Here is a 144,179-nt window from a genome sequence, read left to right on the forward strand (position 1 = left end):
ATCCTCCCAAATGTTTTCACATCGTCTGTGTGTACCTGCTACTCTTGTAAACTAGTCTGTCCCACATCTTGATGATGTCCATTCCAGAGCACCATTCAGACAGTCTCGGGTGGGGGGGGCAGTGGGAGTGGGGGAGATCTGAGCCCATACAGTGTACAACTATTGCCCTTTTCGCTATCACATGGGCTATGTTGAGAAATATCTTATGGCGTCTATTGAGCTCTGAGTACAGCCAAATTGCCAGTAAGATTTGGGTTCTAACTACCCCGGGCTTCCCTAGCACCTCTCGACCTCTTTTACCACATTTCCCCCAAACTGATGTATTTTTGGATGTCCCAGACCCTGTACTGGTGGTGCAATTGGGGAAGGCACCCTCTCCTCCCTTTTCAATCTTTCCCTGGAGTAATAGGTTCTGAGGGGAAAGTTGAATTTTATCAGCTGTATCCTGGCTGCTATGGCTACCTCCCTGAGGTGCTGCAGGGCCTCTATCCAGTCACCTTTCTCCCCGGGTGTTTTTCCACCTCTCTGTTTCAAGGCATCTAGTTTGATGGAGTGAAAGGATACGGTCTTGTAAATGGACGCAACCTGTTTTGTGTTAATGGTTCTGTCCAGCATGTCCCGTTCATGCGGTGAGGCCTGCAACAGCTCACCCCGCCCGCCCCACCCCGTGAAAATCCACAGAAAAATACTTCCGGTAAAATCACGGGATACCCTGTTCAACACATGTACATTTTTCATTTAAACCAACAGTATATACTTGTATTATTAAAGAAATGGATTCATTAAAGCGTTTTCAAATTATAGGTAATAAGCAGTTTCTTCACAATCATACAGACCACGTTCTGTCCCTCTGTCCTCGTCAAGGAGCTCCGTAGGCACTGGTGTGAAGAAGAGCAGAACTGGCCTGGGCATTTGGGCATGCTATGATTACTATGATAAGAAGTGCCTTCTTGGATAAAAGAAAGCAGCAGTTCAGACAATATTGATTACCATATGTTTTAAATGTTTGGTGGCTGAGAATTGAGGTTACAAGTGTGTGTTAGAAACCTCTGAAAATAGGAAATCCCCTAAAATTATTTTATTTTCATTTTATTTATTTATTACATGTATGTAACGCCCGTTAAGACGGATTTCTGAACTCTGACCTGGTGGGAAGAGGTTTAGAAGGCCAGCCTAGTTTCTTGGAACAGGGTAACCTTCTGGACAAGCCAGAACAATCAAGGTAGCATTGGCGGCGGTCAAGACTAGGTCTCAGGAGGGGTGAGGGTGACTGAAAGACCTCAATGAGCACACAGACAAAAGGACACTTACAAATCACTCCCAGTCAGGTGTATATATATTAAAAATACGAATACATTAATTTCACGGCCTTTGAGTTTCAACACACAAATCAAATCATAGTAATACTATTAAGCCAACACAATCCTACCTAAATACATATATACAAGACCAAAGGGGTCTAAAGGGTTAATGCACGAAATGGGTCCACAACCAAAAAGGGAAAGGAAACAGGCAGTGCAAGTAGTCTTTAGTCCCTTCTGCATCCAACACACTCCTAACTAAGAGGCAGTCCAATCCCTAAGAAGAGTGGAGCCTAATGCTCAAATGTACATACAATGCTGGCGCACGCAGTAATGCAGATGGGCAAAACGGGGTCTCTTCAAGGGTCTGTAGCAGCTCAGGAATGTGGGTGAGGTGATGAAGAATAGGTTCCCACTGTTCGAGGAGGGCCTCCAATTGAGGGCTGAGTCGATTCCAAGAGTTGGGAATAGTTCGCTAGTTCGCACTAGCAGTGGAAAGGAGAGGGTCCCTCAGGGGCCACTTCTGCGTAAAAATGGATGGAGATGCTAGGGGCCACCGGTTAGGGTTGTGATTACTAACCGACCACTGGCGCACTCCAGACCAAACTTCGCCAGTCGAGTCCACTTCGGTTGAAGGTTCAAGTTCAGTAATATGGCGGCTTTGCGGCTTTCAGCAACGAAGATAGAGATGATTCCCAAACGGGACAGTGGCGATTTCTCCACTCCTGGTGGATGGATCAGGCCAGTTTCACTGCTGCAGGATTCAGGGGCAAGAGGGGCACAAATGCAGTGCACCTGCAAAGCTCGTCACCACGGCTAGGCGACACAGTAACTGTGTATACTCCGGTTTGGGCTCACTCACTTTACTCCAGTCCTGGGAAAGCCAAGTGTATGAAATTCGGTGTTAGAGTGCTGTGGACACAGAGCTAGGAATATACCAAGTTTAGAGGGCATCCTCAAAACGGTGGCGGTAACAGGGTACAGAGTCTGAGTAAGCTGGTCAGCCCATTGGTTGGCCCAGGGACACTTCTGAGAAGGCTTACTTGCAGGGTTTGATGAAGGTGCCGAAAATAGTTGGTTCCACTATTCCAATGCGTCGAAGCATCTTCGCAGACCTTCCAGGATGACTAGATACAGGGGGGTCACATGTGACGACAGCGGGTTTAGGGTGCCAAACCTTCCAGCGGGTCACCAGCGGTTCCTCGACTCGGCTTCTTAGTTTCAGGATACTTGGATCCTATCCTTCGTTCAGTGAGAACTCCAGAAATCGACATGGTATGGCTGTGTGGGCCCTTCTCTTATCCAGAATCTCCTTTGCGCCAAAATGAAGAGGACCCAATGGGAGATCTGTTCACATAGAGGCATACCACACGCTTACCTTGCAGTTGCGGCAACCATACAATAGTCCTCCCTTATTCATGAAGTGGTGTGCCCCCACAAGAACCTTTCAAGTTGCATGTGATTCTTCTTTCTCCACTTGGAGCCTCTGAATAGGATTTTGCCCCTGGATACCTTCCTCCTGCCAAATGTTCCCTATTAATTTGAAAAGAACAGAAACATGTTGAAACTACTGTACTCTGGATGTTAGCAGAGAGAACAACATTTTTTATGATTGTTATTAAGTTGATTATTGTACACAATGATTGAAAAGCATTGAGATACTGCAAACTGATTTGTTGTTAAACAATCCACTAATTGAGTTTGACGTTTTTCTATGTCATCGGTTTTTAGACTTACTATTGATGCTAGTTAGCCTTGGTGCTAACCCACATATATCTATTTAATACTTTTTTAACCATTGTTTCAGAACTATTAAAAATACATCTATTTTTGGAATTGTATGTGAGTGCACTACTTTCGCTTGTTGTAATCACTGCCTCCTGTCACTCTATACTCTATCTCATTTATTGAAAATTGTCTACCCAGACCGGGCCTAGATAGAGTTTGCACTCCTAACTCATTTTAACCGGGATTCCTCACAGATTCCCTATACCATACGAGGACCAATCATAGACTACGGTGGTCTCGAGCATTCACAGCACTCCAGACTCTTTGGCACCCAGGATGTGTATTGGGAACAGACATCCCAGCCCACAACTTGGAGGCACACACACGAGGGTTGCAGAAGCCCGCGAAAGCTTGGCATTTTGCGAGAGAATGCATGCCCAACTAAGGACTGACCCGGGTCAACTCGACCTGTGGAAGGTGAAGGGGCAAGATTGTCAAAGAACCTCATGGCATGGCCATTTTGGAGCCAGGCCACCTGTTCGTGCCAAAAGCGATAATCACAGTTTACCTGGCAGAACAGGAGTATAAATATACGAAATGATAAGCTGCCACCAGCCCTTTCCAAAGCACATCTGCACTTCTCCTAAAAAATCCTTCGAGAGTATCTAGGGCCTTTGGAAATGACTAATAGACCCACGTGCACTGCACTGGAAAGTACATTGTACACTTGTTACATGTTGCGTAAAAGTTGAAACATTGGAAAGGACTAAGGGAACCAAAGTCTCCCAGTACTGACCGTCTTAAGGGCATGTCAGTTTCCCCATATAAAGTGAGCGAAAAGCCCAGAGGAGTGCAACAGAAGGCTGAGCTCCTCTAGTAAAGTCCGTCTATGGTGTTTAACATCAGCAAAATGTTGGGGGGTACACAACTGGAGGGAAAATTACACATGAAATGGAAATCTTTCCTAACAACGCCCAGACCGGAAGGTATCACAGCGTTTGTACAGGTGGACATTGGGGTGGAGAGAACAGGAAGGCGTCAAATCATCAACAGAGCTGGGACCAATTAGTCAAATGTGTTAAACAGTAAGGTTTTGACAATTTTTTTAATGAGATTATGTAATCTCATAAAAAAATGTTCTTGCTTGAGAAACCTGGACAATCTTCAGTTTTAGAAGTTATTGTGACTCTCTGTCTCTTGGCTGGACTGTGAACGAACACTATAGAGACAATTCACACTTAGCTCAGTGCTGTAATGAAATCCCACCTATGGATTAACAATTTAGCACACGTAGGTAGCTATTGCAGTATGTTACTGAAATTGAATCAATACACTAGGGCGAAAGTGTTAGCAAGTAATAGTAAAAGTTCAGACTGGCAAATGCTGGAGTAACTTATGTCATGAGCAAGTACCATTGCAATTATAGCACAATTACAAATTATTTGGGACATTTCTGAACCGTACGAATGAAGATTACATCATAACTGAAGTGGATCGTCTTATCTGAAAAGGGCTGTAGTCTGGTGAAAGATTTTTTTGTTGAGAGGAGTGTGTGATTGGCTGTTTTCTCTATGAATGTCCCCCATTCCCATTATAGGAAGAGGGCTCTGAATTTGCTATTTGTGAAAGTGGTTTGGTGTTATCATCCATGGATGATCAGCAGCGTTATGAGTGAGGGCAACATATCCCTCCACACTTTGGGCAAGTGTTTGAAGAGACATAGGTGATGGAATACTCGCTGAGAATCCAAATCTAGTCCCACCTACTCACTGAAGCCACTGCCTACAGGAGCCTTCCTGAAAATGAAGCTGTGTGGGCACTACCTTGGATAAGGCATTTTGAAAGGTATTGGCACCTAGCATCCCCCTTGAAGTGACATCCATTAGGAGCCCATTCAGAATTGGAAAGCCTTCAAAGTCTTCTCTGTACAGAAGCCTACTCTGATCAGCATCCCGTCACACATTGTTTGTTCGGCTGGTATCTCTTTATGGTGCTTCAGAGGGACCTTCTCCCACCCTGGCTATTGTCTACAGCATGGTATACCCACATTGGATGCTGCCATTTTAGCAAAGAAAATCATGTTGTCTGGATGCAGTCCAGCAGGTGAATATCTAGGGAAGCAAAGTGTTGAGAAGCCAAACCTGTGCATCACAGCCTTACCAGTGACTGAAATGTCTTTTGGAATAAGAACTGTGTCCATCTTGAGAAAACCTTTACACCCTTATGGACGGCCAGTCCAAACCCTTTATTTTTGGGAACATTAGTTTGCATGATTGACTAAGCCATGTCAAAATCATCACCAAGGCCTGAGAACAAATAACTGAACGGCTGACATTTACATCAACTGGTGTTGTGAAACCCTTAAGCCCTGGACTTTGACTACTCTGTCTTGGTAGGAGACCGAGCCGCCTTGCAGCGGAAGTATCCACAAGTGAACTTAGACTGTCTTCGAGATTCTTATTCTCTAATGTTTTTAGAGGCTTGTAACTGTTATTGGATATTTTGTAGATATCGCTAAGGTGCATCCCTAATTTAATGGCCCCTGATGCACAATCCCAGCCCACAATTCTGGGATAAGAAACAGGCTGTGTTAGGAATCAAAATTTCATTTTATTCAAATAAGATCCCTTGAAAAGTGGCTCTCTAATGTAATGCTGGGGATATCACCACAATGACATATCGATACATTTGTAACTGGTTCACAGAAAAAAGAATGCGCCTGCCTGTGCGATCCTCGCTAATAAATCGTGCATACACCTAAAATTCCATAAATCATTTCTAATCCTAATAATACAATGCTACCTCTAAGCAACACACTTAATTCTACGACAACATTGCCACTTTTCAGCTAGTGTGTTAAAACTCTCTTCAGTTAGCAAATTAAAACATATTATTCTTTCCACTATCAATAGCAAGTATAAGTATCAAAGAATGATTGCATTGAAAAATAGGATTAATGTAAAAACACATTTGAAATGGATCCCCCCTCTGTGGGTGTGGTGCTATGGGTTTCTAGCATATAGATGGAAATTAAATACAATCTATGGTAGTTTGCATTAGGGTCTAGATACATATATTTTGGGACAGTATGCTATCAATTTTGAATGCACAGTGTCGTGGTTTGCACATTCAACATTGGAAAATACTTGTATAATTTTCTAATAAAGGAATAAATACCCCTCCCACTTTACTTCACCTACAGGGTCCCACTTCTGCAGAACCCTCCCCTACTGTGCGATATTATGAGCGAAGAATTAATGTTAATTACTTTGTCATCATTTTCTGTGGAAGGTCCCTTTCTTACCCATTCTGTCTTCTTAACTATCTATGTCTTTCACGGGTCATAAATGATCAAACAATCCTGGAGATGATGAAATGTGCACCTTTCACTAATCTGGCGTCAGACTGTACCTGTGAAAACTAGCAGGGTTTCATTTGTTTGGCTTTGGATTTACAATGAGCTGCACTTTTATCTGTGCCGAAGTGCTATCTTATCCCATGTAAAACCAATCTGGCTATTTTTAATACAGTGAGAAAACAAAGCGCTGTTCTCACTTTACTTGAACAAGCATTCTATATAGAATGAGCTCCTGCTACAATTCCTTACCAGTCCACCCACTCCTGAGACATAGCAGAAAGATGGTTCTAGAGGGCCTATGTCCAATTACATTGGGAGATTTTCATTCTCACATTTTAACTATTCTTTAAGACACAGAGGGCCTCATTACAAGTATGTCAATCCGGAAACAAGGGTGCCGGTAAGATCACTGGCATCCTTGTTTCCGGACCGCCACACTATGGGCTTCATTATGAGTGTGGTGGTCGGGAAACAAGGGTGCCAGTAAGCCTACCGGCACCCTTGTTTCTGGACCAGCACACTCTGAATCTGCCTGCCGGGCCTGCTGCACCCGACAGGTTTGACCCTGTTGGGCGCAGCGGCCCTGGTAGGCAGATTTATCCCGGAAGCACTCTCATCATTAGTAATGGGAATGGGGACTAACATTTTCCAGTGCCCAGCTTCCCAGTCTGCCGGGACTTGTAATGCCCCAGTGGCACCAGGAAGCTAGGTGCCGTAAAATATGGGGAGTCTAGCGGCAACCCGCTGGACGCACCGGCAGGATTACCACCAGACTAGTAATGAAGCCCTCTGAGTCTGCCTCCCGGGGCCGCTGCGTCCAACAGGTCTGCACTGGCAGGCGCATCGATCCCGGTAGGCAGATACGTCATGGAAGCACCGTCACCATTAGCAACGGTGCTAGTGCTTTCGTCTCCCCACTTCCCACTCCCTTACAAAATCCGGCACCTCGCTTTCTGCGCCGCCGGGACGTGTAATGTCCTGGTGCAATGGGAAGTCAGATGCCAGATTCAGTGTTATGTGATTACTGCCAACCTCGTAATGAGGCCCAGAGCGAGCAGAGACCTTCAAGTGTTCCCAGGGAAATTCCAGTCAGCTGGCCCCTTCTGATCTCGTTCTCCCTCTCTGAAAGTAGGTCTGCATCAGGTACAAGTTTCCTCATGGATAAGGTCACACCACCTCTAGATAATATCCAAACTCTGCTCTCCTCCATTTGGAACAGGTGTTCTCCTTCTCTGCAGCCTTCACTTCCAGAGCACCCCACTTTACCTCTGCGTTTATACTTGTATAATTGGAATTATTCCCACACTATATCATTGTGACCTCACACTTTTTGATTGATCAAGTCTTTCCATTGACTTGGTTAATAGGCAGACACTCCCAGAGAATACCCCCATCGTTTTCATAAGTTGATCATATTTATGAACTCGTGAAAAGATAAGGGTTGTATGCTCTGCACACCTTTGAATTTAAAATGATATTTTATTTCATTTGTATTTTGTATTTGTTTATTATTTTTATCACACACCTAACCCTAAGGTAGCTGGGCGCTGGAAAACTTAGCATGTTACAGGCAGAAAACATAGGTACATACATATTTACATACAGGATAAGCACAGTGATGGCGGAATGGTCGATCTGGGTTACAATTTACATATTGGTCGGAACTTCAAGATAGGTACAGCTATACACAGTAATGGTGAGCAGGTCGACTTAGGTTACAGAATAGTCTGACCATTTAGACAGGTAAAAGATGAGATGAGGAGCAGTGGGATATCAGGCAAACAATGGGCTGTGATGCAAGATCATTGTGATGCAGGATCATTAGGGCTCAATTATTGGAAGGCTTATCAGTAAGCCAGAGTTTGACGCTGGTTTTGAAGGCATTGAATGATGGATCTAGTCTGATGGAGGGGGGGTAGTGAGTTCCAGAGGTTAGCCCCTTGAACATCATATTCCATCCTAGCAACATGACAGGCTCATGAAATACTTATTTTTTATTCCCATGGTCCCTACAAATGCAGGGATATGTGGCATGAATGTATGCAATGAAATACGACTTTTGAAATGAATATGTGTAAGTGTATTCTTTTTTTTAATAATCCAGAAATGTTGTATTTAGACTTGAGAGAATCTCACTGTCGCAACATGCTTTGGAACTCATTTTCAATTGAGACGTAATGTGAATGGAAGGCGTAAAAATCTTGAGTAAGGCTTTAACGCCTTCCATTTAGACCATGACCCATTTTCAAGCATTTGTATGGCAGAGAGGAGGGCGAGAACGCAACTTGCGTTTCTGTCGCTCCCTTCCTCTCTGCCAGTAAAATGCTCCAGCATCTGTGCTGGCATGGATTTTCATTTCTCACAATGGGAGTGTTAAAGTTCTAATGTACAAGTCCTTCTCTTCATGTGAAAAAAAACGGCATTCAAATTGGGCGTCCGGGCACCCACAGTCAGCTGCCTCTGGAAGAATCACCAAACGTTGCTCCGCAATCCCCGCCCGTGCCGTGCTCACAGCCTAGCTTCAATTGCTAGCACCGGGCACAGGCGAGGGAGGAGCACTTAATGGCTCCAGAGTGCAACGTACCATGCAATGTAATGCGTCCCCAAGAATTGTGGGAAATGCAGTTCCCTTGCAGTCCGGAACCAAGAATCTGACAGCAGAGGCCTCCAACAGCCCCCACCACACCACCATTCCTGACAAGAAGGAACGTTCCTAGTTTTCTCCTTGCTAGCCAGTATAGTTTCCAGTCTGTTGATGGTCTCACAACAAGATAGTGTGCTGCCTGAGGTTTTTAGTTTGGCCATCGGGTAGGCTAGCATGCAGGCAGTGGTTGCCTTGTAGGTGAGGAAAATGGATTTGAAACAAATCCTAGCCGGGATGGGGTGCCAGTGATATTTGTGCACGTGGGGGTGGCACTTTTCTGTGAATAAATGCTTCTTTTTAAAATTATTTTTATAATAACCTGCTAGAACTCTATAGAGATATAGAGATTGTGTCTACGTGCCATGCTATGATCTGAGCAAGTCCACGTGCCTTCTAGAGCGTACAGTCTACGTGTTCAATTGTGCTACCAAATGGTGAGCCAGGTGTTTTGCTAAGCCCTCTTTTTGACATTCAATTAAGAGTTGGGGCAGCTGGGGTATGAAGGTCATTAAGGGGGACTTCCTTTGGACCTCTCAGGATATCCCTGGGGCATTTAAAGTCCAACTGCCAGTCTCAAGCACAGCTTCAAGCTTTACACGTGGACATTGCCAAGTCTATTGGTAAACATTACAGAAGGAGGACAGTGTGTCGCCCTCACTCAGGAAGCCGAGGCATCTTGGCCTCACATAGAAGAAACGCGGTGCCAGGGTCCCAACCCCCGTCTCTCCGGAGTCTCATAGCACGCACCTCACTCTCACACAGAGAGCACGAATGTCTCTCCCCGGCACAGTAAGAGGGGAGGTACACAGAGGCAGCGAAGGAAAGAGAGAGGAGGCGGGGGCACTGCTGAGTGATTGCACGAGCTCTGATCTCTTCCCCTTATTGCAGGTCCTCTCTTATCGCCCCTGCACTCGCCTCCAGCGATGCAAACGGGCGCAACCCCTTCACTCCTGACAGAGAAAGTCACCTCGCCCACCACCGTTGCCCCGCTGCCCCCACTCTCTGCCTGAAATCATAGCCGCAGCAGCGCCCTGAACTTCTGAAGGAGTGAAGTCCCTGACTGGTCACCACCACGCTTTGCTCGTCCGGGGTCCCCTCCGAGGGAACACGCGCACCCGCCTAGGCACCGACACCCATCTGAAGAAGACCCTGCGTCCTCAGGACCCTCGCCTCCGGTGCCGCCGCACGCCCCCCTGTAGCACTGCCAGAGAGAAGCGTGAACTGGCTTTCCACATCAGCCCCGAGTCCGGAGATAGCGAGATCAGCGCGCGGGAGAGAGCCGCTGCCCTCAAGAGCAAGCGCCCAGAGGCTAGTGGGGGCGACGCCGGGATTTGCTTTTCTCTCACCGGACGAATGTGCGGCATTGGACATTCAACAGGTTTTTTGCGTTCGGGATTCGCTTTATTCTTTCATCTCTGGAGCCAGGCAGGTTGCGGCAACAATCAGACAACAGATCGCAGCTCTTGGGAAAAAACATTGCTATTTAGGCGTAAGGTTGCGTGATTGGTGGAGGCGCCGCAGATCCTGGGCTGCGCATCTTCGGTTTCTGGCGCTTCTCGCTTTCAAATGGTATCACCCTAACTGGCCGAGCGGCGTGAGGTGACAGCCTTCCTCTCAAACACAGAACTATTTCCGAGGAGTAAGACCAGCGCAGGAAGTCTTTATTGTGCTATTGTGTTGGTCGCGACCGGGGCATTGTTAAAGTACTCGGACCGGCACGAAGATGCGCTATTCAGTCCCATCTGAGCGGAGTTATTAAATTACAGACTCGGGACCAGTGTCCATCTCTAGTGGCCGACGCGAAGTCATTGAGATATATTAATCATTGCGAGTGCGCAGTCTTAACATTTGGGCAACATTTAGAAGCGTGTTATTAAGGTAGAGGGACTTCTGTGACGCACATTCATTAATGGGCGTACATTAAGTTATAGTGACTGGGAGTCCATTATTTGGCAGAGAGAAGAACCCCTCGCAGTCGGAGGAATGAGACAGACCCTGGGGGGTAAGGAGAGAGGCCCGGCTCTGGGGTCAAGCGGAGGCCTCCCCGGCGTCCGGCTGCCAGAGCCGACCCGTGACATCCACGCGGGGCCCCAGAAAAGCGGCCAAGAGGGGGCAGCAGAGGACGCCCAACTGCCAGGGAAGGTAAGAAGGGGAGAGAGTGGGGGGCGGGGGGAGAGAGGAGCGGGCACAGAATTATAAATGTGTTATTAAGAGGAGGGTGATTATAAGACGTGGGTGAGCTAGTATGCAGGAGTCAGGTGGTACGTGGCACTGTGAGTGACATAAAATGGTGATGATGCACAGCTGGGAAGGGGAGGGGGCGGTGATAGGCGGCTGCAAGAACGCGAGTATAAAACGTGGTTGAGAATGACTATGCTGAGTACCTTTAGCCGCGAATGACTATAATAAGTGGGCATGAGTAGGTTTAAGACATGAGTGATTATAGCATGTGGCCGTGAGTGCTGATAGTAGCTGGGAGGGTTTGGCACTCTCGGGATACGCGTTCCGGCCCAATTCCCGAATCCTCGGTGTCGCTGAGCCTCGAAAGAGCCCCCGCGACGCACAGCTGACACTCGTGTTTACATTGCAGGCCGTTGCATGGAACCCCCCCCCCCTCCCCCGCGGCGCGTCTTCGGGGGTATATGGTGCCCCCTTGGCCTTCAGAAAAGTCTGCGTGGTTTAGGGCACGGGGGACCTCCTAGTTCATATCCAGCAGTTGCTCTTCTTAAAGCACGAGCAAGAAATCCAACACGTTTACAAAACGATGGCGCGCCATCCACGCGCAGACTTATTCAGCCAGGTGGAGAGGGGAACGGGCAGTTCTATGACAAAAAACAGGCTTCCAGGTACGAGCTGCCAAGCTAGCTCGGCGAGCTAAGCACTCACCCCAGGCACCCACGCAGAGCCCGCGGAAAGCAAAGAATACAGAAGGTATAAATCTGAGACTTGCGGCTATTTATCGGTGATTAGTAGAGCATCTCGTGCCTACTGGGACTGCTTCAAAGAGGCGCGGGAGTGTGTGTGGGGGCTGGGGGCGTAGAAAGGACGCGGAGCACTGTGCCGAAGGCGGTGGCCCTAAACCAGCTCGAGCTTTAACGATGCCAACTTGGATATCTCTTGACACTTCGTGGACTGAGAATGTGCTTAAAAAGTTTCCGTTTCGAGGAGTTTCCAGCAATTGAAACACACCTCAATACACCAGAGCTCGACGCCTCGCTTTCAAACTGGACTAACAATCTCAACCAATGCACCCTTGCACTGACAACACGAACATCTCTCGCCAAACTTCTCTAGCAGTCTCAACCAAGGCACCCTTGTACTAACGGCGCAAGCATCCCTCCCTCAAACTTACCTAACACAGAAACCAAGGCACCCTCGTACTGACAGCACAAACATCTCTCCCTCAAACTTGTCTAGCACATCCTCAACCAATGCAGCCTTGCACTGACAGCACGAGCATCCCCCCCTCAAACCTCTCTAGCGCAGTCGCAACCAAGGCACCCGTGTACTGACAGCACAAACATCTCTCCCTCAAACGTGTCTAGCACTATCTCAACCAATGCACCCTTGTACTGACAGCACAAACATCTCTCCCTCAAACTTCTCTAGCACAATTTCAACCAAGGCACCCTCGTACTAACGTTGCAAGTATCTCTCCATCAAACTTGTTTAGCACAGTCTCAACCAAGGCACCCTCTTACGAACGGTGGAAGCATCTCTCCCTCAAACGTGACTAACTTATATTTATATTTATTAATAATGTGTTACAGTTTATATTTAAACTTTACACATACTGATAAGTTATATAAGATCAAAGATAAATACAATATAAAATATAAAACTAAAAAAAAAACTGCAAAAAGAGAAAAAAGAGAAGAGAAGAGTAGAGAAGAGAAAAGAAGAAGAAAATAAAAAAAAACAATTCCATATTACATATTGCATATTACATATTAATTCTGGCTAACTAAAAAGATTTAACGTGACTAACACAGATCCAACCATTGCACCTGCGTACTAATGGCACAAACATCTCTCACTCAAACCTCTCTAGCACAGTCTCAACCAAGGCACCCGTGTACTAACGGCGCAAGCATCTCTCCCTCAAACTTACCTAACACAGAAACCAAGGCACTCTCGTATTGACAGCACGAACATCTCCCCCTCAAACCTCTCTAGCACAGTCTCAACTCTCAACCAAGGCACCCTTGTACTAACGGCGCAAGCATCTCTCCCTCAAAGTTGTCTAGAATAATCTCAACCAATGCACCCTCGTACTTACAGCACGAGCATCTCTCCCTCAAACTTGTCTAGCACAGTCTCAACCAATGCACTCTCGTGCTGACAGCAGGAACATCTTTCCCTCAGACGTGTCTAGCAAAGTGTCAACCAATGCACCCTTGTACGGACAGCACAAACATCTCTCACGCAAAACTCTCTAGCACAGTCTCAACAAAGGCACCCTTGTACTAATGGTGCAAACATCTCTCCCTCAAACTTACCTTACACAGACCTAACCAAGGCACCCTCGTACTGACAGCACAAACATCTCTCCCTCAAACTTGTCTAGAACAATCTCAGCCAATGCACCCTAATACTTACAGCACGAGCATCTCTCCCTCAAGCTTGTCTAGCACAGTCTCAACCAATGCACCCTCATACTGACAGCACGAACATCTCTCCATCAGACGTGTCTAGCACAGTTTCAACCAATTCACCCGTGTACGGTCAGCACGAAAATCTCTACCTCAAACCTCTCTAGCACAGTCTCAACCAAGGCACCCTTGTACTAACGGTGCAAGCATCTCTCCCTCAAACTTACCTAACACAGACCTAAGCAGGGCACTCTCGTACTGACAGCACAAACATCTCTCCCTCAAACTTGTCTAGCACAATCTCAACCAATGCACCCTCATACTGACAACACAAACTTTTATCCCTCAAACCTCTCTAGCACAGTCTCAACCAATGCACCCTCGTACTGACAGCATGAACATCTCCCCCTCAAACGTGTCTAGCACAGTCTCAAGAAGGCAACCTCGTACTGACAGCAGAAACATCTCTCCCTCAAACGTGTCTAGCACTATCTCAACCAATGCACCCTTGTACTGACAGCACAAACATCTCTCCCTCAAACTTCTCTAGCACAATTTCAACCAAGGCACCCTCGTACTAACGTTGCAAGTATCTCTCCATCAAACTTGTTTAGCACAGTCTCAACCAAGGCACCCTCTTACGAACGGTGGAAGCATCTCTCCCTCAAACGTGACTAACACAGATCCAACCATTGCACCTGCGTACTAATGGCACAAACATCTCTGCCTCAAACTTGTTTAGCACAGTCTCAACCAATGCACCCTCTTACTAACAGCACAACCATCTCTCCCTCAAACGTGACTAGCACAGGTCCAACCATTGCACCTGCGTACTAATGGCACAAACATCTCTACCTCTAACTTGACTAGCACAGTCTCAACCAAGGCACCCTCGTACTAATGGCACAAACATCTCTGCCTCAAACTTGTCTAGCACAGTCTCAACCAGTGCACCCTTGTATTGACAGCATGAACATCTATCCGTCAAACTTGACTAGCACAGTTTTAACCAAGGCTCCCTCATGCTAACGGCATGAACACCTCTCCCTCAAACTTGTCTAGCACAGTCTCAACCCAGGCACCCTCATACTAATGCCGTGAGCATCTCTCCCTCACTCAAACTTGACTAACACAGTCTCAACCAAGGTACCCTCGTACTAATGGCACGAGCATCTCTCCCTCAAACTTGTCTGGCACAGTCTCAAACAAGGCACCTTCCTACAAACAGTGTGAGCATCTCTCCCTCAAACTTGACTAACACAGACCTCACCAGGTGACTCTTGTACTGAGGGCACAAGCATCTCTTCCTCAAACGTGTCTAGCACAGTCTCAACCAAGTACCCTCCTAATAATGGTGCAAACATCTCTCCTTTAAACTGGACTAACTGTCTTAACCAAGGCTCCCTCGTACTAACGTCACCAACATCTCTCCCTCAAACTTGTTTAGCACAGTCTTAACCAAGGCACCCTCTTACTAACGGCGCAAGCATCTCTCCCTCAAACGTGACTAACAAGGATCCAACCATTGCACCTGCGTACTAATGGCACAAATATCTCTACCTCTAACTTGACTGTACTAATGTCACAAACATCTCTCCCTCAAACTTGTCTAGCACAGTCTCAACCAATGCACCCTTGTACTGACATCATGAACACCTCTCCCTCAAACTTATCTAGCACAGTCTCAACCAAGGCACCGTCGTACTAATGCCGTGAGCATCTCTCCCTCACTCAAACCTGACTAACAGCCTCAACCAAGGCACCCTCATACTAATGGCACGAGCATCTCTCCCTCAAACTTGAACAACAGTCTCAAACAGTGCTTTAAGTGGGGTGGTAAATTGAGGGGGGGGGGCTTTCTTTAGGGGGCATGGCCTAAGCAACAAGATCCACAAACAAGAGTAACCCCCCAACCCTTGCATTCAAGGAGTCATGGTTAAAGAAATGCCTGTGGGGGTAGCTAACCCTTCCGGGCAACCCTTTAACCTCAGCTCCATGAATGCAATGGGCTGCCTGCTGCTTGATGTCTCTTTATTCAGAAACAGGAGGAGGGCTGGGTTGGCAGCCTCTCCTTTTGTTTTTGTGCAAAGAGCTAACACGGTTATACATCTTCCAAAATGTAGATGGTGACTTGGGGTCAGGCAGTATTGATGGTGGGGATGCGGAGGGGTACCGGGACGAGTGTAGTGGTTTCCCCCCAGCATTTTGTAGTAAAAATGTGATCACAAATATTCTAACAAACAAAATGCAACCATTTTATTTCGATCACTAGACAATCATCCATGGGCATCTAATCCAGTTTCCATGCCATGAGTTATTATTGGCCAGGCCCCTGCTTGTCTGCTACGAGCAGTGGCATTTATGAGTAACCTCCCCGCAGCCACTCAAAGCCTCTCAAAGAAACCATCATTGGAAGGAATTTGTTTTCCCTTTTTAAATTCCTGTCTTTTTTTCATGTATTTTTTATTTTATTTTTTAAATTATATTTATATTAGTATATCAACAAACATTTTCTTCATACAGGATGGAACCATGGTGTACAGTAAAATTATAAGATGACTACATCAACAGCATTGTATTACTTCCACATCCATTACACAAAATATCGATTCCACCACCCTTAGACATTTCAAATGAATATTTCCCTGTATATATTAGTTGAATACCGTACAATTCTACACATTCCTGTCTTTAATGCACAATGTATTGTTCAGGGCCATGCCAAGATAAGAGCATTCTGAAGCTTCTTCAATCACTTTCCTGTCTATTTTCCAGGTGTAATGTTTCCTAGCCTCCCTGTCAGTAAAATTCATTCTTTTCGTTTGTTGGCAACTCATCGCTAGGTGTTTCTTTTGAGAATAAGGACTCCACGCCGGCCTCGAGGGTTCTTTGTAGGCCCGCTTCTGTGAGGTCACAAAGGACCACGTCTCCCGCATTGGCCAACCATCCTGCATGGTGAGAGTCCATTTTGGGTGGCACCCTTTTAATGTTTTCTAGGGCCAAAGGCAGGTCTGCTAAGATAAGATTAAACAGGAGAAGGGCAAGTACGCACCCTTGTTTAAGTCGCTGATTAGTTCGAAATCCATCAGAAAATGTTCCCTCTGCATTCAGCCGCGGCCTCTTCATGCAAATGAAACTATCAGCTCACGTAAGCAATGGCCAAGGCCCCATTTCTCGAGACTAGTCCACACATATGCTCCAGGGAAGGCAGCCGAGTAGTCCGTGTAAGCTACACAAAGTGGGGCGTTTCCGCTCCTTAATGCCCTGAATGCAAATAACATTTGGTATTAATAAGTTGTACATCACAGAGCACCCTTCTCGGAAACCAGTCAGCGCTCTTGGGTCTCTGTGATATGGTCGCCGCGAAAATCCTGCGGCAAAAATGACCGCTTTTTCGTGGTTGCACTTTATACGCTGGGGGGGGGGGGGGGAGACTCCCGCATCTGCCCAATAGCCCCATGCAATAATGAATTACCATCACCCACACCCACATGTATATGGTTGAAAAGTGCAAACCTTTTTTTTCATTGGGTCTTTGTAGGGTCGGGTTTTTCGCGGCGCCCACATCACTGGCTTGGTTTCCTTGATCTATCCAGCCGTGTAAGCACTGTGTAGTTGCAGGGATCCTCGCTACTGCTGCCCCCATGCACGGGCGCTATACCCGGTGCTTGCTAAGACTTGGGTACGCGCCCAGTTACCCTCACACAGGTATACAGTCCTGCTGAGAAAATCCCCCATTCCTCCGGCGTATGAGTAATCACCACATGGGCAGGCCTGGCCTGGCCAGAGGTCCAGGATTTTTTTTTGCAGTCTGTCGCAGCTAAATCAGCACAGCGAGGAGAGCGCTCGCGTTCACTTCCGTGCAGAGGCTGCTGACGCAGGTTAGAAACCCGACAGGGCAAACTCAGTCTTTCCATCCTTCCGAGGGCGATAAATGCCACCGCACACCCTGGGTAATACAAATATTTTTTTTAAAAGCAGCGCTCAGGTGCCCGAGGGTTCGTAGCGCTATATAAATGCAAAATTATGATTATTGCATTTAGTGGATGCTTTGAGCCAAGTTTCCCCATTCATCGTATGCGATTTCGCTGTTGCTAAAGCAACGGTTCCATCGGGCGGATATTGGAGTTTCCCTGAGTTTACAGTTGCATGATCTTTTAACCATTGCTTTGCCGTGTCACCATCCAGGTTACACTGCTTAATTAGAGCTGTGTCACCTGTGCCAATCTTAGATGAGCAATACTCTTCCAGCAAAAAGTCCTGCCAGTTCTGGGCGTTGGTCGGAGGGCTTAGAAACAAGCTATAAAAGAAGGGCGTGTGTCGCTAACATCAGTGACTTCTGAAATGAACTGATATAAATACAGCAGACTTGTCTTCCGCTCAACTTCCAGAAATAAGTTGTAGCGTGTGCTGCAAACTCTCATCTCAGAACAGGTTATCATGCCATGTTCTTTCTGGAGAGGGGCGCCTGATACCCTTTTTTGAAACATATTTGCAAGGAACTTGGGGTTGGTCACCCTGAGTTACCTGGGGCCAACCAGACGTGGGTTCCCTGCTCACTGTGCTCAGAGAGGCGCCACTTCACCTCACTGATGAGGCCCAACAAGGCTGAAACACGTGTATGGGGTTGCTGTTGGTACTCTTGTTCAGAGAGGAATTGCCATAGCATTTCAGTGCTGGACTGCCCATGTGGGCGGGACAAAGACTGATATGCAAATAGATATTTCCCATCTGTGAAAGGTACTGTGAGCAAAAAGCGTGTGCTGCAAACTCTCATCTCAGAACAGGTTATCATGCCATGTTCTTTCTGGAGAGGAGGGCCTGCTACCTTTTTTAAAATACCAGCGGTGGAATGTGTTCTTAGGGGGGGCTAAGGCTAATACATGAGCGTGGTTCACTACAGCCTATCACTGAGTGGCTGTGGCGCTTGGAAGAGAGTCATAACAATAAGGGCTGCACATGAGTCATCATCAGACATTATTTAAGACCTGGCTGCGGCCGCCGGAAATACGTGAATGTGAGTGAATATCACATGTAGTTTTGAGCTATTATAAAGCAAGGGTATGACTGATCTCATGTAACTCGGCTGTGAGTGATAACAACTCCCCCCTGCAAGTGACTTAACATGTGGCCATGAATGAATTTGGATCGTGTCTACAGGTGATAACAGGATGTGACTGGAAGTGATCACAGGCTGTGGGTGGCGATAAAGGCGGGTGTGAATGAAGGTAATGGGCGGGATAAGGTGTGGCTGGGAATGATTGTGGGTGATTAGAATGTGTGGCTGTAACTGATTAGAAAAAGTGGTTGTGAGTGCTGATAATAATTGGTGTGAGTGATTTTGAGGAATAACTTGAAGGATTATAATGTTTTGCAGCAGCTGATTATCAATGGTGGCTGCAAGTGTTTATAAGGGTATCCAGTGAAGTTACTGAATAGAAAACAGAGAATTACTTTTTTTACCGAAACGGAAATACCGAAACAATATTGAATGTTTAATTAAAATGTATATGTGGGAGTGGGGGAAAGGGCTAAAAACGGGTGGGGAGGGGGTTGGCAAGGGTTTAGAAGCACAGGGAAATGGGGAGAACTAGGGGAGCAACCCCGCAAATTAAACAAAAATCGTCATTTTTTCAGTAAAAAAGGTTAGATAAAAAAGTATTCTCTGAAATTTCAATTTGGTGACATCACATAGATCCAGGCATGGCTGAAAGTGATTACAATGAGAAGTGAGTGATTTGAATGTACGATTGATTGTTAGCTGTGAGCGATTAGAGCATGTAACTAAACTGCAAGTCATTATATTTCACAGTTGCGAGTCATTATAGCACGTGACTGTAAGGGAATGTAAGGACTGAGTGTGGGAGCTGCACTCAATCCACTTGTTTCTGATGGGGTTCTCTGCATTTTCCCAGCCTGTGTCCCGGGTCCCGGCAATGAAGTCGTCCCCGAGCACGCCCTGTGCATTGGCAGTGCCTGCTAAGAACTCGTACCGCATGGTGGTGTTGGGCGCCTCACGCGTGGGTAAGAGTGCCATCGTGGGGCGCTTCCTGAGCGGCCGCTTCGAGGAACAGTACACACCCACCATTGAGGACTTCCACCGCAAGGTCTACCACATCCGTGGCGACGTATACCAACTGGATATCCTGGACACGTCGGGCAATCATCCTTTCCCCGCCACGCGACGACTCTCCATCCTCACCGGTAAGTCCTTACCGGCGACCAGGAACCCAACCCAACTTTCCACCCATAAAGCAGTGACCTGTTTAGAGTTCCTTCTTTCCAAAAGCGCGAACTCTGACTAAACAACGTACTTCCTGTCGCCTCCCCTAGCTAACAGCAAAGTAAACACTTTTCCTTCAGAAAGTAAGACATACACAGTCAGTATTTTGAGGAGGATCAGTTTACTCAGGCATGCTCTGCGAGTATGTATTGACTTTAGCCCAGATCCTACCGAGTGTCAGTCAGGGGGAAGGTCATGACTTGAAACCAGGGAAATCCTGATTCTGACCCCACCACGAGACCCAGTCCCCTCCTCACAGTGATGTACGATTTAGCACATTCATGCACAGACCACAGGCCGCAAGGGGAAGCCATTTCCCGGCCAACACTGGAGACACAGATTCTATTTTAATGACAATGAACTTGGGGCGGGCTGCATTGATTGGTAATGTCCCACCAGCAAAGCTAGGGTCATTAAAGGGGGCAGCGTCCCTCACAGGACGGTATGGTACACCCCTCTGGTCATTTTCGTCATTAGTATCCTGGCAAAACGTCCGGGGTGCTGATGGGCATTTTTTTGTAGGTTCAGGTGGAACGCAAAGCTTTCCACCAAAAAATAAAACTACAAAGAAAGATGGCCGCCATAAAAAGAAAAAGGGACATGCACTAAGAGCCATTTCTCCATTTCACTGGTGTTCCAGAGAAGGATAGATGAGGTGTGGTCAGAAGCAAAGGGTAGGAGAACAGAGGTGGACAGTTGATTCCTTTATTTTTTTTATGGTGGGGAGGGAGCAGGTGAAACCAGTGCAAGCAGCCGCCAGACAGATTGAAACGCAGGCTTGTGCTCACCGCTGAAGCCCAGGTTCGAAGACCTTGATTGCTATGCACACCTGCCATGGGCTCTAAGGTATCAACATTTACCTACATACCATTAAATAATTTCAGTGTCTGCCATGTACCTGCGTGGGAGGGAAAGCTTTTACATCCAGGTTGAAATAAGATGAAGAAGCAAACATATGAGCCATAGCATATGAAGATGTAGGTGCAATTTTCCAATAGACTTAGGAGCAGTATATGCCAAAGCACACTACAAAAGGTGCTGGCCGGAACAATCAATTGCATTTATCATGGCAAGGGTCAGGCGGTCTCTCTCTACAGTCCCCATACCAGCCCTTGACACCTGATATCTGCACTTACCCATGTACTTGCCACATGCTGGCCGTTACTTACTTATTGTTATTATCTGTTCTCATGTACTGCACTGTCCCTGCTCCTTCCCACGCACTTGAGCGATCTGAATGACACCTGGCCTAGTAGGATCGTTGTCGGTCCTCCCTGTGTTCCCCTCCCTTGCCTCATCGCGCCTTGAAACACTTGTGTATAGGTGCTTTATAAATGCCATAGCATATCATACCTGTGGTGTTCCCTAGGGGTCTAATCTTTCTCTTTGGTTGTTCAACCAATACCTGGCACCTCTCGCCCACCACATAGCTGCTCTCTGCTCCAACTTTCAGTATTATGTGAATGACACTCAGCTCGCTTTCAGGCTCCCCTCAGCCACCTCTTCTCCCTCTCTCATCCCGGATTGTCTGTCCGCAATCCAGGAGTGGTGTGCCACCACTGATCTCTGCCTTAATGCCAGTAAGGCAGAGATCCTCCTCATCAGCTCACCAGCACCTTCCTTTCCTATCACTCTCTGGCCGCCCGCTGTAGGCTCACTTCCTGCTACCCACCTGTGAGGCTAAGAACCTCAGGGTCATCGTCGACTCCATACTCTCCTTCTCTCCTCACATCTCTGACATCTCTAAGAAGTCAAACTACCAGCTGCCTCCTCAGAGGCATTCTTCCTTTCCTCACTTTCCCCCAGAAGCTCACTGTCTCCGGAGCTCTGGTTATCTCTAGGCTGGACTACTGCAACAGCCTCTTTCTAAATCTACCTGCCTCTTCTCTTGTCCTCTACAACTCATCCAGAACAGGACTGTGAGACTTGTCCTCAGCCTCAAGCCCATGGATTGTATTTCTCTAGCTCTGAAATCTCTCAATTGGCTCCCACTGGCAGCAAGGATCAAGTTGAAGACCGTAGGCATTGTCCACAAGGCTTTCTGGGGCCTGGGACCGCAATACCTCCAACTCCCTCTACTGAAATATCTTCCTACTCAAGCTCTTTGCTCCTCCACCTCCAACTCCTTGAGGGTCAGTTGCCTCCCCAAGCAACGATTTGGGGGCAGATCTCTTTCTTAGGCTGGTGCCTCCCTCTGGACCAGCCTCTGTGCCTCTCTGAAACTTGAGCAGAATCATGTACAGTTCCGGAAGCACCTCAAGACATTCCTCTTTGCTTCTGCCTTCTCTCTTCCTCTTCCCCTGCTGATCTCCTGTCTGATACATGCACTGGTCACCTGGCAACCCTCTGAATTCGGGTCCAGATCCCTGCCTGTCCAGATGCATACCCAAACTGCCACTTGGCACCCCCGGCACGTGTAGTCTGTATCTGTAAGCCTACAGTCCCCTCTCCTGCACTTATTATACATCTGTTGTCTACACTTATAACACTCGCACTTGCCACCTGTTTCCTGCACTACTTGTGTTCTGATTCCTTGTCTGGCACCTGTCCATCCTCCCACCCCCCTCCACTGGCACTTCTCCCCTCCCCGCTCTCCTGTACTTGCATGATCTCAATGTCACTAGTCCTAGTAAGATCGTTGCTTTTGTCCTCCCTCTGTTTCCCCTCCCTTGTCTATAGGCGCATTATAAATGCCTATCATATCAAACCAAACCTTGAGGCATCGGAAAGCAGATAAACAATGGAGAAAGGCAAAGGTAAAGAGAAGATACATCATGACCGTAGTCTAAAATTATTTGGAAAAGAAAAAGGCCTGAAGCCATTTGTGAAAAAGTATCAAAAGAGACCGACATAGAGAAGTTGGCAGAGAGTTGCGAAATCTAGGCAACCGAGAGGGTCGGTCTGAAAGTCTGGGACTTCCATATCATTGGAATGTTTACGCCTAAGAGGCAGTGCTTGATTTGTGGGGGTGTTTGCCAGAGCTCCGCCCTCACTCTTATTTTTCAGCCCTGGCGCTTATTGTCATAAACTCAGTTTGATTATGATCTGTTGTTTTGGAAACTTTATCATTTTATTTGTCATTCAGTAGTAGCCACACAACAAGCAACAACAGTGTGCAGTGGGCATGTGTCCCTGCCTGCTGGGCCGGGGCAACCTGATTAATGAACCTGATGACCCTCACTGATGGTGCAGTGCTAGCTATCCATATTTCATGCACACCAATGAGTTGGAATGTGACAATACTGGGTGCCCGGGCTGGGCCTGCACTCACACTGATTCAGTCGTTCTGCCTGACATTGGTGAAGCGGCCTACTGCAATAACCAGAAGCCTTGCCACAGCAGGGTGGACTGACAGCCAGCAGCACCAACACAGGGGCAATGCTAGGGAAAAGGCCATTACCGAGGAGGAGTGCCTGCCCTGAGGGCCAACATACACTAGAAAATCTTGCTGCATTGCTTGACAGGACAGTTCATCTGTTCAGTAATGATTTTGACTGCATTTGTCCATCAATTCACCACAGGATGAAAGCACACTTTGTTTTCAGTGGTTAGACGGTCAATCATTTCCACTTGACATCTAAACAAGCACAGCACAATGATACCGATGATTATATGTGTAATAAAACTCTTACTATAACCAAAAAAGTGATGGGTGGAAAGTTTGAATGAATCGTAAACACTGGCAATGCTCTGGGCAACCCTCCCCACCACTGTGTTTTAGCCTGTCTGCCCCATTGCAATATGGGACCAGTCATATGCAAATCTGTCTGGTACTGCCAACAGTGGGAGCAGTCCACCATCCCCAACGTATAGTCCCCTCTGCACAGAAACACAAGCAGCCCCCGGTATGTTTTGGCCTTGTTGGTCCTCCTCAGTGAGGTGCAGCTTGGTTCCCTATGGCTCAGCGAGCAAGGGACCCACGTCTGGGCACACCCTTGCTCACATAGGGAGACAAACTATAACCAAAAAAGTGATGGTGGAAGTCTTTGAATAAATCTCAACCACTGGCAATGCTCTGGGCAACCCTCTACACCCCCGTTGCAAGAGGGGACCAGCCATATGCAAATCAGTCTGGCACTGCCACCAACAGGAGCAGTCCAGCCCGATCTGCTAGGCCACGTCCCTTCTGCATGGAAACACAAGCATCCCCAGACATATTTTGGCATCATTGGACGTCATCAGAGAAGAGAAGCGTGGGGACCCACGTCTGAGCATACCTGTCCCACGCTGCGCACCCCGATGTGTCACATGCGTACTAGAAACAATGTGGGCCCTGGCACTTATTTTTAATTCATCACTGGTAAGATGCCTTTACTGCGAGCCAATTTAAGGCCCCTGCTACATGGAATTCTTCAGCCAAATCGCTGATGTAAGACACGGGCCTTGTAGGCAATACAGCCCAGTTAAAGTAAATCCGATCTTGGAAATGCAAACAATGTAGATGGGCAAGAATCGGATGAAATTTCCGCATCCCGGTTACCAAATGGGCGACTGCATGGAACGCATGTTTAAGAGGAGAGAGAGGGGAGCACTGCGATGGAATGGCATTGCCGCCATTAATGTGAGAGCGAACCAAAGCCTGCATAGCTGAGTGAAACAAACGCTGAAGCACCCGGTTCACATTAAGTAAGCAACGGGCTTGCCACCCAAAAAAGCCCGCCAGCAGTTACTCCAATACCAAACTCTACCGAGTGACCCACCGAAGTATTTTATTTGCCCTAAACAATGACTGTCACATCCTTCCGCATTCAGGACCCAAAACGCAGTACAAAAGGCCAGCCCAATCCTGCAGGTAAACATCTTAAAATGGCGTAGCCCGTGGGCGTCATGATTCTGCGTCGACACATGAGGAGGAGGAAAAGAATATACATGAGAGTGTTCCTCCTGGGTGTGGCAGACGATGAGGCCTTGTTGAGGTACCACTTCCCCCTGAAGTAATGCTGGACATGCTAACACGATGAGGGTGGTGGGGGCAGGGGACTGACTGCACTTAGCATGCTACATCATGCCACGCCACCACTAGTGAAGCTGGTAACCGGCCTGCATTTCCCTGCCACTAGCTCCTTTCAGTGGCATCACAGAGGGGATAACACAGTCCTTTCAGTCGCAGGCTCTGCCCGGGGTTATCAATGTCATCCCGCCATCACATCTGACCACACAGCTACATCAGAACACATATCTATACCCCTGATGCCCTGAATTGCACAGACATTGGGCCTCATTACGGGTCCGGCGGTAACCCTGCCGGTGCTACCTGCTGGTTGCCGCCGGACCCATAATATTTTACTGGCGCCGGACTTCCCGGTGCCACCGGCTCATTACGAGTCTGGCGGCCCAGGAAGTCAGGCGCCGGCAAATTGTAAGTCCCCATTCCCATAGAGTCCTATCAGACTCTATGGGAGTGGGGACACAGAAGCACCGGCCCCTTAGCAACAGTGCCGGTTCTTCTGTGAACAGTCTGCGTACCGTGGTTGCGTTACCCGGCAGGGTCAGACCTGTCGGGCACAGAGGCCACGGCAGGCAGACTCAGAATTTGCCGATCGGGAAACAAGGATGCCAGTGAGCTTACCGGCACTCTTGTTTCCGGCCCGGCAAACTCGTAATGAAGCCCATTCTGTGATATAGCTGGATTCCCTGTGGTGTTCAGTGTCATCGATGCACACATGTGGCTCAAAGTCCCCCCTTTCTCCCATGCAACTGAACACCTGTTTAGAAACAAAAGATGGTGGTGCATGACGCTAGCAACACCACCCTGAACGTGAATGTTTGCAACCCGGGGACCACACATGATAGCTTCATCTACCGGCACTCGGCAATTTCACCACAATTTCAGGGAGGGCAATATGGATACATATGGTCGTTGGATTACCACTGGCACCTATTCCCCAGTACAGCAGGCTAGTCACTTGGCATGAAGCTGCTCTCCTGGACTGGTGACAGTAGATACCTCCCGAGAAGGCACCTACTCGCCCTTTCAAGAACCTGTTGGGCACACGGCAGTGGCAGCACAACACAGGACGCAAATGCACCCATAATCCAATCGAGGGTATGCTTGTGATCCTGAAGTCACAGGTCAGATGATTTGTGCTTCGGTCTTACCCTCTTAAGGTGTGTAAGATCTCCATTGCCTATACTGTGCTGTGCAAAATTGCCCCTCAGGTGTGGCTTGCAAATAGAGCTGTGTCATGATCTGCGCTCACAGCCAGCCACCCGCTTGCTGCGGTTGATGGAATGAAGCATATGGCAGTGATATGACATGTTAATTATAAGGCGCTTAATAACCAGAGGCTTCTAAGCGCGGACCCAGAGAGCGAACCTGTGTTGCTCCGTGTCATCTTGCTTCCAAGGCGAGCACGTTCCCCTGAGCTATCCTCCCGAGATAATGGGTGGGTATCAGGAATGACCTGGTTGGAAGGTATTTTGTCTAAAGTTGTATGTGTACCGTACATGGCCTATCACTTTGAACATTGAGCATGAATGATGAGAAAATAATTGGCTATAGGAGATTGTGGCTGACATGCCAGTGTTGTTGTTGTGCAATAGCCAGTGCCTTCCTATCCGGGAGTCAGTTATGGAGCAAATTCATTGTGTGTTCAAGCAGTCTCGGCTCGAGTTACTGAAGGACACTACTATCAAGATGTCAATGGCCATAGCATGTTTGGTACCATGAGACACGTCTGTCCTGCAGAGAGAGAAAGGCTAGGCATGTGAGGGTGAGCTGGCTGCTAAGACTGGTTCTTTAATGTTCCTTTGCTGGGTGACTAAGTAGCCTCCTACTGCAGAGTCAATCCCTGTTTTCAATCAAACAGGGCAGTGATCAGATCCCAGGGCCTGGCCTCATGCTGGGAGGCGTTTCAGGAGTGAACACATGCATACTTTATATTTTGGGCTATTAGGTGGCAGAGCCACCTATAAGCCGAAACTATTGCATTTGAGTACATCTAGGGGGCATTGGCATATGAGTAGGGACACAAAGCTTGAAGGTGTTCTTTGGTTATTTGCCCAGCTATTGACTGCCAATGGCCATACTAATCCCTATGACCATTCCCACCCAGCTCTTGCCTGCCGCGCCTAAAACACCTCCTCATGGGAACACTTTCAGCTTGCCTTCACCAAGCATTACCATCAAACTTTGCACTCAAGTGCCCGCCAGTCCTTTGAGAGTGAATGACTTGATTGGAACTGTAAACAGCTACTGGTGTAATAAAAAGGTCTAAGCCAGGTCTGACTTCAGTCACTTGATTTATTAGCACAAGGTACGCCCTTCACTGTTCAAAACAAGCATTGGCAAATCCAACAGTTTTGGTATTAGACATTTTCCAGGCCCTGCTACTAGATGCCCATGTACTCGCACCATTTTGCATCTGCTCCACTCAATGGCAGTTAATAACAGTACGCCAGCGCCTGGCAAGTGCCCGTACCATGTCTACACAAAAGCCCAAACTGTTGGCATTGCCAGTGCTTGTTTTCAGTGCCGCCAGAGCGCCAGGGGACCACTCCAGTGGTGATAGCACACGGTATAAATATCCTTTAACATTAACATTGTGCCAGCAGCATTTGTTGCACAGGTGTGAAGCAACACGTTGCTGATGAATATAGTCTTTTGATTGCATCCATCTAGAACGTCCTGAAAATCTAAATAGGTGATGAAATCCTGAATGTGGACTCCAGGAAAATGTTTAGCTGTAATTACCCCTGATTTGACAAACGAACTGTTGTGTCGCAACACGTGCCATCCCACAGAGCACCGTCCTTCTTTTTTCCTTATTGGGTGATTTTGAACACTAACAATATCATTTCCAAGAATTAGGTGTGGCGCAGTTCTTTATTGTGTGAGGATACCTTGTTTTCTATGTAATGACAAGAGGTTGGGGTCCTTGCCTCTTTTTGCCTCACATACCTGCCACATTTTGAGAAATCAGTCAGTGCTATATTAGGGCGCATGGTCCAGTACAGCTGGCAAAAAAATAACTGTTTTCTTATCCTTCGGAGTGTAGCCTAACAGTCTTTCCCATTAATTGCATCCAAAGGATTGTACCCTATTGCGGTAACCCTTTTTGTACAGTGCTGCGTTGCTTCACAGCTAAGTTTGCGTTATAGGAAACTACGCACATACGCGCACATACACGCACACAAGACCCCCAGCTCTATTAGCAGTCCATGCCTGAGCGGAAGACCACACATGATGCAGGGTTTATTCAAACATTGTATAGTGAAGTGTTGATATTGTATTGCATTTGTCATTTGTCATTTATATAGCGCCCTTTCCCCATTTGTATGGCCTCAATGGGCTTTGTGTTTAGAACGACCTAGGTGACCGCAGTCCATGTGTGGGAGATTCTAAGAGTTAATTTAAAGAGGCGTGTGTGCATTTTGCCAGGTTAGGACTTAGGTGGGCTGGCTAAGCTCCAGTAAGCGGCCCTGAGGTCAGGCACGTGGGCGGGTGCTGTTGGTGGTTTAGGATAGAGCGCTAGTGCCGAAGATTCCATGTGTGTTATCACACACTGGCAACATTATACAACGGAAAGTGCTCCCTAGGCCCAACAATAGATAAGAATCACAGAGAACGTCCTGCCTCTACATAGACGCGCATTTCCCTGCCGTTCCTAGCAAGGAGACCTCTGACTGCGCTTGCATGGTCTGCCCACTGGGGCTCCTGCAGGTGCTACTTGTGGGGTCTTTCGTGCTTCCCTATGGGAGGACCCTGCACCCGCCTCTTGGCCCACACTGGGGGTAGTTCTGGGGATGGGTATTGCAATTATGGCTTGAAACATATACCTCCAGGGCTGATGCAATCCCTTTGGGCCCCTATGGCCAAGCTGTGCAGCTTCATCATGAGGCAACATGCCTCTACGCAGTGAGGTGTTGTGCCTGGCGGCTCTGTCAACTCTGAAAGCATGGATCTTCTTCTCTTGACCATCTCTGAAAATATGGCCCTTCTGTTCTCAGCCATCGCTGATGCAATGGTCCTTTGGGTTTCGATTGCCTCTGTTGTCATGGCCCGGCTGGTGGTCTTTGCCCAGACTCACCAATGCCTGTCTGATGCGGACTTATGAAGGATGGTTGGATCAGTTTCATCTCCTGATTCGGTTGCTTCTCCTCCTGCTAGGTCAGTGTCTGGGATGGAGTTGGCTGACTGGTATGACGCAACGAGACCAAAGTTACTGTGTGTCTGGGCTCATCGTCAGTGGTTCTTCTGGGCCAGGAGGGTGTCCTTGGTCTCCCGAATCTTCCCTGCTGGTCCTTCCTGGGCTGTTTACTGCACTGCAGCATCCATCACAGCACAGTTCCAGGCATAGCAGTGGGGCATTTCCACCAGTGTCTAGCCTCCTCACCCTCGAGAGCAGGCGCGTCCTCGTAGGGGTCAGCGTCTGTGCCTTTCTGGAGAGCAGGAACTGTGGGAGCATTGGGCCAGTTGTTGGCATTTGTGTGTACATTTCACTGTAGACCAAGGGCAGCACCACGTGGTGTGTTGCTGTGCTATTGTACTGCACCAAATCACCCCCATAGTTTCAAAGCTCCAAATCCTTGCCCGGGGTATATTGTGCCCCCGCCCAGGGTCTGTGGGGAATAGCATGAGCAAGGGTAAAGTAAAGGGAGGAGGGAGTTTGTAAACAGGGGGTTTTGGGGGGCTGGGCAGGGCTACATGCGTGTGTTGGTCTGGATGCCTTATGCCAGCATTGGGACACCCACTATTATTCCCAGCTTACTGAAATGTTCTCCCATCGCGCAATCCACGTGGGCAGCTAGCTCCAAATACCGACAGGATGAAGGTGTCTCATGAGGGGCAGCCGTCAGCTAGCACTCCAAATACCGGCAGGATGAAGGTGTCTCATGAGGGGCCGCCGTCAGCTAGCACTCCAAATACCGGCAGGATGAAGGTGTCTCATGAGGGGCAGCCGTCAGCTAGCACTCCAAATACCGGCAGGATGAAGGTGTCTCATGAGGGGCAGCCGTCAGCTAGCACTCCAAATACCGACAGGATGAAGGTGTCTCATGAGGGGCAGCCGTCAGCTAGCACTCCAAATACCGACAGGATGAAGGTGTCTCATAGGGGGCAGCCGTCAGCTAGCACTCCAAATACCGACAGGATGAAGGTGTCTCATAGGGGGCAGCCGTCAGCTAGCACTCCAAATACCGGCAGGATGAAGGTGTCTCATAGGGGGCAGCCGTCAGCTAGCACTCCAAATACCGGCAGGATGAAGGTGTCTCATAGGGGGCAGCCGTCAGCTAGCACTCCAAATACCGACAGGATGAAGGTGTCTCATAGGGGGCAGCCGTCAGCTAGCACTCCAAATACCGACAGGATGAAGGTGTCTCATGAGGGGCAGCCGTCAGCTTCAACTCGCACGCGTCCACGTAAGAGGATCAGACAGTGCTGCAGCCTGGCAGCGCTGCGCTGCCGGGAGTTAGTGCATGCTTGTGGATGCCTTCTTAGGAGATCCATTTTCACTTGGTTGGGCCTCGTCCCTTTTTCATACTTTCGAAAGTGCCGAGAAATGTGGATCACATGTGTATGTCATTTCGCTGATGGACATATGTGCACTAGATATTAGGTAGTGTGTGAGCTGCATGCTACAGCTCCACTGACAACATGAACATGCCCTGCCGGGGCCAACATGCCACGTTCCCTTGTCTATTGCCACACCATTTCTGAGCTGCACACTCCAGCTGCCTGTGCCCCTCTACGGCACACCACGCATACACACAGTACAGTGACCAAAGGGTCTAGCAGTGACCCAGCCACTGTGGGTCAGGTCCTCTAATGCCAGCCACGGCCAATGCTGGGGGCTTCTCTGCGAGGGATTCCCCCATTCCTGTGAGGGTTCTGGCTAAGGCAGGCCCACCACCAGTCCGACTTGCACGAGTCTCCCTCTGGGCCGTAAGCATGGTGCGTGATGTGTCCACAGCGCTTCTTGACTGCATTTGGGGCCAGAGGCGTAGCCAGGATTGTCCGTCAAGTGGGGCCAGAAGCTAATGTAGCTGGGCCCACCTCAGTGACATTAACATCTGTAAATGCCCACACAGTGCTGCTGAGTGGGCATTTACAGATTTTGGGTTGGCCTTGCCCGCTCAGGCCCTACCCTGTCTAGGCCTCTGTTTGGGGTGCGCTTCTGGGCTCGAGAGGCGTCTATTTTGCCATTTGGGTTGAGCTGGAGGGCATTGCATACAGTGAGGCTGGCATTTGAGGTGGAGGTGGAAGAATGCCGCTTGTGCTCCCCCATGAAGCATATGGGGATGCCCCCCCAACCCCCCACGAAGGTCTGTCGCGCAATGCACCTTGTTGCCATCCTTGCTCTCCTGGTTCTCTTTATCAGTCATTTTCTAGGCGTTGGATTGTCTGTCCACTAGTGTGCCCCGCAGAAGTGCTCTGTCATCGACTGCCCGCTTTTTTCTGGCATTTGAAGGTAAAAGCGCACTTTAGCAAATACTCGCAATGTGCACATGTATACGCCCTGTGTTACATCCAAAGGCCTTTGCCTTTTTTTTATCCAGCGTGATTTGTGTGTTGGCATTGGCATGAAAAACGTGGGCATATGTCATTTTCAAGCACATTTGACACAACCCAACGAGTGTTTCTTTCCCACATTGGATCAGATATGACGTCATGTGCCCATTTCATTTGCCTCTGTTTCCAATGGTCACATGGGCAGAAATGTCATGCACACTTATCATCTTTCTTCCAATTTTTCATTTTCGATTTTGCACTTTTTTACAGCCCCCATCCCCTCCCAGGCTCCTCTGGTCTACCCAGTACACCCCAATCGAACTAGCCCATCCCACTGGCACCATGCATGTCTTTTGGCACTTTAGATACTGGATGCCTCAATCCACCCTCTACGCGTTGTCTGCCTCACTGTCAATGGAGCCACAGGTGAGTGCGGTCTGCCAGGCTGTCCATTTCAAACGGTGAACCCTCCAGCATGTTCTTCCATATCTGCCACCCACCTTGGCCCTTTGGTTGTCTCAGCCCTTACTTCGGGCTCTATTGACTATTGCAACGCACTCTACCTGGCTCAACCAGCTGATCTTCTCCAACGACTGCAGATTCTGCCGAATGCTGCAGCCATGGTGGCATACAACCCCCTCCTTTTAGCCTCGCTCCATTGGCTTCCGGTAGTCAAGCGGGTTAATTTCAAGGCCTTGTGCATTGTTCACCAGGCTTTCTATAAATCTGGGCCTGATTACTTACAGGCTAAATGTTGCCCCAACGTCACTGCTCACTGCCTCCGCACATCTTTGGCTTGCTGTATCTCCGTCCCTCATTTTAATTGCTCCTGCATGGGCGGGTGCTCTTTCTCCATTGCCGCTGCATGGTTCTGGAGCACTCTTCCTGTATCCCTTTGAGCCTTGCGCCATCATCTAGCATTTCGGCGTGCCCTCAAATCACTCCTCTTCTGGTTTCCCCTCCTCCACGTGCAACTAGTCTTTACAGCACCAAGATGCCCTAGCCGGCGGATGTTGCGCTTAAGAAGTGGTTTAACATAACATACGCAAATGGGTTTTTGCACTTTTTCAAGAGTCTTTTAGTTGAAACCACATACGCCCCACGGGTGGCATTCCTTTGTCGGAAAGGGAATCTATGTCTACCCCTACCTGTATGATTGGCTAGCCCATCTTGTTCTCACGCCCTGGTGGCGCAACATACAGCAGAGATGGTACAGACTCCAACATCTCTGGGATTCTCCATAAACTATCCCAAATCCTGTATGATGCGGTCCCAAGATGATCTGTTCCTGGTGGCCCGACTCAACACAGTCTCGTGCCTAGCGGCCCCATCAGAGAAAAAAATACGAACCATCCTAGGAAAGCTCCAAAGGCTATCCTCCGTTGGATTGACGACAGTCTAGTCCATCAAATCCCTGTTAGGGAAAATGTCTTCCTGCATCCATCTGGTCCCTCACTGCAGGTTGCACATGAGCCCTCTGCAGGAGATCCTGGATGCCAGAGGGAAGCAAATCTCCCGCTCATGGAATGACAAGATAGGCCTCAATCAAACGTTCACGTAAGCCCTGAGGTGGTGGTCCATTAGCCTTCACATCTCATGAGGGGCTCCCTTCAAGACCCCGGCGCATCAGGAAACAGTCACTACTGCCGCCTCTCTGGAGGGTTGGGGCACCCACACGGACCATCTATATGCCATGCGACTATGGCATCCAGAAGAGAAGACGTTGCATATCAATATCCTGCAATCCTGCAACTGCAGGCAATTTTTTGGGCCACGAGTGGGAGCTCCAGCAGGCTCAAGTGTCTGGGAACATCAGCAAATGGGGCCAGCCTCAGATTGACTTGTTCGCTGCAGCGACCAACACCAAGTTATGTTATGTTATGTTATGTGGTCTTGTACCATGCACTGCTGCCACTTGTGTGGGAGCTGCGGTTCTGCCACAAGTGGGAGCTCAGAGCAGGCTCAAGTGTCTCAGATCATCAGCAAATGGGGCCAGCCTCAGATTGACTTGTTCGCTACAGCGACTAACACCAAGTTATGTTACGTTATGTGGTCTTGTACCACGCACTGCTGCCACTTGTGCGGTCTCTTGGAGCCCGGGCGGATCTGAAAAGGAAAGCAGGCTCTGGGGGAACTGTTAGTGGGATACAGATGGAGAAGTGCAAGAGCTTTGATGTGCTGTTGGTAGCTTCAGTTTGGAAACCAGGCCACTGTGTGCTGGTTTGCGAAGTTTGGAGGTCATTGTACTGTTCTGGGTGCGTGGGTGTGTCTAGTTTGTGTGTTTGGTCTGTTTCTTGTTTGGTGTTGTGTGGTGTGTGGGTTGTTGTGGTGTATTATGGTCTTATGTTTTGTTGCAATAGAGGTATGTTTGTATAGTTTTGTGTTTAGCATGAGTAAGCAGAATAGTGTGAGGGTTGTTAGTTGGATCGAGGATTATTATATCACCCTCTCGCTCAGTCATGCTCACGCATTCACCACCCATGAGATATACCCAAATTAATTTCCCTTGACCCTATTGGAAGTCCCAGTGGTTTGCCACCAGGTTTCCTCAAGCAAGGTTTCCTAAGGATCTGCTCAGTGTGTATGAGGAAAAGAATGACATTATGGAATGGCTGAATGCATTTGAGTATGCATGTGAAGTTCAACAAGTTGACAATGCTGGTAAAATTGCCTGGTTACTTAGCAGACTGCCCCATTCTGGCTGCAGTGCCATTATGGAAATGTCAAAAGCTGAGAGAGCAGATTTTGCAATGTTGAAGCAAACTCTCATCTTAAAGTTTGGAAAGACCCCTTCCCAATACTTAAAAAGATTCAGAGAGTACAAAAAGAAAAAAGATGGTATTTGGGTATCTTATGTAACTGAATCCTTAAAGAACTTGACTGGCTGGGTTGAAGGTTATAAGGTCTCTACTTTTGAAGGTATGATATGTCTTGTCATGCTTGAACACCTTCTTCCCTTGAGCTCAAGCAGCACTTGGTAGATTCAAATGAGATAGATCCTAAGAAACTTGCCATAGCAGCAGATTTGTGGGTGTCACATAGAGTGTCCCATAAGGACAAGACTCATCCTGGTAAGCAGGAGGAGGGGAAAAAGTCCAAAGGTAAGGAAGGTGGAGAAACCGATAAAACCTCCTCCCATAAGGGCCACAAAAGAAGAAATAAGGTTAAGACACAGGAGAACTCACAGGGTGGTGGAGGCCAACCTCCAAAACAGAACTCTGGTTACAGTACGCCTCCCTATGTGAACAGACCCAGTGGATCTTGTTTTGCTTGTGGAGCAACTGACCATGTGAAGGGGGACCCCAGATGTAAGGTCAAAACCTTGGGGCTCCACTCTGCTAATCTGGCCTTCTCCTCCTATGAGGAAGAAGAGATTACAGGGGAATCCTTCTCCTCAGACTCCTTCCCCAGTGGGATAGAAGCCGAGGTAGTTTTAGTTTCTCTGGGTTCCTGGGAGCCTAAAGTCTCAGAGGCGTATGCTAGGATTCCAGATAATACCAAGCACTACTTTAAAGACAGTGGGCCTCATTCGAGTAGGGCGGTAAGAGTTAACGGTCACCGGTAACGAGACCTGTGCCGTTAAACCCTTACCGCCCTACTACGAGTTCCCTTTGCAGGTCCTTCCTTAACGCCTGCTTTTAGCAGGCGTTCAGGACGGGACCCGCAAAGGGACTTTAGTGCTAATAACGGTACTGTAATTTACGGTACCGTTATTAGCGCCTTCCCCATTCCCATTGAGCCCTATGGGGGCTCAAATTGGAATGGGGAAGGGCCCTGGTGAGTGGGGAATTACCGGCCCCATCAACCTTGGTATGGACCGGTAATTACTCCATTCACCAAGGTGGAGTCGGAACGATTTTGGAGGCAGCCATGCCGCAAATAGCGGCGTGGTTACCTCCAAAGTCGGAATGAGGCCCAGTGTGCTGATAAATGGAGTAGATACCCCAGCTCTTAGGGATATTGGGTGCAGTCGAACTGTAGTGGATTCTACCTTGGTAGACCCAGAGGAAGTTGCCAGAGCTCCTCTGGCCCCCACTAAGTTGGCTGATGGCCCACCTCTCATGTTCCCAGTAATACCTGTTACTCTCACTATCAATGGTACAGCAGTCAGAATTCCAGTGAGCATACAGAGGAATGTCCCAGGAAAGGGCTTGCTGGGAAATGGTCTCAGAGCTTTAGGGCTTGTGGGAAATACAGCTGAAAGACCCTGCACAAGGTCTCAAACCAGGGCAGCACTGGCCAAGACCAATGCTATGCCCCAGCCAAGGGGGAAACCCAAGGCTAAAGGAGTCAGAAAATCCAAAAGAGGGAAAGAGAACATTCCCCCTAACTCACCTACCACTGAGGTGGAAGTAGTTGGTCAATCACCAGGACCTGACGAGGAGATGGTGATACCTGAACTAATTGACCCACATGACCACCCTGAACTAAATGATTTGTTAGTAGAAGGTGGTCCTGATAGGGAAGAATTTAGTAAGGGCCAGCGTGAGTGCCCACCTCTGGAAGGCCTAAGGAGACAGGCCTGCTCCCAACTTGAAGGTGAACCTCCTGGGAAGCACAAGATTTATTGGTAAGGTAGGCTCCTGTATAGTGAGCCTACATATTCTACAGAAGGAGAACATAGGAGTTTGGTGGTTCCCCTTGCTGTAAGACCCTTCCTCCTGCAGTTGGCGCATGAAGTGCCCCTTGCTGGTCACCTTGGAAGAAAGAGAACCAAGCAAAGGTTATCCATGCACTTCTACTGGCCCAAGATGGGGGTGCAAGTAGAAAGTCACTGCAGGAGTTGTGCCTCCTGCCAGTTATCTGGTAAGAGTGGCTCAACAATCCAAGCTCCATTGGTACCACTCCCAGTTGTGGGGGTACCATTTGAGAGGGTAGGGATCGACATTGTTGGTCCCCTTGACCCCCAAACATCCTCAGGCAATAGGTTTATACTGGTGCTAGTCGACCATGCCACCAGATATCCTGAGGCCATCCCATTAAAAACGGTGACTGCCAATTCAGTTTCCAAAACTTTGCTTGGCATCTTTATTGGGATTGCTTACCTAAAGAAGTTGTGTCTGACAGAGGCAGCAACTTTATGTCCAAGTATATGCAGTCCATGTGGAAGGAATGTGGGGTTACCTATAAGTTTTCCTCTGCCTATCATCCACAGACCAATGGCCTGGTAGAAAGGTTTAACATGACCTTGAAGAGCATGATTGGGGCTCTGGAAGAGTGGCTCAACAATCCAAGATCCATTGGTACCACTCACAGTTGTGGGGGTACCACTTGAGAGGGTAGGGATCGACATTGTTGGTCCCCTTGACCTCCAAACATTCTCCGGCAATAGGTTTATACTGGTGCTGGTCGACCATGCCACCAGATATCCTGAGGCCATCCCATTAAAAACTGTGACTGCCAAGTTAGCTGCAAAAGCTTTGCTTGGCATCTTTACTAGGGATGGCTTCCCTAAAGAAGTTGTGTCTGACAGAGGCAGCAACTGTATGTCCAAGTATATGCATGCCATGTGGAAGGAATGTGGGGTTACCTATACGTTTTCCTCTGCCTATCATCCACAGACCAATGGCCTGGTAGAAAGGTTTAACAGGACCTTGAAGAGCATGATTGGGGCTCTGGAAGAGCCCCAAAGAAGAAAATGGGATCTTCTGTTACCATGCTTACTGTTTGCCTACAGAGAGGTACCACAAGAGGGTGTTGGTCACCCTGTAAGGGGACCCTTTGCCATAGTCAAGGAGGGATAAGAGATGCCCACTCCCCCCATAACTACCAATGTAGTGGACTATGTGCTAGGGCTCAGAAAAGGGTAGTACTCCTGATGGGTCTGGCTAGTGAAAAGTTGAAGGCAGGGCAAGCTCTGGTGAAACATTGGTATGGCCAGAAGGCTTCCCCCATTAATTTCACACCTGGTCAGCAAGTCCTGATCATGAATCCTATAAGGCCTAGAGCTTTACAGGACAAGCGGTCAGGCCCTTACACAGTGGTGGAGTCACTGGGTGAGGTCAACTATTTGGTGGACCTTGGAAGAGCTGGTCAGGCTCCCAAAGTGTTCCATGTAAATAGACTGAAGGCTTTCATCCCAAGAGTTGAAATCGCAGCACTGCTGTTGGCTTCAGATGTTGAAGAAGAAGAGTCTGAATCTCTTACTGACCTGTTCCAAAGCAGTCCTTCAGACAGCTCCATCGAGGGTGTCCAAGTGTCCCCTCACCTGGCTTCTGATCAACAGGCTGAGGTGAAAACTTTGCTTAGGCAGTTTCCCCCCTTGTTCTCACAGTGCCCTGGTTTGACACTTTGGTGCAAGCATAACATTGACACAGGAGACAGTGTACATACCAGAAGTAGGGGATACAGAATGTCAGACAAAGCAAGGTAAGGTCTTATATTAAGACAGAGGTCAACAAGATGTTGGATCTTGGGGTGATAGAACCCTCCAGTAGTCCTTGGTCCAGCCCAGTGGTGTTGGTTCCAAAAGCAGGTACTTCTGAAATGAGGTTCTGTGTGGATTACAGGGCTCTGAATGCTGTCACCAAGACAGATGCACACCACTTGCCCAGAACAGATGAGCTGGTGGATACTGTGGGTGCCTTCAAGCACCCCAGCACGTTTGACCTCACTGCAGGCTATTGGCAAATAGCCCTTGCAGAGCATGCCAAGGAGAACACAGCTTTCTCAACACCAGAGGGTCTTTACCAGTTTAGGGTAATGCCTTTTGGGTTGAATAATGCCCCTGCCACTTTCCAGAGGCTTGTGAATCATGTGTTGAATGGGTTGGATGAATTCTGTCTTGCATATCTGGATGATATAGCAGTCTTCAATGCCACCTGGGAAGACCATGTGAAACACCTTAGGATTGTGCAACAGGCTCTTCAGAAGGCCCACTTGACCATAAAGGCCAGTAAGTGCCAGATTGGACAAGCATCAGTGGTCTATCCTGGACATGAAATAAGTGGAGGGAGGATACAGCCTCTACCCAGTAAAGTACAAGCAGTACAAGACTGGCATACCGCCATTACACAGACCCAGTGAGAGCCTTTTTGGGACTCACTGGGTACTACTGAAATTTCATGGCAGACTAATGTGCCATAGCTGCCCCTCTGACTGCTCTCACTACTCCAAAGAAACCCAAGAAGGTAACTTGGTCTGAAGAGTGTGAAAAGGCCTTCTTTGGCTTAATAGACTCCATGTGCCATGCCCCTGTTCTCAGGGCCCCTGATTACCAAAGACCTTTTATTGTGCAGACAGATGCCCTTGACACTAGGATAGGAGCTATACTATCACAAGTAGATGAGAAAGGTAAGGAACACCCTATTGGCTTCATCAGTCGCCATCTTAAGGACAGAGAGCTCAGATGGTCCACAGTAGAGAAAGAATGTTTCTCTGCTGTGCACCCTAAGGAAGCTGAGGCCCTACATCTATGGGTCCCACTTCACTGTGCAAACTGACCATAAGCCCTTAAAGTGGCTAATGAACATGAAGGGAGAGAATCCAAAGGTGCTTAGGTAGTCTATAAGTCTGCAAGGCTTTGACTTCACTATTGAGCATAGGCCAGGTGTCCAACATAGCAATGCTGATTGCTTGTCCAGAATGTTTAACCGACCTGAACAAGAGACTAATCCAAGGGTGGATTAGTTCCCCCTGTCCTTAGTCTGGGAGGGGCAAGTGTTAGGAAAGATTTCATATGTGTATGTAATTTTCCCTCCATGTGTCAACCCCCAAACCTTCTGCTGCTGTTTAGACCCCCCTGACTGACTTTGCCAGAGAAGCCCAGCCTTCAGCTGTACTCCTCTGGGCTTTCGCTCATGTTTTATGGGGAAACAGACATACCCTTAAGACAGTCAGTACTGGGAGACTTTGTTTCCCTTAGTCCTTTTCCTCATGTTGCAACTTTTGTGCAACATGTAACAAGTGTGCAATGTATCTTACTATACAGCACACACTTGGGTCTATAGTAATTTCCAAAGGCCCTAGATACTCTCGCTGGACATTTTATGAACTGTGCAGATGTGTCATGGACAGGACTGGTGGCAGCTATCGTTTCGCATTATTTTTAACCCTTTCCTGCCTAACCGCGTTTGGCACGAATAGGTGGCCTGGCTCCAAAATGGCCATGCCACGAGGTTCTTTGTCCTGTCCTTTGGCCATCTTGTCCCTTCACCTTCTCCAGGTCGAGTCAACCCGGGCCGGTCCTTATTTGGTCATGCATTTTCCCACAAAACCCAATGCTTTTGCGGGCTTCTGCATACCCTGTCTGTGTGCCTCCAGGATGTGGGCTGGATGTCTGGTCCCAATACACATCCTGGGTGCCAGAGAGTCTGGACTGTCCTGAATGCCTGAGACCACCGTGGTCTGTGATTGGTCCACGTATGGAGTGAGTGTTTGTGAGCAGATCTCCCATTTGGTCCTCTCCGTTTTGGCACAAAAGCAACTTTGGATAAGAGGAGGATGGAAACACCACTACCAGGTCGATCTCCTGAGTTCTTACTGAAGAAAGGATAGGATCCAAGTATCCTGCAACTACACAGCTGAGTCGAGGAACCGCTGGTGACCCACTGGAAGGTTTGGCACCCTGAGCCCGCTGTCGTACCGTGGGACCCCTCTGCATCTGGTCGTCCTAGAAGGTCTGTGAAGACTTTTTGACCCATTGGAATAGTGGGACCAACTATTCTCGGCACCTTCACCAAAACCTGCAAGTAAGCTTTCTCGGAAGTGTCTCTGGGCCAACCAGTGGGCTGACCACCTTACGCGGGACCTTTGCTCTGTCTCTGCCGTCGTTTCGAGGAGGCCATCAAAACTTGGTATACTGCTAGCACTTTGTCCATGGCACTCTCACACCGAATTTCGTACACTTGGCATTCCCAGGTCAGAAGTGAGGTGAGTGCGTCTGGACCGGAGTAAACGCAGTTTCCCTGTTGCCCTGCTGCGGCGACATCCTTTGCAAGTCTGCTGCATTTGTGACCTTCTTGCCCCTGGAGCCTGTTGTAGTGCAACTGGGGCAATTCATATCCCCGGGGCAGAGAAATTGCCACTGTCCCGTTTGGGCGTCCTTTTTGCCACTGTTGAACCTGCAACTGAATTGGACTAACCTGCCGAAGTTTGGGTGTCCTTGCCTCAGGGACCGGTGAGTAATCATTACCCCAACCGGTGGCCCCTAGCGCCAGAGCCCAACTTTACGCACGACTGGCACCTGGGGGCCCCTCTCCTGTCCACTGCTATTGCAAAATAGCGACTCCATCTCGAACTCTTGAACTGCCTCTGCCTTGAAGTGGAGGTCCTTCTTGAATAACAGGAACTTATTCTTCATCGCCTTATCAACCTTCCCAAGCTGTTAGAGACCCCTAAAGAGACCCTGCTTTGTCCATTGGAACAACCGCGTGCATTGGCACACATTTATTATTGAGCACAAGGCTCCACTCTTCTTAGGGCTTGGACTGCCTCTTAGTTAGGTGAATAACTGATGTGCAACTGGGTCTACATATTAACTGCACTGCCTGTTTTCGTACCCTCTAGGTTGTCAACATATTTCATGCAGGCATCCCTTTTGACCCTCCTGGTCTTGTATATATATTGTATTGAGTGTGATGCATTGGTTTACTTAGTGCTACTGTGATTCTTTGCTATAGTCTGTTACTGTGATTCTTTGCTATAGTCTGTGTTACAAAGACCTTGTAATAAATGTCTCTATATTTTGAATATAACACCTGTCTGGAGTAATTTGTAAGTGTCCTTGCTCTGTGTGCTCATTGAGGTCCTTCAATCACCCTCACCCCTCCTGAGACTTAGTCCTGACCGCATGCCATAGCTACCCTGATTGGTCTGGCTTGTCCAGAGGTTACCTAGTTCCACGAAACTAGGTTGGCCTTCTGAATCTCTGTCCCTCCTGGACAGAGTTCAGCAATCCTTCTTAACACCTGGTACACCCAGGCTCTCCCTGTGTTCGCATAGACCCGTCAAAGAGTTCCTCACAGGCCTCTTCAGGACATTTCCAACAGCCAAGACTCCTGCTCCGGCGTGGGAACTTCATGTTGTGCTCTCAAAACTCATGGGGCCACCGTTTGAACCTATGCATTGGGCCCCTTGACTTTTCTTTCTTGGAAAGCCGCTTTCCTCATGGCTTTCACCTCAGCAAGGAGGGTTGGTGAAATACATGCTCCCTCATGTAAGTCTCCATATTTGTTGTTCCACCCAGTGAAAGTGGTTCTATGGACTCATCCTTCCTTTATGCCTAAGGTCACATCCGACTTTCATTTAAACAAACCTTTGATACTGCCAGTTTTCTTTGAAAGCCCTTCTACGCCTGCTGAAAGGTCTTTGCATTTGCTGGAAGTGGTGCATGCCTTGAAGTTCCATGTTGCATGCATAAAGGACTTTCGAAAGACTTCTCATCTTTTTGACAAGCCTCTTGTACATAAACCCACAGGCGGATGCCAGTCGTTGACGCAGTGGCCCGCCCTACACACTCAATCCAAAGACTACTCAGTGTACACAAACACACATCAGCCCACCTGGCCTCCTACTCTCTGGCTGGTGTGCTCAAGCTACCTGTATACAGCTCTTGACAGTTTGATGGTAGCTGCTACTTTTCCAAATGTATTAGGATTGCCAAATTGGCCACACAATATTCGCTGTGTTCCCGTCCATTACACCCCGCCACGGCTGCATACCCATACTGGTAGCCCATTTCCTGTCAAAGATTTAAGGGGATTGCTGATAAAACACTCAGAATGTTCTTGAAATTGGAATCACAAGTTCAAGAACAACAACCTGTCTATTACCATTACAAGATGTGTTAGGGTAGCATGTCCTGTTACAACCTAGAGATAGCAAAGCCTTTACAGATGACCTAAGAACCAACTACTTCAAAGACAATTGCATATGGGGTCGCTGTAGCGCACAAACCAAAAGGGCCACTTTGCTGGTGCTCACGATGGCCGTTATCTGCTCCTGATCTTTGCCCATCTGGTGTCCACACTGTTATTTTGGTGCCAGACAGTATGGGCACTAACCTACATTGTTCATAATTTGGTGAAACTGCATCGCTGGCACGATCCAGGTAAACGAAGCTCTGGTGTATTACAGTGCCAGAAGATGGCAGCCACCATGTACCTATTGCCTGAGTGACTACCCCAGTGCGTACCAGCATCGCTAGACTTGGAAGGTGAGGAGACTATTACAGTGGACATCCGCGGCAGTGGGAAGCTGAGGCCACCTGTGATGCCTTTAATCTTGCTAAGGCGGCTCATCGTTGTACCACGCTCACTGCTGGAAGACTTCTGCGGTAAGTGCACAACTGAGCTACGAGGCCAGGCTGCCTCCACAGTGCTGCTCCTTCCTGGACGTGGGTCATGTCACTGCCCCCAAGGGGGCTCTATGACTCCCTGTGTCTCCTTCATCTCCTAAATTACTTACCTTTCAGGTACCCTGAGCAGTGAATACTGAGTGTGTCACATGCCCATCAGCGCTCCATGAAGATAGACAGTTCAATCTCCCTGGGCTGTCATGCTCCCAACTTGAGCATGAATACACCAACGCAGGGTGTGAGATACAATGGAGTGCAGCAACCTTTCTGCTATTACAACGGATTGCTCCGAATGGCTCCATGTTGGGCTTCTAAAGGTGCACTTATTGGGGGTCATACTTGTGGGGTGCATGTGAGTTTGGTACTCCTTGCCTAACTCATGTTAGTGCACATGTGCAGATAGACATTGTGAACCCTCGAGTGCATCTGGTCCCTTATTACAGTCAGACTCTGTTGTGGTTATACATATGGTACGGCCTTGCGGTGTGGGCGCTGCGTAGTGTCCTTGTTGGTTATTGTAGAATCCCCCTGTGAAATGCTGTACAGGACTCCACCCAGGTCACCCTGATCTTGCTGGAGTAGTTTTGCATGTCCATTGGCCACACTTCAAGTATACTCCCTGCTGGTGTCTCTCACATAGACGAACTGCACGCGCTTACGGCTTAACTATCACTCTGCCTTTCCCTTCTTAGCATTAACGCCCACACTGTTGTTCCCTGCTCCCTCGACCCATTTTCCCCTTGCTACCCTTGTGACAGGGGGTGTGCTTTTCCGCGGAGAGATCAACTGTTGTGATATGATATCATATGATGTGGCATTTATAATGTGCCTGTACACAAGTGTTTCTAGGCGCGACAAGACAAGGAGGGGGAAATAAGGGAGCACAAAATAATGATCTTACTAGGCCTTGTGTGAATCAGATTGCGCAAGTGTAGGAAAGAGGGAAAAGGAGAAGTGCAAGGGGGGAGGGAAAGGGCAGTTAACTCACAAGTGCAGCCCGCGGTTGGCTCATAAGTGTAGAGAAAAGGTACTTTATGGTTGCAGATACAGACCCTTAAGTGCTGCAGAGCCGGAGGCAGTGCAAGGGCAACTGGACATGCAAGAGCCCAGGCCTGAGTTCAGAGGGTGACCAGGTGATCAGTGCATAGAGTCGTCCAGTGCATCAGCATGGGAGAGGAACAGAGAAAGCAGAAGCGAAAGGAAGGGCTTTGTTGCTTCCGGAACCGGAGGTGGTTCTGCTCAAGTTTCAGAGAGGCAGGGAGGCTGTTCCAGAGGGAGGCCCAAGCTGAGGAGATAGATCTGTCCCCAACTGCATGGTGGACTTGCATGCACAAGGGTTATAGATGATGAAGAGAGCTGAACACATATGCCAAGACTACCCCGAAGGCACCTGAAGTTGCATTTTTCGCTATGCCGTCACAAGAAACTATGGAACCATGTAAACCCACAGAAACACAATGGATGATGTCTTGTATGCGAGAAGGTTTCTCTGCTATCCATAATAAGCTGGATGACATTAATGGCACGATTGGTTCCATTAAGTAACGTCTGGAGAAAACAAACCTAAGATTGACTGAGGCAGAAACCAGTGTGGGAGTAGTGGAAGATGACATCTCCTCATTGAAAGCTGATGTCGCCTCATTGACTGAGCAAGTCCAAACGGTGACTAGGAAAAATAACAATCTTGAATCCGGATTATCGGGGTCCCTGAGAACAACCTTGTTGGCTCCATGGAGGATTTCGTGGAACACACCATTTCAACCCTGCTTGACAATCCCAAACTGTCACCACAGTTTGCAGTGCAATGGTCCCAATGATCCCTGGTGCCAAAACCTAAGCCTGGAGCACCACCCCATCCGATAATTGCCCGGTTATTAAACTACCATAACAGGGATGCTATCTTGCGTGATGCCAGCGAAGAGGGGGAGTTTTTCTTAGGCTCCAGTAAACTACATATTTACCTGTACCTCTCTTTAGCTGTGTATAAGATAAGGCAGGGAACCCTCTTTTTTTCTCAGGGGGCTTGACTCCAGAGGGTAAAGCAATAATTAGGAAAATAATCGGAGTCAACAGCTACCCTAGTCATTGACGCTTTCAGTAGGAAAAAAGGGTCACAGTGGAGCTAATTTAACACATATCAGTTAGCTCATAACATAAACACCAAAAGATAAGAATATCTTTTTCAAACATTAAAGAATGCGATTTATTAGATTTGCACAATTAAAAACCTTTACAAGAGTCGAAAGGTAAAGTATTCCATCCTTGGCACAAGAAAAACAATAAGTTTGTACAAAGTTATGCAGTAATTATACGCATGGGTGGGTTAGTACAACAAATGGTGATTATGATTGCATATACTGCTAATGTTATGGCAGTATGAAAACTTGTCGACACACACAAAGTTCAGGTGTTTCTGGTACGGTGGGTAGATGGAAGAGCCAGCGGATGGAGTAGTGGAACCTACTGGCAATTTCACCGGACTGTCTTCAGGACTGGGGGATTTGTTTTAAAAAAGAAAGAAGAAAACACGAAGTGGTTGGTGGAGTGCCAGGCACCTGAAATGGGTGAGACAAAGGATGGTGAGGTTACAATCCGGAAATTAAGATTAAAAAGGGAAGTGTTATTCTGTGAAAAAAAAAAAAAAAAAAGGGACCTACCTAGGGTAGTTGAAGCGTCATGACTACCGTGGTATATTTTGTATAAGGCCACAATCTGGATGAGTCTCTGGCCGATGGGTTTTGTCCAATATTGGGACAGGAGGTCTCTGAAACAAGTGAAAAGACCGAGTTGTAGTTGATAAAGTGGGTTTGCGATGTAGAAAAACAGGTTTAATAATCGTTTTATAATCATTTACCTGGTCTGGTTCACAAAATGAGTCCCTGGTTGTTAGAGATGGGAAATGATTTCTATCTAGGATGCTGGGTAACCGCCGTCTGTAATAGACAAGGAGGAAGGTTGTTGTAAGCGTTTGTGTAGCACGTATCGAGATATCGTGTTTCAAAACGTACTAACAGTGCCTGAATGGAAGTACAGTGACAGTGATAAATACAGTAGGTGATGGATAAAGGCGGTCTCTATTTATGAATCGAGTGACTGTGTGTTTTGGTATATAGTTTCAGCATGCCTCCACTCACTGCGCCAACACTATGTGAGACAAATTATATCGGCACTGACCTTTGCTCTAGTTACATTCCGCCATTTTTTCAAAATAATGAATCGATCATGGTGCAACGATAGTTCACAGTGTAGGCATGCTGAAACTATATACCAAAACACACAGTCACTCGATTCATAAATAGAGACCGCCTTTATCCATCACCTACTGTATTTATCACTGTCACTGTACTTCCATTCAGGCACTGTTAGTACGTTTTGAAACACGATATCTCGATACGTGCTACACAAACGCTTACAACAACCTTCCTCCTTGTCTATTACAGACGGCGGTTACCCAGCATCCTAGATAGAAATCATTTCCCATCTCTAACAACCAGGGACTCATTTTGTGAACCAGACCAGGTAAATGATTATAAAACGATTATTAAACCTGTTTTTCTACATCGCAAACCCACTTTATCAACTACAACTCGGTCTTTTCACTTGTTTCAGAGACCTCCTGTCCCAATATTGGACAAAACCCATCGGCCAGAGACTCATCCAGATTGTGGCCTTATACAAAATATACCACGGTAGTCATGACGCTTCAACTACCCTAGGTAGGTCCCTTTTTTTTTTTTCACAGAATAACACTTCCCTTTTTAATCTTAATTTCCGGATTGTAACCTCACCATCCTTTGTCTCACCCATTTCAGGTGCCTGGCACTCCACCAACCACTTCGTGTTTTCTTCTTTCTTTTTTAAAACAAATCCCCCAGTCCTGAAGACAGTCCGGTGAAATTGCCAGTAGGTTCCACTACTCCATCCGCTGGCTCTTCCATCTACCCACCGTACCAGAAACACCTGAACTTTGTGTGTGTCGACAAGTTTTCATACTGCCATAACATTAGCAGTATATGCAATCATAATCACCATTTGTTGTACTAACCCACCCATGCGTATAATTACTGCATAACTTTGTACAAACTTATTGTTTTTCTTGTGCCAAGGATGGAATACTTTACCTTTCGACTCTTGTAAAGGTTTTTAATTGTGCAAATCTAATAAATCGCATTCTTTAATGTTTGAAAAAGATATTCTTATCTTTTGGTGTTTATGTTATGAGCTAACTGATATGTGTTAAATTAGCTCCACTGTGACCCTTTTTTCCTACTGAAAGCGTCAATGACTAGGGTAGCTGTTGACTCCGATTATTTTCCTAATTACCTCTCTTTAGCTGTACAGCAGGAAAGGAAATCGTTCCTGGCTTGAAAAAGAGGCTCCATGAGTAGGGCATGAAATACAAAATGCTATACCTAGCCAAGCTGCAGATTGAATGTAGAGGCAAGACATACTTCTTTACACTTCCCGAGGAAGCCATGAAATTCCTGGATGAACGCTCACTGGGCTATGATGTTCTTCATTTTGCCTCGAATCTCAGTCATGACATATTTAGGCTCCCATCTCTAATGTCTTGTGATTGTGTTCTGTCTAATTGCAGGTGCCCACAATGGATAGATGCAACAGCATCATATTACAGTGGTATCATTGAACCTCATAATTTTCTTTACATGACGCAGGAGAGATATTGATGTTCAATACTACATATTTCCATATACAGCTCAACCATTCTGGTGCTTATTATTTGAGTGGCCTTCGTAAGTGCCCTACAGCTTCTGAAAGACCTCTGGACATACTTTAGCGTTATGTGTCTGACTGCTTTATACCTCGCTGATTGCAAGAGTTTGTTCAAACAAGATGCTCTCTGCCCCATTTCACATAGCCAGGGGCACACGCCAAGGCTGTTCCTTAACTCCCTTGCTTTTCGCCATAACTATAGAACTATTGGCAGTTTTCATTAGGCATAAACCCAACCATAGAGGCATTTTATTAACTGGCACACCTGAAATCATGTCCCATTATGCAGATGATGCGCTAGTGTATGTGAGGGACTCGCAGATCCACCTGGCCCTTATCATGCAAGACAGTCTCGCTTTTTGGGAAATGTCTGGCCTCTGTGTATACTGTAATAAATCCGAAATCTTCCCCCTAACAGACTCTGTGCCCAAACCACATGACTTGCTTGGCTTCGCATGGGCTTCATTAGAGATGATATGATATGATATGGCATTTGTAACGGGCCTATACACAAGTGTTTCAAGAACCAACGAGCAATAGAAAGGGAACAGAGGGAGGACAGAGACAACGATCTTACTAGGCCAAGTGACATTGAGATTGCACGAGTGCACGGGAGAGGGGAGGGGGAAAAGGGCCAGGGGAGGGGGACAGTGCTGAACATGAGATCAAACAATAACAAGAAGTGCGACCAGCAGTTGGCGGTGCAAGGTAAGTGCAGACAGCGGGTGCCAAGTGCAGGTAGGGGGACTGTAGGGTTACAGATACAGACCCAAGTGCAAGGGTTACCAGGAGCCAGTGCAGGTGTGCAACTGGGCAGACAGGGAAAGGGTAGACAGGTGACCAGTGCAGTATTAGACAGGAGGTCAGCAGGGGAGAGGAAGAGAGAAGGCAGAAGCAAAGAGGAAGGTATTGAGATGCTTCCGGAACCGAAGATGGATCTCCACGTTTCAGAGATGCAGGGAGGCTGTTCCAGAGGGAGGCCGCAACCGAGGAAAGAGATCTACCCCAAACTCGATGGGATATTTAGGGATTGCAGTAACCAGACATCACACTACCTTGTGTTCATGCAATTATGCTGAATACATGTCGCACCTTATGCTTAAGCTTAAGGCTTGCACGCGGCTGCCATTAACCATTGCAGTAAAATAGCTTTGCTCAAAATGATAGTCTTCCCAAAAGGACTTTATTTTTTCCAAAATATGCCTCTATGGCCTGGTAGGACATTTTTTAAAGAGCTGGAAATTGGTATCAACACTTTCGTATGGCACTCTGGGGCTGTGCACCTCAAATGGGATTCCCTGACCATACCCTACGCACTAAGGGGGTTCACCACTCCTGATTTCAAGGTATACTGTCTGGTGGTGCAGGCGCAGTTTGCAGCTTTGTGGTTCTTGCAAAATGCACCTAATCCGCATGTTAAGCTTGAAAGGTATTTTGCGGGTGAGCGGGATATTAGATCTCTGGTGAGGCCTCCTGTGTTTGCACACTCCTGCCCATTTGACCACGCAAGTGTAACTGCCCTGGCCTAGTGTAAAATGTTGAAACTCTTAGGTGTAGCTCACACTTACCATAGCGTCTTCCCCTTATGGAACTGTATACTAACCATTCCCAGGGTAGATGCAGCCACAGAGCGGCAGTGGGTACAAAATGCGTTTAGCTCATTGGGGAACATGTATCTAGATGGGAACTTTATTGCTGCTGCTGATATCCCTGTGCTTACACAGCATAAATCTTCCCAATGGCTTCACTACATCGGTCTAGGCAGAGTGTTTAAAGGGCTGTGGGCAGAATTCCCAGTTGACCCTGAAAATGACTAAACTTGGGTATATTGTGTGTGCACATGGTACCCGGGGCATTGTCTCTAGTTTATATAGTCTGTTTCAAAGCCAAGTTCCGGTGCTCCTAACCAAGATCCGGTCCAAATGGGCGCGAGACATGAATTTAGATATTACAGATGAGATCTGCGGCGATATGTGTGCACAAACCCACGAGGTCTCTTACAATTCCTGGTTCCATTTAATACACTTAAAGTGCAACACAGGTATCATTACACCCTGGATCGATTGAAAATCTTTTCTCAAGCAAGTACGGGCTGCTGCCCAGGTGTAAGGAAGACAATGCTGGTTATTTTCTTATGGTGTGGAGTTGTTCAAAGCTTGATGGTTACTCAAAGGATGTTTCTACTGACAGCTGAGTCGAGGCTACTGCCATGCAATTCCTTTTTCGTGTATTTGAGGACCTAACAGGATGCATGTGTAAACTTGCCAACCTATGCTTGTTGATACCGGTACGATGCCTACTGCTACATTGGCTAAAACCCACTACACCGTCGACTCATCCGTGGCTGTGTGCTGTCGCTTGGGCCAGTGATACTGAAGACCAATGAGCGTCCATGCAGCCGGTTGGGAATCGCCCGATAGATATATGGCCGCCCTTCAAATCTTACTTATTACGCACACAGGAGAACTCCCTGATAGACCTAGTATATAACTATTATTTGATCCCACCTCTGCCACCAGTGTGATTAATTGAGTTCTGTTATGCAGGAGTACAATGATGAGTAGAGGATAAAGCGCATATTCAGCCCCTACACTTCTACAAGCCAAAAGCCAATACAATCATAAGGATAAAGCCGGCACAGTTAAGAGATAGAGGGAGTCAATTGCAAAGTCAGTGCAGTTACTGGCAGTGGATACTCTGTGTGGTGCTTGCAGTCTGCTTTCCCTGGCACTTGTGAGAGGAGGAGCTGGATACAAAAACTAACTTTCAGCACCGAGCACTGTGCAGTCAGTTGCTGAGTCAGTCCAGTAACTGACAGTGGATACTCTGTGTTGTGCTAGTATTCTGCCTTACCTGGCACTTGTGAGAGGAGGAGCCAGATACAAAAACTTTCAGCTTTTGAGCTGCTGGTGTGGTGTGTGGCTGATTTCGAATGAGTAAGTACTGAAGTTCAGTGTGAAGCGGTTACTGGCGGTATCCTTGGGGATTAAGTAGTTGTTTCCTTTTTTTCCCACCGGTAACGCTTAAGGTAAGGTGGTCATTGTTCTCGTCCCCTAGTTGTTTAGACCTTTGCCACCAGCCTGAAATGAAACTAACATTTACTATCTCTGCACCCGCATGATTCCTCCTGGCCTTCCGACCCACCCTTGTGGCAATGACAACTTTGCTTCTACTGACAACTGTGCCGATTCTTCTTTGATGCAGTGCATGGACCCGGACAATGGAAGTATGGAAGGGCATATTCCCCTAGTTGTATTGGAGGCAGTGCAACAACAAGATGGCTGTCACTTAAGTAAGCCGCGAATGGGGCTAGCACTCCTAGGGTTTTGTCAGCAAAAACACTTCATGAACTGTTGTCTGATTCCACGCTTTCACCATTATCTTTCGCTTTGAAGCAAGTGTGCTTCCATGCTTTCTCATATGCCTCTACTTCCAAACTGTCTTTGAAGAGGGTGGGGCCCCACATATCTGCTACCCCTGGTCATACCTCTGGTCATATCCCTGGTCATATAGCACAGCGAGTAGAGTGCTCGCTCTGACATCTGTACAGAGCCTTCTGACGCAGGTTCGAAACCCAGCAGGGCCTAACTCAGCCTTTCATCTTTCCGAGGTCGATAAATGGGCACAACACACCATGGGCAATCAACAGCGCTCAGATGCCTGAGGTTTCGTAGTGCTATATAAATGCTAATAAAAAGAAAAAAATCCTGCGAAGAAGCCAGAGTTTTTCATTTTGGCAAGCCGCAGTATCAGTCCTTTTATCTTCAGGAGCGTGCCCATGATGGGTAACGACCAGTTTTTCCACTGACCTTTCAACAAGATAATCCAGCAGTGAGAGATGCAACTGAGGATCCGGCTCCGGGTGACAATAGATCGATGCATGGATCGGATAATGATTTTATTTTTTGGCCCTTTTGACAGAGTGTAGGGCATAGTGAAAGAAAAAACCGACCTAGAGTTGGGTTCGTGCTGCAGTGGGGAGGGGGTGTGGCAGCAGGCTACATTGGGTAAATACATCCCAACTGGGATTCTTCTGACAACTGTGGCGATTTCACTGTTGGTAGCAATTGATGGAGGAGGGTCCACTCAGCTCACTCATTCCATCCTAGCCTCTGCAAATCCGCCACCTGCCGGGGCAGTCCGATTGGGGGATGAGTTGAGTGTCTTTGACGAGGCAGTCTCCTGCAGGAGTAAGTCCATACTGGTGGATTCGTCTGGGGGGACCACAGCAGGTGAGAGAGGCCAGAGCGAAAGGCACCCCTTTCTGACGTGCCTGCAGGATAATTGCTCTCCTACATACCTGAGTGAGTCTGGGCTATCCACTAATTTCAATGATGTGAGTTCATCTGAGAGTTCTTCTTAACCAAAAGGTACAAGCTACCAACACGGAAGGCTTTGGAAGTGCCTATTTAGTTGAAGATATAACAGGCCAATGTAATATCTGGTCAGGAATGACCAAAGAGTCAAAGGCCCTGTGTGACCAACAAGACTCTGTAGCAACACAATCAAATGCCCATTTCCTAAAGGGTTTGAACTGCAAAGAGGTCTCTGGAGTGAGGGATGTACGGGGGCTAGCCTCACAGGTGGTGGCCCCCATGGGGACCACCAGCTTGGAAAAGGACCAAAGTAGAGGTTGCTGTTTGCAGCTCCTATGTGAGGCAGCTGGAAACTTCTTCGAGGATTCCCAGGCTTTGATGGTGGATGCCTCTTCACCTGTTGGGTCTGAGGTTCTGACATTTTGCTGCCTGCAGAGGAATTTATGGCTAAGGGGAGGTTCTTTGCAAGAGTGGTTTGGTTGGTGACTTGGCACAAGGCGTGTTAGGGAATTTTGCAATTTTAACACAGACCAAACTGATAAGAAAAGGGAAAAAACAACCGAGCAGGAAGTACCTATACAAAATGTGAAAAATTCAGAAAATATAAAAGAATACGGAAAGGGGGTCAATAACGTTTTTACGTACCCTATCAACTCCCCAATTACATTTCCACCCTCATCACATGATCCCACATCAAAGCAAAACCCATCGGAGGAAAGGGGGTAAGAGGCAGTCAGACTTACAACCAACTGTACCAGAAGGGCTTAGGTACGATATCCCACCAGGTTTGACGGGTTTGGGTAGGGATGCGGGTCCTATGGACACTTTATATGTGGGAGGGGGCACTAGCATTACGTCTTATTGTGATATGGGAATAGTTGCCCAGACAAAATTGGTACTTGTGAGGACCCCAGTGCAGTGTCTACCTGCCTTGCCCATGGAGGGCAGTGTGGGTACTACCCTCATTAATATGTCTCAGGGTCTGATCCCGGCTCATGCAATTGCGGTGTGGCACCATTCTGGGTCGGGTCCAGAGGCATTGCTAGGGGGGAGCCTAGGGCGCTATAGCCCCTGGTCTTTTGGTTATAGCCCTGGATAGAATCTCAGGAGCTACAGCCAAAAGGCTAGCTAGCCCCCAGTCCCAACAGTTCTGACATCGGCGTAGACCCGGGTCTTGTCCAGACCTAGCAACACCTCTGGTCGGGTCTGACCATTAAAACCACAAGGGGCAAGGGAGCCCCTAGGTTTCCGACTATAGAAGACGGAAAGAGGCAACTTGAAGAAAGGGAGAAAAGTGGGGTACATACTAGCCTAACGGCTTCAATCCCTAATTAGTCATTAGTCTTGGAACGGACCTTGGAGGATTGTGTGCAAGTTACATTGAACAGAGCCTATGTTTTGAAATTGTCAACGAAGATTCCTTCATTGTGACACCGTACCTCAGCTGACATTGGCCAGGTAGAATTCTGGAATAATGTCAAACTGCATAAGGTTATACTCCACTTTAATTCTCTACTAGTTTTGGGACAGGTTCTATTAGCAACAGGGCAATTGAAGATGTGGGGCTTCTCTGTTGCGATCTATGAAGTGAGTGCACAAACTTTAAGCTAATGGGTTGATACCCATCCCTCCCAGAGCGTAGAAAATGCGTCTTGTTACCCTCCAATTTTAACAGTAAATTGTTCAATGGATGGGCAAGGCAGCAGACAAACAGTTAATCACCTAATGGATAATGTGGAATCTAAAAACAGCACAGATTGGAGCTGGGGGCAGCTTGTTTGAATGCCTGGAAGCATTAGCTACCAGGTTCCTCTGTAGAGCTTCTACCTAGAACCCTTGATTGTATTTCTTGGAATTCTAGGGGTTTTGTCCATTTGGTGTCTGATCCGGGTTCTGTAATTTTTGGGGTAGACATGTTTTGCATTCAGGAGTCATGGTTGATGGACTCACCTATTGTTTATGGGTACAACTGCTTGCTTAATCCAGCACATAAAGGGAGACCTGCCTCTGGGTTGCTTTCTGGGATTCGTAATGATATTCAAGTCACTGTGTCAATTTTTGCGCAGCCAAATTAATTTCTGCAGGCAGTTGAGTTGATATGGGATAGGAATACGTACCCAGAAATGAGTTCAGCCTGATCTTAAATCTTTTCTGGAATCCAGGAGTTATTGAGCAAGCTGGGGTTTTTTTGGATGTGATTGAAGAAACAATTTATGCTTGGCAAACCAGGAGGAATTGTAATTCAACCTTAATTTGTGGAGACTTGAACTCAACATGAATAAACCAACTTTGTCAAGTGAGTGCCGGTAAGCACAATTTAGATTCAAAGGTGCAGGTTAATGCATGGATGGAACTCATGAATGTCTGGTTAATGAATATTCTGAATGGTATGATTTTGGGAGACATTCTGGTGAATTGTACCGGGCATAGAGGTGAGTCAAGGAGTATTATTGACTACTTCTTTGTTTCAGGACACATTTTGCAGAGTGTATCGTCCTTGACAGGAGTAAGCACAACCAAAAGATACCACAATTTACTATGACTTAAGTGGAACTTAAAGAAAATGGGAATCTTGAGCCCCCCCTTACCCACTGGCATTGCAGGTTAACACTGGACAAACAGAGTTACCTGGAATGGTGCCAATATGCAGAAGTTCGATTTAATTTTAAATTAACATTTTCAGCCGGGTGAACTTGAATGAATTCTGTCAACGGTAACATACCAGGTTATCCTGAACCGTGTCTATGCATTTATGCCCTGCCCCGGCCGAGAAGTAGGCTGATTGGGAAGCATGATTAGGACCCTGAGGTCCAACAAAAAGAGAGAGAGTTGAGAAGAGCCTTATGTACAAATAAAAGACCTAAGGGTCAAGAGCAAAAGAGTCTAAAACAAAAATAAGGCCAATGGTTGAGGGCACATAGATACAGAATGTTACTGAAAGACGCTAGTAAGATGTTGTCAAGGGACGTGAGTTCCTTCTGACGAGCAGTCAATAACATTATTATCCCACCCTACCATGCATTGATCAATCCTACTGGAGAACAAGGTTGGATTGATCATTGTATATAGGTTTACAAGGAGGCGGCAAGTGAGGACAAGCAGCAATAAAAACCACTTACAAGACCTTGGCAATTGGTCTTCTCTGAGGGAGACATTGCAGCAATAATTAATCTCAGTAAGAACTGGCTTGTCCAATGTGCTCCTGAAACTAGACTCAAAGTTGTGGGATCATGCCCTAGGAATCATCTTTATGGCATTATATCATCTCACCATATCCCTGACTCCTGGTCCGAGTCTATTGTAGTCCCTATTCACAAAAAGTTAGCAAGATTAGGCCCAAATAACTATAGACCTATCGCTCTAACAGATATTCCTGCCAAGATCTTTGCCTCCTTAGTCCTGAGAGATCTGACCTGGTGGGCTAAGACTGTGGGTAGGCTAGATTCGTTCCAGACAGGCTTCCGAAGGGGTACGAGTATTAATGCCAATGCTTTTTTGTGGAACTGTTGAAGGAGGCCATGAGACGATCAAGAACCATGTATACTGCATTCATTGACTTCTCCATGGCCTCCGACAGTGTTGACAGGCACCTTCTATGGAGTAAGTTGCAGCTGTGGGGTTGCCTGGAAAATTTGCTTGGGACAATTGTGGCTCTGCACTCAAATACATCGATTAGGGTGAGGCTCAATGGCCAGGGCATGTTATCGAGCATAATCCAGACTACGCGCGGCCTTAAGTAAGGCTGCTTTTTGGACCTTCTACTTTTTAGTTTGTTGATCTCGGTTAGCAATGACATTTTTGGTAACCCCTGTAGCTTCTCCCCGTGCCTCATTAACTCCCGACTGGACTATCTTTTGTATGCTGATGACTTAGCCTTGTTTAATTGCACCCCGCTAGGACTTCAGCATAAATTGGATGCATTGGAAGCATACACAAATCAGAATAAACTAACAATTAATACATTAAAATCAAAGATTCTTCTCTTGAGGCCAGGGATGAAGCTGAAATACAAGAACTTCCATTCGTGCCTTAGTGGGGCCGTCCTGGAGAGATTACCCAACTTTGTGTATTTGGGAATCTGTTTGAGCTTCACAATACAATTGAGTTGCAGAGCCACTATCAATCTAAAAGGATAATCCTGGCTGCTCAAGCATTTGCAGTAAACCATAGGTTTGGTCACTTATCTCTGATACCAGTGCTTAATTTCTCATAAATTAAAGGTGCTGCCAACGATAACGTATGCATGGAGGGCGGGGGGGGGGGATTTGGGGCTTCCAATTCTTTTGTATTGTGATTCTCTGGAAGGGTTGTTCTGGAGGAAGGTGCTGCAGTTACCTAATGATGTACCAACTGCAACAAGCTGCTATGAACTGGGCCTATCCTCCATTACATTCTATTTACTTGGGAAAAACCTCTCTCGATTGGGGAGCCTCTTGTGCACGGAGGAGGGCTCAGTCTGGTGGGAAATAAGACTCTTACTGGAAAATAAATCTTGGGCCTCCTTAAACGAATGAGAAAAACAATGCTAAACCATTTGTGAGGACTGTTGTATTTCCAGAGAGAGTTGGTTTTGCAGCATCCTGTTAACGTAGAAATTAATCTGAGAGAAATGGACTGGATTTATACCATTGAGAAACTGAGATCTTATCGTTTATATGCAGATTTGTTCATGGATGTATGACCAGTAGGGGTCTGCCCAGCTTACTTGAACACGTCTCTGAGTAGTTTCTGGCGTGCCCAGGTAGTAAGGCTGAGGCTAAGCTTATTACCTACGAAACAAATACTGGGTGCCAGAATCAGAACCCCTGGGGAGCAAAGAATATGTAGGCTGTGCTCCATGCCTGACCAGGTGGCAAGCCTATGCCATATTTAGTACACCATCAGGCTTTGAACTGCAATCGTCTTCATTACTTTGGCCACTTGTTGCAACAGTATGAGTTGATGCTTGTTGAAAGGGTGCGGCAACTTGGTATGACTTCCTATGGTCGTAAGCATTGGATGACTGCTGCGATCCACTTTTTAAAAGACGCTTTAGCTTTGTGACAATTATGAACTTAATATGTGTAGCTAACTGATGAATTTATTTCATTTTTTTAAAACCTCTTATGAATTTGAATGTTTTTTAATGATGTTTCTTAATGGTTTTACGAATATGTAAATGTAGATGAAAAAGATTGATTGTTTTGTATGAATTTATTTAGAGGTTATTTTTTAACCAAATAAATTAATTAATAAATATATATATCCTAACGTGATCAAGCGCTCAGGGAAGCGCGAAACGCGTCGCTAAGGATACTGCCTAGGCGTCCTGTATTGCCTGTTGTGTGTTTTTGCCTTGTATTTTTACCTTTAATTAAACTCGGTTTTTTCCTTCTAATTGGATTCGAGTTCTTCTCATTTTTCTGGGATTTAATGACCTCATGCATGGAGTGCAGGTTTTTTCTATCCTCCATGTGCTAACAATATATATATATATATATATATATATATATATATATATATATATATATATATATATATATATATATATATATATACACGCCCTTCTCCTTTTTTTGTAAAGTGCGGTGAGAATGGGTTTCAGTAGAAGTGTAACAGTCCAAAATAACGGAATACCCAATCAAGTTTCTATAAAAAATATATACATTAATTAAATATGCCTTGTACGATAGTAACAAAATAGAAAACACTACAAAGAAAAGACCTATTCCTGTAGTAAGAGCACAGACTATGCATAATGAGACAGGGAGAGAAAAAGAAATACAAGCCACAATGTTCAAAAAGGTTATGTTAAAAAAAGATATGTTCTTGAGTTGCACAAGGGGATTAAGGTGACCTAGCCAGTCGCTAGGTCCTAAAATGGACCAGTGGGGGCAGTTATCAGGCAATAGCACCTTTGCAGGGTTTTGGCAGTTTGAAAACGGCAAACCGCACTTCTCAGTGCTGTTCGGCAGTTCGGTGTGGTTCAAAATTCGGAAGTCGTGGTAGTCCTGTGGCAAAAAGCTGTTGAAGCGGGTGGTACTGAAGAAGACTGTGGTTCAAAACATTACTCAGGTGGTGCGGTTCATGGTGGTCACCAGTTTTGGTTTGACGGTCGAGGTTTGACGGCAGATGGGCTGATGACGGGATGCGCAGGTGAGTCAGTTCGATTCGGGCATTTGAAGAATGCAGTTCGGAAAGAACACCAGGGTCAGTTCAGTCAGTGACTTATTCAGCGATGAAGAAGCTGGAGGTCCGAACAGTGGTTCGGACAGTGCAGATGCAGCAGTACTTCTTTGACCAAGCCAAGGCAATGATGTGCTCTGAGATGGAATGGCGCAGCAGGACAGCAGCTTGAAGATCATTGAGTGCCAGAGGCAGTTCTGGCGAGTCCCAGTGGTTCAATATGTGTCTAACACGCTTGAATCATGGCTCAAGGCAGTTCAATAGTGAAATTACAGGAACCCTGGCTGTCTTGGCTCTCAGGGGCCGTGAGTCCCACTCTTGGGTCTGAGGGACAAGAGCAGTCCTTTTCTCAGGCTCCCAAACACGAGGGAGGCTGCCACACACCTTCAGGAGTCCTTCAACACATTGATATGCATCACTCTTGTGTGAGGCTACTCCTTTTGAGGATGGGTGTGCTCTTTCAGTCCTGTTCCCAGGGCAGCTTCCTGTAGAGTGGATGTCTCTCTGTGGAGGGTGTTACCTGCCCCCCACAAAGGAACAAAGAGAGCCACTCCCCCAAGGATACATTTGGTCCTGCTAGCAGCAGCAAGGACAGCCTATCTTGAGAGAATAAACATAATCCCTCCGCAGGTGAACTGGGCTCACAAGGCTAACACATATTTGATATCAAATCGATGTGGCTTGTATAACTATGAGAGATGCTGGCCTTCAGACCCTAAACTCAGGTATGGCTTATATTTACAATTTAGTGTGCCACCAGGTCAGCCTCCTCGTAGCTATGTAGTTTGTTAGAACAGGGTTGTATATCTTAAATGAAGCCCTTGTCCTGCACTTTGCTGTCACTGCAGCTGTTATGAGGAAACCTGTGACCCCTGAACCTGCTTTGTGCCACTGGAGAGGAGGTGCTGCAGCTCAGGCTTCTGATGCAGCTGGGCACAGGTGCACATCATGCTTTTTGTATGGAGATTATGAAAGGGAAATCTAATCAGCAGATTTCCATTCCTGAAATGAAATTGCTGACAACATTTTATTTACTAATAATCCCACACAAAAAAACAGGCCTTCTACACCTGTGCCAGATGCCAATTTCTCACAATAGTTTGTCCTCCTTTAGTGGTCCCTTGAAAGCATGGATGATGGTGATCTTCTTGATGTCAGGAGGAGCAGCATTCCAACGGTAGGGATAAAAGAGGAACAAGAAACCGAAGCAGGGGGCTGCAGAGAGTGGGCGTGGAATGGAGAGCAGCACGAGCAGAGCTAGAATCACAGAGAAGAAGGGGGAGTAATGAGATCTAGCGTCAGTCAAGTAGTGGGCACAGTCCCTAGGTGGACTTAAAGACCAGAGAAAGGGGAAGAAATGTAAAGATTCTGCATGAACAGCCGTCCCCTGTTGTGGATATTGCGGGTTGGGGGAGGAGTAGCAAATGGGGCTACACTGGATACAAAGGTTTCCATAGAGTGAAAGTAAGGTGTGGACCGATTTAGCACACTTCCAGAAGGGTTAAGCCTTGCAGCCCTGGGAGTGGCGCATAACTAGATGGAATGTTATCGAGGGTGACCCATTGGGTTGTTGGGCCCTGTGGGCTAAGGTGAGGAGATCAGGGGAAAATATACAGATTAGGGGAGTAGTGGCATGGCACATGATGCTGGTAAGACAATTACCTCACTTTTGGAAGTGTTGATACTAAGACAGCAAGGTGCACTACAATGACTGATGGTGGGAGGATACGAGAGGATAGGTCCTTGCCGAAGGAGAGGAATAAGAGGAAGATATGGGTGCCACCAGTGGGATTCTCAGTTGGAGGAAATGAGTTTGCCAAGTGAGGATGTGCAAAGTGTGAAGAGGATGAGACCCCGGGCTGGCCCTTGAGGACCCCTACTGGAAAGGGGTGGAACGGGAGTTGCCATTGATCCATGACTTTTAGACGGAGGGATGAGAGAGTTTGGAGATTATCCATTCAAGGATGGTATCTTGGAAGTCAAAGAGAGGTTAATACGAAGGATGCTCAACAGTGTTCAAAGCAGCAGAGAAATCAAGGAGATTCAAGGTGGAAGAGAGTTTAGAGTGATAAACTGTAGCGAAGAAGCTGGAGACAATTTTGAGTGCCATTTCTGTGGAGTTACTGATGCAGGACACAGATTGGAGGCAGTCTCAAAGACTAATTCTTCCAGATAGAGTGTTAGGTAGCAGAACACAGCAACTACCAGTTATTTTGTGCAGTGGGGATAAAAAAAAGGCATGCCAGTAGTTGCCATGGCACTTTGGACCAGCAAACTCTTTTATCAGGAAAGGTAAAACAATTGCCAGCTTGTAAGTCCAACTGGCCATTTAGTGGTTGAATAGCAAAGATAGGAAGAAGCTGCTAAGGGGCCTTAATAGTCTGTAATGAAGATGGGCCCAATGAAAACCAGAAAATAGATGTACATTCAGCTGAGGTAGTGAAGGGAATGATCGTAGCGGGGATACAGTATGCATATTTCGTGCTAGGGAGAACATGGGCAGAGGAGGGAGAGGTAGAGATTGGTTAGTGTGCCCTAAGCGTTACAGATCTTGGAGGAGAAACAGGAGGAATAGTCTCAGCAGTGAGTGAAAAGAAGATGGAGTGGGGATGAGTAAGGGCCAGCAAGGTCTGTACCGTGGAAGACAATTTCCGAGCATAAGAGCAAAGTTATGATATGAGGTTGTTGTAGAAGATGGATTTAGAATCACCAGTGCACTAGAGAGAGTTAGGAGGGATGCTGTGTACGGGGCAGGAAGAGTGGGCGGCAAGACTTAGGCCATCAATGCTGATAGACATACATGCTATTGTCAACTGTCAGATCTCTGTGGTGATGCTGGGAATAGCTATGAGTGAGAGGAGGAGAACGTGCAGGTAGGATAGTGGGTGCTCAAAGGGGATGTCTAGGGCCAAGTTGCATTCTGTAAACGCATGCTCAATAGAGGGGTCTTGGGCGGAGAGAGAGCTTAAACCTAAGACCTGACTTGTGGGCAGATAAGAAGGCGTTCAGTCAGGATTGACATTCCATTTGGTCATATGGTGGCTAGGAGGGGAGAGAGGCAAGACTGGTTAGAGGAAGAGAGAAGAGAAGAGCTGTAGGAGCAAAAAGGGAAACAAAGGTTAACACAGTTTCCAAAAAGGTGTGTTTGGCTAATTTACTTGGGGAATCCAGACGTGGACCCCTTGCTCACTATTCTTAGAGAGCCACAGCTCGAACCCTACTGATGAGGTCCAACCAGACCGAAACACATGTCTGGGGTTGCTGTTGGTACTCTTGTTCAGAGGAGAATTGGCTAGCATTTCGGTGCTGGACAGCACCAGGCCAGGACAAAGACTGATATGTTTTGGATATTTCTCCTCTGTGAAAGATAGTGAGCTAAAGACTCTGGTTAAGGCTCTCGTAACCAGGACATATGTCTGGCAGAGAGACTCCCATGACCCCCCTTGTTATTTGAATATTTTAAGTAACTTTGGGAATCCAGATGTGGACTCCTTGCTCACTATTCTTAGAGAGTCACAGCTCCACCCTACTGATGAGGTCCAACCAGACCGAAACACGTGTCTGGGGTTGCTGTTGGTACTCTTCTTCAGAGGAGAATTGCCTAGCATTTTGGTGCTGGACTGTCCCAGGGCAGGTCAAAGACTGATATGTTTTGGATATTTCTCCTCTGTGAAAGATAGTGAGCTAAAGACTCTGGGTAAGGCTCTCGTAACCAGGACTAATGTCTGGCAGAGAGACTCCCAGGACCCCCCTTGTTATTTGCATATTTTAAGTAACTTTGGGTCTCACCCTAAGTTACTAGGGAAATTCAGACGTGGACCCCTTGCTCACTATTCTTAGAGAGGCACAGCTCCACCCTACTGATGAGGTCCAGCCAGACCGAAACACATGTCTGGGGTTGCTGTTGGTACTCTTGTTCAGAGGAGAATTGCCAAGCATTTTGGTGCTGGACAGCCCCAGGCCAGGACAAAGACTGATATGTTTTGGATATTTCTCCTCTGTGAAAGATAGTGAGCTAAAGACTCTGGGCAAGGCTCTCGTAACCAGGACATATGTCTGGCAGAGAGACTCCCAGGATCCCCCTTGTTATTTGAATATCTTAATTAACTTTGGGAATCCAAATGTGGACTCCTTGCTCACTATTCTTAGAGAGTCACAGCTCCACCCTACTGATGAGGTCCAACCAGAACGAAACACGTGTCTGGGGTTGCTGTTGGCACTCTTCTTCAGAGGAGAATTGCCTAGCATGTTGGTGCTGGACTGCCCCAGTGCAGGACAAAGACTGATATGTTTTGGATATTTCTCCTCTGTGAAAGATAGTGAGCTAAAGACTCTGGGTAAGGCTCTCATAACCAGGACTAATGTCTGGCAGAGAGACTCCCAGGACCCCCCTTGTTATTTGCATATTTTAAGTAACTTTGGGTCTCACCCTAAGTTACTAGGGGAATTCAGACGTGGACCCCTTGCTCACGATTCTTAGAGAGGCACAGCTCCACCCTACCGATGATGTGAAACCAGACTGAAACATGTGTCTGGGGTTGCTGTTGGTACTCTTGTTCAGAGGGGAATTGCCTAGCATTTCAGTGCCGGACTGCCCCATGGCAGGACAAACACTGATATGTTTTGGATATTTCTCCTCTGTGAAAGGTAGTGAGCGAAAGTCTCTGGTTAAGGCGCCTGTAACCAGGACTTATGTCTGGCAGAGAGACTCCCAGGACTCCCCTTGTTATTGGTTGATTGGAAAGAGCATCCAGCGGTGATCAGAGAGGGTAGGGTCAACCGGAAGACAGCCAGTGTTCAGGTGGTTGATTTAACTCAAAGGTTCAATTAGTGTCAAAGCATGTAAGGAATAAAGGAGCAAGTCAAGTGCAGGGAAGGACTTGAGAGTGTGATGCTGGCAGTAGATAAGGATAATGGAGGGTGGAGTTGGACAGGAATGCGTTCGAAAGAAGAAATGAGAAAGTCATAAGGAGAGAGGGATGGATGAGTAAGCCTTTCTAATCGTAAGTCTGACTCAGCTGTCACGCTTCATTAATTGAGGGTGGAAGTATGCATCATTGTCAGTGTAAAGAAGTGAAGGTGTGGCTGTGTCTTCAAAAATAATGCAGATTTCTTTGATGCCATCAAAGACAGGCACGGGGTGGGAGCAAAGGAGAACATTTGATCATTTTACCATAGAGACATTGGCCTCATTACAATTCAGACAGTCTGGAAATAAGGGTGCCGGTAGCAACGTGGCGGCACACTTTCCAGACCACCAGACTATGGGTTTGCCTGCAGGGTCTGGAGCTCCCGGCAGGTCTCACCTGCCGGGAGCTCCAGGCCCCTGCAGGCATGGTTTCAAGGGAATGTGGACTTACAGTTTCCGCCGCCTGACATTCCGGGACGCGGCGACTTGTACTGTCTCCGTGGCACCAGGATATCAGGCGGCAGACAAAGTGTTACAAGGTCGGCGGCAACCCGCCAGTAGCAACCGTGGGTTACCGCCAAGCTCGTAATGAGGCACAATTGTGTGTTATAGAGCCTTTGAGTAAGGGCAGTGGAAGAACAGGAGGAAGTTAAGGAGGTGAGAGGGGGTGAGAAGGTTAGAAAGGGTTACGATGCATATGTTTATAGTGGTCATGTTGCTCTTTTAAGGAAGGGATAAGGATACGTAGATTTCGGGGAGAAGAATAGGCAACAGGAGACCAATGGTCTCAATGATTTACTAAAATAGGTTTATCATCTGTATTCAGATGTAATGACCTGTACTCAACATATCTGATTTGACGAAGAGGAAGTGCAGAAAAGGAGCAGTGTAGGGCTGAGATGCTGATACCTTTAGGGTGTTTACTGGGTGATGTGACACTACCACCTAGGTGTATTCATAGGGGTGGTGTTCGGTCCCATGATGGGCCAGAGTTGTGCCGAAGCAGTGCACTTGGTGCTGCGCCCGGTTGGATTGAATGTGCTTAACCAAGGGTACATCCAAAGAATGCATGCAAGTATTGAAAAGACACACGCAATCCACGCTTGCAAGCCGGAAGTGACTGTGTAAGAATGAGGGATGCAGAGAGCAGAGTTAGGGGATGAGGGAAGAGGGGCGATCCAACAACAGAGCCACACTTAAATAGCCACAGTCTCCTGACTGTCGATCAGTGTTACTGTGCAAGCCTTCAATACTGTTGTGTCTGAAGAAGGCAGTAACCCCTTTAAGAGTGAAGTCACGTGACTCAGGGGGGCACGCGAGTGGGGAGGAAGGGGAGGGCCGAGGAACAGGAAGGGCAGTCCAGACTGTAGATGAATAAAGGAGGATCAAAGAATGCAGGGCTCTGTGTCATCTGTGTTCGCCATGCACTTCAACCTGTAACAAATACACTGTCACAACTGTACACTGGCTCAGGCATTATGTTGACCAAGGACTCAATTTCACACATGCGCCTGTCCACTGCACAGGGAGAGCCCTCAGCCCCCTCCCCCGGGTGATCTGATTCCGTGCACTGCACTCTTAAGAGTTCTCTACAGTACCTCCCCAGTTGACCAAAAGTAACAAGTGTGGAGGAATCCGTTGTCTTAAAGCCGAAGTGTAAATGAATTCATCTCATCCACCTTGTGCAAGTTGGCCGGATATAGCATGACACCGTGGTCAAGAATCGCAAAGTAAGGCGTGGTAAACAGTAAGTGAAAGTATTGCCTATTTGACCAAGTTTGTCACCTTCTCAAATAGTTATTCAGATTAAACTAATGGCACAACCAGCATTTGAACAAAAAATAGCTATTTTCCTTCCATTTGACCCAATGCACAGCTGCAGATTCAACCCATGTATGGTGCTGGTTTTGATGGATTTCCTTGTAAACTATTTGTAGAAATTAGTTTTCTATTGTAATCTTGCCTCATTTGATAATGACTCATACTCGTTTTGATGAACCTGTTTCTTATATAAGAATGCGTTGCTTCGTCGTGTGCATTGCATGTCTTCATTGAACACTAACTAGCAATGTATCTTTGAAAAGGGAACGCACAGAAAGTATTGTCTATTGGCATAAAATGAAAGATGCGATGGGAGATGTGGGGAAAGGGCTAATCAGCCAAACGTGCTCCCATCTCAGCTTCATCATTTGACCAAATGATGTGCTCTTGGGCAGATCACCCATACACTGTAACTTATTTTCCTCACCTGTCCACATTGTGAAGTAATTCAGTTCAGTTTGTGTTGTAGAAAAAGCTTCTTCATAAATGGGTTAATGAAATATAGAGGTTCTCTACCAACAGAATACATATTGACCCATTCTATGAGGCATGCCAAACTGAATTGTCTGTTAGCTTAACCATGGACACATCACGAGGGAGGCCATGCTCCTCTCCCCAAAAGAAAATGAAATACATAGGGCCTCATTACGACCCAGGCGCGGATGGGTTAACAGCACCGTAAAAGGCTGCGGCGCTGTTAACCTATTAGCGCCTAATTACGAGGTCCCTTTGCGGGATCCGACCTTAAAGGCTGGTGTAGACCAGCCGTTAAAGTAGGGACCCGCAAAGGGACCTAGATGCTAATTACGGTGCCGCAATTTGCGGCACTGTACTTAGCGCCATCCCCACTCCCATTGAGCCCTATGGGGCAAAAATGGGAATGGGGAAGGGCCATGGAGGAAGGGGGAATTACCGCCCCGCCAACCTTGTAATGGGGTGGTAATTCCCCCTTTCTCCATGGCGGAGTCGGTAACTTACCGGCATGGACCATGGGGCTAATAGCACCATGGTCTTCCGCCAGGGTCGTAATGAGCCCCATAATGTCTTAAAATCCAGCATCCACAAAATCCAGTATGGCGAAAGATGCCATAGAGTTCAAGGAACAACCCGGCTGACGGCCTCTCCTCGGGAAATTCTGCGAATCGGCATTGCCTTACGTTGAGCAAGATGTTAAAGCGTTAGTTTTATCCACTTTTAACGTATGCCAAAGACATGCCAGGGTCCAGTAGCGAGCGCATCAGGATTATTCCAGAACAATGATAGTGCTTGAACTCTGAAGTGTACTGGCAAACAGAAGCAGCCACTGCTCTTTGGTACCAGTGCTCCCCCGACCCTTCTGCCCCCTCCGCCCTTGTTTGTGCTTCCTACAACAATGATATTTATGGAAACTTCCCTGGCTGAAGGCCATGCCAGGATCGCTTTTCCTTTCTCCTGCTTTTGTGAGCAACGTCAGCGCCAGCTCTGTTTACACGCAGCCTACTTTTTGTTCGATGTTTGAAACTGCAACCCCCTGTTATGCAATACGTAATGTGGGACATGAATGCCATGTGTGCATCAAAATTGATTAACTTTTGTAAATAGCGCAAATAACATCAGTCTGATTTAGGCAGACAAATAAAAGCGATACTCACATTTGCATGGCAACAACCCAGCCGGTGATATTCTGCCCGCTCATCTAGGCCATTAATTCTGTGACGTATTTACGTGTTTACTAGTACTAGCCTAGCATTTTACTGTTTTTTCAGAATATAAACTATTACCTTTGAAACCTACCTTGCCTTCATTGTGTACCTGCTTGAAGGGCAAGTAGTGCCAGACATACATCATTCCATTAATTTTCGACAGAACCTTTGGTAAAAAAAAAATCTGATTTGAAAGCCCATGTTTCAGGCTGCCAAACATTCAATTTCACTGGTAAAAAGAAGACCTAAAAATACAAAGAAATGAGCACTGCAAGCCTCTGCCATGCAGCTATGCCACCCTGTCTCCCTTTGCCATCATGTCACCCTCTGCCACGCACCTATCTCACCCTACCTCCTTAGCTGAAACTCTGCCCCATTCTGTACCCTTCCATGAGCAGGGAGGCCTAGATCTGACTCACTGTAGCACCAATCCAGCCAAGCCATCCATCTTGGAAGTTATCTGTTTCAAGAACATCCTCTCCTCCTTAGTCCAAAAGGAAATAGGCACAGGTGTGTCTCTCCTGGCCACGCGCGGCTGCTAGAAGTAGCTCTGTGCAGGGTGGCAACCGCGAATCTCATGCCAGCTCCCTTGTCGGGCAGCAACTCATTCCGCATCCTTGGTTGGGCTGCAAGTCTCTGTGCAAACATGTCTTGGCTCTTCCTTGAAATTCTCAAGATTGGTTAGAAGTGGATATGCGTCAAGGCAAATGATGCGCTCTCCAGGCATCTTGCATACATTAGTCTCAGGAGCCTGCCTGACACTAATGTATTATTAGCTCCCGGCACCCACGTACATTACAGCGAGGGTGCTTGAAAGAGCTTGCTATTGTCAAATGTAAAAAGAAAGAGAAAAGTATGTCTATCCCTGCTTGAAGGATAGAAACTCAATCGGGATAGCGGCAGTTCATATTCCAAAAAGGTGCATGGGAATGCTTGCAATCCCTCTGCATTTGGAGCCGCATGCCACTTGTTAATTCAGAATGTGCTCTAAAAGCTGTAGTGACATAATCTTAATGCTCCTGCTCATTGATGAACAATTGTTTAACATGTTTTCCTTCTCTCTTTTTTTTCCTTTTTTCTGTCTGTAAATTGTGCAATTGTATTTTTAGCCTCTTATTATGTGTTTTCTTTTTCTTTTTTGTACATTTGTGGAAGATTCTTACTAGTTTTATTACATCTGGGAATCAAAACACAATAAATTAAAAAAAAAATGTATGCACCTACTTTGCGCAGCTGTGAAAAGAGAGGCGCAGTGCCTGAATGTGCTCACCTACAATGCACACAGTCTAATATCCTTTGAGAATCAGGCAATTATTTTGTGGGTGCAAGTGCAGGACATGCACTACCATTTCCACATTATGTGAATCGGACCCAATATATGTATCTAGATTGTCACGTTTCTCCAGGGTAAATTATGGTTTCCACAAAAAAAGAGTCTGCTCTCCCCAAAAGATATCTATTTTATGTCAAGGATGTCTTTCCACTGGTGCTACCATGATTCAGTGCCATGTACAGTTCTGTCTTTCTTATATTTTAAATAATGCTTACATTATCCATACCTTCCTCAATGTGCCCCCTAGCACCAGATTGTATCCGCTCTGATTTGGGATATTTCTTTTCAGCCAATTGGGCCTAAGACACGTGGGAATGGATTGATCACCCTACTGCACAAGCCAGAGCCATCCTCTGGCCTACATGCACTACTTGCAAATACTTTGCCCAGGAACATGGGGTCCAATTTACACTCTCACCAACTTGGCCTCTTAAATACGTACAATGCATTCATCACACATTCATCCCCAAGAGTGTACCTGAAGTGTTATCAGAAAGGGGTATTGCAGTGAAATATGCCAGTGGATTTTGCATTAGTGGCAGCTGCCCATAAGAGTGTTGTGCCGGGGTTGGGGTGGAAAGGTCCAGTGCTTAATTTGTAAAAAAAATAAGTGCCAGTGCCCAAAAAATATTGGCCCAATAATGCCGGGCGCGGCGCCTCCCTGCAGTGCGGACGCACGCCCCGCGCCAGTTCAGTGCTAGACCTACCTAAATCGGCCCACCAGCAGCCCATCACACTGCTGCTGCTCCATGTCACATGTTTGGCGCTGCAGCAACTGCTGGCACAGGCTAGTAGTGGGATGGATAGGGAAGGGCACACATGGGTTGAGAAAGTATAATGCTTTAAAGTTGGAAAACACTTACTTGTTATGGTAGGCGTAGTGGGTACAGCATTCTGGCAACCCCAGAGGCAAAAGAGTGCATTTGAACACACTTCTAAGTTCTAGACCACACTCGTTAGATGGGAGAGAGGAAATTATGTGTAGGCGCACGCTTGTGCGGTCACACACACAAGCAGATACACATATGTATATATATATTGAAAGAGAGAGAGGGGGCGAGAGACACACAGAGTGGGGCAGAGAGAGGGAGAAAGAATGGAAAAGCAGACACGATTAGGAGTAAATCAAGAAAGACTATTAGGAACAAGAGACGGGCATACAGAGTTGAAAAGGAAGAATAATGGAATAGATAGGGCAGGAGAGAGGTACGGAGCTTGAGAGGGGAGTTGAAGCGTGAGAGAAGGGGGCAGACAGAAAGAGGTGGAGTTTGAGTGTGAGAATGGGAGACGGAGGGAGATTTGGGACAAGGCATAAAGAGACAGAGAATGAGGGAGACTGACAGCAAGACATATATGTTTGGAGTGATGGGGAGGGGGTGAAACAGAGAAAACGGGAAACAATCGGGATGAAGGTAGTGTGGGGATCTGGACTCCAGCTGTAACCGTGCAGCCTTCCAGGGGTCATTTTGTAAAAAGGATGTTAATTGGATGCAGCAGCTGCAGACCTCCAATGGTAGCCCTTATGTTCTGCTGGGTCCCCTGCACGTAGATTCCAACTAAACAATGAAGTGGGCAAAAGTAGAAACAGGAAAAATCACTGTTACCCTTTGCTTTTACTCCTCACACGCTGCAAACAAGTCTGATTGTATTATGCCCAGTTAGCACCAGGCCTCTGATGTCATTCAGGGCATCAACCAATCAGGGGTTTACTCCCTGGTCTTGTTGCCTTTCGAGGTCCCTTAATAGCCAAACACTGAAGACTCCATTTTACCTCCCTCCCTTCCTTCCCCATGCCCCAAATCTGTGCACACTCTCTCCTCCCCATTCTGCTGCTGCAGATCATGGCAAGCAGCCCCTCTCCCCGCCCCCACCACTCCCCTACTAACATCTGCCCATATCACTGTGACCGTTGCCTCTCTGACCCCTGTCCACCTACCCACCCTTTTTCTACCCGGCGGCTTCACAGAGTGATGGGTGAGTGCAGTTGCCAGCATAGCTCGTTGAGCTGCACAGCATTGTTACAGACCCCTGTCTGTTTTGTGCGTCACACCAGGAAGTCAGCCGGAAAACTTTTCTACCCGGTAACTGCACAGAGTGCTAGTGAGTGCAGTAGCCGGCATCTAGAGGAGACTGGAACCAGACTCATTCAAGGTAAGCTCTCTGGGCCCTAGTTCTGATTCTTGAAGAGAATCATGTACAATTTACACAGCAAAAACTCTGTACCTATAAAGGTGCCACTTAAAGTTGCCGCAAACGCTTTAAACAACATGATGCAACAGGGCAATGTCGTGTCTTTATTAGGGAAGCCACTGATAAATAGTAAAGTACAAACTGCTTCTGGCTCTTTCTCCACATCATTGAACTCTTCCGTATCCAACCCCGCTCAGGACCATGCACTCATGATCTACCTACATAAAGAAATCAATCACAGACTTTTTCCAGATAAAAAAGTGAAGGTGACATGACAAGAGTTGGGTTCCATTGTGAAATCAAAAATGGTGGTTGTCTATGTACTGTGAGCCAGACTGCTCAAACGCAATGTGATTCAATTCCTAGAGTATGGACAGACAATGCAGAGCAATGGCCCTACTGCAAGGTCTCTGATTCCCTTATTATGGACTGAGATTCCATTGTGGCACAATGTGTGCAGTGCCACCAGTTGTCGGGCCCCCTGAGCACATCCATTGGGGGGCAGCACTAGTGTCAGGACACGGTCACCCATGGGGCATGGCACGCTGGCAGTGTGCCACCATGGCCCATGGACCATGTCCGCATTCGCCGCAGGTAAGTAGGCACTGGCCGCCTCGGTCGTCCGAACTCCGAGTCCGACCAAGGCTGCCGCAGGGGCGGGGCGCTTTCCACACTCAGACCGCGCGGCCAGGCAGCGGCCGCACTGGCTATGGGATCTCATCTGACTGCATCATGCAGATTATCCCATTAGCCAGTGCCGCCGCTGCTCGCATTGCCGTGGCCCCGCGGCCTGCTGCTGAGTTAGCCTCGGGCCGCTGAGCCAGCCAGTCCATCCCGGCGGCTGCGGAGCAGGCGCGGCACCACGGGGCCGCGGGCGGCAGTGTGGCACTGCTGCAAATGCAATGCGGCCACTTCATGGTGGATCGTAGTAAGAGTTGGGGGTGTGGTGCGGGGGGCTCGTCGGGTCGCACACTCGCAGTCGGGCCGATGGCGCATGGTGGCATTTGTTTCGCGCACGGCACGCCGCCCACCGCCGTGGATGTCATGATGTCAATTGACAGAGCAATCATGTACATTTCACGGCGGCCGGTGGACGCAGCAGGCAGCACGAACTAACAAACAACAGTAAAAGTTTCACTTGCTTCACTTACCTTTTTCTTTACGGCGCCGGCCCGCGGTGTTCAGCAAGCGCGGCCTGCCCGGTGCCCGCCCCTGAGGACCTCACTCAAGTAGGCCGGGCCGCAGAGGCGAGCACACGGAAGAACGGAACCCGAGTCTGATCACCGGCCTGGCCTCACCTCACGCCACGCCTTAAGTGAATCCTGCCTCTGCTCAACAACAGAGACCCACGTGACTCACCCACCCCCACACACTCACGTCATCATGTAATTTCACTGGCTGGAGCCTGGAGTCAACAAGTTAACAACCCAGCCAATGAAAACTGTACATTCTGTGTTACTATAGAATTATCAGACACTGCATAGTAACAACAGAATGTTGGTTTTCATTGGCTGATGGTTGTTGTGTTGAACTCTGTAGGCCCAGCCAGCCAGGAGCCATCCATGTCTCTGCAAGGAGAGCAGTGAATGATTTATTGATCATGATGAAACTAGTTAAAGCTTAAAGTGTAAACAAACAAAGGAATTGCATGTGCGCAGCCAGCTGCCCAATGTTGTTCCGGTCACCAAAAAAGAGTTCCAGTGGCCCCCACCGCCTACCACCGGCACAAATTAAGCACTGGGAAGGTCTGCGGCTCAGTTTACAGTTCTAGCTCGAGAGGAGTTTATACACTATTTCACAAAAACGTGCCTCTTTCTATATTGTCACACAATGCAGACAATGAGGGCCGGATGATGTCTTACCATTTATAAAATACAGGATACTGAATGTAATATTTGTAATATGTATGCGAATACATGCGGTTTTAGTTCATTTTGCAGGGAAGTTGCACAGGCTCTGAAAAACATGGGTCAATTAAAAAAATGTTTAAGAGGAGATTCCAGTGAGGTCTTGCACCTAGTTTCGGACAGAAGCAATGATAGGAGGAACTGCATGAGGGATGCGTAAGGAGCCAGGAATGAGATGCAGACACAAAGAGATCATAGTTCTGGCTATAAACGTTTATTCAAAATAAAAGGGGGGGTGGAAAATGCTTCACTGTTCCTATTCTAGGAAGTGTTTCTGTACCTCAACCAAAAACTAAGGGTCTGTCAAATGTCAAGATGGCCAAAACAAAAATGTCCTTTGTCTGAAATATTATTTTGGCCCTCACATTCTAAAATTAACTCCCAGGAGAAAAGGATGATGTATTTGGCCTTGAAAGTGCACAAATGTTAAAGTTCAAATGGAAAGGCGCAACGCCAATACAAAAATTGCCAATGGATTAAGTTCACAGCTCCAGGGGATTTCTACCTTCCCCAGGTTTTCTCTTCAATATAATTTAAACTCCTAAGGGTATGAGCCTTCCTCCACATTCTCCGATCAACAAAAACAACTTGTATACAAAATAACTTGGCTGTTAGTCTCAATTTCACAGGATACCTGGTGTACTCACCTGCCAGGTTTCTTCTCCACTTTAATGTAACCTTTTCTCACAGTCTTGGCTTTGCCTGGTGTCTCATCCTACTAGGACTTCCTAATGTGATTCACTTTGCATACTTGCCAACTTGACTTTGCCTGGAATACTCTCCTGATAGAGCTTTCTCATGTGCTTCACTTAACAAACTTGCAAACTTGGCTTTGCCTGGTATACTCTGCTGCCAGGGCTTTGTGCAGTAGCACCTGGAGCATACCAATTCCCGAATGGGATTACCAAATAAATGATCTCAGGCCCAAATAACCAGACAGACTCAAAGAATATGGCATAATACGACTTTATTATCAGTTCAATAAAGTAGGGAAACCTGGCGAACAAACAGATTGTAGCTCACACACTCTCAACACATTTCAACTATGTAAAAGGCTTGATACCTCTATGTATATCAGCTATGATGTCCTCCTACGTGGCAAACAGTAAAAACCTATTGGGCAGAGGGATTGGTTAACGGAACATATATGCATATAGTTCATATAAGTGTTATTATCTTCATTGGCTGGTAGGCCTCTAACTTTGAAGAAAACTGGTAATAGCATAACAACAGCAGCCCATAGGCATCTGAAATAATCTTTAGTCCACCATTACATATGTCCTCATGAATGGTTGGCACTGTCTTCCATCCTTGGACATTCAGCTCATTAGCAGCAAATAGGCAATGAAACCGGGTGAATCTCTCATCAGTTAGGCCCTAAGCCAAGGCGTCTTCTGTGTAGTTGACCTTGTTGACTGTTCTCTTCCTCAGAACTAGAGTGAAGGTACATTGCTATCTTTGCCTGGAGTTTTATGAATAGGCCTTGTCTTCTGATCTTGTACCACGTGTGAGGAGACCATGATTCTTTTCCATTCTGTCCCTCTATTTAGTGCTATTTGATTCATTTATATTGGGTGCTATTACTTTACTTGGCCTCTGGAGAATTGGTTGCTCCCTCTTGCATGTGTTTTCTGCATCTTTGTTCAATACTTGGCATTCATAATTATTCAGTCCTTTACTTAATCTTAGAGAAATATATCCTGTGGATGTAGCTTATCCTCTTTGACACCTTTCATGCCTTGCAGTTGCTTATTGCTGCAGCATCCTTCCTCCTGAGACAAAGAAATATCCTACGTTCTTGCACAAATCTGTATTACAGCACCTGTCAGCTTTGCAGCCTTGGTCTTTCTCCTCAAGGCTTCTCACTTACTATTATTTGATGCTGACGTCCATTTTTTCAACATGCCTGCTTTACTCGCGTTATATTTTCTACTTTAGCAAGCTTCTACATTGTCCTATCTACCTTGCGCTTCTGCATATATACATCTACTGCATCTCCTATTACTTATCTTCTAAATGTATCTGTTTTTCTTCATCTACGCATAGGTGTTTACTTTGTCACTTAAGTCACATCTTTATTCAACAGATAGCCATATAACAGTTTTGGTGTGTCCACGTATCTTCTCTTCTTCATGACGTCACTTCATATTTGTCAGGTCTGTAATCTCATGTCTACCCCATCAATTTGAGGGTACATTCAATACGGTTGTCTGAGTGCATAAGATCTCTCATACCTTCAATGTGGTTTTGGTATGATACCAGGTGTCATGCTCAGTGTTCTCTTGCTGTTCTTCCAATATGACAGAGGTGAGGGGGTGGGCTCTATGTACATCTGCCTCTCTGCAAGAAAAGCCAGGACCAAAACTCGGGACTAGGATAGCAAGGACCGAACTGCAGACTGGTAACAAGGAACTGTAACTATGGACTGGAATTAAAAGGGCAGGACTGCAGACAGATAACAATGAAAATCAGGAGTGGAAACTTGGAAGCTAAAGCCAGGTAACATGGGCTATGGGCATAGAACAAGGAACTGCAGGCAAGGAAGAAAACAATAAGTGGTAACGAGCAAGGGGCTGCAGACAGGGAACAGAAGATTTCAAGCAGAGGAGCAGGCATGCAGTGCAGGAAGCACAGAGGTGCAGGGCAGAAGGCAGGGGAGTGCAGGCAGAGTAGCAGCACTGCAAGACGTCAAGGCAGAGAGTACAGGGCACTGGAACAAGAGCAGGCTCTGGAAGGAAACAGGACACAGCCGAAGCACAAGGGGTTGGGAGCGAACTCAATGCAAGAGCCCTGTGCTTCTGTATGCAGCTGCTTAAATACTGACTTGCCCTGTGCTGAAGCAAGCAGGCTCATTAGCAGCACCTGGAGCAGCACACCTGAAGGCAATCTGCCTTCTCCCTCTCTGGTCCTGGAAAAGTGAAACCAGCACTGATCTCTAAGGCTTATGGGGATTGTATGTCTAAGACTGCTGCATAGGAGTAGCCAGGGAATGAGAACTGCCACTAGGTGCATTATGGGATATGTAGTTTATGAAGTAAAGACAAAAATATGAATTGGTAGTATCCGGAGGAGGATTATGGTAATACATGAGTCCCAAATAGTCCGAAATGGGTGCCAATTGGTGCTCCAATGGCACACTCGTGACAGTATGCCCCTCCCCAGGTCCCATGTAAATAGACCAAAAAGAAGACTACGTTGAAGGCTTTTCTCCCTACATAAGGGTCTAGTACAGTAATAGTAGCACATGAAGGTCCGAGGCCTGTTTAAGACTTCAAGATGAAAGTCTTAAGCAGAAGAAATGTGGTATCTTTTATAATCTTGGGGCTTGAATTTTGGATAGAGATTGGTTTCAGAGGCACAAAACACTGAAGTGTGCACATGGACTAAGGAACTGTGAAACTCTGCTGCAGGGGGGGCGCCGTTGAGCGTGCACAGCGATGGCGGCTCTTTAGTGGATCTTCTGAGGCCTGGATCCCGAGACAGCCTTTAAGAACTCCTAGCTGCCAATTGTATATTCGCCGTACAGAGATCCTGACTGATTTGGAGTTGGCGGACACTTGGTGACATTGCTTTGTTCTCCCGGTGCCCGGTCTTGGCTTCTGGCGGAGCATGGTGGCCGCCATTTGAGCATTGCCCCGTGAGGAACAGTGGTGGCCCAGGAAGCACTCCTGCATGACGTTTAAGCGAGCAGGGGATACTGCGTGACCTGAAAGGCCCCCACGGGGGTCTGATATCCTTACATTATGTCCCATTGTTCGGTTCTGCATGTGGAGGCCACCCACAAAGTCCTGTGAGGATAAGACGGCAGTGCTGCGGGTCGGGCTGCAGACGTCCCTGCTTTCAATACTGCTTGATCTGCTGTGGCCTCTGCGACACAGGGCTCTACACAGGTTGAGTTCCCCCTCTGGTGCTGATGAACGGGGGCTTGCTGAGCAGAAAGGAGCACGCTGACTGGGCCAGTTTGTTTGCATACTGCGCATAGACCTTCAGGATTATTTACATGGGAGCAAAGTCTGCAATAGACTGGAGTTCAGTGCATTCCAATCACATGTGACTCTTTCATCTGCCCTTGCTGCTGTGAATTATTGGGGTGACTAATAGCCCCTATCCCAAGAGGTGCTGTACTATTCCTGCTGTGACCTCTGGGGGTCTTGGGCCCCAGCTCCTATGTACCTCAGTGTTCTTTCCCCCTTCCTGCAGGTGCCTGTGCTCCTGGTTACCGTCTGCAGGCAATGACAAGGGGAGGCTTAACATGTGCCTGATACTTGCTGGCTTCTACTCTATTGGGGCCCTATTGTGATTAATGTGAGCAAGATACCTGTTCCTCATGCCTTGGCCTGGGTGCTGCTGGTGGTCGCAATACTTCTCCCCTACTCGCTACTCAGCTGCTCCTGTGGAGAGAAGTTGACTGTTGCTGTAGTGTGCTCCTGCACTATACTTGGTGAGCCGGTGTACTTTCGATGCTAGAGATGACTAAGGGGCCCGGGAAAAAGCAAAGCTCCATCAACATGTATGCTAAAACCACCCCAAAGACTCTGGCGGCAATGTCTGGTGCCACATCTACGGAGGAGGCTGTGGAACCTGCTGAACTGATGGAGATCCAGCGAATGATGGTGTGCATGTAGGAGGGTTTTTCTGCCATTCACTCTAAACTAGACGACATCAATGGCATGATCGGTTCCATTAAGGCGCGGATGGAGAAGGTGGACTTACACCTTACCAAGGTGGAGAACAGGGTGGGAGTGTCTGAGGACGCTATTTCCATGCTAAAAATCGAGATGGCTATCCTCACCAAGCGGGTTCAGTCAGTGACCAGGAAAAATGACGAGCTGGAGTTAAGATCGTGTCGTAACAACATTCAGATTATTGGGGTCCCAGACAACAACTTGGAGGGCTCTATGGAAGACTGTGTGGAGCAAATTATTTTACCCTTGCTGGGCACCCCCATATTATCGCCACAATTTGCTATTGAGCGTACTCACCAGTCCCTGGTGCCTAAACCGAAACCCGGGTGCCTAAACCGAAACCTGGGGCACCTCCCACCCGATAATTGCCAGAAACCTGAATTATCGAGACAGAGATGCTATCTTGAGGGCTGCCCGGGACAAGGGAAAGTTGCACCTGGGCTCCAGCATGTTGCATATTTATCCAGACTTTTCTGTAGTGGTGCAGCAGAAGAGGAGAACATTTTTGGCTGTGAAGCAAAGGCTTACAACACTTGTCATGAAGTACACAATGTTGTAACCTGCTAAGCTACGCATTTAATTTAAGGGACACACGTACTTCTTCACGATCCCAGAGGAAGCCATGACATTTCTGGATGAATGCCTTGTTGCGTCCTGAATCCTAGTTTCCATGATGGGGGCTGGGGTTGGATTCCATTTGTTCTAGTCCCTCCTGAAGGGTGCGACGTCGAGTTCCTGTTGCATTGTTGTGGCTATACTGTGGGATATGTGGTGTGGTAGCGCCCTGTATGGGTTTTCTTTATCTTCCTTCTCATCTAGGAGAACTATTGCTTTTTATCATTATGGTATTTAATTGCCGTTATTGGGCCAGGGCTGTAGCCAGTGCTGCGGTCTCCCTCATGCAAAGTTGCAATGTTTTGTTTGAGCGGGGCAGTGGGGAACAATCCTCCCGATTGGGTGGGTGCAGAGGGTGAGGGTTGGGGGTGGCAGGGACATAACGGAATTTAAAAATGCACTTGGTAACATAGGTGTCCCTAGAGGGGAGCATAGGGAAGCAATTCCCCACTCCACCCTATTGGCTTATTTACCCCCCCCATCCCTCCCAATTGGTGGCCTGCCGCCCCTCTGGCAAAGAACTCTTTCCAGGAGCATTAAATATGCTCCTTCGCTCAGCCGTCATTCATGCATTTGCAGGCTGTATTTGCTTGGCCTTAGTTCTTTCTTCTGGCCTGAAAGGGACACCAGAGGAATCAATGGGCCATGCATATCTCTGGGGTGGGGGCCATCACTGTTAAAAGCTGACTACCTACATGCTGGGCACACTATTGATTTCCAAATGTGCATCTTACACTTGTCTAGAAAAAAACTAAAAAGACATTTCCAAACTGAAACATGCTCTTAAACCGACATTCACTAGTTTTCTTTTAAATGTGTTTATTTTTTTGTCGGTCTACCACACAAATACCCTGTGATTTCTGTGCTCCTCCTTTGTGTTTTATCACAGGATATATGTCTAAAGCTGTTATATGCTTGTCAACCTGCTTAATTACAAATACATTCTTCTATTGTGCTGACATCAGTTATTAACAAATTAAACTGTGGGTTCATGGGTGCCAGCTTTTGATTTTCACTATGGGGGCAAAAATTGCCCCAACCCCACCCTTACCCTGAATATAAGCAAACTACCACCCCAATCAATCCCCTGGCCGAACACATTTTATAGCACTTGTTTTTGTTGTTCTTAAAGGAATTGCAAAAAGTCATAAGATTTACAGCCAGTTTAAAATATATAACATCTTAAGCAACAGCTGTGGAGCCTTCTACTGTAGGACATATCTATGGATCCCTTAATTTATTCAAAACCACTGCATTGACAACAGTGCTGTTCATGTACATGACTGCAAAGTCAATAGTATTTAATCTCCAGCTACCCTGACCCTGTGCATGGATTCATTGTCGGTGTACCAGTGGCGGCTTCTCCATAATGGGTGAGGGGTGCAAACCCACAGGAACCCTCACCCATTATGGAGGAGCTAAGGAGCCAGCCCAGTGTAAACACTGAGCGCAACCGCTGCTGCTTTTTGCAGCTGAGGGAGCACTCTTCGGCTGGTTTGAACTGTTAAAGGAAAACACGGTTTCTTTTTGACAGTTCTGTTCCTCAGTCTTGCATATCCAATGTGCCATGCACAACCAGGGTTGTTTTGCTTCCCCAACATTTCATGACCCATTGGGGATGCTAGCTGAGGAACTGCATGTTTGTATGTGAGATGGGAAGCGCTTTTGTGCTTCCTCGCACATACAGAGCGGGCCACTTCGTCATCAGCGCTCCAGCTCTTGCGCGCATGCGCACGAGCCAGGAAGCACTCTTTGCTTCCTGCTTCCTGTTCATGCTATGCGGAAGCTGGAGTGCTGGGAGGGAACATCAGGACCGGGGCAGAAGGTATGTTAATTTAAATATGTGTGTGTATGCTTGTGGTGTGTGTAATGAGCGAGTGTATGATGATGGGTGTGCATTTGAATGAGCGACTGCATGCTGCCTCTGAAGGTTGTGTGAATGTGCGTGCACTTGTTTTTTTACTGGGGGGTGGAACTAATTTTGGCAGGAGGGGGTTTGTGCATCAGCCAAAATCAGCTCCCTGTGTGACGCGCTGAGGAGGCCCAAGAGGGCAGGCATGGTATTTTCTTTGACTGGCCATCTATGATAGATGCCTAGTAAAAAATACCATGCCTACTCCTTGGGCCCCCCAGCACCTTACATGCACCCATAATCACATTGTTTGTGCGTGAGGGGCTGGGGGAATCAGAGGGACGGCATTGGCATTTTAAACTGGGCATCTATGATAAAGCAAGCATGATAAGTGTTATTATGAGCTAGACTGGCTTTTTAATGCAGCCAATCTATCAATTTCTTACTGTGGCATGCCTTTTTGTATTGGGCATCTTTGATAAAGTACACATGGGAAATGTTATTATGGAGCTAAACTGGCATTTTTATGCACCCAGTCTAGCCAATTCTTTCTGTGTCATGAAATTTTGTATTGTGAATTTTTGATAAAAACAAGCATTATAAGTGTTATTATGTTGCTAGACTTGCCTTTTGGTGCAGCCAGCCTAGCCATTTCTTACTGTCGCATGACATTTTGTATTGGGTATCTTTGATAATGCAAACATGATACGTTTTATTATATAGATAGAATGTCATTTTAATGCAGCCAGTTTGGACATATTTGCCTACTGTGGCAGAACATTTTTAATGGTAAAGCCAACTGGAGTATTTGTTTACATGGGGATACTGCCATATTCTGGCAGAAGAAGCATGGACATGGTTTCTTATAGTATCATTAGTTGCATTATGTGTAAAGCAAACATGAATATGTGCTTAAATGGGGATGCTGGCATATATTTGTGAAGCCAGCATGGAAATGTATGGGCGCAGCCAACATGAACATGTTTTTACACTGGCATATATGGTGGGCAAAAGCAACCTGAAAATGTCTTGGCGAAATGCTCCTCTGCACTGTTGCTGACTTGCATCTATTGAATTCTTTAATGCGGTACAGTACAAAACCAATTGCAAACTGTTTGGCATTTTAGCCAATTTTGGCACCATTATAAGACATTATTTTAAAACAATTCTTTGGGTGGGAAGCCCCCGAATACCTCTTAATTGGTTCGGGCTCCCTCGCTACACTCCAAAACACTGGCATATTTGAGGAAATAGTTATGCGCCTCCAATTAAAAAATCCACCACCTGCCACTGGGCTGTACAGCCTGAAACTGAAAACTGTACAATTATACAGGGCAAAATGAGATTCCTACAAGGTTTGCTAAAGGCCCAAGGGAGCAGTTGCCTCCTTTTCCCTTGTACTTGGTGCCTTTATGTGATATTTCATCTGTTAAACAGACTGTCCGTGACTATCATTTCAAACTGAGGTATGAGGGTTATCTCTTCTGTTAAACTGACTCTTTTTGACTTGCTATTATTGAAAGCTGAATATACAACCTCGACCTGCACATTATTTGAAGCTATTCTCAGAGTATTGTCTGCTTGAAGTAAAAGAATGCAATCTCTTGCTGGGGCATTTTTGCAACTGTTGAACATGAGTTAACGTTTTAAGACGTATGTATATTTTTCTTTTTTTATTGTGTTTTTGGCTTCTAAAATGAACCCTTCACAAATTTAACTAATACAGTAAAAAAAAGTAAAAAAGTCACATTTAAATATTCAGCAGGATATTACATAACAGTGCATTCATGTTAAAACACTTCGATTTTTCCCAAAAGTTCCAGTAAAAAATCACCCAGTACAAGAATCAATGCCACTCCATTTCCCCGCATCAACAGGGACCAAAATAGCTTGTTTGAAGCATGTGGACCAAGATAATGGACTCTTAGGTCTTCCACAGCAGTACAATGCATAGCTAGATGTTTTGTAGTTTCTGGTATACGTAACCTACAGTGGGTAGCTTGCAAGCACTTGCCCCATTTTCCTGTGCGCTCGAAGGTGGGAAGTAGATTCAAATGAAAACGAATGTACATGGAGCCAACCTTTGCACATGGGAATAAGCGGATGTATTTTGGCAGATCTCCTCTTTGTCTTGGAAACCTGGCATACTCCTTGTAGGTGGAATATGCATGCAGGGAATCAGCTGTCTCAGCCCAGTCCAACATAAATAGCTTCCTTTTTGTGACTGGTGGTCTCCCAGAAAGCTCTTCATCAGAAGACCCTATTGAAATTTAAGATAGCGACCATCCTTTTTTTAAAAATAGCCGAGTAATGCATTGTGTCAATGCGTAAACCTTCGTATAGTGAGTTTGGAGGAGGATTTATACATTTGGCATATTCAGCTACTTTCCTCCAGCTAGCGCTCCTAGACAATGAAATTAAGCCGAACTGATGCCGAATGACAGCGTTAGCTTTGGAAGTAGACAGGTGCAAGAACTTCTTCCAAAACAAGCCTTGTAGGGTGTTCAAATAAGGGCCTATATCGGTTAGAAGAATATCTAGTCGATAAAGGATCGTTGGTTCGACATTGCACAGATAAAACAGATAAGAGGCAGAAGAGAGTACTTCCCCAATTGCGTGTCAATCCTTTTAATTTGGGAGAGCAAAGGTTCAGATCTGCCTCTCAAACTGGCTCTCCAGACAACATTTGAAGATGTATTTGACAGATCGTAGCCCAAATATCTCATCGACAGAACCCTTTCCTTTGGATGGCTACCAACCTTCCAGTTGAATGTTTCAGGCAGTGGCTTTGTAGTAAAAATGATAACCTTAGATTTGCTTCCATTATCCACTAGGTTATTATCCACGGCGTAATTAAAGAAGTTGCTTAATTTCCTTTGTAGTCCAATCAGGGTTTTGTCGAAGAGAATAAGGTTGTCGGCAAAAGCCAACCAGTTCAATTTTAGAGACCCCAGTTTGATTAGATAAGTTACGTCCTGTGCCCAAAGGCCATCAATGTCAGAGGGAGCCAAGACACCTCCCTGCTTCAGCCCAACAAAAGTGGGCACTAAAGCTGACACAGCCCCCTCCCTAGTCAATCGGGCCCTCAAAGAGGTGCTGGTATGAAGCACTGCCAGTAGATGGACGATCTTCAGCGGAACATTCCAAGAAATACGTTTGTTCCATAACCTGTTTCTATTGACAGTGTCAAAAGCACTTTAGGATGTATATTAACTTGATGCAAAACGTTTATTGCATTAAACCTACTCTGAACATGCTTAATGACATGTTTTCTAACCAGATTGGTAAAATATAGGTATACTTAAACTAATTTGGCCTGTTGACCCTTATTTGCTGTGCCACCAGCCCGCCCCACCATGTTGTATTTTTGCCCCCGGTTTGCCCCCCCAATACTGATTTCTAGTGACGCCACTGCCTGGTAATGTAGTTGAAGTGCTTTGGCGGCATGGATGGTGTGGGGAGAAGCGGTTGGTCAGGTCCTTATTCATTAATGACATGCGCACCGGGGATGTCGACTGTGATGGTGAAGGAGGAAGGGTGAACTCATTTGAATGAGCCTGAACGTGCGTGGGCTTGAGAATTCGGTCAAGCGTCAGAAACTGATGCTTTATGTGGAGCGCAGCAAAGTTAAACTTTTGTTTTTATTTGAGACTCATGATCTGGCCACTGTGTGCGAGGGGCTAGCTAGGAATTGGGGTAAGAAGAGATTTTTACACTGAGTACTCTATGCAATCTAGAGGAGTGGTGATTCTACTTCATAGCTCTGTGCCCTTTCAGCAGAAGAGAATTCACTGTGACGAGCATGGCCGGTATGTGCTGGTTCATGGTAGGCTTGCTGGGAGGGAGGTGAGCCTGCTGAATGTGTGTGGGCAATTTTTGATATGCGATCCCTCCCGTAATATTTGTTGGGAACTGTAACACCATTTTAGATATGAACCTGGACAGGTCCGGCCAGTCCCACAGGTTGCTCTCTGGTGCAGCGCACAGGATACGTAGGGGAATGGTTGATCTAGGCTTCATTGATGCTTGGAGGGCCCTTCACCTAGGGGACAGGGGCTACCCATTCTATCCTTCAGTGCACAATTTCTTTTCCCGATTAGACCTCTGATTGGTCTCTGATACCCTTCTGGGTGGGATCTCAGACACGTTCATACTGCCCCAGACTTATTCAGAACATGCCCTTGTCTTAATTACTCTATGCTTGGACAAGCTACCAGTGGACCGCACTAACTGGGAGTTTAAACCCCAGGTGCTGCGTGACATAGCATTCACTGTTAATCTCAACAAACACGTCAATCTCAACTTCGAGGCGAATGTGGGATCTGCATCCTGAGTGGGCATCCTGTGGGAGGCCTTCGAAGTTTATATTCGAGGGATCATGATGGCCACCAAGTTTGGGGTTCTCTGGTCTATTAGGCAGGACATTAAAAGCTATGGCATGGTGCCAACAATATTTCGAGATCTGGAGTGGTGGCAACAGCCCATCCCCCTCTGCCACACTCTTGCATGTAAAAGAAAGTATAGATCATTTTAGGGACAATGCGGTTAGGGAGGTGCACTTCTTGGATTCCCCTGCAGCAGCAAAGAGATAAGGAGAGGAGGAGAGGGCAGGTTGGCTCCTTACTCAGGTGATTCACCAGGGAGGTGGGGGCCGCTATATGCCAATCATGAAGAACAAGCAGGGCTCTATGGTTCATACACTGGCTGAAATAAATAAGATATTTGAGGCCTTTTTTGCAAACTTATACATGAACAACGATACTTGTCCAATGCCTGACATCTATGGATTCCTGGATAGCCTCCCGCTTATGCAGCTGTCCCCATAGGCCTGCGCCCTGCTGGAGCTCCCTCTTTCCCAAGAAGAAATTTGTGAAGCTATTGATTCTCTGCCCACGGGGAAGGTGCCCGGTCCTAATGGCCTGCTTGCCGAATTTTATAAACCTTTCAAATCTTCCCTCGTGCCCTATTTGCACATGGTTTGGGTGGAGGCCTTGGAGTCCTCTCTGCTCCCCAACACCATGTGCCAGGTGGTTATCACAGTATCATTGAAGCCCGATTAACCGCTGAGCATTGTGACTCCTATCACTCGCTCTCTTTAATTAATGCTGACATTAAGCTTTTTGCGAAGATTTTGGCCACCGATTGACACCCCTTATGCCCCACATCATTCATCCTGACCAATCAGGGTTTATTCCTGGGCACCCATGGCATGCAGTTTGCGCTGACTGTTTAATATATTGTCTCAAATAGACCCGAGGGCGCAGGCAGTTGCGGCTATCTTAGATATACAGAAGGCTTTCAATTCTGTTTCATGGCATTTCATGTGTGCGAGAAATATAAATTTGGCTCCAACTTTATCTCACATATGTGGTTGCTTTACACATCCCCGGTTGCTAGAGGCTGTACGAATGGTGTGTTGTCAGTGCCAATACACATAGCCAGGGGTACACGTCAGGGGTGCCCCCTATCGCCCTTATTGTTTTCTATAGTGATTGGGCAGTTGGCTGACCTTATCAGGTGCAAACACAGACATAGGGGGTCATTACGAGGTTGGAGGTAGCCATGGCGCTATTAGCGCCATTGCTATCCCCTTACCGCATACCGGGTCCGGGTTCCCTGAATGGGGAATTACCAGGCCATTCCAACCTTGGAGGACCCGGTATTTCCCCATTCAGGGAACCCATCCCCATTCCCATTCGAGCCCCCATAGGGCTCAATGGGAATGGGGACCATGCTAACAACGGGCCCGGTTAATAACAGGCCCGTTGTTAGCATGCTGGTCCTTTCGCGGCTCCCACTAAGGGCGCCTGGTAAAACCAGCCACCCTTAGAGGGACCCACTAAAGGACCTCGTAATGCGGCGGTAAGGGGTTAACGGCACCGGCACCTTTACCGGCGCCGTTAACCCCTTACCTCCAACCTCGTAATGACCCCCATAGACACCCAGGGCTCTCTGGTAAACAGGACATTATTTTCCTGTATGCTGATGATGCCATACTATATGTGCGTGATCCGGAGACACACCTGGGGATTATTATACAAGATGTTACTGTCTTTGGTGCGATGTCTGTGCTCCGGGTGTACCATAGTAAATCCAAGCTGTTTCTCCTCATGGATGTTATGGGCAGACCTCCTGACCTGGTTGGGTTTTCGTGGGTTCCAACAGAGATGCGATTCCCCAAGCACCTTTACTTCTTTCAGAATATACTGCTATGGCCAGGGGTGAACATTTTTCACGATTTACAAGTGACCATAAATTCTTTTTTGTGGTACTAGGGTGTGCTGCGCCTCAAATGGAACACCCTGATACTTCCTTATGCACACGGGGGATTGTAGCCCCTGACTTTAAGATATATTCGTTGGCTGCACAGATGCAATTTTCAGCCTACTGGTTTACTTCTGTGGAGTCACTTCCTCATGTCAAGCTTGAAAAATGCTCAGCTGGTGCGTGTGACGTTATATCCCTGGTCATGACCCCCAGATTCTCAGACCCGTGCCCATTTGATTGTGCAAGCATCATGACTCGAGCCTGGTATATGGTTTGGCAAGTGGTACGTGTTTCACATCCCTACCATGAGAATTACCCGCTGTAGAATTGTACTCCGACTTTCCCCATAGTGGATGGGGTGTCTGAGCAGCACTGGACTCAGGCAGGCTTTGACACACTGGGCGGTATGTTCCATTATGGTAACTTAATCCGAGCTGGGGATGTCCCCGTGCTTACACAGTTCAAGTCCTCGCACTGGCTGCAGTATCTGGAGATTCGCATAGCCTTTAGAAGGCGTTGGGTATGCTTCACGACTCCACCTGAGAATGACTCCCTACTGGGATACATCATAGACGCTTATGGTTTGCGGGTTATGGTTTATTCTCTATATAGCCTAGTCCAGAGCCGGGCAGTGTCAGCCCTGACCAGACACCGCTCTAAGTGGGCACTAGATCTGGGCCAAGAAATCACAGATGAGGTGTGGGGCGTGCTGTGTGTCCCGACCGAGCAGTCTCTAACAACTCCCGGTTTCGCCTCATTCAGCTCAAAGTGTTGCATAGGTATCATTGCAGCCCTGCTAGGTTGAAACATTTTGCCCCTGCAAACACTGGCTGCTGCCCGAGATGTGGTGTGGATGATGCAGGGTATTATCATATGGTATGGGGCTGCCCTAAACTGGATGAATATTGGAGGAATGCCTGTACCATACTTACATAGCTGACTGGATATGGATACAAGCTAGACTCTACTCCAAAGCAATGGCTCTTTCATGTATTTGAAGGGTCGGTTGGGCGAGTACGTAGACTGGTGAACTTAAGTTCGGTGCTGGAAGTGTGATGCCTATTGTTACACTGGTCACGACCCTCGTTGCCAACTATGGACCAGTGGCTGCAAGCTATGACGATGGCAGACGATATTGAGGAACAAGGGGCTGCAATGCAACCAGTGACCAATCCTCCAAAAGATATTTGGCAACCTTGCAAGGACTATCTTTCATGCATACATCATGCTCTCACGTAGACTAACAGGGGATTAGAGATTGGTTCTCCTTCTTTAAACTCTGTTTTTGGTGGGTGGCAGTGACGTTCATGGTAAGTTACTCCCGCAACCCTGCATGTTGTTTTCATTACCCTTTATTTATTGTGTTGCCACTGTTTCTTTCTACTCACCGGCTTACATTTGTTGTATGGATACTGCTGCCAGTCTTCATTTGATTGTCCAATGGTTGTGTATTATCTTGTACCAAGTGCTTTAATAAAGAAAGTACAAAAGAAAAAGAAACTCTGCTGCATAATCCATGTTTTCTTCTTTTCTGAAGGCAGAGGTTTTCCTGAGGACTGGCAATGGTACAGTACTGAACGATGTAAGCAGGGCTTCGGCTCCATTGGTAGCTTCAGGCAGGTTTTACAAATGTTCAAATGTATTGATAGGCAGTGTGATTTTTTCAATGGAAAGCAAGTCGGGCAAGACAGGAACTTCATTGCATATGGTAAACATGGGTGCATCTTTGTTCACAAATGAATCTTCACTAACAATCAGGTACCTGGAAGGGTTCTTTAATGGAGCAGTATCCACTAGGTACTGATTTGTCTTAGTAGATACGATAGAAACCATCTCCACTGCAGGGCGATTTGAGGGATGTAGATCAGGATTCCCTTGAAAAATTGCACAGTCTTTGTAAAGGGGAGGAAAGGCATGACACCAATGCCGGTGCTTAACAGTAGATCTTGGACAACTTTGTTCAAGTTCATGTCTTTCCTATTGGTTAGGGAATCATCAGGCAAGGGCAGGCTTTAGAGTAGCTGGCCTTCAGAGTCTTGTGTGTTCAGGCAGACTGTTGTATCTGGGGTATTGACTAATGCCAAAACTGGACTGCATACTGGTACAGGGTCCAGTTCAGGACTGTTCTCAATTGTAATTGTAATTGGTTATTTATAACATGCTTAATACCCAGAGGTCCTAAACACAGACCCAGGGATCGAGTCTGTGTTGCTCTGTATCTCCTTGCTTCCAAGGCGAGCATGTTGCCCCTGAGCTATCCTCCCGAGTCAAATGTCAATGTCTAGCTCATGTCTGGTGCACATGTGTCCACAGAAGCAGAGTAAATATCAGGCTTGGTCACTTCAGTAAAGGCTGCATGTTTAAGTAAATGACCATCATCCAGGGCAGGACCTGCACAATCTCTTGAATCACCAGCATCTTCGCCCAGAAGATCACACATGTTTGTTTGTTTGTTTGTTTGTTTGTTTGTTTATTTTATTGATACAGCGCTCCTGACCCAGGGGTATCTGGGCGCTTGAGGGTATGGTTGCAGAATACAGTTTATATGGATTATGCAGTTTGTACAGTATATACAGTCGGAATACAAATAATACATTCAAAATAGCAATGGCAGGTCAAGGATAAAGATATATACAGTTAGAGAGGTTGGGTACAGGTGGTGTCAAATGTGAGGTAGGTAGTGTTAGTCTTTGTTCAGTAACCATGTGATGACGTGACTTCTGAATGATTGAAAGGTAGGGATAGATTTGATATCCTGTGTATTCCATAAATGGGAGGCGAGAACCGGGAAACTGGCTCCGCCAGCTCTTTTTAGGGTGTACCTGGACACCACCAGGCAAGATGTGTTGGTGGATCTGGTGATTCTGGCTGATGATCTCAGGGTAAATTTGTCCATGAGATAAGGTGGAGCTTGGTGGTTCAAAGCTTTGTAGGTGAGGCAGATGGTTTTTAAATCAATTTTTTCTTGTATGGAGAGCCACTTGCACAATTTCCTGGTTGCAGAGATGTGCTCTCTCCTAGGTACGTTTAATGCAGATCGGAGTGCATTATTTTGCAGAACCTGCAATTTGTTGATGATGGATTTGTTGGCGCCTAAGTATAGGCCATTGCAGTAGTCCAGTTTAGACTGTATGAGTGCTCTGGCCAATATAAGGCAACTATTGGAGGACAGTAGGGGTCTGCAGGCCCTGATCAGCTTGCCAGTGTAGGCAGTGGCTGAAGCAGTCATATTTATTTGTTGGTGTTGGCATCAAGGTAGACATCCAGGGTTTTTACACTTGTGTTAATAGGTATGTTGTTTCCATCAATGAGGATGCTGCAGTAGTTGCGACTGAGTTTCCGCAGGTTGTTGGGTGAGCCGACTAGGAGTAGCTCAGTCTTATCATCATTCAGGCAGAGGCCATGTGTGGCCATCCATGCCTGAATGATTGTGAAGATTTTGGTAATCCAGCAAACACCAGAGTCGTAGGTGCCTGATAGTATCTGGGTGTCATCTGCATAGTTAGTGTAGGTGACACCCAGACAGAGCAATGTGTCAAATAGGGGTTTTTTAAAGATATTATACAAAGTAGGCGATACACAGGAACCTTGTGGGACACCGCAAGTGATGGGATGGGGTCGGCCGCAGCTGTGGGTGAGAAAGCACATATGGTTCTGTTTGTGAGGAAGGATTGGATCCACGTGACAGCAGAGTCAGAAAAGTAAGCTGCCGATGACAAGTGGTTGCATAGGATTTTATGGTCAACCAGGTCAAAGGCTGCCGATATGTCTAAAAGAAGTAGGATGGCAGCTCTACTTTTATGTTTTAGTTCGTCGATCTGACTTTTAAGGTCAACAAGGGCCGTTTCCGTTCCATGTTGGGGTCTAAAGCCAGATTCACGGATTCCTAATAGTTGGTTTGTCTCTAGATAGGCTTGAATTTGCAAGTATGCAACTCTAAGATTTTCAGTAAGAACGGGACAGTGGTGATCGGTCTATAATTGGTGGATATAGCCAGATCTAATGTTTGTTTCTTGAGTAGTGGGAGAACCCACGATTGTTTCAAGTTGCTTGGGACTGAGTTACTGGTGAACGAGGAGTTTATTAGTTTGGTGATAAAGGGAGACAGATCTCTGGCTGCGTCTTTTATGATCTGAGCTGGGCAACTGTCACCTTTGCAATTAGATGGTTTCAGCGATGCTATGATTTTTTGAACTTCAGGTATGGTTACATGATTGAATATGAAGCCTGAGTTAGTGTATGCGGATGAAGGCGTGATTGGATTGGTGGATTTACCAGAGGTGAGTCGGTGCCGTTTGCAGCTATTTTGGCTTGGAGCCCTGTGATTTTATTGGCGAGAGCATTCTGAATGCTGGTGCACCAAGGTTTTGTCCTTAGTGCAAGTATCTACAGGTGGATTAGAGTTCTCAAATCCTTTAAAATGTTGAATAATTCTCTAGTGCTGGATCCTGCCTGGTTTATTCTGGCGTTGAAAGTTTATTTTTTGGTGCAGATTATCTCACTTTTATATAAAGCAGTGATATTGGTTAGGTTGATTTTATTTACTGTGGAGGGGTTCATTTTCCACAGTGTCACAAGTTTTCTTTTTTCTATGCGTAGTAGTTTAAATTCAGGGGTGAATTAGGAGTTCAGATGTGCTCTGGGTTTACCTTTGCGCAGTTTTAACGGGGTAATGGTGTCAATGGCTTTGGTCATGGAATCATTGTAGGTGTTAACCAACAGATTCAAGTCAGTTGTGACCGGTAGTGCATTAAGTATGGGGACTACCAAAGGTATTATAGCTTCAGCTGTGATGTTACATTTATTCCTGGTCAGACATGGTGGAACAATGGGGGGCTTTTTAGGCTCTAAGTTGTTGATATTAACATCTAGGGAAAGGAGATGATGATCAGTCCACACGATAATGTTGCAGTTGAAGTCTGCTACCCAATCGAGTATCCTTCCCTTCACATGAGTGGGTTGGGTACTTATTTGTACGAAACCTTGTTCAGCTGGTGCATTGGCAAGGGAGGTGGCTGGTGGGTCATTAGGGTCATTATAGCCAAGGTTGAAGTCGCCAAGGATGATGTTTTGCGCCGTGGGTTTGGAGTTCTCAGCTAATAGTGACTCTTATGCTCACCTGATATCCCTGGGGGCGCCTGGAAGGCTCTGAGATCTGGAACCCTGGATGCGTAGTTGCCCAGTGCTGAATAATGAATCTTAGTTATTTGTAGGGTGAGCTATTAGTCCTGCGTTTCTTGTGCAGGGACGCTTAACCACTGTTTATGGTGGGCATTCGTTAATGTCTTTATCTCCTTCTTTTCAGGTGCGAAGGTTGTGATGCTGGCGTGCCGGATGGAGAGGCACGTTTTCTAGGTAAGAGAAAGCGCAAAGCGCAGCGCCTTTATTGTCTTTTAAAGCTAACCTGTGTTTTCTTCTTCTTCTCCTCACAGGCCGCTGTGGTGCTGCGAGTGGATGAGAGCGGGAGGAGAAACAGGCCCCCGGAATCCGTTAAGGTAAGTACAGTGCTGTGCGGTTGTTCAATATTGAAAGCGAACCTGAATATGTCTCGTTTCCTTTGCAAATATTGCTGTGGTGCTCCAAATGGAAGCGTGGCGTAGCGCAATGGAATTCAGGTAAGACTGATGGAATTCGATGTTTTGGAAGCGCGCATTCTAATATTGTTTTTCCCTTTCTTGTTATTGCAGGTCGCAATTTTCGAACAGCAGCTGTGGTAGCGGTTCACCGGAAGTCCTTAAGCTAGTACTCACAGGGGAGTGAAGTTTCTTCTTCTCTCGGTTTCCACAGATTGCAGCCCAGTTGAGATGCTGAGTGCTGGATGGTGTTTTCTCAGGTAAAACAGAATAATCTTGTTCTTGTTCTTGCAGGATTACAGGAAGATGCTGAAGAACAGGAGCTGGACATGGTGAGCGTCACGCTGCTGGTTGCAGAATAACATAAAGCGTGTTCTGCAGTCAGGGTGTGATTTATATAGCCCAGGTAAAGTAGTACCAGGGAAAGTAGTTCCAGACCTGCCACACCCAAAAACACTAGACCGCATGGCTTGGTTCTTAGAACTAGACTGTGCTGGTGCTTCCATGTTGGATGTAAAGGCCCATGTACATAAATGGGACCTAGTTTGAACAGCCCTTCCTTCCTACATATGAGCCTGGTGCCAAAGGTGCCAGGACAGGCTCCAGGAGCCCTTTTGCAGTGGTTTTAATGGAGTAGTTGTCGGGGATAGCTAAGGTTAGAGATGTGCCAGCTGCATCATGCAGCCAGGTATCTGTCACGGCGAGGAAATCAAAGTTGTTAGTCAGAATGACATCTGCGATCTCGGATGCCAATAGCTGGGTGCCCTTCTGGATGTGGCTAGAGCTATTATCGACTAAGTTCTTTGTCATATTGGAGTAGGCGTAGTTTTTGTGAATGAGTTTAGTATTGTTGGAACCAGTACTCAGAGTATTGGTCTTAGTGTTAGGTTTGGCTAGTGGGGTGATGTTCATGTGAAGTCTGGTACATATTCTATTGTTACGCTCTGTTAAGGCAGGGTTGGCGGTAAGTATGCCTACTTGCTGCTTAGTTGCAGAGAGTGCGAATAGAAGTGTGACATGTTTGCGATTAGGTGTGGAGTCATGAGTGTGGCATAGTGTGTGGGATCTTAGGCGGTGACAACTGGTCTTGCCATTGATGGGATAGGAGAGGTTGTTACCAGTGTTGGGGTGGATGCGGGCGTGCAGTCTTATGTGTATATTGGTGCTAGTTATGGCGTCATCTGTATGGTCGTTAACGCTAATGGTGTGGGAGTGGTTGGTGCCTAGTGGAAAAGGTGGCATGGAAGGCAGAAATGGTGTAGGGCAAGTGATAGGGTTATGCCGAGGGCAGGCAAGTTTGGACAGACCATTTTTGTGAGCTACATAGTGGTTACCTCTGCATGGTACACTATCTTGAATAATACAATACGGGAACATGATGAAGGTAAGCCATATTTGCATGGTGAGTGGAAGTTGCACTACGGGTAAAGTACCTTAAATGGGTACAGTCTGTTAGATGCGGTTACCAAAGCACATGGCACAGTGGGCTAAAATGCAATTAGTAATGTGAGTAGCACAGTAGGCTAGATGCAATTAGCTAAATAACTGGCAGAATGGGCGAAAAAACTGTTTGCTGTGCGTAAGGCACGGTGGGCTAAAATTGAATTGCTAAACATGTGGCACAATGGGCTAAAAAAGCAATTTGCAATGAGAGAGGCCCAGTAGGCTAGTTGCAGGCATGAGGTAGATCAACTAGGAAAGGGCCAGTATGGGTGGTGTGTCGAATAGCTAATAGTATGTTAAAATGGGCCACAACCTAGTAGGCGATAGGAAGCAAGGCGTGCAGCTGTGATGTATAAAGGCAGTGAGACAGGCACCGTTAAACCAACAAGTGGATCATGCTATCATATGTGGTCATAATCCACACAAGTAAATCAGGTGGAACACAATATCAAATAAGTACAGAGTGTCACGCAGCTGAGTGAGGTGAAGCACTATCGAGTGGATACGAGGAGAAACATCAAGAGCATTCTGTGAGGGTACATGCCGGTCCTGTGTGCCAGACAAATGCGAAGATACAGATAAATGCAGTGGCGCGCATCATGAAGGGGCGACTGGTGTAATTAGGAGTAGTTCAGTACGGCACCGTTCAAATAGGAAAAGGGGGTGCGAGACAGAGTGTTAATGATGTAGGAATATCCATGTATCTGCAAAGGGCATGAGCTGGATGCTATCTGCCCACTCCAGCAGTGTGTATGGGTAGGGTACTTGGGGAGTTGTACCTTAGTCGGCAGAGCGAAGGAGTTAGCGTTGCGCACCAGTGCGTGTAACAGGCGCAGAACAGGCCTTTTCATGCCGGGCCTTCTCGTGTGAGGGCCGGCTTCTTCCGCCTGCCGGCAGAGGGGTTGTGGGTAAATAATGCTAACGTTGCCTAGCAGCAATTGCTCCGCCTCGACTTCTCTCCGGGACGGTCGGTGGCCATCTTTGGGGCAGGCAACATGTTAGGACAAAGGCTGGAAGCCTTGGGCAATCGGGATACAATATTTCAAAACAAAAGTGCAGGCAAACTTAGTCAGATGGCTGCTCACCTAAGTATGCTCGACAGGGTATAAGCAAAAGAGGTGATCTGGTCGAGGCTTCCAGCAGCTGGTGCAGGCACAGGCAGCTGGAGTGGGATTCGGCGTCAATGTCGGCCAGCTGATGCGGGAGGCTGATGTACGTTCAGCAGCGTTATCAGCTGTGAAGGCGGCTTAAATCAGATAGCTGCCTCCAAGTTGCTGCGTGCAGATTTCCAGTGGCTGGTGAGGGAGCTGATGCAAGGAGGGCTCCTGCCCACTCCCGATCCGGAGGCACGTGGTGTGACGTAATGGCAGTTTGAGCTGTTTTGCCAATAGGAGGAGTGAATTCCTCCCTAGCTGTACACCAGTCTGAGTTCATTTGCCTGGTAAGCGAATGATCTGAGTTAAGCTTTAGCTGGTATGCATATGCCAAGTTCAGGTCTTCCATCTGCTCTGTATAGGTCTGTATATGTTTCTTTATTACTATTCCAGTCCTTTACTTTTCGTGTTGATATTTAAAGGCAGGATGTCAGGTGTTGGGCATAGTGTCATACGGTCTGGTGAAATGTGTCCCTTTGCCAGATTCATACAATGTAAGTAGACAAACTCTTCATTGAGGTCTTCAGTTTGTCTTTTATGGCAGACGAGCGGTTTCTTTAACTGGTATGTCCCGTAAGACCTAAAATGTCAGACTTTGGTGTAGCCGAAGTGAAAGGTGTTGGAATGTGAAGGCTGACATTTGTTGTATCATACACAGGACCAGCTAAACCAACCTCAGGACACTCCATTTCTTGTCCTGTGAAATGAGTGTTGTTAGAAGTCTGTGGAAGCTGTGCAGCTAGGCAAGCTGATCTAGAACAAATAACATTGAAAACAGGGGTCCAATTTATGTATTCCTGTGGCATGCCTTCCAAGGTGTGAGAAGTGCAAGTAAAAGGGGTACCAAGTACATTCAAATGGGGAGTAGTGCGCTCTGAAAAAGGCACAGTGGTATGCAGACTCTGAGAGCTAAGTACAGCATTAACATAAGGGTCTGAATTGATGTACATGTCATTGACACCACTAAAGATGTTGTGGGGATTTTGTATGGGCTGTGCTAGTAATGTTTGTAAAAAGTGGTTCTCATCTTGCAGTTCATCTGTAGACAGTAGCTGAGGGTCGTAATCACATATGTCATTGTAATCTAACATTGTTTGATCACTGAGCCACTGGGTATAATACGCATCAAGCAAAAAGCTATTCTCTTGAATACATGCCTCTCTAAGACTAGCAGTTTTCTTGGCATTCGTGAGTGAACCTGATGTCTTATGCATGGGGTTCTTTTTCTGGTATAAAAATACTGTAGGCTTAAGTGTGCCTACCCTTAGTGGGAAAGCAGAATAATGAGGCTCTTGCATTCTGTCAGGGGCCTGCGGGTAGAGATGTGCCCACAAAGCCAAAGGGAGAAAAAAGCACAAGAAGCAGGAGTGCAAGGAGTCCTGCAGGCAAGAAAGGATAGGCAACAAGGGCAGTGAACAGAAAGGGGCAGGTAGTACAATTAAAACAAACAAGTTAGGTACCCACTTGGGATGTAAACAGAATGGGGGAATAGTTTCCCACTACGCTAGGAGCTCTCTAGGCTTCTGAGCTGGCTATTATTACAGGGCCCTACTCTTAATGCTCATGGAAAGGAGCAGCAGCAGTGGGTGTCTGTGCCTGGAACCGAAGGGACGAACAAGGAAACAGTACTCAGAAAACCGAAGCCTGTATGGGTTCAGCAGGAACTGAACAATGACTGCCTCCTGGAAAAGGAATCAGCACACCGTTTAACAATATGACACATGGTACAATACTGAAACGTGACAAAGGAATGAGGCAGAGAATGCCTGCTGGAAACCCAGCAGCCAAACTCTGAACAATGGAATTACACAAGCACAAGTGAGGTCAAGAAGAGTAACAGAAATATCCAGGGACAAAATAGGAAGTCAAAGTGAGCAAGGTTCAGGGCAGAACAGGATGAAAGAGGAAAAGCAAGAAGGCAAGATTCTAAGTGCAAGGGAACAGAAGACTAGAACTGCAGACTAGAAACTATGGAACAGAATCAAGGAACAGCGGACTGAACTATAGACCAGGAACAAGAAATCTCAGGACCAAAACTCTGGACTAGGATAGAAAGCACAAAACTGCAGACTGGTAACAAGGAACTGTAACTATGGATTGGAATAACAAGGGCAGGACTGCAGACAGATAACAAGGAACATCAGGACTGGAAACTTGGAAGCTGAAGCCAGGTAACTCGGACTATGGGCATAGAACAAGTAACCACAGGCAATGAACAAGATAATAGGTGGTAGAGACCAAGGGGCTGCAGACAGGGAACAGAAGACTTCAAGTAGGGGAGCAGGGCTGCAGTGCAGGAAACACAGAGGTGCAGGGCAGAAAGCAGGAGCGTGCAGGCAGAGTAGCAGGGCTGCAAGGCAGAGAGCACAGGGCACTGGAACAGGAGCATGTTCTGTAAGCAACAGGACACAGCAGAAATCCAAGGATAAAAACACAAGGGGCTGGGAGCAAACTCAATACAAGAGCCCTGTGCTCCTGCAGTGAGCTGCTTAAATACTGACCTGCCCTATGATAAAGCAACCATGCTCATTAGCACCCGGAGCAGCACACCTGAAGGTAATCTGCCTCCTCCCTCGCTGGTCCTGGGAAAGTGAAAGCAGCACTGATATCTAAGGCTTATGAGGATTCTAGTTCTAAGACTGATGAATAGGAATAGCCAGGGAATGAGAACTGCCTCAAGGTGCATTATGTGATATGTAGTTTGTGAAATTAAATAAGGAAGTTCCAAAGTCTTGCAAATGGAAAGTAAAGGCAAAAATATGAATAGGTATTTTTTGGGGATGATTATGGTAATGAATGAGTCCCAAATGGTCCAAAATGGGTGCCAATTGGTGCTCCAGTGGGACAGCCATGACAGTGGGTCTCACATTCCCTTTAATGCGCTTCCTTTATCTTTATTTATTTGTCCTTGATAAGGTTTCCAAAGTGCCCCAGTGTCCCAGCTTGGCTCCTGAGGACTCACCAGCTTTCTGTGGTGACTTTGGTAAGGTTACCAAAGTGCCCTGTTGCCCAAGCTTCGTTCTGAGGCCTCACGGCTTTCTGTGGTGTTCTTTGGTTCTCCCGCAGTGAACGTCAAGTGGCTCATCTGCACACCGACCCCAATTCCCGGGCTCACCGACTTTGCTTGTCAGCTCCCTCGTCCTTTGTGGCTACCGCCTGCCTGCTGTGTGCTTCTCTGTGTTCGGGCAGATTGGATACTGCTTTCCGGTTCCCACGAATGCCAGGAGGGCTTCCCCTCTCTTCCTCTCATGGCTTTTATGTGGCGGACCGGTTCTTGAAGTTTTATTTCTCTAACCTTCCCCTTTAGCCGGCACAGTAGTTGCTCGGTCAGCACTGAGAGGACGAGGTTTCACTGGGCATCATCTCCCACCTATCAGCTGGTTAGGGTTTTCAAATGTCCCGGCACCTAGTATGCACTGACAACCACTAGAGTGCATTGTGTGCCTCTCATCTTTAATGATCCTCATTACTCAATTCAGTTTTCTCGTCGCAGAACTTTCACATGCATGAAAACAGTAGTCAATTCTTGGTAACTTATGTAGAGAACAATGGAAGGTATTCTCAGTAGCGTCCATGGGAGGTTGAAGGGAGCTATGACAATATGCTATTAAGGGATGGGGAATGGCCAGGATATCCTTCAGAAGAAAAGGGGATACCATGACTCATACAATGATATCATGTCACGCCGCTGAGGGTGACCTCCCCCCATATAGTCCTTTCTCATATCGCTGCCCCCAGGGTCAGGTAGCACCTGCCATCCCCTGACCACATGGGGAGAGGCTACCGCCGGGAAAGGAGTGATGGCATCATTAGATTCATCACAAATGGTAACCACAAAGCACTCCTTGACGTGTGCCAGTTTCAGTTGAAGGTAGTTTGGAGGTTGGAACACCTGGTCATAAGGGAATTTAGCTTTCATTCCGGTGCCCATGATACCTATTCTAGAGTTTACGTGATGCTGACGGCATGGCAGGTTGCAAGCTCATTTCATGCAGTTGACACGGAGAGTACTGGTATATCAGATCATGCCCCAATATCATTCGAATTTTCACTAGATTTCATCTGGAAGAGGTTTAGCCCGTGGAGAATTAAAACCTCTTTATTATATGATGATGAATTGGTGGGGAAACCTATCAAGAAAGAGGAGCAGTTTATTGAAACAAATAGAGATGGGAAAGCCAAGGTAGGAACAATATGGGAAGCCATCAAATGTTACATGAGAGGAATTTTAATTGCCCTGGGCTCCGGAAAGAAAAAAGCAAGGGAGAAGGAGACTAAGGCGTTGGAGGAGAAAATCACTACACCGGAGAGAGAGTTGATGTTGCAACACTCAGAAAATAAGTGGAGACTACTAATTTTGTGCAAATATGACTATTATAAACTATTGTCAGAAGGTGCAAAGAAGGCCCTATTTAAAACACAAAGTAGATATTATGAAGGCAGTGAAAAGTGTGACCGTCCGTGGCTCATCGCTTGAAAATCCAGAGAAATGAGAAAGGTGTCTGTGCCATCAAAGAAGAAACTGGTCAGCTGACCTTTGATCTGGCAAGGATAAATAAAGAATGTATGTCTTTTTATTCTAGGATATATACTTCAGAAATAATTGCTGATACCTGCGTTCTGAATGATTACTTTGGGAATATGCTTTTTCCTGAGTTAACGTGACTGAAATAGTAAGCTTGAATGGTGAGGTGACAGCAGATGAGTTACAGAGATTGTTGATGTAATTACATTCTGGAAAACAGCCTGGACCAAATGGCTTCCCTGTGGAGTTCTCCAAGGTTATGCCTGACAATGTTGTTGAGCTGTTGGCGGTTGTGCTTAATTCCTCTCTTCAAAAGGGCCTCTTACCTGACTCCATGTGGCATGCATCGATCTTGATGTTGTTGAAGAAGGTCAAACCTCAGTCTCTTATGAGTAGCTACATAACAATCAGTTTTATCAATACTGATAATAAAATGTTAGCTAAGAGTCTTGCCCTACGACTGGAGGTGCTGCTGCCAATATTGATTAACGAGAATCAGAGTGGTTTTGTGAAAGGAAGAGATATAGCTTTGGATACGAGAAAGCTTCTCCGGACCCTATTTGCAAGTGACAGTGTAGAAGATAAGGTGTCTGCTTTTTCTATCAATGCTGAAAAGGCATTTGGTCGAATTGAATGGCTGTTCTTGTATAGGACCCTGGAGAAAATGGGGACTGGCTTGAGCTTTCTGAAATGGATTCAACTGCTATACACTAACACTACGGCTGTAGTATTGATACATGTGCTTTGCTCAGACACGTTCACGTTGGGAAAAGGAACGAGACTAGGTTGTCCTTTAGTTCCATTGTTTTTTGTGATGGCCATTGATTCTCTGGCTTATGCAATTAGAACGAAGGAGAGGATACGAGGAATCAAGTATGTAGGATGCAAAAAAAAACTCTGGCTTTATGCAGATGATTTATTGCTCATATTGCAGGATCTTAAGACATCTGTACCGGCCTTGTTTGAGGCGATTGCAAATTCAATAAAATTTCTGGATACAAGATCAATTGGCAGAAATCCAAGGTGATGGCAATATCAAGGAATACTACGCAGAGGGATCTGTCTAACCAAGAATTCCAGTGGTGCCTGGAGAGCATGAGGTACCTTGGAATATGGCTGACAGGGGATGTGTTACGGATGATGAAGGAGAATATGTTGCAAATGTTATCAATGTTAAAGTCAGACCTGGATCACTGGTCTCAAATTAAGTTATCATTATGGAGGAAGGTTAACTCTCTCAGATGAATCTAGCACCACAAGTGTGCTATGTCTTAAATAGTATCCCACTTCCCACTGACAGGGGTGCGATGAAGACATTTGATAGACTTCTGCAGGTGTTCCTATGGGATCACAAGCCACCGCTGTTGAAACTGTTGAAGTTACAAGTCCCCCACAAAGAGGATGGAATGTGGGTGCCTGACTTCAAAGCATACTACCTGTCTTTCATGAAAAAACACCTCTTTCCATTCATTGGTGAAATTACAGCCGATTGGACTTTATCAGAAAGTAGTTGAATACACCATCGGAACCCAGGGCACTCTTGATATCCCGGAATCCGAAGGGCATTGGATCATCTGTGCTTACAGAATTTTTGTGGCATTGCTGGATTCAGTTGTCTGGGCTGTTGAACCTTGACACACTCTGCAGTGAATGCTCTTCAATCTGGCTAAATTCAAAGATTGAGCTGGTTAAGAAGATGTGCTTTTGCCCAAATTGTTTCTTTGGAGGTATACAATGGATTGTGTATTTGATAAAAGATAACAAATAGGTCTCCTTCAAAAGCATGATTGTACTATGAGGGAGTACTGCCTGCTGAAGAAGTTGGTGTCTCCCCAATCTCCAGTTCAACGTTCTGATCTGGGGCATCAGTTGCTTGAACTACATGCACAGGGCCACCTGGCATCAATGTTATACACGTTTTGGGCTGGGGGAACAGGCACAAATGTTGAACTACTGACTACATAATTGAATAGTCTGGACTCTGATTTGACAGTAGATAGGTCGGGGAATATGTGCTGGAACGTTGCTCTGAATTCCCTAAACCTGTGTGAAAGGGTAAAACAAATTAAGATTATGAATACAACATATGGGATTCTGGAAAGACTTCAGAGATGGGGTATGACAGATTCAGGGGCATGTTGGCGATGCAGGCATAAAACTGGCTCTTTAGAACACATGCTGTGGGAATGCAGCAAAATCAGAAAAAATGGGTAGCTGTTACTAGGTAAATTAATAGAGTTTTGAATATGCAATTGGATTTTGACTTTGAGACTATTGTTTTGGGGGATGATGCCATGTTGGAATACCTAGATTATCCTGAAAAGGGCTGGCACTTTTGAACTGCTCAGGTAGCCAAGAAGCGTATCCTTAAATTGTGGAAATCTGGAAAGGCCCCTACAATTGTGGATTGGTCGCAAGAGCTGGTTAGGATGTCTTTGAATGAAAAAGCTAATGTAACGTGTTTAATATTGACCTTGCACTGTAGGAGGGAGGGAGGGAGGTAGAGTTTTGAAGGGGGAGGGGGACAGTGTGCTCTTTTGTTCTGTGTATATTGCTGTATAATACCAAATAAAGAATTGAATTTTAAAAAAGTGTGTCTTATGGCAAAGGTGCCATTAAAATTCATGATCAAGATGAGTTATCTTCATCCGAGAACTGGATCAGCATATCTATGTCAAAAAAAAAGTAGGAAGCCATATTGTTCCCTTTTGCTGGATTGATGGAAGTAGGTTATAACAAATGAGGTCCTTTCATGAAGCATTCTGGCTCCAGCACCCTCTCTCTGTAGCACTCCCCTCCCCAGTAGATTTCCCCCTACCTGGTAGCTTTCTTTTTTCCTAATCACCAAAGAAGGAGGGAGGGACCCAAATTGTTGTTTATTTCCTCATTTGAGTTTAAGTGTTCCATTTCCTTTTTTTGTGCTTTTTTTTGTTTTTTTGGTTTCAGTGTCTCGATTCAGTTCCAGATTGAGTGTCTCATTTCAGTTATTGTTTTTTTTTTAATTTAAGCCTATGGTTTTAAAACAAATCTTTTGCCGATTGAATACATCAGATACATACAATAGTAAGACTTAATTGTGCAGGAAAAGAACAATACTAACAAATACATAAAGATGCAAGCAAGATCAAATAAAATTTAAAACAATGAATAATAAAACTTTTGAATATATTATTATTGAAAGATTTTAAAATATCCCTATTATAGAGAGTATGTATACTCTACACATTTAATGCACTTATTTGGTGTAGTGATACTTTCCATACATAATAAGCTGCAGCTGTCATAACAATACTCTCGGCCGCTATATACGGTATTCCGAAATTGATCACCCTCAATTGATAATATATTGTGTACAAGACAGCTATAGTTAGCATAGAAATATGGTGTGAGGGCGTGACATTGGGTTAAAAGGTGACGCGCAGTTTCAATATGGGCATTACATTATCTACAAATTCTTTCACTTTGTGCAAGTTTGCACCATCTCCCTGCATGCTCTCTAGTAGGGAGTATATTAAAGCGCAGCTACAAGATGAATCTGTGTATATTCGTAGACAATCATTTGAATAGATTGGATGAGAGTGAATTCCGTCAAAATCCTTGAGTAGAATATATCCGGTAGATAGTATTATTACTCCAATACCTGACATTGACTATAACATCCAAATTGCTGTTCTTCTTTTTAAGTATGCGAGCAGCATTAGGTAGTTCCATTATATCATAAATATCAATATCCAAATTATATAGATGCTCCATTGCAGTCTCTTTCAAATGGACAAGAAACGTATTAGAATTTCCCCCACCCCATTGTAAAGCCTGGCCATATAACTATACACATTCTCTACCTCAGCCGGTGAATGAAAATATCAAGGAAACAATTTAAACTGCTGAAGTAGCCACCGGGAATAGATTGATTGTATGCCCAGACCCCCAATATAGATCTCAACAATTTAGCCTCTAGTCTATCCATCCATTTCATCAAATAATTTGGATGAATAGCTGAGCCATACAAATTCATGGGTACAATACTTCTACGGTAAATTTCAACTAATCCCTCCACATTATTCCCCCCCTCCCCTCGTTACGAATACATTTCCTAATAAGGAGCCATTTCGTCATAGTTTTAGTGTGCATATGGCCACTGTACATATGCAGGATCGCGTTCATGTAAATAGGAACCCCTAGATAGAGACAACTATCTACTACTTCTAGCGGGATGCCCTTACAGCACCAATTACACGTATGCCTCTGTTTCCTTCTCTTACCAAATATCAATATCTTGGTTTTGGTGCAGTTAATACAAAGCCCATACATCTGGGCATACACCATCAGAGCATCTAATGATCTTTGTAGACCATCATTTCAAGTCAACATTTTTATTTTACAACATAAACAGATAGGATAGCATAATAACCAGTCAAATACCCAACAGTGAAACATAAATGGAGTATACCATACAACTGGACAATAACAATAATAAATTAGCTAATAAAATCTAACCAAAAGTCAAGAGAAAGAAGAGAAAATAGGAGGAAAAAGAAGAATGAAGGTCAGAAAAAAATTATAGAAAAAAGACACAAGCAATATTAACATCCAGAAGCATGAATCAACAAGAACATTACATATCACTATGATTATGAAATCCATGGTCTATACAGGAATTAATGTAGTAGATCATAAAACATTGGTAATGAGGTCACCAAAAAATAGAATTATACAGTCTTTAACACACACATCAACCATATACATCAAGGAAGCTTCCCCATATGTCCCAAAACCTATCAATGTCTCCTGCGTGTTTGTAGATGGCTTTCTCATAGGTGGAAATGGTGAGCAGCTCCTCCACCCAGTCATCGATACAAAAGGAGCTACTCGATTTCCAGGATCTTGATATCATTTTCTACACAATCGTTTCAGTTATGGATGTACTTCCTCATTTCATTTTTAATTCCACGTTACCAGCAGCTTAGCTGTCGAGACCTTTTGGTATTGGTTTCACACTTTCTCCAGGCAGAGAGACAGCCACGAGGTCCTGATGTGGCCGGCTCCCTGGCATCATGGCACTGCCTTCCACTATTTTAAATGTAGCAGTGGTCTGTGATTTCTATTTTCCATATGGACATTCATGGAGCAGAAGCACATTCTCTGTGTGCAAGGAGGGCCTCTGGGTGACTCAGAGGTTAGCAGAGAGATGAGCTCTGGGGTTTCTCACTAACTGCACATGTCGCGATTGCACCTCTGTTTTTGGATCTCACGTTTGCCTATAGCATGGGTTTGCCACCTTCGGCATTCCAGATGTTTCGGGAAACGTGCATATGTCCTAGCCAATGTAGTCAATGCTGAGGGAGCATAGAGTTCGTAGTCCAAAACAACTGGAGAACTGCTGGTAGGGGAAGAAGGCGCAATCGCTCCCCTTCCTCCAGCCTAACCCTGAGGGCCTGGCCTCTTGCCAGCTTGACTGCACACTGCTGGGGGTCAGTGGTGGTAACCCTGAAGTGCCCAAAGAACACAGAAACCAGGGGCAGAAAACAGGGAAGAACACAGTGCGGACCATAGAGCGATACCCCGGAGCAGGACTGTGGCTTCAGCACTTGCTTTCTTATGCTACATTTCAAAGCACACACTTGTAAACATGCGCCTTGTAATAATATCACACAGCAAGTGCCTTAGCGACCCATAGAGGTGTCTCAAAGTTATATTTGTTTGCACTTTTAGCTCCCAGCTCACAGCAATCTCTTCTGCAAACTACAGGTACACATACAGAGAACATCTGTTCAACAATATAGCCAATGTTTTATTTATTTATTCTATTTCGGCTAATTACGAGTGCACACCTAGCTTCAGATGCAACGGAGTGTGGTCGGGGTTGCAGGCATACATTAGATGGTAACAGCAGGGGTTAGGGGTGCAGTCATTACATGGTATCACTTGTTACCATCACACTGTTTAAGGTAGCAAGTAATAGTTTCCATGTACACTTAAATGGAACCAAGTAAGACTGCCGAAAGTAGGTGGTGGAATAGGAGGGTGGTTTGTAGAGGGTGGTCGGTAAGGTGGATTAGGGGTGGCTACCAGGGTGGGGAGAAAGTGCTCTTTGAAGGGGGGAGTCTTGATGTCCTTTCTGAACTGCACGAGGATGGGGTATACATCATGTATGGTCTGTCTGCTCTGAAAATGGTGGGACAGTCTGAAAGTTGCTATGTTAGGAGGGCTGCACTGTTGTCACCCCCATGCACACATCGCCTGTTTGACAGGATCTGTTGACTGCAGCCTAAAATGCAGCATCATGCGCGGGTCAAAGAACGAGCAAAATGGCAAATGGCATAACTGACCGCAAGTCAGATTTCACTAAAAGGGATTTTAAATATAGTGAGGCAGACACTTTGTGGGCATTCCAGCATCCAACCGAGGCACCTGGGGCTCAAACATGTTTTTCAGCATCCTTGAGGCGAAAGCAGAGAGATCCAACTACTGAACAGAGAAACATGTTGCCATTGAGGCTCAGGTGCAAGTAACAAAATCTTCATTTGATGAACCTCCACAGGGTAGGGGTAAACGTAAGTGAGGATTACTATGGGAAATGGTGCCCGGATGGAAGGGTAAGCGAGGGTTCCAACACAAGCGCCAACTCCCAGATTGCATGTCCCTGTAGTTCAAGTCCCAGTGTGTCTAATTGTCTGAGCCTTGTGCAGAGCTTTCGGCTCACCTTTCTGGCACTCGCTGATGGCTTGTGGGTTACCTCAAGTTACCTCCCCAGGCTTATGAAGATTATTGTCACACGCCCGCCAGGAAGGTATTATTAATTTCCCCTGGCCTTAGGGGATACCCAAGGCTATTACCAGGCAGAGGGTCTGCTCCCTGCTTGTGTGATGGTCAGGCTGAAATTATTCTCACCCACCACCCGACTGGGCTGAAGCCCACTCAAGACTCAGCAAGAGTACTTCTCACTGTATCAGGATCTTTCCAGGATCTGAGTTTAGCCCACAGCTGGGTATCAAAACACCCTCTTTCTGGCATTCACAAGCCCTTGCCAGTTTCTGAACTGTAGCCCTCAGCAGGCCGATGGTAATGCCACACTACTGCACGGTGGTTTCTGGCCCTAGCCAGGGGAGTCCTGAACAGACCACCTGCAACATACTCCCCACACTCCCTAGTTCCTTTCCGAGTTATAGCATGAAGGTAAGCTCTGCCGCCTTGCTGACATCTGCTTACACTTACAGCTGTGATTCTCTCTAAGCCCCAAACCCAACAACCTCTCTCTAGCTTTCCTCACCCTTCAGTATACTATGCACCCGATCCAAAAAGGCCTAACAGTGAACAGGTTGTGTTTCTCTTCTCCTATTGCTCATGTGACCTTGTGCCTCTGCACCGTATTTCATCTTCCCTTCTCATTCCACTAACGAGATTTTGACTCTCCACTTCTTTTTGATTATTAGGGTATTATCATAAGGGTATTTATTAAACACACACCTATCGTCAGGTATTTCCAATAACAAATGAAGCTTCTACCATCTCAAAATCAGGCAGAACAGTCCTGATGCCTTTGCGGCTCTGCTCCTCCATCTCATCTCCTTCATGTGCTGGCAAACTGTCTGTCCTTTGCGGCTCTACACCTCCATCTCATCTCCTTCATGTGCTGGCGAACTGTCTGTCCTTTGAGACTCTGCAACTCCATCTCATCTCCTTCATGTGCTGGTGAACTGTCTGTACTTTGAGGCTCTGCACCTCCATCTCATCTTCTGGACTGTCTGTCCTGGTGGCTCTGCACCTCCATCTCATCTCCATCATATACTGGTGAACTGCCTGTCCTGGCAGCTCAACACCTCCATCTCATCTCCTTCATGTGCTGGTGAATCTGTCTGTCCTTTGCGGCTCTGCGCCTCCATCTCATCTCCTTCATGTGCTGGTGAACTGTCTGTCTTTGCGGCTCTGCACCTCCATCTCATCTCCTTCATGTGCTGGTGAACTATCTGTCCCGGTGGCTCTGCACCTCCATCTCATCTCGTTCATGTGCTGGTGAACTGTCTGTCCTGGCGACTCTGCACCTCCATTTCATCTCCTTCATGTGGTGGTGAACTGTCTGTCCTGGCAGCTCTGCACCTCCAGCGCATCTCCTTCATGTGCTGGTGAACTGTCTGTCCTGGCGGCTCTGCACCTCCATCTCATCTCCTTCATGTGCTGGTGAACTGTCTGTCCTTTGAGGCTCTGCACCTCCATCTCATCTCGTGAACTGTCTGTCCAGGTGGCTGTGCACCTCCATCTAATCTCCTTCATGTGCTGGTGAACTGTCTGTCCTGGCGGCTCTGCACCTCCATCTAATCTCCTTCACATGCTGGTGAACTGTCTGTCCTTTGCGGCTCTGCACCTCCATCTCATCTCCTTCACATGCTGGTGAACTGTCTGTCCTTTGCGGCTCTGCACCTTCATCTCATCTCCTTCATGTGCTGGTGAACTGTCTGTCCTAACGGCTCTGCACCTCCATCTCATCTCCTTCATGTGCTGGTGAACTGTCTGTCCTTTGAGGCTCTGCACCTCCATATCATCTCGTGACATGTCTGTCCTGGCGGCTCTGCGCCTCCATCTCATCTCCTTCATGTGCTGGTGAACTGTCTGTCCTTTGCAGCTCTGCGCCTCCATCTCATCTCCTTCATGTGCTGGTGAACTGTCTGTCCTATCTCTGCTTTTAAGCATTGCCCAAAAGCCCTCTGCTCTTCCTGTGAACCTGCCATCCTGTTAATTCTTCTACTGAATGAGTGGGCTTGTTTGCGTTCGAGGCATTTATACAGTGCAAATCCCCAAAAAAATAAACAGACAATCCTGTATCTAGGCGCATGTGTCAAATCTATCGAAGGCCAGGACAGGGTTACTTAAAAGGAAACATCAGGTCAGCAAAAAAAGTAGCTTTTACATCTTTTCCGAAAAGACTCCAGTACTTGTGAACTGCCAGGTTATGCTGTGGAGCGCTCAGTTTATTTCTGCTGCTGCTCTCTAAGTCTGACCTACTGAAAGGTGTTGTCTTATCCAAGGGCCCGAGCTTCGGGTTGAGTGTATATGGGGCTGCAAGTGTTTAAGTGAATAACGGGGAGGGGGACAGCCCCGACCTGACTTCTCGTCTGCAAGATCCAGGAATTCCCTGTGTTAGACGATCACACTTACATGTGGCATTTCCCCGCTGCAGTCTGTGAATGAACTTCTTAGCATCTATCTCTGAGTTAGCCAAGCATTACAGTAGGAGAGGTTTGAGTTTGATGGCCCAGTCAAAGCAGTGAGTTGGTCATTGGGGGGGGGGACTGGTGTTGCTTAAGAGATGCAAATGGTGGGTATAAGAATTGGGAAGAGTGTATAATTCTGCATGCTATGTGATATAGTAGCTATAGTTTTCAAACCCAAAGGATTTGTTTAGGCTCACAATACTTTGCATGATGTTACTGTAGAATTTCATTCAGACTGGGGGAAATGGAGCTAATTAGCACCCGGGGCAGGGAGCCAACCAATCAGGTTGCTTGATACACGGGCTGAAACCACTAATCTCAGGCCGCATTCCGAGCAGCCTCTCTTCGCTCGGGCCTTTAACTCGGGCCCCGGGCCGATAAGACCCGGCCCGGCCTTCCGGATAGGGTCTTAATGCCATATTAAAGCGCATGAACCGCAAGCCTTACCAAAATTGTATATGAAGTTAAGCTATGAAGATATGTGGCAAAGTACCTAAATTACAGATAAGACACAGAGAGATTTGAGGGTTCGACCACGATTAGACACTTTGTTTAAGTGGCGAAGCCACGATTTCGGCCCAATCAGAGTCTCTGGAAGTGGCTCCATTTGCATCTTTCGCTATTTAAAAAAAGCTCCACTCATGGTTAACTACACAATACAGTTGATCCATGTATAATAATATTGACCATTCATATATGGCACGCCACAAGGTTATCAGGTTCTTGACGTACTCATGAAAAGTTCTTGTAATGTCACTTCTCCAACACTGATGGCAAAGAAAGTCACAAAAGACTCATCAAATGGTACATAACATTAAAATCTGAACAATTAGTGCAGGTTAGCAAATAAACGATCAGAATTAAATAGTCAACAAGAATTCATCAAAGTTAAACATCAAATAAAGGAAGAAAGGAAGAAGAAAAGAGAGAAAGAAGAGCAAAGAAAAAAATGGAGTTGAGCGCACAATTAACAATATACGTAACATAGTTTAAGCATTAACCATATGCATCAAGAAATGATCCCCAAATGTCTGTAAATGTATCAGTATTTCCAGACTGCTTGTAAATTGCACTCTCATATGTAGAGATAGTTAATAACTCATCCTCCCAGTCTTCAATACAAAAGGAGGCCGCTCACTTCCATCCCCTTTGGATAATTTTTTTACCACCATACAAGCTCAGAGTAGCCACACTTTTCTGTAAAATGGCAAGTCCTCCAATGGTTTTACATCTCCGAGAATCATAATAGATGCCTTCATTGCAATCGTGCAGCTTAAAACCACACAAACACCTTTCCAAAAGTCTCTTGTTTTTGGGCAGGCCCAGAGTAGATGACTTAAGGTGCCCCTCACAAGTTTGCCTTTCCAGCATCGGTCACTGTCAATAAGGTGTCTTTTGAACATATGTTCCGGACTCCAATAGGTCCTGAAGAGGAGCTTGGTCTGTGACGTCCTCAGTCCGCAACCCAGGCTCACCAGACGGACATTGTTGCAGCATTGCTGCCAGCAATCCTGATCGATTCTTTCATCTAGCTCATTAGCCCAGACATTGGCCAGTTCAGGGTCTCCTTTCCGACTGGATAACAGTAGGCCATACATTGTGGCAGCTGGATGTAGCGCATGTTTGCAGAGCTCCAGGGCCGACCATGCTGTACTCTGCGTAGGTGCAAAGGCTCTAGTCAAAATCAGTGCACAGATATGCAAAGGGGACCCAATTTCCATCCTCAATCGGATCTTCGATATATCTAACTCCTCCCAGAAACCAGGATGTCCAGAAGAGTACTTTTCCATTGCTTGTCAATGCTGGATTTAGCCAGATCGATGCGTCCAAGAATAGGTACAGATCACTTCCATTCTGGTGGGATATGCGACACCAGCACTCACGCAAGAACACTGTCAGGGGGTTCACGAGTCGAGAGGGTCTAGTCACTGTTGTCAACAAGGCTTTAGGTGCTAGATGTGAGACACCATTACACTCAGCTACAATCTCATACAAAAGTTCTTGCTCAGTACATACAGTCTGACATAAAAGGCAGACGGAAAATGCGAGATGTTAATCGAAGAAGTTTGGCAGGTTCCTACCGCCTTGTCTCAGTGGCAGCTGCATTTTCCATAGGGCCGACCTCGGTGGCTTGCCATCCGACAGAAACCTTTGTATAGCCCTATCCAGTTCTCTAAAAATCTGTCTTGTCATCTTAATAGGGAACAATGTGAGAATCTACTTTATTCTTGGTGCTATGTTCATTTTAATGCAGTTAATTTGGTACGACGTCCTTTTATCGCGGGATGTTTTGTCGTGGGGTTTTTTACCGTGAATTTTTTTATGAAAAAACTCATCGAATTTTTTAGGGGGGTTAGAAAATTATATATATGGGGTGTGGGTGTATAGGAATATATAAAACATTAAAGGGAATAGGAGTTTGGGGGGAACCCCCCTCAAAAATAATTGAAAAAACTTTGATGGTTTTTTTCATTAAAAAGATTGTGGTAAAAAACCCTGTGAAAAAACATCCCACGATGAAATGACATGGAACCGTTAATTTTGCCACACAGTGAAAATTTCAGAAGTATCCACCTGTCCATGTCAGATTTAAGCTTGGGTATTATACAATCGAAGTTCGTCCTTGGCAGTCGCAGTATCTTAGAGCTGATTCAGACTCCAAGGTATTTCATTTTTTCAGGGCACCATATAAAGTCAAATTGGCTACACGTGTGACTCATGCATGAGTTGTTAATGGGTAGAATCTCAGATTTGTTCCAGTACACCTTGTACCCCGACACTATAGAAAAGCGCTGGATATCGTCAATTAAGTGTGGAATACCGGTGCCAGGGTCACTAAGAAACAACAGTAAGTCCTCTGCATAGAACCAAATTTTGTGCACACCTACACCTTTACCAACTGCAAGGATATCCACATCTGACCGCAACATCACCGCCAATGGTTCCATAGCTAGGATGAACAGTAGAGGGGACAGCAGGCACCCTTGTCTAGTCCCCCTGTTTAGCCTGAAGGGATCAGAGTTCAGTCCTTTGTGATGCTCTGGTATTAGGGTCAGTATATAAAAGCCTCACCCATTGCCTGAAGTTCTCCCCGAATCCCATTTTGTTTAAGCACTCCAATAGGTATTGCCATTCAACTCTATCAAAGGCCTTCTCTGCATCAAGAGAGACCACCACAGTAGGACACATTTGCTTACATCCATTATCAATCGCCTGGAGCAGCCGCCCATATTATCCCCCACTGATCTTCCTGTCACAAATCCCACCTGGTTATCATGCACTAGTGATGACACAACTGGTTCCAATCTTTTAGCCAATATCTTCGCCAGGATCTTACAATCAGTATTAATCAGGCTAATTGGTCTATAGTTTCCACATCTTGTTGGTGATTTGTCTTTCTTTGTCAAAACAGTCACCAATGCATGTCGCATAGAGTCTAGCAAGGACCTAGTTTCGAATGATGTGGTCAGTACATCACACAGTAGCTGGAGGGTGCACTCAGGTAAGACCCGGTAGAATTCAGCAGGCAATCCATCGGTACCCGGAATTTTGCCTCCTCGGAGCATTGAAACTGCCAGACATCCTCCACTGTTATTGTGTTCTCTAAGAGCCTGGCTTTCTCATTCGATAGCTTCATTCTCCACCTGAAGGATTTACTTAGCTTGTGTTTTAAGGAGAGGCATAAATGTATCGGTGCGTGATCAGAAACCCAGATGATTCCTATATCAGAGTTAGCGGCTCGGTGTCACGCGCCCTGATGTCAGAAAATACGTGAGTAGAAATCACGACAAGCAGAGAGGAAGATGTAATCTTGCTCAGATGGGTATTTTAGACTCCAGATATCAGCTAGGTGTAACTCATCAATCAAATTCCCAAGAGACCTTCTACTTCTCTTCGGTATTCTAAATCTATCTCCATTTGAGCGATCAAGTAATGGGTCCAGCACCAAGTTGAAATCTCCAGCTAAAATAACAGAATCAACTTTACAATTTTGGATATATTGTGCAAGTACATGGAAAGAAATTGGATCATCTGTATTGGGTGCATATATATTGCATAACAATATCACAGAGTCTTGTATCTTAACTGTTACCAACACAATTCTCCCTTCTGTGTCAGTGCTGCTGGAAAAGTACCTTTATCGGTAGATTATTTTTTATTAAAATTGAGACACTCCTTTTGTTTGAACTGAGTGTTGAAACGTATGTTTGACCCACACAACGCCGCCTAAGGTTAGCAGCCTCATCATCAGTAAGGTGCGTCTCCTGGAGAAAAGCAATATCACAAGACATCTTTTCTAGGCTAGACAGCATTTTGGTTCACTTTACAACAGTATTAATTCCATTTACAGTCCATGAAACCAGTTTCAGGTGATCCACAGAACGTGAGTTCATATTTGAAAAGCAGAGTGACTGTGCTTTTAACGTAAAAAGAATGTAATCAATAAGAAGAAGGAAAGAAAAGAAAAATCCAAACCAAAACGGGTCATGGATAAAACAGGAAAATCTGCTTATAGTTACAAATAGATGAACCACCAGTAGATAACAAGACAGTACAGAGAGAACAATCCTACAGAGAATGCATGAAAAACACAAAAATACTAGTAGAAGCCCACCCACCACTGTTTGGTTGCGTCGTGTTTTTACTGACTAAATCTCCTATGAGTTGTAAGTACTCCCAAATTTCAACAATATCAGTTAGGCTACAAGCAGTTTATGGCCTAATCTAGGGTGGAGTCTAAGCCAGATACTAAGTAGAGTAGAGTATAATGCCCCAGCTCTTCCAGGATTGAAACCATATTTCAGGAAATACCTGATTTTCTGTGATGTCACCTCTGATGATGTCAATAAATATGCACATTCGGAGGTTCCATGTCTTTTGCTGCGCAGAGTCTTGGAAATCCCGGGATCGGCCTTGGAGAAAAAAGTAACAGGTTAGTGTTCGACGTGCTCAATGGTCCTACAGTTTATTTCATGTGACCTGTGCATGTGTTAAAATGCCATTTGGCACTAATAACACCAAAAAGGGGGACACAAATGACAATGTATAGAATGTCACACACAGCCTCTCAAGTGCCCTGTGAAAACATTTTAAGATGGCCACCCTAGTGAAACCGTGCCAATGTTTTTTTGTCCAATGAGTGGGAATGTGAGCATTGTCATTAGCCAAATGTGGTAGCTATCGTTTTTTGGACTATTGCTTTGGTTGAATTATATATTAAGGACTTCCATTTTTTAAAATATTGTTTCTCTTTATGGCATTTGACAAAGGGGTACCCTGAAGCTTGTTATGACGGACTGCTGAATTACTCAATATTATTGTATGTTGGCGACACAGCCATTGTTCATAACGTTCAAGATGCTTTAGAAAAATGAAAATTGGAGCTTCACAGATAAACTGTACAAAATAAGCATCCTTGTCTTACTGCAGAGAGTGTACAGGGGTAGAGTCCAACACACCTCAAACTGCCTAGATTGGGTCCAGCTCCCTGGACCGTGCTCAGCAGCAAACCTAACCAGTGTGCGGCATAAAGACATCTGCACCAAACACTGAGGAGCTCATTTTCCATTGTGGAGTAATGTGAACGAAAGGTTATGCCTTTTGTAGTATCCTGCATAAGTATGAATGAGGTCTGAGTCAGTGTAAGAGCTGTGATGGAATGCTAGGGGAGCCTGGAGTGTTGGGGCACCTGGGGATTCTAATGGAGACGGTTGGGGACTGGGAGCTGGGCAGGGAACCAGGGTAGATGCTGCCAATGATCTCTCTCTCCTATATTCTTGTCTGTACCTGTAACCAAGACAATAAAGCGTGTTCCTGTTTCTACATACCTGGGTCAGCCTGGTTCCTTCTCCTTGTTCTTACTGGCCCAGGGCAGATCCCGCAGGAGGCAGGATACACCACCTTTCATTCACGCTACGCCACCTTTTCAATCATGTATATGGCGGAGAGGAGGGGCAGAACGCAACTTGTATTTCCGCCGGCTTCCTCCCTCTCCGCCATACAAATGCGCCAGCATGGATTTTCATGGCAGCATAAATGCTCAAGATTCCTTTGGAGTTCGCCGGCTACATGCACAAGCAATGCAGGCAGCGTGTACAATTACAAATACAGCATTTGGTCGTAACTGTGAAAGCTGCTTGCCATGATTGCATGACAAGCAGCATTCACAAGTGAAATTAAAAACTGACTGGCATGCAAGCATGCCATGCAGTGTCTACACGTTTTGCATGGCGGAGTGAAAAAGTGCACGCGTGCACGCCGCCGTTTGCCCAGCACATTTGCACTCCTCCATGCAAATGACGAAAATGTGTCAGCGGGTATCTGGCTATGTGCAAACATACAAGGTACCCGCCATCAAATAACGTTTTTGACCAACAGGAGCTCCAAAGCAGCATTTTTTTGCAAATAGTAGGCTTCTCATTACAAACACAACAATGGAGAGAAAGAAGGCAATCGTGCAGAGTGCCCAGCTGAGGAAACAGTACAACCTTGGTTGGGGCATGGTCTTTCATTGGTTTTGCAAGGATCTGATCCTTTAACTGATGAGAAACGCAGATCTCTGCCAAACCCACTGAGCTATTTTGCTACTGGACATGAAATAAGGTGAAGTTCACTGTGTACCAGAGATTGTGATGTGCACTATCAGGAATTACCTGCAAAAACTATAGATGACGATGCAATCAAGAAATTCCTGTACAGAAATCCCACCGATTCATATTCCTTGGGGGTTAAAGGGCAAAACTAATATTGGAACGTACCTTCTCATTAATAATGGTGGTATTAAGAATTGTATGGTTCACATTTTATTACTTGAAACCGCAGAGAAGAAACTTCGCCACAGGTGCAAATAACAAATTTGCAACACCCGTGCATACTTTTTGTAGCGTACATTGCATGCTTCCCAGGCCGGTAAAGGTCCGGTTCCGAGACAAGAAAGGGCCTGTAACAATATCTAAGGAGAGTTACCACCCAGGAAATCCGATATGGGAGGGCACTTTGGCTATCATCACACTAGCGTAATGTACGGATACTAATGGCATTGCTTTTTTTTACATAGAAGCTGTGTGTGCAGGTCCAAGATGGCCGCCATGAAACTGGCTAAGGGCATTGCTGCAGTACCTTCTCCATTTCCATAGGCAGCTTGTGTGCAGGAGAGTGACAGGTGTAGGGAGTTGTGCACAGTTCAGGGGAGGCCTGTAGGTAACTGCACATTGGGAGTGATGAGGGTTATCTTATCGGCAATTGCCGCATGGCCAGTTGAGGATCCGCAGAGGGCGCAGAAGGCAGGAACGAGGGGCAAGGTGAAGTGCATAGGCGATCCAATGTCTCGGAATGAAAGCCTTACCCTTGGGCTATGCTGGCCTTCCACACCATCTGGTTAGTTGAGGGGCTTTCCCCAAGTGCTAAGAGGATGTATCTAGCTTGGCAATGTGTAGTAATGAGTATTATGTGAAATTACACAGCTACTTACAGAATTTGGATGTAGATTCTAAGTGTGACATCATAAAAACAATATTTCTTCAACATAATATATGGCCGATTATTGTGCATTGTCACTTTAATTTAGTGTCGGTTTCAATGTTACTTATGCTCTGTGTTCCAAATCCCAGTGATATTTTATGAGATCAAAATAATAAATTACTTTTTACTTTAAGTCAGTTTCTTTGTCTCCCTCTTTTTCCCCAGGTGATGTGTTCATCCTGGTCTTCAGCCTGGACAACCATGAAACCTTTGAGGAAGTAACGAGGCTTCGGAAGCAGATCTTAGAAGTGAAGTCCTGTGTGAAGGACAAAGCCAAAGAGCCAGGCGCCTTCCCTATGGTCATCTGTGGCAACAAAAGCGACCGCGCAGAGGGGCACCGACGGCAGGTGCAATCCGACGAGGCAGAGCGCCTGGTGGCAGGCGATGAGAACAGCGCCTACCTCGAGATCTCTGCCAAGAAGAACACCAACGTGGATGAGATGTTCCGAGTACTACTCGGCCTGGCTAAACTGCCCCACGAGATGAGCCCCTCCCTCCACCGCAGGCTCTCCCTCCAGCATGGGGGTGAGGCCTTTCGACAAAAGCCCTTTCATGTGCGGCGCCGCCTTAAAGAAGCTGGTGAAGCCTACGGCATGGTCTCACCTGCAGCCCGGCGGCCCAGTGTCAACAGCGATCTTAAGTACATCCGTGCCAAGGTTCTAGGGGAAGAACGTGGACGTGAGAAATGTGCCATCCAATGAAGATGTTGGCAATGGGCCACCACTTCTCTGGTGAGCACCCACCCATGAGATAAGCAAAAGGTTTAGTTGAGCGCCTCAATCTCCTAAATCAGCTGATCCAGATTACCGCCAACTTGCATCTCGGTATCAACACTGGGCATCCAGCAAGGAACGGATAATAGTCAGGTGTCCAATGTAGCTCTGGTCTAAGGCTAGCTTGGATTTCAGTCCCACTCAAGACTCCATAGAAGCAGAACACCTCTCATTGTTGACCGGGGCCAAGACTGTTCATCAGGGAGTGTCAGATATTGGCATAGTCTACCAGAAGGAATGGAGAAACAGTGCAGAAACTTCTGCCTTACCCACAAGGCTTGAGTGTTGAGTGGAATTAATGGTTTGACAGCTAAATGAGAGGGCTCCATGGCTTTCAAGGAGGTATCCTAGCTATAGCTACTTCAGCTGCAATATGTGATTTTAACGCATCGAGGCACTTGCAAAACTTCCCTTGGTGTCCCTGAGAAAAAGTGTAGAGTTTCTATCGGTAATCAAGGGGACCTTTATGGACGAGAAACATTTTGATGGGTATAAAGCTGAAAGGGCCTTCAGTGGAGTGCATTAGGAGCTCTAAAAGTTCTTTACCTTCTACTCATTGGAGGTCAAGGAAGTGCTTCTTTAACTGCAAGCTGAATGGTATTGAGGGGTTTTAGCATGCTCAAACCACTTTCTCACCTTTATCCATTCTCTCTTCACCCCGTCTCTATCTTTTTTCCCTGACCTCCACCCCGATATCTTCCCTCTACTGGCCGGGAGAATAGCTCAGGGGCAACGCATGTGTCTTGGCGGCATGACAATGCAGAGCAACACAGGTTTGTATCCCGGGCTTGCGCTTGGAAACCTCTCTGGTATTAGGCACGTTATAAAAGAACAATTATAATTACCTCCTTTTCACCCTCTCCCAATATGCCCCCTCTCTCTGCATTTCTCCTTGTACTCTTTCTCCTTCATAAATCTATATGTCTCATCTCCTTCACTTTGCATTAATGTGCCCCCTTACCTAACCTCTAGCTGCTCACATCTTCCTTCCACAGCCCACCATGTGCCTTTCACTCCACTCACATCAACATCTCACTTCTTGATCTTGCATGGATACATTTCCCTCTGTACAATTTTGCCTTTAGAAATTTGCAGCGAATAGATGGCCAACTTTCTGTATCAGTGGCCTCCTCCACCAGACTCCAGGTGTCTCGATTCCCCAAATGCCCCACACGTTTTCTCCAATGCTGTTGCCCTGTCACTCAACAGTGCCTCTTTCTGTCGCCCCCATCTCGCCACGCTCTATATCTCTCTCTGCCTTCATCTTCTTTGCTCTTCTTCTCTCTAACTCTCTGTTACCCACCACTGTTGATCCAGCCTACGTTTGAGATTTCAGCACAGGGTTACTTTGCTTGCTATGATGGAGAGGTAGGTTTTTCCCTCAAGGAGCGTACTCTCCCACTGCATGTGAAATGTTCTGCCACAATACAGTTACCAACAAGGGAAAGCTGAAAAGAAGAACATGCTGGGTGGTTTAGGGGGGCCGCATCAAATTCCCACAAAGAAGCTCTCAATTGAATTGCAATGGATGTTGTGCATGGCCTGGAACAGTATGGGCAGGGTCCCAAGAATCAGCGGAGTTCACTGAGATAGGCCCCAATGCACCAATCAGATCTCCAGAAAGCCTCTCTATCCTTTTATAAGGCTAGGATGGCAAGATGCATACCTATCGCTGATGCTCCAGGAGCGACCATCTTTACGCATTTTACGCACTTCTCAGACTGGCGTAGACATTCCGACAAGCAGAACGCGGGTATGCCTTACACTGGACCTAAATGGTTATGAGCTTGCAATGCCACTTTTCGGATCCCACGGCCAAGATCCTATAAGGCAAAAGTAAAGACTTGTCAGTAAACACCTGCACTTAAGGTGAATGCGTGAAAGCACAGAAGAACTATCTCCGGGACCATAATAGCGCAAGCCAACCAAACGGAAGGCCACCCTGTGGCAGCAGCAAGACACCGAAGCGTTGAAGTTATTTCTCTTTGATTACCGAGCAGTGAGAAGACGCTTTATATCTCTTGGCACTCTATGGTTCAAACAGTCAAAAAGCTGCACTTGCTTTTCGCAAAGGAGATTCACGTCTTTTCGGTGCGTGTGCTTTATTAACGTAATGTCATTGTAAATTTAATTTACAATGTCTTCTGCGATGTGTCTGGCAAAGGATATCGGGCTCACGGGAATCCCATGACAGTGAGCCCTGTCGCTGGACAGGTAGGAATATCAGCAATGCCCTACCTAGAGGGGATTAACAGGCAGCGCAAAGACTGAAGCAGTGGGGTGACCTGTTGCCATGGACCGGCAGAGCTCCGGCCTGAGATTGGCCAATGGGGAGGTTCAGACATATGGAGAGCCCCATCCCGGCCTGAGAGTCTTCCAAAGGGGAGGTTTAGACATGTAGAGGGCCCCACCCCACCACCAAAAGGTGGCACCAGGCACATGTATGCACAGAAGGGTTGAGGCTTTGGTTTGTTACAGGTGGGGTTTGGTCAATTTTGGAGGAGGGGGAGTGGATCTTATTTGCTGTAAAGGCAAAAACATTCCAGACACAAAGCAGTGATGGAGCCCTCTCTGAATTCACCTTCGGAGCAGTTAACCCCCTGCCAAAGAACCCCTGTGTACCCTCTTCACTGCCCCATTGCCATTCGAAAGTAATAAAAACACAGAAAGGGAAAGAATAACAAGAGTCATAAAAGCGATGAGCTATGAAGTTCTGTACAACTAAACCAAAAGTCAAGCAGCTCTGGCAACAACGAGGGCAGCAGCAGGTCACACTTCTTTACCGTGGAGGGTACACTCTCTCTCTGAAAGGGGAAGAAAGGCATAGGCTTCAAACTTTCAAGGAATCAAGGAATTTTCACTCCACTATTAGTTTCTGCCAGATTAGATCCATATTAGAGCAATTTGTAATTGCCCCATAGACTGGTACTCGCACCAAAGAAAGTGGGGTTGAAGTGACCGTATGCTCTTTCTTTTGCATATGGATTTTCTTTCTATTGTATCTATGTTCCATGCGTTATGTCTACTTAGAAATAATTGCAGTTTTCAAATACTTTACTGGTGGGTGGCTGCCCATATTCTCTGCTTAGCATATGTTTTATCAGTATTCTAAGCTTTCCGAAGAAGCTGTACGTGTGATGACTTACCTTCACATTCTGCTTCACTTTCTATTGTTTTTCTTTCTCAAAACCAATACCAAGTGTTTAATAATATGACACGACACATGTATTCCCTACCCTATGCATTTAACAGGGAAAGGCTACATAGTGTGGATCATAACACAAATCATGTTATATGTTATGTTATGTTTTTATTTCACCTGTCATGCAGATATAGCTTCATGTTTATACTGCTTCTATGCTTCCCACCCCTTGCTGAAAATAAAGGATTGTTTATGGGTAAAATGAGAGGCACACTGGCCAGTGTGTTTTTTCCTTGATAAGTTGTATGATGTTCTTGCTGTGAATCATGAATGGTTGACACTAAGTCTCAGTAACATCATATTATACTCAGAACCAGTCAGTATATTGGTCACCAAGAAAAATATGGTTGTGTAAATGACTCCCTGATAAATCTTGCTGGTCTTGTAAGAAAGAGATGGGGTCCACTATTCACACGTTCTGGTGTTGCAGAAAAGTAAGAGACTTCTTGGAAGAAGTCCTCCAACAGATAGACGTTGTCACTGGCCTCCCATTCCCATGACTGCTGATTACATGTATAGTGGATCTGGTTCCAAGACTTCGAGGTATGGCTATTGTAAAACAGAAAATGATTTGCAGAGCTCTCCTAGTAGCCAAGAAACAAATATTGTGATTGTGGAAATATATAGCTAACCCTCTCATGAAGACTGGCTGCATAGTTTGGTGTTTTTATTTTAGGATGAAGTCTCTTAACAAAGACGAGTCGAGATTGAAGACTCCAAGCAACGAGTTGGGGGTAGACGCATTTCCTCGGCTGGGGCCTCCCTCTGGAACAGCCTCACTGCCACTGTGAAACTTGAGGAGAACCATCTTCGGTTCCGTGAAGCACCTCAAGACCTTCCTCTTTGCTTCTGCCTTCGCTCTTCCTCTCCCCTGCTAATCTGTCTGCTTTGGCACCGGGAACCTGATTACCCTCTGATTTTGGGCCCAGATCCCTGCCCTCCCAGCCACACAACCGCATTGCCTCCTGGCAACCCCTGCACTTCGGTCTGTATCTGTAACCCTACAGTCCCCTTCCAGCACTTATCCGACACCCATTGTCTACACCTTATTCTCGCACTTGCCACATGCTGGCCGCACTATCTGTTGTTGTTCTATCACGTGTCCAGCACTTTCCACTCTCCTCTGCCCCTCACCCTTTCCCCCTTCCGTCTCCCCTGCACTTGCACGCTCTCAATGTCACTGGGCCTAGTAACATTGTTGTTTTGTTCTCCCTTGTTTCCCCTCCCTTGCCTCGTCACGCTCTGAAACGCCTGTGTATGGGCGCAATACAAATAAAATATCATATCATACGAGATGTGGGTTACATTCAAAGAAATGTATAGGTGATTCAATCAGAGAGGTGGGACATTTTAGACTTCTGCACATCAATCCTACCTGCCTCCAAACCCCCTTTCCTGCTCCCCTCATACTCTCACCTCCTTCCCTTCTCAGGAAAAGATGTTTAATATAGGCTTGTAATTCTTTCTTTGATTATTTGAAACATAATGAATTGTAATTAAAAAAAAATAATAATTGAAAAATAGCCAGAAATGATACAAACTTCTAGGTTAGGGAAACTTAATTTATATTGATGATTTTTTTGCTTTGATGCAGAATTAATATGAGCAGATATTTAAAAATACTTCTAAAAGCCCTCTTGTCTTATTTTGTTCACTTTTTGGAAGCAAATCAACAATAAAGATCAAATAAAACAATACATGAACATGTAAAAAACATTAGAATAGTAACATTGTTGATATGTGTAGCAAAATAGGTGATTCAAATTCAGTTGTATATTTTTAATACATATTCATATACAGATTCTGTACAAAGAAAACATTTTAAAATAGATCTATTTACTAACAAAGGAAACAAAGACTGCTGATGAATAGATGACTAACTATGTCTAGATACAGTATACATATATTGACCGTACTGGTTAGTTAAATATAAGCAATACATATCTTTAGAGCAGATCAAATAGAAATCTAAATAATTCATTATTGTGTAGATTTTAATTTCTTTCAGTTTTCCATTTTTTATTATTTTTGTTTTTCTTGCGTTCTGTTCTTCCTGTTATGGATTGTTATTGCTCTTCGTTGTCATGGGTGGTTGTATTATGACACAAACACATTATGTATATCAATAATAGGCCCTCAGGAAGTACACAATTAGTGTTAAATAATTAAGCAACAAATATACAAAACACATGTTGGCCAATTTTTGAAAAAGTGTTGTGACCAAGGAAAACATAGGGCCTCATTACACGGTAGGCGGTGAGCCATGGCGCTATTAGCGCCATGGCTAATGCCGGTAAAATACCGGCACCGCCTTGGCGGAAAGGGGATTTACCGCCCCATTCCAAGGTTGGAGGGGCGGTAAATCCCCCTTCCACCATTGCCCTTCCCCATTCCCATTCCTGCCCCATAGGGCTCTATGGGAATGGGGAAGGCGCTAATTATGGCACCGCAATTTTGCGGTGCCGTAATTAGCTCTGAGGTCCCTTAGCGGGTTGGATTTTAACGCCTGCAAAAAGCAGGCGTTAAATCCCCCAACCCGCAAAGGGACCTCGTAGTAAGGCGGTAAGGATTTACCAGTACCAGTATTTTACCGGTACCGGTAAATCCCTACCGCCATCCGTGTAATGAGGCCCATAGTATCCATTAGAAGGATACTTTGACAATGTACATATTAATGGTGGAATGAAGATGCTGTAGCAGTACATTTATATAATACAGACTCATAGAATGAGGGAGGGGTCATTATTGCAGTATAATACCCATCCCCCAAGTTATGGTCCGAGGCAAAACTAAGGGTGTTAAATCAGAGAAAGGGCATTTTCCAAAGCAATAAAGACCCCTTGTGAGGAATATAAGACTATTAGCAAATAATGCTATGAGTAATAAAGGATTTGGAGTTGTGATGATGATAATGTATGTTTAATAGTGAGAAAAATACATAAGGCATGTTAATAAATTAAAAGTGATTTTATTTTGTAATATTTAAAAAGAAGATTTTCTTTTACAAGGTAAATATTTCAATTGTAAACTCGATCGAACTGGAACAGTTTTACCAAATGCATGAACATCCATTTGGTGCAATGGTAATGTGAGCCTTTTTTGTTTCATAAAGTAAAAGCACTGTTTCATGTTTTAGCTTTCTTCACTTTGGTGTGTTAAATTAAGTTGGATTGTCTTGTTGAAAGAAATAATGCTGGGAAATTGCATTGCTGTTTCTTGAATGTAAAGAAATGCTTTATGTTGTTAGCGTGGCTAGTTCTAAATTCAGAATGTCTGGAATGTAGCCAATACCAGTAGTTATATATTGCATCCTAAACATTCAAATTGGCTGTGAGGAGGTTAATAATGACTTTCATGTGCCAATATAATACATTTCTATCAATAAGCAGAGTGCATATAATCAGTGAATAAAGTGTTTGTTTTATAGCCTCATGTCATAAACGTCAGCATACCTCAACAGCAAAATTAAGACACTATCCAGTGAGGTTAGATACAATCAAATAAAATATACATAGTCTTGTCTTTGTGCATAAAATGCAATTATTGTAAGAGGCAACACATTTTGTAAGAAAGATAATGCTATGAACATATTTTATTTGAGTGATGCGTAGCTGGTAGCTATAGTGATAATAGAAAATTACACAACACCAAAAAGGTTACAGTGAATGATGTCAAAGATAACAAACTTAAATTAAAAGATAAACAATTTAAAATAATAGATTCCCGCATACTAGGGAAACCAATTTAGAATAATAATGGAATCCCACATATAGGGAAAGTGCTAGGTACAAAATTGATGCAACATAAAGGCACTAATGTTTAAATTCAATTATGAATCAAATGTTTCAAAATCAATTGTGAATAAAAATGTTAAGCAATGTGATCAATGGATCTGGATAGGGTCGACGTAACACTACGTTTCGGCATAATACAGTTCTGTCGCCTTCCTCAGGACCATGACTTTAATTGGACACTGTATTTATTAATATGAATGGGTGTATGCATGATTAGAAAATAGAGAGAACTGAACTAAATTGCCTACAGAAAAAGTAAGAAGTTGGTTAAGCTTGCCACTGATTTAGAACAGGGTACCAGGGGAATTTTTGAAGTGGCAGGCTTCTAGGATGTTTCATGTTATTTTGTAGATATATTTGTCCGAAAGGTGTGGGATCTACATATGAAGAAATATAAAGTTCAATTGGTCAGCCCAACTTGGGATGTTTGGTTTAGAAAAGAAGGTAAAAGGATTATCAGTTATTTACATACCTGATGTATGTAGATTAGGGCTCGGTGTATATATTGCAAAGGCTTAGGTCTCAACAAGTTTCAAGAAAATCTAGATAGATCCAATCTAGTGGTACTTTTTAACTATTTGACATACTTGGTCGTGTAAATTCAGCCATTATTCAAGTGTGCTTGAATAATGTTCAAGATGAAAACAGACATGTGAACAAACTGCAACATAACATATGATATAATATGTGTTATGATCCACACAATATACCCCTTCCCTGTCCCTCTCATCTCTACTGGCAATCTAGTTCAGCTCGCCCTTTTTTTTTAAATCATACTACACCCATTTATCTTATTAAATAAAGAGTTCAATGAAATTCATGGCCCTGAGGAAGCTGATAGATCTATATTATGCAAAAACGTAGTGTTACATCAACCCTGTCCGAATCCAATGATCACACCACTTAATTCACAATTAATTTAAACAAATTGGATTAATAATTGAATTTAAACATTCATGTATTTGTGTTATAACAATTATGTACCAATCACTTATCTATGTGTGGGATTCTATTATTAGAAATTGTTTTCCACTATATGTGGGACTCTATTCTTTTAAATTGTTTATCTTATAAGTTTGTAAGACTTTGATGTAAATCACTGTAACCTTTTTGGTGTTATGTAATTTTCTGTTTTCTCTATAACTACCAGCTATGCATCACTTATATAAAATGTTTTCATAACTTTTTCTTTCTTACAAAATGTGTCTCATCTTAAAATAATGGCATTTTATGCGCAAAAACAAGACTATGGGCCTGATCATGAGTTGGGCGGTACCGTCCAATGATATTAGCGTAAGCACCCACCGTTCCAGCGGTATTACCGCCAGATCACAGGTTAGGCGCTAACTGTTAATCCCCATTCCCCAGTGGGTAATACTGCCGTTGGTAATTGCGGCAGAAATTGACATTTTCTCTGCGTGTTTACCCCCAGCTCTGAGCTGGGGGTAAACCCACCATACTCATTATAATGCCAGCCCTTAAAAGCAGCAGTAATACCGTTACTGCCGCATTTAAAGGATACCGCCCAACTCGTGCTGAGGCCCTATGTATATTGTGTTTGATTGACTCTAACCTCATTGGTTAGTCTTCAGTACAAGAGGGAATTGATTGGCAGCAGTTACTCATTTATTTATGGTTTGTGCTTATGAATATTTTCTAAATAATTGTATTGAACAATTTTCCGACAGGAGCCTTTTTGTTTTGCTTTTGATACAATATATCCCCAGTTCCTGGTCGAGTAGGGGATTACTGTTCTGTGTTAGATGTACATAGCAGTCCCCACTGCTGTAGGGTACTAAGTTGATGCTTTCTGGCGTGAACTAATCAGTAATTCTGTAACATTGCTGTACTTATAGGGTACATACTATATCAGTGTGCAGGCCCGCAAATAATGTCAGATAATTCAACATTGAAGTGGTAACTCGCTCAGAAATCTTATAGTCGATCGGGTATGTATTTTCGATCATTGACCGATCCATTTTAAAAACAATTCCTATTCATCTTACCTTAGTTTCCCTCACTTTTATACATGCAAAAACACCTACCTGGGCACCGCCATCTTGTGGAAATCTTATCCGTTGATCTATCGGCCTAAGTTCAAATTACCTTGCGGCAGTAATACGGATCAACCGCCCCTAAATTTGACCTCACTAGACGTTTACACACCTATTCACAATGCCAATGCACATCTCATGTAAAAATCCTCTATTGACGTGTCTCTGCAGAAATGCCAAGATACCTATTTCCTCAATAAACATAAAAAAACATTTCTGATCACATAATGTAGGAGTTTCTTTTTCCTTCACGTCAGTGTGTTTCTTTTCAAGTGTCCCTGACTTGTTTCTGTTCTGTTCGGCTACCTGGCAAGTACAACACACTGAGAGCAGGTACTTTTGCTGCCGATGATTAATTAACTCAGTAGTGGCTTTTTATTTTACCATTTCTTATATCATGATACAAAAGCTCTTTAGCAAACCATATTCAAATTCTACTTTAACATGGCATGTTATTTACATGTGTCCTTGCAAACTTTTAAAGTTCATCTCTATTGATCTTGTGTTTGCTTTTTCTGACATGACTGTTTTTTCGCTTGTTTTTCATTAGCATAGAATTTGAATATGAAACCTCATTTCGTTACTGTATACAAATAAAAACATTTCTATTTATCTCACTGTTGATTCTGTACTTCTTCAATAATCAGGAACTATGGCCACTATTCAGCCCTACATGGACGAGCCAGAATATTCAGAAGAGGAAATCCGTGAAATAGTAAAAAGTCAAGACCATGGGCAATCAGATTGTAGTCGTGACAATCAATCACCGGAGCCTGAACCCAGTCACATGGAAGATGTTTCCACCTGGTGTACCTGCTATCGGTGTAAGGTAATGCCAGCTGTGTTGGAGAACTGCTGTTGCAGAGAAAACTCTGTCTGCTTGTCCCACATTGCCAAAGAAGACGCACCACTGCTATGCGTTATCGAGCTGCATGAGTTCAGGGCAGCCTGCCTTACAAGATCTCTGTTGCGAATGATGATGGTTCTTATGCATGAAGTTTGATCTACAGTTTGCCCTCGTAATCCAAGTAACTCAATATATGTTGTGTGTTTGGCAACCGAGATGGCTAGCATTGCATGTTGTTCTCATATATCATTGTAACTTCTTTGGGTCACTGACGAAAGCAATTTCCTGTAAATTGAATACATTTCTTTTTCTAATCTCAAACCGTACTATTCATCTTTAGAATCAATGTCTGAACAATTACCTTTCTTTCACTTTGAAGTTAAAAACAAAATTTTCCCCATCTCCCAAACTGTTTTTGATCGAATGGGCGTTCACATTTTCAATTGATTACCACTTGATATGCCAAGCACTGTTTTTTAAAGCATAACCATGCGTTACATTTCAAAAGGTATTTCAAACATAATACATGCAAGTATTGGGTTCATTTAAATAAACTATTTCTGTATCTCTTGCACAGGTGGTACAGGCTTTTGGCAGATCGTGCATTTACATGGTGGATTCATGGAATACTGGGACTCCGCGTTCGATGAGTAATACCTGCCTGTGTGGTTCGTGCCATGCGTGTGAAATTCCCCAGTGACTCCGGACAATACCGCTGGTTTAAGCAGACAGTACCTCGACTACATCAGTACAATTAGTAGTTTGTCATTGCCATCCACATTACAAAACTAAACAAAACTAAATAAAAATGAAACGTTGTTTGTAATTATTTGTAAGTCCACAACACGTATAAATATCTAAGAGGATTGTGACAGATTGGTGTGCTTCAACAAGGTTACTGGCCTATTGTGCTCACCTCATCCAAATCCATCCAACACCCCTCCGCCATCAATGTATTGCACCTGTGGCCGTGCACTGGCAAGGGGGCTAGGTGAGTGGGAAGGCTCAAGCGGCTGAGCACCACGTACACCTCAAAGGACTCTTTGGCACGGGGACCATTCACTACAGGCCAGCCCAGACCCAGTGTCGCCAGTCTGCCCTTTGAAGACCCTGTCCCTACAATCAACATATCTCTGTGTCCTTTGACTGTGATTCAGGCCTTTTACGCTCGCGCCATCCACATCCATTCCCCTCTGTTATCGATGGCAGTTCACACCTTTTGCTGCGGTACTGGCAAGGGGCTGGGTGGGTGGGTTCAAGCTGCCAAACACCATGTACACCTCAAAGGGCACTTTGGCACATGAACCATTGACCACATGGCCAACCCAGACACAGTGCCTCCAGACTCCCATTTAAAGACCAGTCCCTGCAATCATATGGCTGTGTACTTTGAATATTTTCCGGTCTATTGCACTCGCCTTATCTACATCCATTCATACCCCTTCCACCATCAATGGCAATTTGCATCTGTGGTAGCGGGCTGGCAAGGGGGCTTTACTGTCAGGATGGAGGAGGTCCAAATTTGTCAGAGAGGCCTGGTGGGTGTGAACAAAAACTTCAGACATTCACATACACAACCACTTCTGGAAGCTTTTACAAACACTCTGGAAATTAACAAGAAAACATCTCTGAAATCGACTAGGGATATCGACATGTATTCACTTTTTCCTTGCTTGCTGAATCAGCTCATCTGTTCTTCTAACTAACAGTCAACTTTTACTATTGTTTTCTTTAGTGTCAATGTTATATGCGCTGGCACTTTCTATTACTTTATACTCAATGTACAACCAATTCTCAATTTAATATACTCAAAAAGTCTACACCATTATCAACCGTCTGATGAACTTTTATCTCTGTAACTAGCACATGGCCCACTTTATCTATACCTTCTCTTCTAACTTTCAGTGTTATGCGGATGACACTCAGCTCTCTTTCAGGCTCACCTCGGTCTCCTCTCCTCCCTCTCTCATTCCTGAATGTCTATCCGTGATTCAGGATTGGTATGCCTCAAACGATCTCTGCCTTAGTGCCAGTAAGACTGCGATCATTCTCATTGGCACCCGTGCTCCTGATGCCCCTCTCTCACTGTGGCTGTCCCCCTTGGGCCCTGTACCTTAACCTTCCTGTGACGCAAAAAACCTAGGTGCCATCTTCAACTCCACTCTCTCCTTCTCTCCTCCCATCAAGGATCTTGCGAAGAAGGACCACTTCCAGCTGCACCTCCTCAGAGGTATTCTACAATGTTCTCACTTTCCCCCAGATGCTCACTGTCTTCAGACCCCAGGTTCTTTCCAGGCTGGACTACTGCAGCAGGCTTGTTCTCAGTCTGCTGACCTCTACCCTACGCCATCTGCATCTAATCCCGAACAGGACTGCAAGACCTATCTTTGGCCTCAAGCCCAGGCACTGTATCTCTTCAGTCCTGAAATCTCTCCAGCCCTAAAATCTCTCCACTGGCTCCCGGTGACTGTAAGAATCAAGTTCAAGACCCAATGCATCGACAATCACGAGTCATCGTGCACGTGCCCCGGTCCATGGCGTTATCGCAAATAGCGCAAACCTTTAAATCCGACGCACCGTGCGCTACCGCCATATCGCGCACATAGCGCACGCTTTTAGCGCGCGGGAAACGTGTCACTGCCGGAACGGGAAACAAAGTGGCAGCCATCTTGGAAATCACAATCCGTGAGATATCACAGCCCCTGGAAGCCATCCACGCCATCCAACCCCAAAACATGTCTCAGGAGCGCACTAGAAGACTGCCCTGGACAGGGTGAGAAAGCCCAAATTCAGCAACCAGGAGCTAGCTGTACTGGTCGAGGAGGCAGAGACACACCATGAGGAGCTGCAGCAGCGCAAAACAAGTGGCCAGCGCAGAGCACAAATTTGGCGCACCATCAGCCAAAGGGTCACCGCTGTGGAGCGCATGCCCCGGGATGGGGAGGATTGCCGCAAGCACCTGAACGACCTGCGCGTGCAAGTCCGCGGCATCCTGTCACAGCACTGGAGTATAAGCAGGGGCACTGGAGGAGGCCCACCACCACCCCCACCAGAACTCACACCTTGGGAGGAGAAAATGAGTGCCCTGATAGATGTTAGCACCATCAAGGGCATTGGTGGAGCGGAGGCAGGCTCTGGCATTGATCCAACTGCAGGTGAGTCCCACACCCGAATACATGCAGCTGAAAGTACCACACATGCAGACCCTGAGTGAATGAATGCAAAAAAATGTGTGTGATGAACTGCATACACCCATAAGTGAGGCCTCCATACATTGAACCGTAGTGCTGCCTTGACGACCCTGCACGTGCAGTGCATGAATGACAGGGGCAGGGGATAGACATCCATAGCCATAGGACAGCTACGTAGAGTTTGAGTGTGCATGAATACACCCCAAAACCCTGAGCGCAGTGCACCCCAACCACGCATGCAATCCTGTCACTCTGACATTCCAATGCATTGTACCTCCATACCCACTCACAACAAGCACATGAAGACAGAACAGAATGCAAGTTGAATGCGTGATTGATACTGTCTTCAATCCCACTTGTTGGCATGAACTGAATCACACAAATATATGTAGCATTGAACTCAAACCACACCCTATGTACCTCACAGGCACACGTCGATCCCAACGGGATGAAGATGATGGGGAGGAGGCCACACCAACACAGCGCCCACAGCCGCGCGCCTCCACCAGCACCAGCACCACCACCCCACAAAGAGGCTGCACGGAAGGGAGATGACCCAGGCCAACCCCCACTTCACCCCAATGCAGCCCTACCAGACAGCAGCAGCAGCCACATGCCCACACCCCAAGCCACCAGTCACAGCCCTGATGCTGAGGGACTAAGCTGCGGATCGGAGCCTGACGTGGGAGCAACACCTCCACGTGCCCATCATGCAGGAGGACAGCACTCTCATGGAAGCAGTGACGCCGAAGGGGTGGTCACACCCCAGGGAAGCCCAAGGCCAGGTATACAGCATGCACAAAGCCCACATGTGCCTGTGCGTCGTGTCCGCACACCACAGCCGGACGAGGAAACGCCATCATATGGCAGCCCAGAAGACCGGCACTCAGAGCCTGGCTGCCCAATCCAAGCCGGCGCCATGTCCCCATGCAGCCCCCCCCCGACAGCGCACAAGTCGCAGACCAGCACATGACACACCAGGGGTACCCTTCGTCACAGGGGCAGCAGTGATGGGCTGACTCGACATTATTGAGGCCAAACAGGCCAGGGTGGAATCAAAGGCCAAGGTGCAGAGCCGGCACATCAAGGCTGTCAGTGCATCTATACGGCATGGATGCAAATACATAGCGCGTGACAATGCGCGCACATGCAGAGTCGTCGAACAATGTACCGCTGCCCTGACAGGGTTTGGACAGCGAGTGAGGGAGTTCAGCGAGGCAGTCTCAGCACTTGCTGAGCAAACAAGGGAGGGAAACAACCTCATGCAACAGCACATGCTGGCCGCCGCTTCAGTCCCTTCGACATCAACCACACCCACGGAGGGTTCCCTCGAGCCATCTCCTAGGTGCCGGTCTATGCGCCACCTGAGGGCACGCACACCAGAGGGGCCCGGAAAAGGAAAGCACCCACGACCATCCTAGTGGTGCATGGCATCGTTGTTGGTGCCCTGTTAAGACACATGCGCCTATCTGCACAGTTGAGGGTAGTTCTCTGGGGGCGGGGGGGTTGTGTGCTGGGGGTTCACTGAGGGGAGGAGGGATTGTGTGCTGGGGTTCACTGGGGGGAGTGGGGATTGTGTGCTGGGGGTTCACTGGGGGGAGGGGGGTTTGTTGGACTGAAAATAAATCACGTTTGAAAATATCACAAGGCATGGACAGTAGTGATTGTTGACAAATCCAATTTAATGTTGAAGTGACATCTATTCAATTTACCCATCACCCGTGTCAGAAAAATGCATCAATCAATCCCTGTCTGGCCAACCTCCCCTCCCTCAGCCCAAACCTTTGTGCATGTGCAACACCTTCTGGCACGTCATCACCCTCACTCCCCTCCTCAGGTGGCTGCACATGAGCATCAGGGGACAGTGGCACATTTCTGCGACAGCAGATGTTGTGCAGCATGGCACATGTCAGTACTACAATTTTGCCAACTTTTTCTGGTGCATACATCATTGCCCCTCCCGTGCGGTCGAGGCACCGGAAGCGTGCCTTCAGCTGTCCAAATGCCCTTTCCACGCAGATCCGTGTACGAGCATGGGCAAGGTTGTATGCCCGCTCCGCTGCCATGTGTGGATGACGCACAGGGGTCATGAGCCACGTGTACTGGGGATATCCAGAATCACCTGCAGGGGAGGGAAAGCCGGTATGGGGACAAGGTAAATCCAGTGGGTGCACAGAGCTCTGTCATCAGTGTCATTTTGCCATAATTGTCATTAGGTCTACAACATTGTGGAGTGTGCTGTTCTACGGGCACAATTGAATCAATGAGGTACTCTCAACTTGGTACGCCTATGTTTCTGAATGTAACAGTACTCATTCACTTGTCGCTGGGTAAGGGGGCCCTTCCATCTACTTCTGCATGACAGAAGTGGCTGCCTCATGTGTCATTGCAATTCCATTTGGCTGCAGTTGCATTTGCTAGTTGTCACTATTATGTACTGTTCTCCATGCATTTGCTTGTCCATTCTGGGGACAGTGTTCGTGGGATGTACATTGCCATTACTTAGGCTACTCATGTGTGGTGCATTTGTGGCTGTACCAACTTATGGGTTGGAATTTCATTACAGGCGGGTGGGCAGGGTAGGATTTCTGTACTGTGTCAGTGTTGGGAGCCATGGTGCTACTCACACAGGAGGCTTTATGGTGGTAGGCCTTCCGTATGTCACTGTGCTGCCACATGTCTTTTGCATCCTGCATGGGTGTGTTCTGCTGTGTTGGACATGTCCAAGGTTTGTCGTGCAAGCTGCTTGAATGTGAATGCTGCAGTAATGGTGCTGCCTATTGGGAATCATGGATTACGTGACAGGCACCATCAGTTGTGGATTGGCATGCATTATGGTATACATTTGTACTCACCCAGCAGCCATGTGTTTTGGCCTCGGTGCCTTTCCATTTACCCCGGCAGGGTACTGTTGCGCAGGATCATGGAGTCGTGGTTGGATCCTGGGTAGCGGGCACAGCAGTGGCTGAAGGTGAGGTCAGGACCACATGTCATCTGCACATTGAGGGAATGGTACTGTTTCCGGTTTCTGTAGGCTGCCTCATGTGCCTGGGGTGGTACGAGTGCCACATGTGTGCAGTCCAGGCCTGCTATTACATTCGGGACTTGGGCAATGGCATAGAATTGACCCTTCAGCTGGTGCACCTGTGCCTGTGTGGCTGGCAATGCAATGTGCTCGTTCACATGATTCAACAGTGCATCGAGCACCTGTCCCATCATGACACTGAATGTGGACTGGGCCATTCCATGCATCATGGCAACAGTATGTTGGTAGCTGCCAGTCCCAAGGAATTGTAGCACAGACACGAGCTTCACTAGGAGAGGTACTGCTGTGCTGGTGGCTATGCGGCTGCCGATGTCTCCCTGGATTGTGTCCAGCAACTGGGTGATGGTTGCCCTGTCCAGCCGATATTCCATCACCAACTGGCCATCAGTCAGGGCCCAGGGTGTTGGCCTGACCCTGGGGATGGCTGGCCGCCTTGCTGGTGCTGCTCTCCTCCTCCTTCTCCTCATCCCCACTGCCCCCTGCACTCCCAGGGCTCTGGCCTGGTTGGCTGGCCTCTGTAGCTCCAGGAAAAGCAGGTAGAAGTCAACATCAAGGCTCCCAGCTCCTGCTGGTGTAATGGTGTTGGGGAGGGTGTGTTGTGCATGGGTGGGTCCTTTGTAGGCCTCTGATTTGCATTGGTTTCAGCTGGGCCCTTATTGCTGTGGCCTGTGTTCTGTTACCTCCAGCTTTTTGCTGGAGGTATTTTTGGCGGATTATCCACTGCTTTTCTGGCGCTAATTGCGCCTACGCCGGACTCGTGATTGCTGATGTTTTAGTGCAAATGGTTACTGGCGCTTTTAAAGCCGACGCTTGTACAGCCGGCTGTACTTGCGCAAGCTGTAATGGCGCCGGCGGTATTTGGACTTGTGATCCAACGGACCCTTAAATACGGTGGTAATAACACTACCACCGGATTTAAGGGTTACCGCCAAAGTCGTAATGAGGCCAATGTCTTGGCTTACGTGAGGGGCAATCAATTCCGCGTCTGCAGCATTTACCTCTCTGAAGATATGTATTAACAGTCAAAGTTCACTAAAAAGTGTTACCCCAGAGTCCATCGAAAATTACTTCCCAATGAAGTTCCTACTGAATTCCAGCACACGCTGACCCAGGTGAGTAGTCTCGTGGAGGCAGAATCTTTTTATGTATTTGACTTCTTAATACATTTTTTCAATATACAATGTTTTCCAAATGATCATTCAATACATTGAAATAGTTATGTGAACAGGTAACAACGAATGGTTTGGAGTTTTTGTGGAATACTTCCACTGATATTTTACTACCCAAGTTGCCTTTATGGCACAATGTACTTTGGTTTGTACAATTACAACTTTAGATTAGTTTGTTTATCCCTAGTTTAGGGATACACTAATAGTTTGACACAATGTGAAGCTTTTTTAAAAAACGTACATTACGTCTTTTAAAAATGTTATTTTGTTAAACATGCTGCATTTACGTAGACCGCACTGATGAAAGTACAGACCGTTACAATGGAGGAAACCACACATGTCCATCTTCCACCTGGGGAGGTCGAGTGACTTGCACATAAACGTACTTTATCGCTGTTGATGTGGTTTAATTTATAATACTAATGTACATTTTATATTTCACACTGGTATGGATATATGCAACAATTAAAGGACCAAGATAGTACATCTACCACTATTCCAGAGTCAACAGCAACCTCACTGACCTTTCAAGTACTTTTTTATACTAATCCTTCAGATGCTAGAATACAACATTTCTATTTGTTTAAGTTCAACTTAAAAAATATTGATTATTGTTATGTCCAATTTTAGCTTTTGAAACAAAGTTAACGGACAACGATCCCACTTGTGTGGTCTCCAGGCCATAAGGCAGATCTGTATTTCAAAGTGGGAGGGTGGGTGGTTGGTAGAGTTGAGAGGGAAAAGAGCAGTAGAGCAGACTGTAGTGCTGTTGAGTTAGTTTGACATGTATATGCAGAGGAGTGAGTTCATAAGTGCGAATTGTTGGTGAAATTGTTGAAAATCCCAAAAAGTGCATTTCTACCCAGACATCTGTCTAAGTTGCATTTGGGCTTTTATGTAAATATCAACCATCTTTTGCGTGTAAATTCTGTTTTCGATTTTGCTTTTACATCTTTATTAATTAAAATAACTTTGATTTAGGGGGAGGTTGGAACTTCAACAACGTACTATTCTTGTACTGCAACCGATCTGGAGGATGAGGTATGGCAACTGAGAATTTATGAAATTAGATGAATAGCTTTCTTTATAACCTGTAATACTGTCATTAAGCTGCAAAGCATTAGATCAATAACCTTGATTTATTTCTCGCTGAAACAAATGCCACAATGAATGGATATACAATTATAACTGAAGATTACTTTATGTATCCCTAGTTTAGGGATACAATATAAGCTCAGTGCAATGTGGGCCTTCTCGAAATCTTACATTGTGTTGTTTACAAATAGGTAATTTTGTAAAATGTGCTGTTTACCATCTCTGTGTTTACGTAGACCGCACTGAAGGAAGTACAGACGGTTACCATGGATGAAACCAGACACACGTCCAACATCCACATGGTGAGGCTGAGTGACTGGCACATAAACTTGCTTTATCGCTTTTGATGTGGGCTAATTTATAATACTAATGTACATTTTCTATTTTACAATGGTTTTGATATATGTATCAATTAAGGGACTGAGATTATAGATCTACCACTATTACGGATTCAACTGCACTCACTCAAGTCGATTTTGTATACCAATCCTTCAGATGCGACTATACAACATATTTATTTAAGTTCAACCAAAATAATATTAATAATTGCTATGTACTTTTCAGCATTCTAAACAAAGTTAACGCGCATAGATGCCACTTGTGTGGTCTCCAGGTGCACAGGTGGATCTGTAATGCAAGGAGGGAGGGTAGTTAGTAGGGTTGAGCGTGAAAAGAGCAAGATAGGTCAGTGCAGTGCTGTGGAGGTAGTTTGAGAGGTGTATGCAGGTGAGTGGCCCTTAATAGTACGGAATGTTGTTGCAATGACTGGAAATCCACCCAAGTGCATAGCAATCCAGAAGTCTGCCTAAGTGGCATGTAAATATGGACCATGTTTTGCATGTAATTGTTTTTCAATTTTCCTTTTACTTCTTTATTATTGATATTACTTTGATATATACGGGGAGGCTGACACTTCTACAACATACACCTCTTCTACGGCAACCGGTGTGGTGTGTAAGGTATAACAACTGAGGATTTATTGAATTATATTAATTGGTTTTTTTTAATATTTGAAATACTGTCTGCAAATTTCAAAGCATTAGATCAACAACCTCAATGTTTTTCTCAAAGAAACAAATGGCACAATTAAAGAAAAACTTCATAAAAACCTACGTTGTTACTAAATTACAGACACTTTCACTAACTAAATGAATGGCGTATGATTTTGTTCATAAACCTTAGCTGCATTTAAAAAATTGTACTCATTATAAAAAAAATGTCAACGCATCATTTAATGAATATGTTTTGCAGGATGATCACACACCAACTCCTGGAGATATCTAGGAAGGTTTTTAGGTACACTTTCAAATCTGTCTTTTTCAAAGGTTACATATACACAGTGTTCGACTTTATGTCCATAATAATCAGACAATTATCTTTTTAGCAATTTTTAACTGATTTTGTAAGGTCGACAATTATTAAATCAACTGTCTCAAGGTGTACTTTAGGAGATCACTAATTTTAACTTTATATTGTTTAACAATCTAATCATTTTTGTTTAATTTGTTATGTATAAGGAATGTACTACTAAAGTGGTCATAATTGAAGAGATCCATGGACCAGAGGTATACATAAGATCTTTATACATTTAAAGTTATCATGATTTATAACATTCACATAATATTTTTAATGCTCTAATGTTTACCAGAGTGAAATTGGTTTTATTTAAAGATTTGTATATATGAATCTTGAAGTTCAAGAGCAAATTGCATGGTTGATACCATTTCAAAATGCTGTTTTTCAGCTTGGTCTTGTTGTCAGCAAATCAGAATTGAATGTTTCAAGGAAAATTCAGAAAACAGGGGTAAATAATGAATATTTCTGTTTTTATATAAGTTGTTTAGGAAGTATTGTATTGATTTGACATTTTGAGGTTGTAATTAATACATTGTGTATCTTTACAAAAATCTAAGCATGTTTATTTTCATCCATTAGAGACCTAGGAAGAAGAGGAGCATGAAGACGCAGTCAACAACACAAGCTAATGGTATGGCTTCCAAAACCGATGTTAATTAGGAGCAGCTACTTTTTGAAGCTCAGCATGGTCAAGTCAAGATTCAGTGCCGCGATGCATATTTCCAGTGGTTAGAGTTTGAATGGAATGTCACCAGTGACCCATGGAAAGTAACCATGGATCATTATTACAGCAGAAAACATCACTCAGAAGAGACAGAAATAACAGACGAGTTTTCCAAATTGCTTGCAGAACTGCTCACACAATCCACACACGCTAAAAAAAACAATCTAAGAAACAGAAAATGTTCACACTTTCCCCAATACATTTGGAAAATCCAGAAATGTCACAAACAGAAGTAAGTCAAGCAACTTTGCAAATGATCGACTATTGTGCTCGTTATCTGGACTTCACTCTTCCGAGTGTTGAGGACTTAACCACCACCATGGAATCGCAAATCATTGTACTGCATGATGATTGGCTGTTACGGGAGGCAAAATATATTGTATTCAACTTCTGCCTCATTCATATTATGAAAATGATAAGATGTGATCATAAATTACATAGGAGGGTTTGTGGTGAGCCATTGGTGAACTTTACTCATATAGTTAAAGGCACAAACCTGAAGATGAAGGGGGTAGCTGTGTACACAACCATAACATATTTTCATGGTCTGCTCAACCTATACTTGGAAAAGTGCCTACTGGAAATGTACTTTGTTCATCTGCTTGGCTGTTTAGTGGATGAACAGTCAGTCAAATCTCAAGTTTCTGTACATTTGTGGGAGTTGAGTTCCTTGCAAAAACCCAAAACTACAGATATCAGAAGAAATTATTTTCTTGTTCCAGGCTATTCGGCAGGGTTAGACACTCGAACAAATATCTTTGGACAATGCTTTAGATGGAAAAAGTTTCAGGCTTGCGGGTGATGGACAATGTGACAGTCCAGGTTTTTCTGCTAAATACTGAATTTACCACTTCCAAGACATGGAAACTAAAATAATAGTGACTTCAGTCGTTGTGCAAGTGTCTGAATGTACATCTTCGGTTGCAATGGAAAAATATAGGTTAATTAAATCCATTGAACTTCTGTAATCCAGAGGAATGCAAATAGGCCTGATAGCAACCTACAGGCATGTGGGAATAGCCAAAGTCATGCGAGAGCAGTTCCCACACATACTGCATCAGTACGATGTATTGCACATTACAAAATCAATTTCTAAAAAATTACAGCTGCTGGTAAAAAAAATCTACAGAAATTTTTCTACGTTTTCATATTCTATCAGCAACCATCTTTAGTGGAGCTCAAAAACTTATGATGGATCTGTAGATATGCTGCTCGAAAAATGGTGTTCATTGATGCACCATTATTCAAACAAAAACTCATGGGAATTAAACAAGCATTGCCACGAATGTGCACATGGACCATTGAGCAAGTAGTATGAGCATAAGAAAAGGTGGTTGGTGCCAGGCTTCCTTACTCACACAGCACTCGAGAAGATTATGTATGACAAAACACTTTCAATTGACATTAGGGAACTCACTGAATTCTGCCACACTGGAGAGTTGGAGGTGTTCCATTATATTTGCCTAAAGTATTGGCCTAAAAAGTAGCATTTTGCAATAGATGGTATGGAGGCCAGAACAAGACTGGCTGTACTTGCACATAACAAAAATATTGGGAGAGAACAATCAAAAACTGCAGGAACATTCAGGAATCTCCATTACAACACTGAGTTTATCAAAAGAAACCAACAGTGGGTGGCAAAGCCAATCTTCCAGCCGATAGATTTTGAATTTGTAACAGATCTGACATTGAATGTGCAGGCCATACAAATGCATGGAATAGCTCAAGATGTTGTTCCCAGGGGCCAGTCTACGCCGCAGAACATTGGGACAGAGATTTGCCCTACCAAACCTGAACTTGTTGAAAAGTTGTCTTCAAGATTCAAATGATGTGTGTCTCTCATCACAATTTTCTTTTTATTAAAGCTAGTTTTAACATTTACACAGTGTTAGCAATTTGTTTCCATTCTATAAAGTGGCAGAGAGTGGGGTCTCTGTTCCCGGCTGGTGCCTCCCTTTGGAATAGTATCCCTGCCCCCCTCACACTTGAGCAGGACCTCCTTTAATTATGGAAACTGTTCAAAACTATGTAGTTCTCTACCTCTCTCCCTTCCCTGCTAATCACCCCACTGCCGCTGCGACCGGTGGCCTGAACTTCTGAATTTTACATGATCCCAGGCCCTTCCTTTCCTCCCAGTCCATTCCAGCACCCCTCCGACCCCACTGCGCTCCCCTCTGGGCCCTTGCTTGGTGGCTCAACATTCCCCACTTCTGAGTCGATTGTACTGCCACTTAGCCTGATGTTCTCCTCCTTGGCTCCTCTAAGCACTTCCCTCCCGATCCCTCCTCCAGCAGTTGTCCACTCCTCTGCTCCTCCTTCCACCCCTATCCCCTACACTTCTACTCAATTGCACTTGTACATCCGAATACAACAAGGCCTAGTAGGACCACGACTGTATAGTTACTGTTTTTGCCATTGTTATTATTTCCGCTGTTCCCATCCCATTTAACCTTGTGAAACATAATTCTGTTGTTTATAGTGCCTTACAAATGCTCAATAAAATAAAGATGAAAAATATTAATGGGGTGTAAACCATCTTTTAAGATACAGATTCTAACTTTGCTGGAAAGTCGGAATCCTGCTAATCGGCTGAAGATTGAAACAGAGCAAAGGTTAATGTGACACCTGATGTTCTCCTTCTCTACTAATTCTGAGTGTTATGCTGATGACACACAGTTTTCTTTCAAGTTTCCCTCTACTACCTCCTCTTCCTCCTCTCTCATTCCCGATTTTCTGACCGCTACCCATGCTTGCTGCACACACAATGATCTCTGTCTTAATGCCAGTAAGAATGAGATCCTTCTGATTGGGACCAATGCACCCTGTTTCCCTCCAGTGCTCTGGCCACCCTATTTGGGTCCTCTACACTCACAATGTAGTGAGGCCAAAAATCTTGGGGTGATGTAAGACTCCCATCTCTCTTTTACCCTTCACATCTTGGCTCTTTCCAAAAAGGCATACTTTCAACTTCATCTCCTTCTAGTCATTCTCCCTTTCCTCACCATCCCCCAGAAGCTCAATGTCTTCAGATCTCTGGTACCTTCCGGGCCTGACTACTGAAAGAGCCTCTTCCTCAATCTGCCTCTTTCCTCCCTTCGCCCCCTTTAACTAATACAGAATAGGGCTGTGAGACTTATCCTTGGCCCGAAGCCCAGGGACTGCATCTCTCCAGCTTTAAAATCTCTCCAGTGGCTCCCGGTGGTCGCCCAACGCTGCTCTCACTGGGGGCCTGGTCCTTCATGCGTCTTACAGGCTACCAAGCCCTCTGCCAAGTCAACACCAGCACCCATCTCCAGCTGCACTGCCCTCTGGTCCCCCGCCTGACTGCCAGGCAACTGGGCATCCACCTCTTGAGACACCTCCACCCAAGCACTTAACCAGTAGCCTCGCCCCCTGGCACTTCCCCTCCTGGGCCCCAGTAGCACCTGCCCATACCTGGGTCCACCCCCCCCTTCCCTCTCTCCTTTACTTATAACTGCACTTGCACCGTATGAATGTGACAAGGCCTGGTCAGACTACTATTGTTTATTTATTGTTTTTGTTTAGTTACTCCCCTTGTTTCCCTACCCACTATTTGTTGTATAGGCACCATCCAAATACTCATCAAATCAAATCAAAGTCAAACCGATGCAGAAAAGAATATATATACATATATGTGTACATATATATATGTACATTTAAGCCAGTAACCCTTCAAAACAGAACTCTCAATAGGCATGCATGAATTGCATTGATGTATGTTTTTTTAAAGTTGCACATTGCACATGTGGCCCTGGGTACAGCAGTGCACGCATCCTGGTGCAAAGTAGACCCGTTGACTACCCTTTCACCCCCTTGGCACACCCTTCCCGATCCACCTGTGTCACATCTATATGTTAACCCACCGCTTTTTATCCTTCTATATACATGCATCTGTATTCCATAGTGTAACTTCCGAAATAGGTTTGTGTGTTTATAGACTGTAGTGATCGTGGGTAGCGATTATCTACTTTGTGAACAGCAATACATACTGATCAGGTGTTGAGAACTAGGTGCATTGATTAATGCTGAAATAGGTTGCAAAGTCACAAAGGCTACAATATGGCCACAAACTAAATAAATCAACCCTTTTGTTGGGTTTTCAAGTAGGCAGACCTCAGTGTTTCCCTAATTAAAAATGTCTGTGTTTTAAACACAAGGATGCATATTGGGGTCAAGGTGCAAAAGCCTGTTTTCCTGATGTGTATTCTAATTCTGTTTTTTTCCATAAAAAGTTGCCCCAATTGCACCAAAAAACTGCCCCACACTATAGTTTTGCATTTTTTTCTGACAATTGCCATATTGCCGTACAGGGCAGTCCGAGCTTAGGTCTTCACCTTGACTAGGTGCATCTGTGAAAGAATCCATAAATGTTGTGTCACCAGGCGGGTTGTTACCATTACAATGGTAGTAAATGTTTTGCTATGCGGAATACTTCAAATATTTCATTGTGTTTCACCGCACAGCTTGACATGAATTGTTCATTTTTGTGACAGGTGCACCCTCAGAAACGAAACTCGCTGTGGCTTGCTGTGTACACTGGATAAAGGGTTGCATTGTTGTTGGCCTTCAATGCACCACACTAACAATTTGAAGGACACAATGGACTTCATTACAACCCAGGCGTTAAGGGTTTAACGGCGCCGACGGCGCCGTTAACCCTTAACGCCTGATTACCATTTTAAGGTCTGCTTTTAGCAGGCGTTAAAATGCAAGGCGTTAACCCGCCATGGTGCTAATTACGGCACCGTAATTTACGGTGCCGTAATTAGCGCCTTCCACACTCCCATTATGCCCTATGGGGCAAAAATGGGAATGGGGAAGGGTAAATGGGGAATGGGGATTTACCGCCCCACTCACCTTGGAATGGGGTGGTAAATCCGCCATCCACCATGGTGTAAACAGAGTTTACACCATGGTGGTAAAGTAGGGAACTTACCGCCTGGGTTGTAATGAGGCCCAATGTGACAAATATCCACAAGGAATTGATAAGATTCACTACATTGAAAGCTGACATAGGAAAGTTAGGTTTCTATTGCTGAGATCTGTCTTTCAAAGCGGTTGGTCATCCGTCAGATAGGGACAATGGAAACACAATGCAGAATGTAAGCAAAGTTTTAATTAATGTTTGGGCAAGTGAGGATGGCAAGTGTGTTGTATGCTACATGATCAACAATGCCATGGATGAATGGTCAATTTGATGCAAAGAATAGACATTGTACGTGTTAATTATAACTGGAATTCATTGTTAACATATTTATGTAATGTGTATATTATATTAAAAAGTGTGTACTGAAATATTTTTTTATTCTCTATTTTACATAGTTACATTGTACCGATGTGTGCCTGTCATGGTGAGATTCTTCCAGTTGACAGCTTCTTCAACCCGAAATTGGACAATACTAGTGAACAACGCATCTGTGATAACCATTATCTGCGACGATCGCCAGACACCAATTTGTCCTTTCGCCGTTGCAGTAACAAGGAGCAACATGGCAGTTTATAGATTATGAAAATGTGCAGATGTGAAAGTGTTGTTTTCGTAACTGAAACAACTCTGTTCTTCTCAGAAACGGAACGCAATGTCCGTAGATCCCAAATCGGTCATGGAAAATAAGAACCTTCTGTGAACAATACAAAGACTGTGATCAATTGATTGCTGAACAGAATCACCATTATAAGATGTTTTCGTGGAGATCATATCCTCTTTTCAGCGTTATGACAAAAATAAAAGTACTTGCTACCATTCCGATTATCGCTTTTTTCTTCGAAATATACATTTTTTACCTTTTTTGTGAAAAGAAAGAAAAGTGTCGCGTACTGTGTGGATGTGTGTGTTTATGTTCATGGTTCTGCATTAGATAACGTTATGACATGGGTGATGACATGGAACGTTTGGCTACGCTGCCCACCAATGTCATTGAAATAGGCGGAAACACTTTTGTATAAGGGTCCCAGACCCCCCCCAATCTTAGCACAGATAACATGATAGGCTGATCAATGATCCCAGTATTGCAAAAATCAGAATTATGGTGCCTTTTAAAGGTAAAAGAGTGCTTGTGGGGTGACATATTTATGTTGGGGACCGAATGACCAAGGAAGTGGAGGGTGCCTCAGGTATTACTGACATATCACAAATATGTAAAAATATATTCTTGAAACTGGATAGAAAATGAGTTATGCACAAAAGTTAATAATGACCCACCGTTTGGTAGCAAAGCTGAACAGACTGAGATTTGTTCTTGATTGAATTCCAAGATACAAGATGGCATTGTGAGACCAGGCGTTAGAGTCCTGACTCATGCAGATAATGAATCTTCTTTGGCAGCATTTCACTGTAGATAAACACGCCTGGAAGGATACATTTAGAATTTTTTGGCAAGAAAAGCAGATATGATTGATGGTAAATCAGAAGTACAGATCAGCTGCTTACTTGGCAACAAATAAGATGAGCTCATTGGATTTTCCACAGTATGAGCTGCCAATTAAATTTGCAGGACCTCGAGAAGTAGATAAGAATTGGCTTTTGCCAGGAGTTGAAGGATATGTAATTAGGTCTGGCTGGGTCTGAAATAAGCTTATCAATCTATATATCAGTCAGCCGGTGCCAGCCAAAGATTAGCTATTGTGAGCTTGGTGAGTGACAGATAAGCCAACCAAACAAAGATAAGGCAGGCTTTTATTCTGCCTAACAGAACCAATCAGATATGTATCCTGAATTTGCATGAAAGTATTGCATCATTGAAAAGACCTATTTAAGCAAGCTGACTGCAGCAGCCCTGTGTGCTTCCATTGTGTCTTTTGACTTTGTATTGAAGATGACTGTGAAATTGCATATGGGCATCCGTTCCTCCTTTGTCCAGTCTCCAGTGTCAGAGTCCACAGATGCCAGAGAGCTTGATGGGATAGAAAAGGACCCTCCTGTACACGTGGCGACCAGGCGAAGGGACCCTAAAAATAGTTTTCAGGGACAAGAACCCAGGCTTATGATGACATGCTGACAGAGATGGGGGGAGGCTGAGGGGAAGTGACAGGGTAAGTAGATCTACAGTGTGCCTCATTTTGTCAGGGGGAGTCTTCCTATGGCTGTCAGCATGACGCACTTTGATATCTTTGGATTACGGTATGTATTTTGGGGGAAAGGGGCAAAGGAGGAAAAAATAGTTATGTATATATAAATGGGTCGTTTTAAAAGAGTAACGGGGGATGTTTAGAAAAAAACAAAGAGCGTTTAAGGTCAAACAAAGAGCATTTTGAAGGCCCAGTTTTCCTAGCTCAAGTAGCTTTAAAAGAAGTAATTTCAAACCCCAATCGGGGTATAAATAGGCGCAAATAAACAGGTCTATGAAAGGTAATGATTTACACACCAATCAGGGTATTTTTAGGGGTGAGATGATGAGAAGGAGTACCATGGTTTAAATGTTAAAGAAAGTCGACTAGTCTGTCTGTCTATGGACCTCATTACATGTTGTGCGGTAAAAATTGACATTTACCGGCATGGCGCTATTAACGTGTCCGCCTTGGCAAGAGGGCGCTAATAGCGTACCATTACGAGTACGCGGACATGAGCATAGCGCCATGCTGGTAATGACCCTACCACCATGCCGCTAAAGACCCCAAAAAGACCCTTAGCGGCACCGATGAAAGCGCTGATAGCACTTCCGACCTCCCGCAACATGCAAACAGCGGTCAACGCTAATAGCGGCCATCGCAATTAGCGGTCACCATTAAATAGCGGAACTGGAAATAGCATCATCGCACATGAACGGGAAAGAGCACGACGGCCATCTTTAAAAACAAAATCCATTGCCATCCTCTGCCCCCTGGACCTGTTTCGAGAACTGTGCCATTCCAAAGCCACAAGGATTCCCTCGCCATGCCTAAGGCCATAAAAAAACAACCGACCGCCAGTGCAAGGAGAAGTTCACCAACGAGGAGCTAACAATGCTCACTGAGACCCTTGCAGCGAATGCCGACGTGGTATTTTCCAACAACATGTGGCGGGAGACCCTGATCCGGAAGAAGGCTATCTGGGCAGAGGTTGCCCTGAAAGTGAGTGCGGTGGGCACCACCACCCGCACTGTCCTGGAGTGCAGAAAGCGGTGGGACGACTAACGCCTCCGGGTCCGCAGCATACTGTCTGCGAACCGCAAAATGGCCATGGCCACAGGAGGTGGTGCCGAATCGCCAATAAAATTGAAGGAGTGGGAGGAGACCTGTGCCAACACGATTGAATCAATCGAGGGAGTCGGGAGCATGGAGCATGGTGTGCCCACTACATCAGATGGAGGTGAGTGTACACATGAAACTATGCACTGTGAATGTTGAGGTCCCCCCCAAATGTTAGCCCAGATTCAC

The 144,179-nt window shown here is 45.8% G+C and overlaps 1 protein-coding gene across 1 annotated transcript; it reads left to right on the forward strand.

Annotated features, from left to right (window-relative positions):
- Nucleotides 1-9,819: 9,819 nt before the first annotated feature.
- LOC138582753 (GTP-binding protein Rhes-like) lies at nucleotides 9,820-118,732 on the forward strand. Its single transcript, XM_069654355.1, has 3 exons — nucleotides 9,820-11,173; nucleotides 19,539-19,827; nucleotides 114,718-118,732. Exons 1-3 carry the CDS (start codon nucleotides 11,015-11,017, stop codon nucleotides 115,251-115,253), a joined length of 984 nt encoding a protein of 327 aa, XP_069510456.1. The 5' UTR covers nucleotides 9,820-11,014; the 3' UTR covers nucleotides 115,254-118,732.
- Nucleotides 118,733-144,179: the final 25,447 nt, after the last annotated feature.

Source organism: Ambystoma mexicanum, chromosome 3q (genome assembly GCF_040938575.1).
Source record: "Ambystoma mexicanum isolate Mex_15411 chromosome 3q, UKY_AmexF1_1, whole genome shotgun sequence".
In the NCBI taxonomy this organism is placed as follows: domain Eukaryota; kingdom Metazoa; phylum Chordata; class Amphibia; order Caudata; family Ambystomatidae; genus Ambystoma; species Ambystoma mexicanum.

Bases quoted from the DNA above. Each gene is read 5' to 3' on its own strand.
- LOC138582753 (XM_069654355.1), top strand. From the start codon at position 11,015: ATGAGACAGACCCTGGGGGGTAAGGAGAGAGGCCCGGCTCTGGGGTCA. The intron at 11,174-19,538 runs GTAAGAAGGGGA...GCATTTTCCCAG, and splicing joins ACGCCCAACTGCCAGGGAAG to CCTGTGTCCCGGGTCCCGGC. The intron at 19,828-114,717 runs GTAAGTCCTTAC...CTTTTTCCCCAG, and splicing joins ACGACTCTCCATCCTCACCG to GTGATGTGTTCATCCTGGTC.